General features: G+C 45.4%; 3 protein-coding genes across 6 annotated transcripts; all 3 read right to left on the bottom strand.

Moving 5' to 3' along the window:
• Positions 1 to 5,491: 5,491 nt before the first annotated feature.
• On the bottom strand, positions 5,492 to 42,331 carry LOC136586369 (retinol dehydrogenase 7-like). 2 transcript variants are annotated; one of them, XM_066584461.1, is made up of 6 exons: positions 42,218 to 42,286; positions 15,091 to 15,165; positions 9,996 to 10,329; positions 9,151 to 9,409; positions 6,019 to 6,182; positions 5,492 to 5,939 (listed from the first exon to the last, which is right to left on the bottom strand). In XM_066584461.1, exons 3-6 carry the CDS (start codon positions 10,306 to 10,308, stop codon positions 5,719 to 5,721), a joined length of 957 nt encoding a protein of 318 aa, XP_066440558.1. In that variant the 5' UTR covers positions 10,309 to 10,329; positions 15,091 to 15,165; positions 42,218 to 42,286; the 3' UTR covers positions 5,492 to 5,718. The 2 variants fall into 2 exon arrangements, with proteins under 2 accessions (XP_066440558.1, XP_066440557.1); XM_066584460.1 differs by lacking the exon at positions 15,091 to 15,165 and having other exon boundaries at positions 42,218 to 42,331.
• Positions 42,332 to 54,663: 12,332 nt separating this feature from the next.
• Positions 54,664 to 65,369, bottom strand: LOC136586452 (retinol dehydrogenase 7-like). Its single transcript, XM_066584544.1, has 4 exons — positions 65,042 to 65,369; positions 58,145 to 58,403; positions 56,066 to 56,229; positions 54,664 to 54,937 (listed from the first exon to the last, which is right to left on the bottom strand). Exons 1-4 carry the CDS (start codon positions 65,352 to 65,354, stop codon positions 54,717 to 54,719), a joined length of 957 nt encoding a protein of 318 aa, XP_066440641.1. The 5' UTR covers positions 65,355 to 65,369; the 3' UTR covers positions 54,664 to 54,716.
• A 23,087-nt stretch (positions 65,370 to 88,456) lies between these two features.
• On the bottom strand, positions 88,457 to 106,355 carry LOC136586434 (retinol dehydrogenase 7-like). 3 transcript variants are annotated; one of them, XM_066584533.1, is made up of 5 exons: positions 106,222 to 106,355; positions 99,831 to 100,096; positions 95,614 to 95,872; positions 92,465 to 92,628; positions 88,457 to 89,753 (listed from the first exon to the last, which is right to left on the bottom strand). In XM_066584533.1, exons 1-5 carry the CDS (start codon positions 106,296 to 106,298, stop codon positions 89,542 to 89,544), a joined length of 978 nt encoding a protein of 325 aa, XP_066440630.1. In that variant the 5' UTR covers positions 106,299 to 106,355; the 3' UTR covers positions 88,457 to 89,541. The 3 variants fall into 3 exon arrangements, with proteins under 3 accessions (XP_066440630.1, XP_066440616.1, XP_066440622.1); XM_066584519.1 differs by having other exon boundaries at positions 95,608 to 95,872; positions 99,831 to 100,179; positions 106,222 to 106,339; XM_066584525.1 differs by having other exon boundaries at positions 99,831 to 100,179; positions 106,222 to 106,339.
• Positions 106,356 to 121,896: the final 15,541 nt, after the last annotated feature.

Genomic DNA, 121,896 nt, shown 5'->3' with positions numbered 1-121,896 from the left:
CCCAGGATCTTCTTAATAGGCCCTCTGCCTTCCGATTCATTGGGTCTTTCAGTTGTGTGGCGTCTTCAAAGGGCAAGGTTGTCTTTTTCGCCACCTTAGTCACTGGGACGTCCACTCTGGGTATTTCTTCCCAGCTCGAGCATACCCCCTCCTCTAACGGGTAGCGTCTCTTAACTCCCTTAGAGGAGAAGGATCCCGTGTCGGGTTTTTTCCACTCTTTATATATCAGCTTGGATATATTGTTGTGGACTGGGAAGGTATGTTTTCGCCTCTCCCCCAATCCCCCAAAGACCTCGTCTTGTATGGTGCGGGGTTCCTTGGGTTCTTCCATCTTTAACGTCGCTCTAACGGATTTAATAAGCTCCGTTAGATCTTCTCTATGGAAGAGGTATTTTTTATAGTCCTCTTCTTCTGAGGACTCCTCGAGCAACAGCTCTTCTGGTTCTGATTCTGAACTCTCTTCAGAGTCTGAGTGCTCCTCTGGGCTATACGCCTTCCTCCGGCGTTTCACCCCTGATGCCGTTGGTGGCGTTTTTGGAGTCGTCAGGGCTGACCGTACTTCCTCTCGGACAAGCTTCCTGACGTCCTCGAGGAATCCCCCCGATTCCTCCTTGACTAACTTGGCTACGCATGTTTTGCATAAAGACCTCACATGCAAAGCCGGCAGTCTTGCGCCGCATTCTGTGCATTTTTTCGCCTTGGATCTGGGAGGGGCATCCTTTTTATCCCCCTGGCAGATAAACGAGAACATTTTTTGCGTATAAGGATGCAACATTCACACATAACACACCGAATATGCATACCTTGTTTTGCCCCACTGGCTACTTACGGTTGCTGCGGCTGAACATTCCGCAACCTCTGGTGCTGGAGCACTCATGTCTTAACACTCGTGCTGCAGACACTCTTGGGGCAAAAAGCCATATACTCACAGAGTGGTTTTAAGTTGTTCTGCGCTCTCTTCTCTCAGGTTCCTTTTGATTTTTTGAATTTGGCGCCTTTAATTTTTAGCCCAGCCCCCTCAGCGCTCCGGCCGAGCCGCCGCGATGACGTCCTAAGCCGGCGCCGAGGTGAGCTGGGACCCGCTTTGAACCCCCCATGGGCCGCCGCTGGAGGAACCTGGCCCGGGGGAACCACCCCATGTGGCGTCCCGGGAGTCGTTCTGCAGGAAGGGAGGGCAGGCTGGACCACTGCCCTCCGATCCGCCGGTAAGGACTTCAGGCTGGCGTCTCCACCAGCCCCTCTCAGTGATCCTGCCTCCTCGCAGGACAGGAAAACACTGAGGAAGGGGGAACGGGGGGGGGGGGGGGGGGACGGGGAGATTTTAACCTCTCGGTGTGTTCCTGTCCTATCAGGACTAAGGCTATCTCAGGTGGTGCTGTCATGGAGACGACCTGGGAAATAAGGAGTTCTCCTTTAAATTTAAGCCAAAATTAATAACGACCCTTACGTCCTTCTATGCTATTATAATCCACCACCGGCATCAATGGCCCTCCTGGCTGATGGTATCTCATTTGCCTCATTTTCGCCAGATGCAACAATTGTTTGCATGGGAGATATGAGCATGGTAATGGACCCGTTCCCAGATAGATTTGAGAGCACTGCTCAGAGGGAGGGAGACGCGAGTACGACCCGTCTGGCTTCAATAATCTCAGTGACAGGATGGCTGGATTTGTGGCATGTATTTCACCCCCGACAGCATGAGTTTTCTTGCCATGCTGCCCATAATCATGCACCTAGTCATATTGGCTATATATTTGGATCTCCCTCATTATTCATAGAATTTCTCCCTAGAGGGATATCGGATCATTCGCCGATCCGCATAGTTCTGAGAAATCCTGGTTTAGCTTCCACTAAGAGACTGAAGATACATCCTTTCTGGCTCTCACCGCTTGGCCCAAATGACTACAAAGACGATTTTACATCACACTTGCTTTCTTTATATAGATATCTGTTTTAGAGGGGCCGTCTCCCAGAATCGATGTTAGAGGCCAACATAGTCCTTATTTTAAAGCCTGATAAAGATCCGGAGGAATGTGGCTCATATAGGCCTATTTCTCTCTTAAACACTGATTATAAAATTCTCACTAGAGTATTGGCCTGTCGTCTGAATCAAGCCATAAAAGATATCGTACACCCTGATCAAGCTGGCTTTATCCCTGGAATGTCTACCTTGGATAATAGTAGAAGGACACAGGTAGTCACGCAGGTGGGCTGGAGGTGAGGGGCAGATTGGGCCTTGGCTTCATTAGATGCTGCTAAGGCGTTCAACTCTGTTGAGTGGCCATATTTAGTAGAGGTTCTCCGGAGATTCGGATTTGGAGACTCATTTTTTAAGTGGATCTCTATTCTGTATAGATCCCCGATAGCCAGGGTTGTGGTGAATGGCCTGACCTCCACCTCCTTTTCACTGCATAGGGGGACGCGACAGGGCTGCTCGCTCTCCCCTCTCCTATTTGCTACCTGAGGGTTCCGACAACATGCATCATACAAGGGTGTTCAGATTCAGCCTAGAGAAGATGGGATAGGGTTATATGCAGACGATATAATACTATACATGTCAGATCCCAAATGCACTCTGCCGCTAGCTATCTCTCTAATAGATGGCTTTGGAAGCTTTTCAGGCCTACGCATTAACTGGCAGAAGTCTGCTTTTATGCCCCTGAGACCAGAGGGATGGCTGATGGGAGAAGTATTCAGCAATTTACAGGTCACCCCTCAATTTAAATATCTTGGGATCTAGATCACTAGAGGCCACACTTTAAGCTTTGATCTGAACATTGCTCCCCTACTGACATCCCTGCAACTTAAATTTAAGACTTGGAGCTCCTTACCGTTATCGGTAGCTGGCAGAATAAACCTTATTAAAATGATAATACTCCCTAACTATTTATATTGTCTAGAACACACAGATATAATTATACCGCAGAAATTTTTCAACAAGACAAACTATTTTTTGTCTGGGGAAAATCTAGAACCAAGCTCCCTATAGACACCCTGCAGCAACCTAAGGAGATGGCGGGTATGGCACTACCAGACTTTAAGCTCTATTACTTGGCAGGACTGGTTAGATACATTCGTCGCTAGTTGTCAGGCTCCCCCCTCCCAAAATCCGAACACCATTTGATGTTTTTTCTTTCCAAGATCTCACTTTGGATCCTTTTGGAAAAGCCAGGACTGCTGTCTAGACAGATGCTGCCAAATCATAAACGTGCAGTTAGTGTATAGCAGGCATGCAAGTTATTGACTAAACAGGAGGGTACACATAGACAGTTTTGGGTGAACCTGGGAACCACTACACTGGAACATTTATACATTGACGGGATATTGGCCTCCTTTGAACAGTTGCAACAGCTGTACCAGGTTCCAAGAGAGGGTTTTTTTTTAGTTTTTTGCAAGTCAGACATGCTCTTGCACCACAAATTTCTAGAACCCAGGCAACCTTTCTCTCTATACCCACTGATAGGTATACTGCGTACCCAAGGACCGCGGGGCCTGATATCGGTGTTATATGATCATTTACTACACTCCAAGATTTCTGATATAATAATGACGGCAATGGAGAGATGGAAAGAGCTTATCCTCTTACTAATGAGAACTGGAATTCTGAAATGTCTTCATATACCATGGTATCACCAGCTGCAAAAAATAAATTAACCCAATTGTATATCCTTCACCAATGTTACCTGACACCGATCAGGCTTCATAAAATGAATAGGATAACTACTAACCAATGCCACTGCTGCCGGGCACCTGGTGCAAATTTCAATAATTTACTATGGTGCTGCCCAGACATTCACACATACTAAGGGGAGGTCACATAATTTTTAAGGCAACTATTGGGAATACCGGTTACACTTGATCCGGCCATATGTTTGTTGGGTATTCTAGATGAGGAGCACTGGCAATTCCATGACAGGGTATTTCTTACCAAGGTATTATTTTCGCTCTACGCTGGATGGACAGGCGCCCTCTGACGCTCTCAAAGAGGCAGAATATTGTTAATTCTACTCTGCTGTATGAGAGGATAGTTTATAAAAAATAGAAAGTGTCCGGAGAAGTTTAATAAGGTGTGGGGGAGGTGGTGTGGTTCGACAGAATCAAGCTTCACATAAGATCTGTTCCAAAGCTTACTAAGTGGAGCTATGTCTAGTTCTGCTTCCTAAAGCAGGTGCTAATTGCTGATTTCTACTAACACCAAAGACGAATGAACCTATATACCGTATCTATATGTATGTGGTACGCAATGTACCCGTGTATTTCTCCTTTGATTTTGAAGAGCCTACAATGTATGCAAAGTTATCCATCCATATATTGTATGACATATCTATTGTTCAATAAAACGAGTTTAAAAAAAATAAATAAAAAATCAGCAATAAGGCTACTGGGATCTGAGTTCTGTTATATGTCTGAATTAATTAACAATGATCATCCAAGAAAGAACAATAGATATCGACTGTGTGAAGTCACCACTGTGCTGTTTCTTAAAGACCAGCCCAGTTTTAGCTTAATTTATATTGCAAAGCAGGACAAAGAAAAGGTGTCGTGTCCAATCACGGTGGACCAACTCCCTAAATGCAGCAATTATTACAAAGTCTAACACTGATGACATAATGTGACGTGTTACTTACTTCAGAAGAGTAAAGGAATGGGGATACAATGACTAAATATGGTCTCTAGGAACCGTTCAAACTCCCCCACTATAAGGATAGCTCAGTCAGGTCTGAGCTGCTTTAAGAGTTTCAGACTAGGGCTACTCTCACACATGCGCATTTTACTAGGATTATTGCGTTGTTTTGAACATCATGGCAATTGCAGTATGACGCGCCCAATGATTTCAATGGAGCCTCACAAACATACGCTGCTATATTTTCCCATATTTTTGCACATCATAACCAATGACAATGATGAGGTGTATTAAACCACTGTCAGATGCAGGCTACTGCATCCAAAAATGGTGGTAAAATCTCAGCGTTTTGCCAATGCTGTGTGATAGAGTGGCCTAAGCGTCCGTTTACACCAAACGATACTTCATTTGAATGAGCGAACAATGGCAGCGTTTGCTCAGACACCTGTTTATACAGGCAGATACATCGTTGGCTCGCTGCAGCGAGAAATCATTCAGGGTTCACATTCACTGTGTAAGTGAATTAGAATAACTAAACAATCAGTATTTAATCTGCATGATTAGTGAACGGGCCAACAATGATTTTTATGCCTGCATAAAATGAACAATGAACAAAAAAGTGAATGATTTATCATTGCCTCTACTTACACGGAGCAATTCAATTTCGCTCGTTTGACTGATGCATTCCATGTAAAAGGGCCTCAAGCTATATTAACCATTTGAACAAGTGTCACAAAACATCCAATACTTTCACAGACCCATGCACATAATTACATTAGACCCTATTTTTCCATTTATGTGTTGTATATCTACATCATATAGATGTAATGTATTCCTATCTAGAAGAACTGAAGCAGCACAATCCGATATAGAGTGTGAATTTATTCAAATTTTTAAGCAAGAATTCTTCCTAAACCTTTATCACAATTATACACATTATCAGAGAGACATCAGTGGGGTGAGACAACCCGGGCACCCAATAAGGATGAGAATGAATCAATATTAGGTCAGACTTAATAGAGATGAACACAACTCTCCACTGAAATTCCCCCACCGGTGACCTTTATCTCATGTGTGATTGAGGTATCAAAAGTCTATCTGAGATGGTATGCTGGTTTAGGTAATGATCGACACAGCAGATAATCAGATAAGACAGTAGGTAGGTAAGACATTGGTAAGTAAAACAGTTTGGCATTCAGGCCCGGAGAATATCTTGTCCAGGGATGGACAGCAGTCAGGGCATGCTCCATACAGTCTATGACATAGTAGACATTGGGGTTGGATTTGGCAAGATGATTCGTCACATTGTTGACATCTGTGTGTATAAGTACAAACATAAGTCAAACATTGTAGACGTGGATAACATAAAAACCTATTCTAATAGGATAACTCACGTTTCTGGTAGTACTGTTCACCATAGTAATCTTTGATTTGGGAAGGAAGATTTGACCACAGATGCCCCACAGCCTTCAAGTGATGTTCTAGTAACAAAATTTCTGTCTTGAAACCACTCGGTTCGATTATTGACACCTTCACTCCGAAATCACGAAGCTCTCTTCTGCAAACAGGTTACAAAACATAAGAGAACTACTTCAAATTATATCCTCAGGTTCACAGACAGAAGATTCCAAGTGTAATGAAAAGCCATTGCAATACCAAAATTTTCAATAATTGTAGTTGGAGTAAAATACAACAACTAGGATCTTAAGTGGAATTAATTAAAAAGCTCCATGAGAATAGTGAGGCAGCTGCAATCAAAGCCCTTTAATATCAGCCTTTTTTCATCTTTTTTTTTTTTTTCATCTTCACCTTTCAAGCTTTTTATTTTTCCTCTGACGTAGCTCTATGAGGGACTGTTACTCTGCAGGAGAAGTTGTGTATTTTTAATGGTACCATTTTTCTGTAGCATAGAATATCTTGGAAAACTTTAAAATTTTTAAGTGGAGTGAAATGGAAAACAAGTTATTGCACCATTTTTTCAGTAGGGTCATGGTGCAGTCATTATTACTCTACAAAAGGGATTATAAACCATACACTTGTAGTCTTGTGCATTACAATGCAACAACACACCCACTTTGTCTAAGACACAAGTATATATAGAAAAAGCCTGTATTAATTAACACACAAATATAAAAAACACACATTAAAAAACACACATAAAAAGGAAAGACTGTCTCCACACAATCGGCTATACATGGGAATAGGAATCCCCGCATGAAGCACTTGGGCGAAGTCTGACTGGGAGGACAACAATAGACTCTCACCTTGGATGGGGAGGGGGGGGGCACAGACAGATGAATTGTGTTGTTGATCTTATGGCATTGTGATATGGAATAAATGCTAGCAGGCGCCAGATTTACAAGACACTCCGAGTCCCCTGAGCCATTTTATGTATGGGTGGTGCCCATTCTGGATGGAAAGGCCGATGATCTCGTAGATGTGTGACTCCAACTTGCCACAATAGTTATATCTTTATATAGGTTATTGTGATTTCAGATACCTGTACCCGTGTACAGCTGATTCTGTGGACACAGTCTCCTTTTTAATGCATGTTTGTAATGATATGCAATACAGTAGGTTATTTTATATATACTTTGTCCTGTGTCTTAGAGAAAGCGGGTGTGTTAGTAAAAATGTCATGTCAACTTTATTCTATAGGCAGCACTTATGCAATGATACTATGTTTGTAGATTGTTTTACTACTTAAAAAATGTAAAAAAAAAAAACTTATAAAAGAAGAATTTTGCTTTTTATCTTTTATATTCAAATCCCTGTAACTTTGTTTTCTTTTTCTGTGGATGGGGGCATCTGAGTGCTTGTTTTTTGGGGGCGAGCTGCAATGTTTATTGCTACCTTTTTTGGGGAAATGTGGCTTTTGGAAAACTTTTTTTTTTTAACTTGCCTTTACCAGGCCAAGAAGTTTAGGCCAACCATTTTTGTACTTTGAAACCAAGGTAATAGAGCAAACTTTTACAAACAGAGATTGCAGAACTAACAATGCCAACTGTTGGGTCAAGTCCATGTGCATACAAAGAGAATAGAATAAACAGTGTTTCACATATGTAAAGAAACAATTTAACTTCTAAAGTAGGAGAGAAGGAGCCGAGAGGAAATTCAAAGCCGTGCGTCTAGGGCTCCTAGAAAAAAAGCAGAAAACAGAAATAATATCTGAAATCGTATTTTCTAAACCAAACATGGGTATGTCAACTGAAAAAGAAAAAAAAATGAACTCCAAGGTGTTCAATAGAGAGGAGCAAACCAACCGGCAATTTTTTTTTGCGCTGTTCACCTTACAAGATAAATAATGAAACTTAGATAGTTTGGGTTTTTTGCACAGGGTGATAGCAATTCTATTTCTTTTTATTTAAATTGTTTTGTGGAAAAAGGGGAATTGAATTAATAGTTTTAAAATTTCTTTTTTATTTTGAACACTTTTATTTGACTTAATTTTAATTTTATGTGTTTTTTTTAGTTCCCCGATGGCCTGAACTTGTTTGATTCCTTTTTTATTTTTATTTTTTAATGTTGATATATTAAGCCCTGCCATAGATACGGCTTAATATGGTGAAGTACATGGCAGCCCTAGGAACCCTATTGGGCTCAGGGTTACAATGGTAACTCACAATTGCATCAGGGGCAGGCCGATGGTGTGTCAGCCCCTCCGGCTGACAGCTAGCTCTGATCACGGATGTTTGCTGTGTGTGCGTTAGCTGTTTCAAATGACCAGCACCCACCAGATATGCAGCAGGCTTGGCTCCTGGCTTAATAAACTGGAAGTAATAAATGGTAATAAAAATGTGAGGAAAACTGACCTAGTGGGAATAACTGAGATATGGCTGGATAAGAAGGGTAATTGGGTGGTTAAAATTACAAGGGGCTCAGAAGGGATTGTGAAAACTGGAAAGTGGAATGGGGTTGTTTTTATGTAAAGTTGTGTATGTGAGGGAAAGGAGTCTCTATGCTATAGGCCACCAAATACAACAGAATCCACTGAAAATCTGTTACGAAGACAAACGGAACTTTCTAAAAAGTTTGACCTGAAACAAACCTGCTATGACGCCTATACTGGTCAGTTCTTCCCGGGAACACAAACAACTCTTGTGATTGTATATGGTTATAAATTGGTCAGAAATCTTGTTAGGATCATTTACAATATTCGTCATTCTTATTAACTTATGTCCCTTTCACACTGAACGAGAATCAAACGATTCTCTTTTGCCCAAGCTAACGAACTGGTAATTTCATCACCAGCTCGTTAGCGCAGTGTGTTTAGATTGCACGATTCCTAAGGAAAATCATGCAGTTCTTATTCATTAATCGTTCTGTGTTTCGCATTCCTATGTGAAGGACTGAACGATCAGTGTTTAAACTGCATGATAATTGAACGAGCTGGCGCTGATTTTTATGCCGGCTGACACTGAACGACGAATGAGAAGCGCACAATTTCGCTCATTTGACTGGTTTTCTAAACAATGCATTCTGTATAAACGCAGCATTACAAAAGTTAGAATGTCCTAGACACTTACCTGAGACTATCAGACAAGGCTTCAACTCCAAACTTAGATGGACAATATCCTCCTCCGACAACAGCCAGTCTACCGCAGCAACTAGAAAGATTAACAATTCGTCCTCTTGCTTTTATGATGAGGGGCAGAAAGTTCACTGTCACATCAAAGGAACCCAGTAAATTTACATTCAGCACCTTAGCAAAATCTGCTTTGGTTTGCCATGCGTTAGGAGACATTGGAACTCCAATACCAGCATTGTTCACAAGACCCCATAAACCTGAAAAATAAAAAGATGTTCGTAAATGGCTACTTAAAGGGAAGCCATCACTTCCAAACAACTCCATAAACTAAGTTATGGTGTTGTATGGGAAGGGGATGAGGGTCCGGGGGATGTATTGTTTTTATACTCACCTGCTTCCCTGTTCTCACGATGTCTACAAGTGAAGGCCACAGACAAAAATATGACAGTTTTCAGACTACAGTGCTCATAGTCTACCATAGACTTCTATGAGAGAGCATGCACACAGTAGTCTGAAAAGAGTCCAATTTTTGTGTGGCACTCAGATTTCACCAGGAACAGTGTGGGAAATGGAGAGCGGGTGAGTATAAAAGACTACATCCCAGTCACCTCTCCAAACAGCACCATACCTTAATTTATGGTTCTGGTCGAAGGTGACAGGTTCCTTTTAATAAATGTGCATTCTAATATATTTATACAATTGGTCGATTTACATCAATCAGTAAGATATGCACCATTTATGAAGCATATTAAGGTTTATGCTTGTGTAACATGTTGGCCCAGTAGGACGTTCTTACCAAGACATTCTAGTAATTTGTATATCTGAAGTATTATTTTATCTTACCTGCATCTCCAACAATATCAGTGGCCCACTTGGCAGCTGAGCTGACACTTTCACTGTCTGTAATATCTAACATTACAGTTTGCAGTCGACTTGATGCCTCCTTCTTCAGGTTTTCGGCCCCTTTCTCCGTTAGGCACGCTGCCAGCACTTTCATTCCACGTTTGTCCAGTTGTTTGGCCAACAGATATCCAAATCCGCGATCACATCCGGTAATGAAGACATATTTATCAGAGAGATTCTCCAGTATGTGACTCTGTCTGTACCATCTGTAGAGGAGAAGGAGACCCACGAACACCAGCAGGGGGAGCCACATGACAGAATATCTCACGGTTACCTAAAAAAAAAAAAATCCAATAACTGCTATCTGTCATTTTTATATCTAATGACCACATTCAGTTCTTTGCACCAATACAACGCTGATGTTCATTAATAGGCACGTCTTTCTGAACTATTGGTACAAGTATGTCTGTGTCATCCAAAATGATGAGACGATTGGATCTTGGAAAGTTGGGTTCCTTAGAAAATCTACAGTAATATGCTGAGTCTTCCGATAAGTTTATCTTCTAGGGCAGTGTTTCCCAACCTTTTCAGCTTCGGGGGACCCCTGGTAAAAAACGTTTACGGCGCGGCACCCCTACCAAAAGGGGTGGTCAGGGGCGTGGCTAGCCTTTGGCTTATCATGACATATGATTTTTACCTCCATTGTTATGAAAAGGACAGGACTGTTTAAAAAAACACACAGGGAAGAGTGCTGAAGCGCTGGTGGGCTATTCATATACATTATATTTAAAATTAACATGTTGTGAAAATAAATCCCGTACCACATGTCAGCAGCAACACAGGTTTTGTGCAGATTGTTTCCACACCCTGTGGATGATTTTCAAAATCTCATTCACTTTGCTGCTACAGCTACTATGGATTCCACAACTTATTTGCCCAATGAAACAATAGTGTCCCCCCCGATGTTGGTGGCGCCAGTAGTAAAGGCGACCCCCTATATTAGTGGCCCCACTAGCAATAGCGAACCTATATTAGTGTCCTCACTAGTAAAAGTGACCCCCTATATTGGTGGCCCCACTAGTGATAGTGACCCCCTATATTGGTGGTCACGGTAGTAATGGCAACCCCCTATATTGGTGGCTCTGGTAGTGATGGTGACCCCCTACAGTGGTCCAAGTAGTAATTGTTGCGGCCCTGGCAGTAATAGGTGACCCCTATTGCAGCCCTGGCAGTAATAGGTGACCCCTACTGTGGCCCCGGCAGTAATAAGTGACCCCTATTGTGGCCCCGGCAGTAATAAGTGACCCCTATTGTGGCCCCGGCAGTAATAGGTGACCCCAGTAATAATAGCAAAACCTACTGTGGCTCTAGTAGTAATAGCAAAATTTATTGCAGCCCCAGTAGTAATAGCGACCCCTATTGTGGCCCTAGTAGTAATAGCGACCCCTATTGTGGCCCCAGTAGTAATAGTGACCCCTATTGCGGCCACCTGTAGTAGTAGTAACCCCATTAGTTATTGCGACCCCTATTGCTGCCCTGGTAGTAATAGTGACCCCTACTGCTGCCCGAGTAGTAATAGCGACCCCTATTGTGGCCCCAGTAGTAATAGCGACCCCAGTAGTTATGGTGACCCTTATTGCGGCTCCAGTAGTAGTATTAACTCCACAGTAGCCCCAGCAAAAACATTAACCCCCAGTAACATTAACCCCCCCAGTAATAACATTACCCCCCAATAACATTAACCCCCCTAGTAATCACATTAACCCACCCCAGTAATAACATTACCCCCCCCAGTACCTTTACCCCCCAGTAATAACATTACAACCCTCCACAGTAACAACATTACACCCCCAGTAAGAACATTCACTCTCCTCCCCAGTAATAACATTAACCCACCCAGGAACATTAACCCCCCCCCCCCCCCGTAACATTAACGCCCCCAGTAATAACATTAACCACCCTCCCCGTAATATTATCCCCCCAGTAACAACATTACACCCCCCAACCCATATACTTACCTCCTCCTGGTACTGGTGTATCTTGAGGCCACCAAGAAGCTAGGGCTTTGACAGGGCAGGGATGTAGAAACGCCCCTGACACACACCTAGCACCCCCATTTTCTGCTTTACTCCAGGTCCTTGAAGGTCCTTTAGCAGCATCTTGCATGTCCCCTGGGAGTGGGGCTGTGCCTCTGCTCGGTCTCTGCTCCTGGCAGCGTCTTGCATATCCCCACTACCGATGTGATTTCCAGCTAGAGAGCCGTGGCACCCCTGGCAGTCTCTCATGGCACACCAGGGTGCCGCGGCACCCCAGTTGGGAATCACTGTTCTAGGGCATGATTTATTTGAAATGGCAAGTAGATTGGTAAAGGAATTTACCATTCTTTACCACTCTAAGAGGGGTCTCACATAGACAGATTATACTGGAAAAAAAGATAGTTCTGTATCTATCTTTCGACCAATATACGGCGGCGGCTCCCATAGACTCCTATAGGAGCTGGGGGAAAAAGGCAGGGGGAGGCATTTTAGCAGCGCCCAATGCAGGGAAAAGCTTACAGGTGCCTCGATATAGGCATTGGAAGTCATTCTGAGGATTTATGCCAAGCGAGGGCTTTCCGGAGTGCAACGTTATTTTTTTTGCTAAAAAAGTCGCTTGTGTCCTGTGAATGGACGAGAAAACGCTAAATAAGTGCAGGACTTGGAAATTCGGCTGTTTATGTAATTTTAGGACATGGCCAAGAGAACGTAAAAACACATGCAGTCGTGTGAAAGCGCCCTCAGGGCCAGATCCCGAGGGACCACACAAACCTGTTGTGGAAAATTTTCAATGCCATTGAACCATAAATTGAGCCCCGTGCCGCTAGAACTTGTGAAATATTTTTGCTCGCATCTTCAAAGGATACTTCTACAGTTAATAAAACTGGAATCATGAAGGACTATAACAAGCGAATGGAGTGTTTTCCTTTGCAACAAACAGACATGTTGAAGTATACCTCAAAGTTGCGAACAAAAAGGTCTTGCAGGAAGAAGCACAATTTGGCTCTCAAGTCATCATTACGAAGACCCCTGAGTGTGTCATTGGGGTTCAGCAGACCAGAGGCGACAGGGTCATGTTCTGGGGAGCATTTTCCTGGCATGGCCTAGAACTGTTGGCCATTACACCACAATTCTTGAATGGTGAAGGCTCGCACTTGACTTCTCAGTTAGACCGGTTTCACATGGCTGAGAAAGTCATGTGAGATTTCTGACACAACGAAGTGCCGTGAGGCGGCTTTGATATAAAAATGCCTTGGATCCCCCCCAGATATGGCACTTGCCCATGTAAAGTTAGCCTCAGGATAATATAACAATTGCCCATAAGACAAAGGAGAGCCAAAACAGGTTTCCCTAACTTTTATTATATATGTTAACTGTTAGGGAAACCTTTTTTGGCTTTCCTTTGCCTTATGGACAATTGCTCAATAGTTAATTTATCACATTTAGCTTCCCTGGACTCTTTTTTAAGGCATTAGGATGATATATGTGGGGGAAATTATCTAGGACCCCAGTATTGTGTGATATGACCTTTAAATTCTACTGTCTCAGATAATTCATTTTCTCTGTCACGTATAACACTAACAGATATGACCCTTAGACATGGCAATAATTCAGAAATAACTAACAAGTAATAAAACAGCATTTGCAGGTTAGTCAGAGGGTGGGGGAAAGATAAAGCTCTCAGCTGATGAAGGCTAATGTTCAAGGGCGAACCAGATATAAGCTATATACTTGCCTGTAAATAAAGTCATAAAAACATGTATTGATAAATAACTATGCTGAATCATTATGAAATGTTAATTATAATAAAATAGCAAAACCGCTGAAGAATGCAAAAGATTAGGTATTATGAAATGGACTTTGATCAAACATGTGGCAAACTACTGAATGATGTAAACACATATGTAATGTTTGGCTCAGAAGTCACTTTAATTATATGATATGCTTATAAAAGACCTCTTGTAGCTGAAATAAACTCTAAGATGATATTGTACGCACACTGGAGAGTACAGTATTCATTCTTCCTGCCGATCTGTATTACTTAAACAATTAATGATGAGTACTCATTTCAATTTGGACGCCGGATGACATACCAAGGGGACATTTCCCCAATAAAACTTGGTGCAGAAACCCAGGGATTCAAGTGAAGACCCCTGCCGACCCCCGGACCCAGCAGTGGAGGAGCGAGGATGCCAGGAAACCACTAATTCACAAAACAGCGCTGTACAGGAGATTTATATCTTACCACTCAATCTTTGCTTTTTTGATGATCTCCTCTTTCTGTCCGGAGCGCAGTGGGTGGACCTCTTCTCTTAAAAAGTTTGAATCTCAAAAGAACCTGTAAACTGGATCTGGTATATTATTGTGGTGGGTAAGAATGTTGCGTCTCATGTTTTATAATGACTCCCCTCAGCACACACTAGTGCTGCTAAGTCTACTACTCTACTTTGTCCTCTTAATCTGGGTGTATATGCTTATGGAATCATATAACCTACAGGAAGGTTATATAGAGGTTTTATAGCCCTGTGGTATAGAAATCCCCTTCTCTGAACCTTGGGAAGTAAAGTTAGCGAAGTAGCTTATTTTACATAGACTATATATATTTTTTTATATATCTTAGTCGGGGAAACACCCTTTTTAGGTAAAGGGTAGCAATTAAGGTCAGCAGGAAGAAGCGGGAGGAAAATACAGGCAAAAGTAAAATAGGAAATACACACCAAAATAGCGGTAACTAATAGAAAACCGCTAGGGAAATAGTAGAAGACATAAAGGAACAAAGGGCAGTAGGAAAATGTTGATGTAATCAGCTACTAAAAAGAGTAGGATTAAGTAACACTGGAATCTTTAAGTCTTCCTTTTGGGAAGAATTCAGGAATTACCAGGGGGGTGGGGGGGGGGGGTAGATTGCAGATAAAAACATGTATGGGATAATAAATAGTTAGATAAAAATAAGTAAGCAAAGATATTAATTATCAATAAAAAGAGTACAAAGGTATAATGTATTACGCTCTTAAAATATAAAATCCACCAGCCTACGATTCTAATAAAAAGTTACTCACGGAAGAAAAAGGTCCTGACTGGACTTCTTGGAACTCTGACCAGCAAAACCCGTGTTAGACGAACATTTGTTCTGCCTGTAATGCAGGCAGAGGGCTCTCTTAAAAGCACAGCAATAACTCTTTTCTCAGCGTGTCTGTAAGCAGGAAGCAGCAGGTGAAGAACCTTTGGCTTCTAAGCCAAAAGGACTTTAGATTTGACTCTGCTAAATTTTTTTAGTAATCACAGGGTAGAGTAAGCTGCTACGGGAAAGACACGAAGCCATATCTAAATCTCTAACACAGTTTTTAAAAGAAGTTACATAATAAAAGCTATGGACTCTACAAGAACATTTTGTATCAAGACCACAAGGGGTGGTCTTGATACAAAATGTGGATGATTTGTTACTATGTGCTGACAATCTCCAAATTTGCCAGCAGGCATCAATCTCGCTGCTCAACTTTCTAGCAGATAGTGGATGTAAAGCTTCAAAAGACAAGCTTCATGTTAAATGTGCTGCTGGAATCTGTAGTTCTAGGCTTCCTAGCAGCACAGCTCCACAGGAGGTGGAGGGTTAATTGATTGAGCTGGCTGGGTGCGGTACTTCCTGCTAGCCAATCTCCTGGGTCTGTGCTCACATATAAACCCAGCTCTTGGTCAGTCTGTGTCAGGAGTTCAAGGTGAGCAGGAGTGAAAGTGTCATGAATACTTGTCTGGTGAAGTTTGCAGTGTGATCTGGTTTATGTCCGTTTGTACGTTTAAATTCTGTCAGTTTTGTAATAGCTTGCTGTGTGACCTGCAATCTGTGTAATGTCCTGTTGCAGCGTGCGGTGTGAACGGTGTCCGGTTCTGGTGGACTCCTGGTTAGTGTAGGGACTAGCAGTATAACCAGGAGCCGTGAAGTGGCCTGCTAGCTTCCACATATTGTGCAACATGTCAACTAATACCTGGTACTTATATTCATCTTCCTATCTGTTACTAGTGGTTGCATTTTGTATGTTGTGTATCCTGTTGTACAGTCCCTGTTATATGTCATGTGAATGCATCCTGTTCTGGTGCGTGGCTCCTAGGATCAGCTAGGGCCCAGATCCGAAGACTGCTGGGCTGCCCTTATTGGGGCAATGTCCCCGCTTAGGTAGGGCCATGCCATTCCTCCTTGTAGCACAGGGTCAGTTTGCTTGATACTCGTGTGCATCCAGTCCTCTTTGGGTACGATCGTGTGGGCCCAGTGCTTAGTTTGCCCACACGATCGTAACACTTCAGTTCTGTAAGTAGAAGGTAATCTTTCCTGGTCACTGCCTGTCACAAGGAACCAGGCATTTGACTGAAGAAAGGAAAAAGGCTATTCAAAATTTGCCTCTCCCAACTTCTGCTGCAAAACTTCGAACCTTTTTAGGTCATTTTGTAGGCCTTGGTTGTGTTCAGCTTCTCTACTCATGCAACCTTTTTGACTGTCTTACCACCACTTCTTTAACTCTTTCTGAAGAAGCAATCACTAATTTTCATTTGCTAAAACAGGCTATCATTTCTTCTCCTGCACTTGGTCTACCCAACTACCAACTTTCTTTCCGACTTTACTGTACAGAAATTTCTGGACATGCTACAGCAGTACTTTGCCAACAACATGGTGCCAGGCGACGGCCTGTGGCGTACTACTCACCCAGACTTGATGCAGTAGCACAAGGAGCTCCATCTTGTGTTAGAGCAGTTGCTGCTGTTCAAGCCATAATTGATAAAGTTTTAGAAGTTGTTCTCGACTACACAGTTGTGTTAACACCACACGGCATTCAGGGTATTCTCACACAAGTGCAGCCAAAACATCTGTCCTTAGCCAGACAGATCCGCTTGCAATGTGCACTCCTCATGCCCCCTAACATTACCTTTTAAAGATGTACTACCTGGATCCCGGCTACTCTATTGCCAGTGGATTATCCGGATTCCAAAAGGGGGGAGGAGGGGAAGAAGGGGAAAAACATGATGAAAATTCAGAAATTGATGATGACACACACGAGCACGATTGCATAGAATTGATGCAACAAGAAACGGCAGGTTTTGAAAATGTTGTTGAAAAACCATTAGATAATCCTGACTTTGAACTTTTTGTAGACGGTTCTCGTTATCAGGGCGATGATGGCTGATTTCACTCCGGTTATGCAGTCGTAGCACAACATGACACGGTAAAAGCAGAGTCTCTGCCTCCGCATGTCTCAGCACAAGAAGCGGAATTAAAAGCACTCACAGAGGTGTGTAGAGTGGCTACAGGTAAAACAGCAAATGTGTACACTGACTCCAGGTATGCTTTCGGCATTGCTCATGATTACGGTCCAATATGGAAGGCCAGACAATTTTTAACTTCTGCTGGACAACCTATTAAGAATAGTACTGCAGTGAAAGAATTAATGGAGGCCCTGTCATTGCCAGATAAAATAGCAGTACTAAAGATCAAAGCACATACAAAAAATACAACCATGGAAAAAGAAAAGAGAAATGGGGTTTTTTGCTACGCAGCATACAGACCCCAACCCAGTCACGAGAGACCTTTTGTTCTGATGCAGATACAGGGAAACCTATTTGATCTGATATGGACATTATTAAGACTTTCTCAACACAAGCCAGCAAAGAGGAAAAAGACACGTGGACGAAAGCTGGGGCCAAGGAAGATGACGGCATATGGAGAACTGTTACCAGAACTTGCCTCCCACGTGCCTTGTTTCCTATGATGGCCCAGCTGATTCATGGAAGGACGCATCTATCAAAGACAGCAATGGTCGCAACATTAAGAGAAATTCTGGTTGGCCCCTGGTTTTTCTGTAGCTGCCGTATCATTTGTCCAATTTTGCATGATTTGTGCCGCAAAGCAATCCTGGGCAAAAAGTCAAAGTACCCCAGAAACACGCACCTGGACCACTCTACCAGTTTCAGAGACTACAAATCGACTACATTCAACTGCCCCGCAAAGGCAAGTATGAATTTGTGTTGGTATGTGTGGACAGGTTCTCGGGGTGGTGCAAAAGAAACTGATGAACGAGATAATCTGTAGATATGGGGTACCTGAAGTGATCAAATCAGATAGAGGTATCCATTTCACAGGAGAAATAATGAAACACATAATGTCAGCTCTGGGCATCACTCAGGCCTTTCACACTCCATACCACCCCACAGAGTAGTGGTAAGGTGGAAAGGCTGAATGGCACCCTGAAATTAAAAATACAGAAGGCCATAAGGGAGACCGTCAAACCTTGGACTGAGTGTTTGCCTTTGGCCCTTTTCTCTGTAATACATGTTCCTAACAAGAAAACAGGCTTGTCTCCTTATGAAATCTTTTTTGGAAGTGTGCCAAGACTGGGACTGTACTTTCCACAGCAACTGCAGGCCCAGTATGGCACCCTATCAGAGTATGTTATCGCTCTAATAAGTGTTCTCTTCCATTCCAGATCCAGACTTTCTCGAAGGTACACATGAATTGCAGCCTGGTGATTGGGTAGTGATAAAAAGACACGTGAGCAAAAGCCTTGGAACCACGATTTGATGGTCCTTTCCAAGTTCTCCTGACCACCTCTACCTCAGTAAAACTAGAAGGAAAACCAAATTGGATACAAGCTTCACACTGTAAAAAGGTCCAGATACCAGGGGAAATATGCGTATCTTAGTTTCTTGGCGTGTATTGCAATTTGTCTTACAGGTATACTTTGGTATTGGAAACCAAATGAAATGGCAAAGGTGGAAAAGAGATGGTCCATATGGGCAGAAGGACGTCCCAATATGTGGGAATATTTGGCAAGAGATGTATTAAATATTTCAAGTATGTGTATGCCTAATTTGAGAAGTGGAGATGATATTTTACGGACATGTTTCTTATCAGTTCCTACACCTGTGAAAGTGCTCAGAAATATATTTACAGCAATACATAAATGATAGTTTAGTAAATGAATCTGATGTAACCAGCATGAATACTTTCTTAAATGTGTATGACTATTGCCCAGACTGTAGGGAAGCAGAAAATACTGAATGGACAAATATGACTAAGTTTCAGGTTAAGAATGTAGCTGAAGCCGAGGCGTGTTATAATTTCACTTGCGACCCTGAGGAAATTGGGAAATGTCAGCAAATTGGAGCACACCCCGAACAAGCTACTGATGATTCTCAAATCCCCTGTAATCGTACGGTAAATCAATGTAAGAAGGTAACAAATGAAATGCGTTGTAAAGTGATTGTTAGAAGCTCCAATCCTTTTCGACATGTTAAATTACCAACTGGTTGGGTTTTATCATGTGGAAATCTCACTTATACATATATTCCAGCAAATGTCACAGGAGGACCATGTGCACTGTCCCGTTTGAGTATTTTTATGTACCAGAAACTAGAAGAACGTAACAAAGTAAAAAGAGAAATAAAAGGGTTAGACGAAAACGGTGAGGGTCCACCTACCCTTCTTAGCAACACAGAAGAAAAGATGTTAGGATTTTGTATAGTAGGAGTCTGGGGGCTAGCTGTATATAATGAAAGAGTCATAAATGGTATAGTTTGTGATTTAGCAAAAGGTTTAAATACTACCTCTCAAGCTTTAGACCTCCTCCTCCTATTAGATGTACAAGGAGTAAGAAACATGTGGCAAACTACTGAATGATGTAAACACATATGTAATGTTTGGCTCAGAATCAACGTCCCTTTAATTATATGATATGCTTATAAAAGACCTCTTGTAGCTGAAATAAACTCGGAGATGATATTGTACGCACACTGGAGAGTACAGTATTCATTCTTCCTGCCGATTGGTATTACTTAAACAATTAATGATGAGTACCCATTTCAATTTGGACGCCGGATGACATACCAAGGGGACATTTCCCCAAACAATATAATAGACACTTGGAACAACAGTCGGCCAGAACCATATTTTGCCCAGCCACACTATTGCTGCCTATTGGCCTTTTTTTCCCCTCTTACTTTCTTGTTTGGTTAGTAACTGGTTGATAAATATTCACTGATACATAGTAATAAACATAATATTTACTTGAGTCAAGTAATAGTAATAACAATATAATATGTTATTTACATTGACACATTGTAATCCTCACATCACCATCTGTTATATTACATGGATCTCAATATATACAGAATAATGTAAGATATCAGCTCTATACCTGATATACTACAGCTAGTCGCTCAGGAACTCATTTACTTTAGCTATGACTTACAAAGGAAGTGAGTTGTCAGTGTTCACAGCATCTACCTACCTAGCAAGACCCTATATTATTATTATTATTATTATTCTAGACACTTATTACATAAAGCTCACCTCTATATATATATATAAGGATTCTATAGGGGATCCCGTCCGGCACACGTTCCCTTCTCACTGAGAGTAAAGAGGGCTGTTATTCCTTATAAATAGCATTGCTGAAGCAGAGCTGGGAGGGGTATAACTGGAGATTACACACTGAATAACTCACATAACGGTTGTGCTCCAGATGTGTTCCATTTACTGTGTTTTACAATGTCACACTCTTCCAATTGTATATTTTCGTACCTCTCAGATTTCTATTGAAGTTTTGCTGAGCAAAATCCAGGAATAGAGCAGAAATTAATTTTTGAACACAATTGTGAAAATAATCCCATGGAAATCAATGGGTTCTATTCTCCGTGTTTAGTGTGCGCAGATGTTGCTCGCGCAAATACCTGTGCAAACACGGTTGTGTGAAAAAGCCCTAAATCCGCTGAAAATTCTGCAGCAAAATGTGCATGTATATATGTGGGCAATGGAGCAGAAATCTGTAGCAGCAGACTAAACTGTGTCTTTAGGTGCATCTTAAAGACATATTCCACCTGTGAAAGATCCCTTATTCTGTGCATTTTCACAACATAATGATGGTGTTCACTGTGTATTGGATTTAAAACCTCTACACATCTACTTTGGTCTGGTTTCACATGGCTGAGAAAATCTTTTGAATTGAGTCATATACAGGAGCGATGACATGCTCTAACCTTTCACGTTCCTCAGAACGCATCGCCCATTGATTTCAATGGGACCTTTAATGCCCTGCATGGCTCTCGCATGCCGTGCAATGTGCATGCAAGTGCGATGTGAGTTTCCAATTGAAATCAATGTAAAACACTTCTGACACTATCGTGCAAGAGGAACGGAATTTCACAGATGCCATGTGAGGCGTTTTTTGCCTGTAAGGAAGGGCTGGCTGTGATTGGTTCACGAGCGCCGCGGCTCAGCCAATCACAGCCAGCCCTTCCTGGAGTCGGGGATTTTGATCATCCAATCCAGGAAGGGCTGGCAGGAGACTAAAATAAGTGCCGGAGGTGAGGAGGAGACGCGCTCCGGAGAGGACAGCGCCTCTTAGGTGATGTATTTTTTTTGTTTGTTTTATTCTGCAGCTAGGGCTTAATTTAGGGGCCTTAGTCATGAGGCGCAGAGTGTTAAGCTCTTGCTCATGACCAGAAAGTTGTGAGTTCAATCCCCATATGATTCAGGTAGCCGGCTCAAGGCTGACTCAGCCTTCCATCCTTTCGAGGTCGCAAATGAGTACCCAGCTTGCTGGGGGGTAATAAATAAATTACCTGAAAGTGCTGCGGAAGAAGTTGGCACTACACAAATAGCAAGTCCGGATTCCCTTTTGTAAAAGTTGCAATGCACGGAAACGAGTTACAACAGAAAGGACGGCTCCATAGGGAAACATAGGCCACCAAAAAAAAAAAAAAAAAAAAGCAAATCGTGGCTGTATAGAGCATGCCATGATTTTGCATTCTCATGTCGTCGCAGGCTGCAAAATATCGCTCATGTGGAAGAACCCATAGGAAAGCATGGGCTCTACACATACATGCGATTTGTAGCACTGTTGCATTGTGACAAAATTGCACAATAAAGTCGCCTGCGTAGATGCGGCCTTAATATGGTTGTTTTTAAGTAAGCAATTTAGTAAATCCATGAGGACCACACAACAAAGGCATTAAGACTTTTACAGGCTTCAGGGAAAAAAAACGATTAAATTCGTCCAGCAGTCACAGTGAAATGATTAAAAGTGAAATTTAATTTAAAGGGGTATATTGCCCCCAAGGACTTGTTCATGCCACGCAGAAGCCCTTCTATTGAAAGAAATACCAGAGCACTGCGGTAGAAGTGGCTGATAGGGGACAAGTGTGCAAGCTCATGCTGCCTCAGCTCTATAGCGGAGGGGGCTGGTTCCCATTGCAACAAGCTGTAAACCAGCAGCTTGGGCGAAGAGGGATATCCGGAGAACAAGACCTTGTTGACATTTTAAAAACAGTGAATAGGGAGTTCTGAAAGGGGCATTCTGGCAATTCAAAGTGAAATATATATTCTTTATGAGGCAAAAACCTGTAATTTTACAATATAATGCTATAACTTGTTATACGAAGGTGCAGAGACATTGCTTTATCTGTGATATGCCCCCTGCTTAGTTCTCATTGTTATGATCTGTATGCTGCACTTTGCCTGTAATACCAAGCCTGGCCAATGCAGTGGGAACAGAGCTGTCTGTGCCCTGAACTGATTTCTGCAAAAAGCAAACACTGTCAATAGGCCATCAATAGTTTACAACTGAACAACCCCCTTAAGCCTCTGCAGTCTGTCATTTAAAACCCTAAAAACAAAGCATAAAACTCCTGCAGCACATTTATCAGTATCACATACTCATGAAGATCCTACAACATGTCAATCAATGCCCTGCAGCACTATAACATAGACAACTTCTAATCACGTGATTTGTAAGCTTCCGTGAGCTCGAACATTAACTCTTTAAATTTGGCTGCCTGAAAACACACCAACTAGCAATATTGCGCTAACAGTAGCAATGAGAGCTCATCCTTGTCTTACATTTTTGTCCTGTTTTTTTTCCTCCAAAATAAGGACCCCCAATCAGACATTAAGTGCACGGAATCAGGTGTTGTAGTAATGATATTTGTGTGCTATATATCATTTATTATCTTGTCATGTGTTTCTTATATCAGCTTAGGGATATATCTACTCTTTTACTGCTTAGGCCCTTTCATCTTCCTCCCCCTCATGTTTCTCACAGAGTAGTTGTACATTCTGATTGGATAAGCTTCTCATTTACTGATAACCCTATATGCTTTCTCCAAATTCTTTCACTTTTGATACTTTACTAATGTGTGAATTATCATATCCTGGGACTAAGCAATCCTGTATAAGCACAATAACTCTTTTTGTATACTCCTATTTTGTGATGTAACGCGTGTCCGTAAAAGCGATGGTATTTCCTTTGACTAAATCAGAAGTGTACTGGCTAGATACAGAGCATTGTGTCAATCTGTTACCTTTTGTGCACAAAACTTCTCAATAACAATTTGGCCCACGCAGTGAAGGTAAGAGGAGCTCTATTAGCTCCGATATCACAGGTACACAACATTGAACATGTGAATGTCCCCGGGATCTTGTAGTCTTGTGTTGTTGAGATTTGAAATTGCCTTTTAATAAACCCTTCATATGTTCTGCGTTGTATCTGCGGCTACCACAATGCTGAGACACAGAAACAGAACATGAAGCACTAGTAGGCAACTTTCACATGAGATGGAATTGTCCGCAGGATGCAGAGCTGATGTGGATTTTGTTGTGTTTTTCATTGTGGGATGAATTCTGCAGAACATCTTGTGGAATTTCCTGTTTTTTTTACATAAAAACTTTAATTGCAGAATTACATCTCTTGTATGTTAGAATTCCACAACAAGTCGGCAAAACATCCTTAATTCTTGAGCAGAAGCTTTTGAAGTAAAGATGCACAGATTTTAACAGGCGCAGAATACAGGCCCCATAGGGATAACATTGTGATGCAAAAATGCCCTTACTAACCAATTCCATTCAGTCGTCCTCATGTGCGCGGGGGGGGGGGGGGGGGGGTGGAAGAGCCAGGAGCAGGAACTGAGATCCCACCCCCTCTCTGCCTCCTCTCCGCCCCTCTGCACTATTTGCAATGGGGAGAGGCGGAGCAGGGGTGGGGCTAATTCTCAGAACTAAGCCCCACCCCCGCCCCACCTCCTTTCATTGCAAATAGTGCAGAGGGGCAGGGAGGAGGCAGAGAGGGGGCGGGAGATCAGTTCCTGCTCCTGGCTCTTCCATCCTCCACCCCCTGCAGATGAGGACGACGTATATCGGCTCGACGTGAAAACCGAGCCAATATACGTTCGTGGGAATGCAGCCTTAAATCAAGGCTGCACCCAAGCACCAATCACATACACCCCCAACAGGCCACAGACATAAGTAAAGCCAGCTGTGTTAATAACCTGTCATCTCACAAACCCACTAATGTGGAGCTCAGTGTGCTCTCCAGGGATCTCACATTCTGCCTTAATAAAAGAGAACTCTGCAGTGACATGGAGGAATACGTCAGGAAATTAAGACATGGCAAGTAGGACACAGAACGTTTATGCTCCCAAGGCCGGTTAGCCCCACCCACTCACCTGGCTAGAGAGAGATTACTATCATAACTCATCTAGCCCTACCCCTATCTCCCCAAATATGGGGAGATATGTCACAGATCCCCTGTAGCTCCGCCCCCCTCCCCCTCTTCTCTCTCGGGGGTAATTCCTAGCCTGCTTCGCGATCTTCTATTGATTTCAATGGGGCCAACGCTGCTGCTGGCCCCATTGAAAACTATGGGCGATATCACAGATTCTTCTTTGCAATGCGAGGTTAGAGTGAAAACATCACTAATGATAATGAAACCATTGACAATCATTGGTTTCATTATCATGGGTTTTCACTCGCATCGCAGGGAAGTCGGATCGCTAGTGGGTAAAAGCCCTTAAGGCCTCATGTCCACGGGGAAAATAAGAATTAAAATCCATAGCGTTTTTCCCGCACGCGGATCCGCGCCCCATAGGAATGCATTGACCACCCGCGGGTAGATAAATACCCGCGGCTGGTAATTAAAAAATTTCTGGAGCATGAAAAAAAAAAAAATGGACATGCTCCATTTTAGTGCGGATCACGCATGCGGGAGCTCATAAGAGCACATAGCTCAACTGATCTCCCGCATGAAATGATCTCCCGCATGAAAAATAAAAGACAATTACAGTGCATCTGCAGCCCAAATCCGCGTTACAAATCCGCAGCGGATCTGATTTTCCCCGTGGACATGAGGCCTAAGCCTGCAGATGAAGATGGTGCTATGTATAGTCCTCATGAACGCATCAGTGGAGCACACAAAACGTTTGGATTTGAAACCAGAGAATTTTGGGGGGGAAATTATTATCTTTTCTACAAATCACTGCATCCAAATTCTCATAACTTATTTTTTCATGGACGGAGCGCTGTGGCTTGTTTTTTGCAGGACGAGCTGAAGTTTTTATTAGTACCATTTTTCGAGGTAGATATGGAATTTTCTTTTTATCACTTTTCTTGCTTTTTTGGAGGCAAAACAAACCAAGACTTTTGTCTCATTTTAAAGTTTTTTTAAGCTTCTACCTTGCAAGATAAATCATTTGTAGAATTTATTGTACAGGTTGTTACAGATACGATGATACCAAATATGTGGGATTTTTAATATTTATTTAAAAAATCAGCGAAATGGTGCAAAAGAGGTTTGCTATATCTATATATATATATTTTACATTTTTTATGTCCTGTGGCTGTAATAATTCATTGCACTGCAATACAATGCATTTTCACTTATAATAACGATAATAGATACTGGTGTCCCAGCTTGCCATTGCCTGGCATCCTGTTGCTATGGCAACCCATTGGCCCTCCACAAATACATTGCAGAGGGCTGATGAAGTCACACAGGGAGCGTGCTCCCTCTATGAAGCCTTTGCATGTCACAATGTACATGTGGCATGTAGAGGGTTAATAGCAGGGCTAGCGTTCTTATCTCTCCCTACTGTTGCAGTGCGACGCTGGCTCCCACTGCGGGATGGCACAGGCTCAGTTTCTGATCCTCCGCCATCCACAGGATGTAAGTTTATGTCCTGTTGTGTTAAGTACCCTGCAGCCAGGACATAAACTTGGCATTAAAGGGCCTCAAGTAAGTAAAAAAGTTTTTTACCATCTTGCACAAAACAGTGTCACTCTTGTCCAGAGGTTGTGTATGGTGTTACATTTCAACCCATATAAATGAATAGGGCTAAGTTGCAATAACATACACAGTCCATTGACAAGGCTGGCGCTGCCTATTGAAGAAAGCAGATTTTGTTTTTTAAACAACTCCTTTTAATTCTTCAGTGGATTTGGAAAAAAAAGACCTGTTGGAGTTCTCTTTTTAATTAAAAATAAGGCCACCAGGATCGGAGTTCTGCTATATGTCCGAATTAATTAACAATGATCATCCAAGAAAGAACAAGAGACATCGACTGTGTGAAGTCACCACTGTGCTGTTTCTTAAAGACCAGCCCAGTTTTAGCTTCATTTATATTGCAAAGCAGGACAAAGAAATGTGTAGTGTCCAATCACGGTGGACCAACTCCCTAAATGCAGCAATCATTACAAAGTCTAACACTGATGACATAATGTGATGTGTTACTTCAGAAGAGTAAAGGAATGTGGATACAAGACTAAATATGGTCTCTAGGAAATGTTCAAACTCCCCCACTATAAGAATAGCTCAGTCAGGTCTGTACTGCTTTAGGAGCTTCAGACTAGGGCCACTCTCACACATGCATTTTACTGTGATTATCGCGTTGTTTTGAATGCTACGGTAATCGTGGTATAACGCTCCCAATGATTTCAATGGGGCTCACAGACATACGCTCGATTGCGGCATTTACCTAGCACTGTCTGCTATATTTTCCTGCGTTTTCGCACATCATGACCCATGACAATGATGAGGTGCATTAAAAATACTGTCAGACACAGGCTACTGCATCCGAGAATAGCAGTAAAATCTCAGCGGTTTGCTGATGCGGTACGAGAGAGTGGCTTTTGTGGCAGTTTTCCATACAGTTTTTTTGAGACAAAGTTAGAAGTTTATCTAGCAGAAGTGACTGAGGCAGAAGGACCGAAAAAGAAATCAAAATTATTTACGGTGTTGATCCTTAATAAAATATAACCTTTATTAATGTCTTTTAAAATTGAAAGCCTCTTGGAACAACAGGTAGGACAAAGGACATTCACAACGTGAAACACTTAGACACAACAACGTGGGACCAGGACTGGTCAGAAGGACGCCACCACACAAAGTGCAGGATTCCTCTTTGTTAGAGACAATCCTTCCGGGTGTATATCAATACCCGGACGTAGGTGGTGGCTAGGTGTAAAGTACCCAACAAAATTATTACCAAAGTTGAGATGATAATATACATAAAATGGGAAATGTTATCACTTAAAGAAATAACTCAGGTATATGCATAGCTAATAAGAAGTCAAAATAGTTGGTGATTAATTTCATCACTTAGAGAAATAACTCTGTGTAAATAATTGATGAGAAGTCAGACTCATAACAAATATAACCTGAATTATATAGCAACAGAGGTGATAGAACTTGTCACCACGTGAAACGAATAAAAGATATGAGGAATAGAATAATGACACACTTGTCATTCCTCAAGAAAGCATCCACAACACTTAGGTAAGGCTGGATACCACTGGCATTGATAAACCCTAAGATAAAGGAGGTGTATCAATTATGGTATAAACCAGGGGTCCAGCCTCCCTAGTGTATGAAAAAATGTGGAACCTTTATGTTTAAATAGAAAAAAGTGCCTAAAAAATAGCCTCCTAATAGTCGCTGACAATGAAGCTGCAAGACCAGATACGGATGCCTATATGCATGAGGGTGCATTCCCGCGAACGTATATCGGCTCGGTTTTCATGCCGAGCCGATATACGTTGTCATCATCTGCAGTGGGGTGGGGGGGGGGGGGGAGGATGGAAGAGCCAGGAGCAGGAACTGAGCTCCCGCCCCCTCTCTACCCCTCTGCACTATTTGCAATGAGGAGAGGTGGGACGGGGACGGGGCCAATTCTCAGAACTTACCGAAAACCCATTTATTGGCCTTATACCTTAGATAGAACAATTTCCATCCTAAACTCATCAAAAAGTCCAAAGTCTACAACCAGGCTATCATATGTAACCAGATCTGCTCTAATCCATACATACATCTCTTCATATCTATTCCATTAAAGGCCCATTTAGACAACGATTATTGCTCAAAATTTTCCCAAAAGCCATCTTTTGAGCGATAATCGGTGTGTGTAAAAGTGCACCCCTCGTGCAGTTTTCGTTATGCGTAGTGTACTGAAAGACATGAGGAGTCTTATCAGGGATTCACAGTGGGATACAGCTGATACTATTGTTTCAGCTGTATCCCGCTCCCTGATAACAGGCACAGTATGAAGAACAGAGCGGGCCAGCTCTGTTCTCCATACCTGGCACAGCCGGGCTCTCCGTGCAGAAAACATCTGGATGCAGAAAACAAGCAGGGGACACCTCAGCACCCAGCACTCGGCTGTATAACAGCCGGGCGCTGGAGCGGGGGAACAGCAGTATGCAGAAGACAAGCAGGGACACCCCGCTTGTCTTCTGCAGCCTCTGCTCCGAGCGCTTGGCTGTATAAACAGCCGGCGCTTGGAGCGGAGAACAGCTGGATGCAGAAGACAAGTGGGGACACCCCGCTTGTCTTCTACATCCTCCACTGGCAGCGCAAGGTGATCGCTCATCTTGAGCGATCATCTGGTACTGCAAATGACAACGATGATCGCTCAAAAGTCGCTTGAGCGATTATCGTTGTGTTCAATTGGGCCTTAAGCCTGAGGTAGAGCCCTAAGTTGGTTTGAAAGCTCGCTAGATCATCATGTCTTTTTGTTAGCTATTAAGAGGCACCATATCTGCAAGATTACTTAAAGGGGTTGTCCCGCGCCGAAACGTTTTTTTTTTCTTCAATAGCCCCCCCGTTCGGCGCGAGACAAACCCGATGCAGGGGTAAAAAAAAAAAAAAACGTCCAGTACTTACCCGAATCCCCGCGACTTCTTACTTACCTTAGTAAGATGGCCGCCGGGATCTTCACCCACGATGCACCGCGGGTCTTCTCCCATGGTGCACCATGGGCTCTGTGCGCTCCATTGCCGATTCCAGCCTCCTGATTGGCTGGAATCGGCACACGTGACAAGGCGGAGCTACGAGGACCAGCTCTCCGGCACGAGCGGCCCCATTCACCAGGGAGAAGACCGGACTGCGCAAGCGCGTCTAATCGGGCGATTAGACGCTGAAATTAGACGGCACCATGGAGACGAGGACGCTAGCAACGGAACAGGTAAGTGAATAACTTCTGTATGGCTCATAATTAATGCACAATGTACATTACAAAGTGCATTAATATGGCCATACAGAAGTGTAAAACCCCACTTGCTTTCGCGGGACAACCCCTTTAATTTCTCTTCCTAAGAACAATCATTTTTTATTTTAAAGGCTTATATATGCAGATTAAAGTGATGGCAATATAGCATACACTGAACCATCACTGCATTAGAAATAACTGCATGTGACATCTTGTGATTAATAACACGTTCTCATGCAATTAGCACATTACGGTCTACTCTCAGATAATGTGCTGACCTCTCCTCAGCGCATCAGAAGGCAACATTTGGTAGTCATGGGCAAATGTGGGGACTGGAACAGCTTTGACTGCGGGCAGATTGGAGCCTGAAGTGCTGTGCCAGTTTTTCGGAAATAGTTACACTTATTGGCTGTTCCCAAACCATGTTATTAAGAGTGTACCAAGACTGGTTGAATCATGTGACGTGTGGTTGATCCCAGAGGCGTAACTTGAAGCTTCTGGGCCCCAATGCAAAACCTGTAACAGGGCCCCCAACTATAATGCTTTATTCATAGTACTGGGCTCCCTATATGGAGAGGAGAGGCCTTATGGGCCCCCTAAGGCTCCTGGGCCCGGGTGCAACCGCATCCCCTGCATCCTCTATAGTTACGCCCCTGGTTAACCCTAGAGGCAAGCATTGTATAGCACATCTGGCATCTCAGCAGCAACCTGCCACAGTAGACCAACTGATCCAGCAGTGCAACAGCAGGGAAGTTAGATACATTTTCATAATGACCTTGCATTGACTAAGGTTTTAATAGCTATAGAACATAGAAGAGGGTTCTTTACTGCCAGAGCAGTGAGACTATAGAGCCCTCTGCCTAAAGACATGGTGATGGGGAATTCGATAAAAGAGTTTGAGGGGCCTGGTTGCCTTGCTTAAAGGGGTTGTCTCACGGCAGCAAGTGGGGTTCAGCACTTCTGTATGGCCATATTAATGCACTTTGTAATATACATCGTGCATTAAATATTGGCCATACAGAAGTTATACACTCCGGTGCTGGTGTCCCCGTCTCCATGGTGCCGACCAAAGCCGCCTTCTCCCTGGATTAGACGCGCTTGCGCTGAAGGGGCCGCTCCGGCGTGCTCGCGCCGCACAGGTCTTCTGCGCATGCACAGAAGACCTCTGCGGCGCGAGCATGCCGGAGCTGGACAGAAGAGGAGACTGCGCAAGCGCGTCTAATCCAGGGAGAAGGCGGCTTTGGTCGGCGCCATGGAGACGGGGACGCCAGCACCGGAGGGGGTAAGTGTATAACTTCTGTATGGCCAATATTTAATGCACGATGTATATTACAAAGTGCATTAATATGGCCATACAGAAGTGCTTAACACCACTTGCTGCCGCGGGACAACCCCTTTAAGTGTTACAGTATTACATGTTAGAGTCACTAATTACTTCAGATGGATTGTTGATCCAGAGATTTTTCCAATTGCCAGACTCAGAGTCTCTATGAATTCTTTCATAGGGACAGACACGTGGAACAACAGTCATATTTTGCCCAGCCACACTATCGCTGCCTATTGGTCTTTTTTTACACAGTTTTTTTCTCTGTTTGCTTAGTAACTGGTTGATGAATATTAATTGATACATAGTAATAAACATAATATTTACTTGACTCAAGTATAACATTGTTGTATTGCTATTACTAATAATACTCACTGGATCATCACCATGTGATTGTTCGCAGCAAGAGAAACGAAGTCATCTTGTGGATATGAAACCTTTTAACCCCTTAGTGACGGCCCCATAGTCATTTTATGTCCTGCCATTGCAGCACGTGTGTGGAAGGAGATAGCGCCGCTCTCTCTCTCCATACAGTGCGGACGTCAGCTGTTTATTACAGCTGACACCGGCAAGCAATAGCTGTCAATTCTGAGAGCGGCATTTAAATCCCCCGACCAATGTTTGGGGGTCCCGTGCAGGATCCCCATAATGCTATAGCATTATATCATACGGCAGGAGTAATCTAAGCATCGCTGGCTGTCGTCCCCCCTGGGGACTTAAAGAAAGTGTAAAAAAAAAACAATTAACTTTTTTAAATTTAATAATTAATAAAACTTAAGTTTAAAAAAAAAATAAATAAATAACCTTTTGCCATATCTGCAATAAAACAATCTAAATAAAGCAAAAATACGTGTTTGGTATCGCTGCAACCGTAAAAGTCTGATCTATCAAAATACCCCTTTTACCCTGCAGGTTAACAACGTCCGGGAAAAAAAAACAAAAAAAAACACAAGAGCGCCAGAAATGAGCTTCTTTTGGTCACCCTATCTCCAAGAAAAAAGGTAATAAAAAGCGATAAAAAAGTTGGTTGTATTCAAAAATGAATACCGCACAAAATGAGCCCTCACTCAACTACGTTGACGGAAAAATAAAAAAAAGTTATTGTGCGCAGAAAATGGCGACAGAAAATAATTTTAAAAAATTAAATATTTTTGTTTCCCAGGAAGCATTGCCTGGCTTATAAGACTCCCTACACCAACTTTGTGGCCTGCACAAGGAGAAAGATTATCCCCGTAGACCAAAATAGTGGTAAAACATGGTGTGCTCATAGTCTAATATTGGTTGTATGTGATTGATTACTTGAATTTTGGAAATAGACGGTGATAGATATGAAAACTGATGAGCTGATGGGAAAAAGATTAAAAGCTCATTCACCGGGGGCGTGGCCTAACCTGCAGAGCGGACGGTCGCACTGATCCAGGGCTCCTTAGCCAGAAGAAAAATCCCTCCTTTTTCCACCTTCTCTGGCTCTTCAAGACTCTCAGGGGACACGTCCGATCCTACACTACCACTCCTGCAGGTGAGGATAACTTCGGGAGAGACCCGGCACCGAGCGGGACAGTGCCTGCACATCGGGGCCTAACACTAAAGATAAGCCGCGGTCTGGATTTCCAGGCTGAGAGGAGGCACGACGCGCAGAGGAGTGCTACGCGCAGCCGACGCTGACGAGATACAGAACATAGCAGCGGTCCTGCGCTCTGAAGCGAGCGGAAGAACAGGTGGGCAAAGCGAGCAGTACACACCAGCTCAGCGAGCACCCGGCCCCGGCAGAGGCACTGTAGAAGAAGACGAACGGACGGGTGAGAGTGACGGCTGAGGGAGGGGGGGGGGGGGGGTACCGGGCTGGAGAGAGAGAGTCAGCAAGAGAAGCTGAATACCCGGTGAGCTCCCAAACCGCTCCCAAACCGCCCCACATTAATGCGAACGGCTATCATCGCCTTCACAAGTAATCTCGGCCTTCCCTCCATTTTCTCCCCCCCCCCCAGGTGTTTTCCCGCCAAAGCCTCACCACTATCTTATCCTTATAGAGGGTTAACAGAGGAAGCACTATAAAGAGGAACATATTAACCCTTGAGCCTCCATAGCACACCATATCAAACCACTCAAGGGTATACAAGAGCCCAGCTCTAATTTTTTTTGAACTCACTAAGTGAGCTCTAAACCAAAACAATTTTTCTCTTTACTAAGACTCTGATATAGAAAGTCAAGCTCAATTTTTTCTCATCGCCTTCGGGCAACAAATATTACATAAACATGGCAGACTGAGAAGATACTGAGTGGAGGACAGAGCCGTGCCACCCAAGTCAGGGCGAATAATCTCAAACGCCAGTAAACATCATAAAGATATAAAGTGCAACACCTCTATCCACACTCAAAAGAGGTCAGAAATGGTGAAGGGAATAAGGGAACGCAGCAGCGACCCCCCAGACACTCCAAGGAGGCAGAAGAACCAGGCAGACATGCAAAAATTCCTAAAAAAAAAAAAGAACGCACAGTCACCAGGCGCTATCCCTAAATCTCAATCAATACAACATGTGCCAGAGCAAATTCACCAAGACTCAGAGGATGACAGTGAAATAGAGGAAGATGGCGAGTTGGGCGCTCAAATTTCCAAATCCTTCCTCCATAAAACGCCCTTCTCAAGGTCACGCAGCCTATAATGGTGGAACTGGCAGACATAAAATCTGAACTCCAGCATATAGGGCACAGGGTTGAAGATTTAGAGGGATCATGCTCGACGATTATTAAACATGCGAAAGCGACCTCCCAGGTGGTAGAAGTGCACCGCTCCTATTTAGAACGTGCCCTTACCCTGATAGAGGACCAAGAAAATAGAAGCCGCAGAAGTAACATACGCATAAAAGGCCTGCCTGAGTCTTGGACCTCAGAGTCACTCCGAAAAGTAGCAGGTGAGATTTTTGCTGACTTATTGGGAGAGGAGAGAGCTGCCCATATCCAGATTGAACGAATCCATAGAGCAATCAGACCCAAACTCAAACTAACAGATCCACCAAGAGATGTTATCTGCGGCTTGCTCTCATTTACTGACACAAATGCGATACTAAACGCTGCCAGATCACTAAACTCTTTAAAATATGACTCTCAGATTCAACTCTTCCAAGACATAGCGCCCACCACGCTAGCAAAAAGACGGACCCTGAAACCACTACTGGAGGTACTGAGATCGAAGGATATCCCATATTCATGGCTATTTCCTTTCGGCCTTGCGATCAATAAAGCTGGCCGCAGGATCGTCGTCAGAACCCCAGAAGATCTGGAGACGGTGTGGCAACAACTGGATATCACACATATAGATATTCCCTCGTGGATGCCTACGCAGTATGACCTGAATATCCCTCCTCTACCGGAGGGGGACTCCTGGAAGACGGTTCCGAGACTCAAATCTCCGAAAGGCAAGAGATCCCAAACTAAACCCTCATCATAGACTTGTAATCCTTACAGGCTGACCTTTATGGGGGGACGGTGCTTGGGAGGTGGACTCTGGACTTGGGGGTAAGAGGTTCTTTTCTGTTCTGGGATTGAGTGCCTTATGTAGTCGGAGATTTCCCAAATCGGGCCAACTGAGCAAGCAGGACGGCATTTATGCTGGGACAAGTCTTGTCATTTGTCTTGGCAGCGAATAGACTCACAAGAAAAGGCACTACCACGGCCGTGATATTTGAAGGTGACAGGGTGGAGTAAGAGGTTCGAGATTTGGAACGCACTGCCGCTGAGACCTCTTTGGTGGTTGGAGGGCGGGGTGTGGGGCATTGTAGGGCTTCCAGGGACTGATCGGGGGTCGGTCCTCGGGAGTTCTCTGCCTGACGCGCCGCCCCATAAGACTTAGATATATGGTCTCAAGTACTAAAATCCAAATATTGCTAACTGGATGTTGTTTGCATTTAACGCTTAATGTCTCATGTGATAATCGTAGGATCAGATAATGCAACCTTAAAGGAATCGATGTCCTTTTTCATGTAATGTCTCTTCTCCATGTCACCTTCTCATCTTCCTCCTCTGTTCTTGCTCCCCTATGTTTACGCACCTCCTCCCCTCCCCGCTTCACTCCCACCCCCTCCCCGTGGAGGGAAACACGCAGACTCCTTCTCGAAGGAAGATTCTCATCCCCCTCGGGGGGAACCAGACCACGCCGGAAGGAGCGCCTGATCCTCCATGGTGGAAGCGAACACAACATGTAGTAAGTACCTGACACTTACAACAAAACACACTATAGGCCAGCCTACCTTTCAGAGCAAAGTCAGAAAGAGCGTTAGCATAGCTCCCCGGACATGGGTGGCGCTATAGCGCTCGTTCTCCACAATTGTTCTCTGTTTTCTTCACAGTTACTCTTAGGTCACCTTAGGTGACATATTAGTCCCTCAGACTGGTGACCTGAACGGACTTCTCAGTTTACACTAATTCGAAGTTAATTATTGTTTATTACTAAGATGCTGACTGGGCACACAATACCTGATCATTCCTCCCCTCTTTCCCTTAAACAACATGTCCCAACACCAAACAAAAACACCGCCCCTAAAAGATAAAACAATTATCACTTCCTTTAACACGAAAGGTCTAAATTCACCAAAACAAACGCCATCACGTGATATGGCTTATGAAAAAAATCCAATACTAAAATTGCTTTTATAACACATTTCAAAAGCGATAAAATCCCAAGGCTTCCAAAAGAGTACTTTTCACAGTGGTTTCACAGTAGTAACCCCACCTCGGCAAAAAGAGGGGTGTCTATAGCTATCCACAGGGGACTCCCCTTCCGTTTTGAACAGCAATACTCAGACTTAGAGGGTCGCTTTATTTTTATCAGGGGCACAATGAATGGAATGTATTACACATTAGCTAACATATATGCCCCTAATGTACAGCAAACAAAATGGTTAATCGACATGATAAATAAACTGAAATCCTTTGCTGTCGGTCACATAATTCTAGGCGGTGACTTTAATGTCACATTAAATCCACTCTTAGATTCCTCAAGAGGGAGGTCCCAGGTCTCGCAGAAAGTTATCAAGCGGATTCACTTGGCGCTACAGGATCTGAATTTGGTCGATTCCTGGAGATACAATAATCCAACAAAAAAGGACTACACCTTTTATTCACACATGCACGACTTGCAACAGAGACTAGACTACATCTTCATCCCAACAAAATTACTAAATGTAGTACAAAAAACACAAATTGATAGCATAACAATATCAGACCATGCCCCGGTGCATACCGAATTAAATATCCTTTCAAACAACCTAGGGGAGTGGAGATGGCGATTAAATGAGACATTATTAAGAGAAGAGCCTTCTAGACAGGAAGCGAACAAAGGTCTGTCTGAATTTTTTGAAATAAATTCAAGAGACAATACAAACTTCCCTATCATATGGGAAACGCATAAAGCGTATATGAGAGGTCTCTTCATTTCCATGGGTGCTAAACTCAAAAAACTAAAACAAAAAGAAATAGACGACATACTAAGCAAGATCAAATCCCTAGAACAGACGAAAAAATTGTCAGCGCTAGAAAGTGTACAATCCGATCTAAACTCCCTTAGAAAACAACTCATAGGATTACTAGATAAGAAATTTACCAGATCATATAGGACATATAAACACAAGATATATGCACATGGGGACAAGGGAGGCAAATTAATGTCCTCTCTGATAAAGAAGGAGAGGGAAAAAACCTCTATCAAGGAAATCAAGAAAGAAAATGGGGACAAAACAACTCCACGCAAGATATAGCTGCAGCCTTTCAAGCTTATTATACTAAACACTATAACCTTGATGAGGGAAAGTCAAACTCTGCCTTAGAAAACAAACAAAGATATGAATAATTTTCTGAAAGAATTAAATCTTCCCACACTGAGCTCAGAAGAATCTGCTAAATTAATAACGTCCATCGACCAGGAGGAACTAATAGAGGTAATAAATAGCTTCCCCAACGGTAAAAGTCCTGGACCTGACGGTCTCACAATAGCTTACTACAAGACACTACAACAGACGTTACTACCCTTTCTGTTACGCACACTAAATGCGATGCTGGAAGGGGCGTCCTTTACTAAACAAGCACAAGAAGCACACATTACCCTGATACACAAAGAAGGAAAAGATCCCGCTCAATGCAATAATTATAGACCAATCTTTCTGTTAAACCTTGATATTAAGATCTGGGCAAAACTACTCGCTCGTAGAATCAGCACAATTATACCCAAACTAATAATGGAGGAACAATCGGGCTTTGTAAACGGCAGAGAGGGTAAAGACAATGCAGCAATTCTCCTCCATTCCATTTATTATGCGAAGAAAAAGAACATTCCTCTGGTTTTCTTGGGTATTGATGCTGAAAAAGCATTTGACAGAGTTGATTGGTCTTTCAAAATAAATCAGTGATCTTAAATATCTCACTACCCCCGCATAGAGTAGCAGAGATAAAGGGTAGTTCCCCATATGCATGGGCAGAGCAGTATATTGATTACTTAGGCATTAAAATAACAAATAATCTCACTAAACTATTTGAATTTAACTTACTCCCTTTACTAACGGAAATAACATCTCTCTTAGGCCTCCTTCCCACGAGCGTGACGGGCTCCGCAGCGTAATATTACGCTGTGAAGCCCGTCACGGCGCCCCCCAGAGCCCCTATACTTACCTGCGGGAGATAGCGTGAAATCGCTTCCCCGCCCACCGCCGCCGCGTCACCGCGCGTCACCGCCCGTCACCGCCCACCGCCGCCACGTCACCAGCCGTGTCACGTGCCGCGGCCGGCCGTGCCACGTGCCGCGGCCGGGCGCGTCATATGACGTCATATGACGCGCGGCGGTGGGCGGGAAAGCGTTTTTTCACGCTATCTCCCGCTGGTTACAGCGGGAGATAGCGTGAATGGACGGCTTCCATTGACTTCAATGGAAGCCGTCAGTGCGTACAGCCCGTCCTCGCCCGCAGAAAATAGAGCATGCTGCGGGTGAGGACGGGAGAAATCGCGGTGCGTAATTCCGCGGTGGAATTACGCATCGTGAGCATGGAGCTATTAGGTTCAATAGAACCTAATAGCTGCGGGCAACGCAGCGGATTTTCGCCGCGAATTACGCGGCGGAAATCCGTTCGTGGGAAGGAGGCCTTATCCTCCTATAATATCCCTATAATTTCTTGGTTTGGTAGGAAGAATCTTATCAAAACCTATATATTACCCAGGATTCTCTATAAATTGCAAATGCTTCCAATCCACATACCAAAATCCTTTTTAAAAAAAATTAAACTCGCTGCTCGCAAGTTTCTTTTGGAAATACAAACGTCCCAGACTGGCATACTCCTTAATGATTAGAAAAAGACAGTGGGGAGGGGTAGGATTACCGGACACCACAGAATACTACAATGCTATCAATTTAAACAGATGGCTTGAGCTGATGTTCCCAATAAACAACCAGAAATTGGGAAGACTAGCCCAGCTTGCGTATGGGTCAGATTTTCAAAGGGACATGTGGTTCCCAGACGCGAGACTTTACAGGTCTAAAGACTACAACACCTTGCTGCGTGGCATCTGCAAGACCTGGGACTCAACTCAAAAGTGGCTAGCACATACCCCCTCACCAAACACACCATTAAATCTACTTCCTTTCATTAACAAACAACAGGAGACCCGAACTTCCGAAAATTTATGGAACATTTTTGAAAAACACTCAATTCAGGACTTGTAGAAGATTATCCATAAGGACCCGATCTCCATAATTTACACACTGTCCCAGAAAAGAGACCTACAGGACTTACATATTGCACATCTCTCGGCGGTAATCACTAACTTTAAAACAAAATTCCTATCGACGAGACCGATGACCGACTTTGAAAAAGTAATGATTAACAAAAATAAATCTGCTAGGAAAACATCCGCCCTGACCAAGATTCTCACGGCACATTGTGCTTTCAACAGACCCACCTACATTTCCTCCTGGGAAAAGGAATTAAAGTTATCAGACACAGAAATCAAGACAATCTTTAAATCCTCATACGGGATCTCACCATGTGTACGTCTACAAGAGAACCATTACAAATTACTAACCAGATGGTATAAAACGCCTGAGTGGTTATACAAATACAAGTTGGCAGATTCAGACAAATGTTGGAGGTGCCAAGAACAAACAGGTTCGTACCTACACATCTGGTGGAACTGCAATAAAATCAGACCCTTTTGGGAGGAAGTAGAGGGAGAGATGGAAAAGACCCTCAAAAGGAGAATTCTATTAACCCCCGAAAAAATTATCCTCAATAGACCACAAGAGTCCTCCAATCCAAACAAAGACAAACTTCTATCATTTATGATAGCGGCAGCCAAAGCCCAAGTCCCCCTTTGCTGGGGAAAAACAAACCCCCCATCTGTTGAGATGTGGAGAGACAAACTGAATCAAATTTACCAGTTTGAAAAACTGCTTAGCTGGTCAAACTTCTCCCACACTTCCTTCACGAAAATATGGGCCCCTTGGGAAAAACATGTCCCACATATAACTGGAAAATGATAAATTCATTAAAAAACAAATTCAAACAAAACCAGGGTATACCTCTCAGTGTTTCTGAAATTAAAGGCATTAAACAAATAGGTGATCCAATAGACCCGCTTTAAGGATGTTGAATTAGGTCAATATAATACGTGAAACAACTTGTGTGAAGGAAGGATATGTAGGTGTTTCTTGAACCCCCCCCCCTCCCCTCTACCTCATTTCCCCCCCCCCCCCGCCCCCATCCCGTGTACCCCCCCACCCTCCTTTTAATCACCCCATACACTTTATTGCGTATTAATGTAGTTGTTGTTGAAGGTGATATCCAGCTCGGAGTCAGTCAAGCATCCTCCCCTTCAATCAGCTTAATATACAAGGTGCGGAGGAGGGTTTGTGGCGGAAGGCCGAGCCAGAGGTTACAAACTGTTTATAAAATATTGTCTGAACTAACAATGAGACAACATAGGCTCTGGATGTCTAAAGATACCATAACTCAATGTCTCACACCGTTTAAACAAAAAAGAGGTTAAAAATTAAAGATGAGCGAACACCAAAATGTTCGGGTTCGCGTTATTCGAAACGAACTTCCCACGATGTTCGGGTGTTCGTTTCGAATAACGAACCCCATTGAAGTCAATGGGCGACCGGAACATTTTTGTATTTCGCCGATGCTCGCTAAGGTTTTCATGTGTGAAAATCTTGGCAATTCAAGAAAATGATGGGAACGACACAGCAACGGATAGGGCAGGCGAGGGGCTACATGTTGGGCTGCATCTCAAGTTCACAGGTCCCACTATTAAGCCACAATAGCGGCAAGAGTGAGACCCCCCCCCCCCCCGCACTGTCAGCATAACGATCGTTCTCCTCTGCCACAGCTGTAACAGCTGTGGCAGAGAAGAACGATGTTAGCCCATTGAATTCAGTGGAGCCGTCAATACAGCCGACTCCACTGAATGCAATGGGCTGCCGGCGATCGCGGGATGAATTGTCGGAAAGGGGTTAAATATATAAGCCCTTCCCTGCAATTCATCCAGAAATGTGTAAAAATAAAAAATATATATATACTCACCTGGTGCCCGCAGACGGAGTTCAGCGCGGCAGGCTGCAGTTCTCCTGAACTGCTCTGAACAGCTGTGAGTAGTATTCAGCAGCCGGGGATTTAAAATCCCCGCCTGCTGAATAAGATGCCTCTGATTGGTCACAGCCTGGCCAATCAGAGGCAGCCCTCACTCACCCATTCATGAATTCATGAATGGGTGTGAGTGAGGGCTGGCCTCTGATTGGTCAGGCTGTGACCATTCAGAGGCATCATTCAGCAGGCGGGGATTTTAAATCCCCGGCTGCTGAATACTACTCACAGCTGTTCAGAGCAGTTCAGGAGAACTGCAGCCTGCCGCGCTGAACTCCGTCTGCCGGCACCAGGTGAGTATATATATATTTTTTATTTTTACACATTTCTGGATGAATTGCAGGGAAGGGCTTATATATTTAACCCCTTTCCGACAATTCATCCCACGATCGCCGGCAGCCCATTGCATTCAGTGGAGTCGGCTGTATTGCCGGTTCCATTGAATTCAATGGGCAAACATCGTTCTTCTCTGTCACAGCTGTTACAGCTGTGGCAGAGAAGAAGGATTTGTCTTCTATATGTTCTCAATGGGGTTGGCGCTGCTGCCGCCGGCCCCATTGAGCGCATATAGAAAAGATTTCTCAGGGAAGAAAGTTAAAGTAACCCGAACATCCGAACATCGTGTGGTGTTCGTTACGAATAACGAACATCCCGAACACCCTAATATTCGCCCGAGCATCAAGCTCGGACGAGTACGTTCGCTCATCTCTATTAAAAATGTGCTTTTGTTAATTTTGTATAAAAGCTCAACATCTGTACATCTGTAACTAAATGTCTGTAATAGCAAAAACCTTTCAATAAAAAGTGATTTAATAAAAAAAATTTAAAAAAATAAATAAATATTTTTGAAAAAAAAAACAGTGCAGCAAAAAAAAAACAAACAAACAAAAAAACTATAAATTTGGTATCGTAGTAATCATACTAATCATTTTTCTGTTGCAGTTTGTGTGCCGTTGAAACAGGACGCACCGAAAGATGGCGGAATGTTGTTTTGTTTCCCATTTCGCTCCATTTAAAATTTTTTAAAAGTTTTTCAGAACATTATAAGCTACAATAAATAGAACCATTAAAAAACACAACTCGTCCCGCAAAAAACCAGCCCTCATACAGCGACGTCGATGGATAAATGAAGGAGTTACAATTTTTTTAAAAGGGAGGAAAAAACGAAAATAGAAAAAAAGCACAAAAAATGTCCGTCACTAAGGGGTTAATGGCTAACAAAAATATATAAGGTTATAGAAGGTAATAGCGAGCTTTCAAACCTACGCAGGATTTAGGCCTCTGTTGAAAGTGGTTATAAGCTTGTACTCCCAAATAATTCTATAGCTTTGTTATATTATTACATGGATCTCTATATGTACAGAATAAGGCCGGCTGCACACGGCCGTGACGGGCTCCGCCGCGAAATTCTGCGGCGGAGCCCGTGACAGCGCCCCCCAGAGACCCCATGCGGATCCGGCGTCTTCAGTCCCGCATGACGCTTTGGCGGGCATGTGCTGCAGCGTTATGTGACACGCTGGCCGCGTCATATGACACGCTCACAGCATCACATGACGCGCCCGGCGGTGGGCGGGGAAGGGGTTTTACGCTATCTTCCGCTGTGCTACAGCGGAATGGACTGCAAAGGAAGCCGTCCGCGCGTACACCCGCGGCAAATAGAGCATGCCGCGGGTGAGGACGGGTGATTTCACAGTGCGGAATTCCGCGATGGAATTTCGCACCGTGAGCCTTGAGCTATTAGGTTCAATAGAACCTAATAGCTGCGGGCAATCAGTCCGTGGGAAGGAGCCCTAATGTAAGCCATCTGCTCTATAGCTGATATACTGCAGCTAGTCGCTCAGGAACTCATTTACTTTAGCTATTAATTAAAAAGGAAAAACAAGTTGTCAGTGATCTGGCAAGACCATATATTATTATTATAGGCAGAAACTACATAAAGCTCACCTCTATATATGACGATTCTATAGGAGATCCCGTCCGGCACACGGTCCCTTCTCACTGGGAGCACAGAGGGCTTTGCATTCCTGAAGCAGAAAAGGGAGTGGCACACACTTTCTAGAGAAGTGTAAAAACATGTACAGACAAGCTACATGAATCTGAGGATTGCTGATGCATTAGATAGAAGAAACCCTCTTGGCCTGGACAGCAAGTACACCTGCACAAACTTTTCTGACTACCTGATGCACATCGTATATTAGTATGCATCAGTATTCTAAAACACAACACCTGCTTTGATTAACCTGTGCTGCTCACATGGATAGCACTGACCAGTGAAAGCAGGTGTAGTGTCTTAGACTACCAATGCATATTAATATACAGTGTGCATCGGGTAGTCAGAGAAGCGGTGTGGCCATAGTGGTTGGTCTAGGATCGGAGGGTCCAGAGCTCACCATACATCTGCTTTTGGGTTAATGAAGCTCAGTGCCAACAGTGATCTCATCTTCAGGCTGGATTCACAAGAACGTATATCGGCTCGGTTTTCACGCCTAGCCGATATACGTCGTCCTCATCTGCAGGGGAAGGGGGGAGGATGGAAGAGCCAGGAGCAGGAACTGAGCTCCCGCCCCCTCTCTCCTTCCTCTACACCCCTCTGCACTATTTGCAATGGAAGGAGGCGGGATGGGGGCAGGGCTAAGTTCCGTGAATTAGCCCCACCCCCACTGGCAGTTTTTCACTGAGAGTGCAGACGACCGACGAACAGTGGTGTGCAACCTTTGTCGCGCCAAGATCAGCCGGGGAGCCACCACCACCAGCATGCGCAGACATATGATGGCCAAGCACCCCACAAGGTGGGACGAAGGCCGTTCACCGCCTCTGGTTTGCACCGCTACCTCTCCCCCTGTGCCCCAACCTGCCACTGAGATCCAACCCCCCTCTCAGGACACAGGCACTACCGTCTCCTGGCCTGCACCCACACCCTCACCTCCGCTGTGCTCGGCCACATCCACCAATGTCTCTCAGTGCACCGTCCAGCCGTCGGTAGCGCAAGTGTTGGAGCGCAAGCGCAAGTACGCCGCCACGCACCCGCACGCTCAAGCGTTAAACGTGCACATAGCCAAATTTATCAGCCTGGAGATGCTGCCGTATAGGGTTGTGGAAACGGAGGCTTTCAAAAGGTATGATGGCGGCGGCGGCCCCGCGCTACTCAGTTCCCAGTCGCCACTACTTTTCCCGATGTGCCGTCCCAGCCCTGCACGACCACATGTCCCGCAACATTGTACGCGCCCTCACCAACGCGGTTACTGCCAAGGTCCACTTAACAACGGACACGTGGACAAGCACAGGCAGGCAGGGCCACTATATCTCCCTGACGGCACATTGGGTGAATTTAGTGGAGGCTGGGACAGAGTCAGAGCCTGGGACCGCTCACGTCCTACCCACCCCCAGAATTGCGGGCCCCAGCTCGGTGGTGGTATCTGCGGCGGTGTATGCTTCCTCCACTAAACCACCCTCCTCCTCCTCCTCCTCCTACGCAACCTCGGTCTCGCAATCAAGATGTGTCAGCAGCAGCACGTCGCCAGCAGTCGGTGTCGCGCGGCACGGCAGCACAGCGGTGGGCAAGCGTCAGCAGGCCGTGCTGAAACTACTCAGCTTAGGAGAGAAGAGGCACATGGCCCACGAACTGCTGCAGGGTCTGACAGAGCAGACCGACCGCTGGCTTGCGCCGCTGAGCCTCCAACCGGGCATGGTCGTGTGTGACAACGGCCGTAACCTGGTGGTGGCTCTGCAGCTCGGCAGCCTCACGCACGTGCCATGCCTGGCCCAAGTCTTTAATTTGGTGGTTCAGCACTTTCTGAAAAGCTACCCACGCTTGTCAGACCTGACCGGAAATGTGCGCCGGCTCTGCGCACATTTCCGCAAGTCCCACATGGAGGCTGCCAGCCTGCGCACCCTGCAACATCGGTTTCATCTGACAGTGCACCGACTGCTATGCGACGTGCCCACACGGTGGAACTCTACGCTCCACATGTTGGCCAGGCTCTATGAGCAGCGTAGAGCTGTAGTGGAATACCAACTCCAACATGGGCGGTGCAGTGGGAGTCAGCCTCCTCAATTCTTTACAGAAGAGTAGGCCTGGTTGGCAGACATCTGCCAGGTCCTTGGAAACTTTGGAGGAGTCTACCCAGATGGTGAGCGGCGATGCTGCAATCATTAGCGTCACCATTCCTCTGCTATGCCTCTTGAGAAGTTCCCTGCAAAGCATAAAGGCAGACGCTTTGCGCTCGAAAACAGAGGTGGGGGAAGACAGTATGTCGCTGGATAGTCAGAGCACCCTCCTGTCTATATCTCAGCACATTGAGGAGGAGGAGGAGGAGCATGAGGAGGAGGGGGAAGAGACAGCTTGGCCCACTGCTGAGGGTACCCATGCTGCTTGCCTGTCATCCTTTCAGCGTGTATGGCCTGAGGAGGAGGAGGAGGAGGAGGAGGATCCTGAAAGTGATCTTCCTAGTGAGGACAGCCATGATTTGCGTACAGGTACCCTGGCACACATGGCTGACTTCATGTTAGGATGCCTTTCTCGTGACCCTCGCGTTACACGCATTCTGGCCACTACGGATTACTGGGTGTACACACTGCTCGACCCACGGTATAAGGAGAACCTTTCCACTCTCATACCCGAAGAGGAAAGGGGTTCGAGAGTGATGCTATACCACAGGACCCTGGCGGACAAACTGATGGTAAAATTCCCATCCGACAGCGCTAGTGGCCGAAGGCGCAGTTCCGAGGGCCAGGTAGCAGGGGAGGCGCGAAGATCAGGCAGCATGTACAGCACAGGCAGGGGAACACTCTCTAAGGCCCTTGACAGCTTTATGGCTCCCCAGCAAGACTGTGTCACCGCTCCCCAGTCAAGGCTGAGTTGGCGGGAGCACTGTAAAAGGATGGTGAGGGAGTACTAAGCCGATCGCACGACCGTCCTTCGTGACACCTTTGCCCCCTACAACTACTGGGTGTCGAAGCTGGACACGTGGCCTGAACTCGCGCTTAATGCCCTGGAGGTGCTTGATTGTCCTGCGGCTAGCGTCTTGTCAGAGAGGGTGTTTAGTGCGGCTGGGGGAATCATCACAGATAAGCGTACCCGCCTGTCAACCGACAGTGCCAACAGGCTTACACTCATCAAGATGAACAAAGCCTGGATTTCCCCAGACTTCTCTTCTCCACCAGCGGACAGCAGCGATACCTAAACAATACGTAGGCTGCACCCGCGGATGGAAGCATCGTTCTCTATCACCATCAAAAACGGGGACCTTTTAGCTTCATCAATCTGTGTATAATATTCATCCTCCTCCTCCTGCTCCTCCTCCTGAAACCTGACGTAATCACGCCGAACGGGCAATTTTTCTGAGGCCCACAAGGCTCAGTCATATAATTTTTGTAAACAATTTTTATACGTTTCAATGCTCATTAAAGCGTTGAAACTTGCACCTGAACCAATTTTTATTTTAACTGGGCTGCCTTCAGGCCTAGTTACAAATTAAGCCACATTAACCAAAGCGATTAATGGGTTTCACCTGCCCTCTTGGTTGGGCATAGGCAATTTTTCTGACGTACATTAGTACTGTTGGTACACCAATTTTTTGGGGCCCTCGCCTACAGTGTAATCCAATTAATTTTTTGCCCACCTGCATTAAAGCTGACGTTACATCAGCTGTGCTGGGCACTGCAATGGGATATATTTATGTACCGCCGGTGGGTTCCAGGGAGCCACCCATGCTGTCGGTCCACACGGACTTCACAATAGGGAGTTGTACCTGCCTGTGTCTATGAATTAAAAACCCCGGTCAGGTTGGGGCATACAGTGTGGGCCGAAGCCCACCTGCATTTAACATGACATTACCTCAGCTGTGATGGGCACTGCAATGGGATACATGTACAGCCGGTGGGTTCCAGGGAGCCACCCATGCTGTGGGTGCACACGGAATTTCCATTGCGGAGTTGTACCTTAGCGAGCATCGGCGATATACAAAAATGCTCGAGTCACCCATTGACTTCAATGGGGTTCGTTACTCGAAACGAACCCTCGAGCATCGCGAAAATTTCATCCCGAGTAACGAGCACCCGAGCATTTTGGTGCTCGCTCATCTCTAATCCTGACAGCATACACCTGGAGGTTGTCCGCTGGACACCTGTTGGGACAGGAAGCGGAAAATACTAAAGCTAACTCCCACCACCGGCTCACCAGTGTGTACCAAATAACTACAGTGACCCGGCTTTGCTTAACCAATCATTTTTAATACAGAAATCATTAGTACAATACATTACTTCACGTAAAAATAACTCAAGGAGAGGGAAAAGCCCCTATGCTGTCAGGATGACTTCAAGAAAAGGAATTAACAGGTAGGACCTAATTCCTGCCTTCCCCTCGTCATCTTGACAGCATACACCTGGAGAAGCCCAACAACCAAGGGCTTTAGGGAGGGACCACTGCCTGTAGCACCTTCCGCCCAAAGGCCATATCACGGCTGGCCCCCAGGTCCAGGCGATAGTGTTTAGTAAAGGTATGAGTGCTCGACCATGTGGCGGCTCTGCAGATCTGGTCGGTTGTCGCCTGGGCTCTCTCCGCCCAGGAACAGGCGACCGCCCTAGTGGAATGGGCTCTAACATCGCCCGGGAGTGGGATCCCCTGGGATCTGTACGCCTCTTCTATGGCCCTCCTGACCAAACGCGCTAAGGAGTCCTTAGTAGCGGCCCCTCCTCTGCGTGGACCCAGAAATTGAATAAAGAGGTTGTTAGACTTCCTGAAGGAATGTGTGACCTCCAAATACTTCAGGACTGCTCGTCTAACATCTAGATTATGGAACCTCGTTCCGTGGTGTTACGGGGTTCCTGGCAGAAGGAGGGAAGTACTATTTGCTGTTCTCTGTGAAAGTCTGAGAACTTTCGGTTGGAAAAAGGGGTCAGGCCTGAACTTTATTTTATCTGGGAAGGTGGTCATATACGGGGTCCTAATAGAAAGGAATTGGATCTCTCCGATCCATCTGGCGGAAGTGATGGCAACTAGAAAGGCAACCTTATAGGAGAGGATCTTTACTGATAGATCTTCCAGGGGCTCAAAGGGGTGTGCGCAGAGGGCCTGCAAAACAAGGTTCAGGTCCCATGGGGGCATGGTTTCCCTTATAAAGGGGTGGAGTCTGACTGCCCCTTTAAGATATTTTTTAATTAGCCTATGGTCGCCTAAGGGGAAGTCAAAGAAAGCCCCAAGGGCGGCTACCTGGACCTTAAGGGTACCAGGTCTTAGCCCCATGTCCAATCCATCCTGTAGGAACTCCAATATCTTGTTAATGTCGGGCTGTTGGAGGTCATGAATACTATGCCCCAACCACCTAGAGAAGGTATCCCACACCCTAGAGTATATATTTCTGGTGGATTTTTTGAGGCTCTCACATAAAGTAGTGGTCACCCTCCCTGATAGGCCCTGGCTCAGGTATTTTACCCGCTCAGCTTCCAGGCCGCCAGTCTGAACTGTCGGACCTTTGGGCATATCAGGGGACCCTGCTGAAGGAGGTTGTCTCTCTGCAGCAGATGTAGAGGATCCTGTGTCGAGAGAGCGGCCAGGAGCGGGAACCAGGGTCTCTTGGGCCAGAATGAAGCCACCAGGATAACGGAGCCTGGGGACCCCTGAATTTTCCTTAGGACCAGAGGGATCAGGGGGATAGGTGGGAAGGCATATGCAAGGTCCCAATCCCAAGCCTGAGACACTGCGTCTATTCCCAGGGAGCCCTCGTCTGCTCCCCTGGAGAAAAACCGGGGACACTTTGTGTTCTCCCGAGAGGCGAACAAGTCCACCTTTGGTGTCCCCCATCTTTCTATAATTAGCTGGAATGCGTGTGGATGTAGAGTCCACTCCCCGGGGTCTATCTTCCTGCAGCTGAGATAGTTTGCCATGGAGTTCTCTGGGCCCCTTACGTGGAATGCTGTGACGGAAGGTGTCCGCTGCTCTATCCACCCGAGAACTTTCGCCGCCAGGTCTTGGAGTTGGGGGTTCCGCGTGGATCCCTGGTGGCGAATGAGGGACACAGTTGTTATGTTATCCGAAAAGATCTTAATGGGTCTACCCCTGATCTCTGTCTTGAGACCCCGAATGGCCTTCCAGACAGCGCAAAGTTCTTTGTAGTTGGAGGATTGAGTAGCTTCCTCCCGATTCCAGCCCCCTTGGACGTAATGACGGCCTAAGTGGGCCCCCCAGCCAGTTGCACTCGCGTCAGTAAAGATGGATACTGGGGATGCGGGGTACCAAACCATGGCTCTGGCAAGGTTGGAAATAGTCATCCACCACTCCAAGGAGGACTTTATTTTGTGGGTAAGGACGACTCTCCGATCCAGGGAAGCGGGAGATTTATCCCAGTTGCTCAGGATAAAGTCTTGGAGAGTTCTACAATGTGACTGGGCCCAAGGGACTACACCGATGCAAGATGTCATGAGGCCGAGGACCCTCATGCCTCTCCTAAGGGAGACTTTGGTGGTTAGAAAAAGTGCCCGACACTCCTGGATCGCTTTTTGCCTTTCTAGGGGAAGGGAAGAACACTGGCGGTGTGAGTCCAGAATAACGCCCAGGAATTTTTTCTTTTGTTCGGGCAGAAGACTGGATTTAATGGAGTTGATGATCCAGCCTAATGACTCGAACAGACGGAGTGGGAGGTTGACCTGGAACCGGAGTTCTGAAGCCGATCCTGCTACGATTAGGAAATAGTCGAGGTATGGGACAATCAACACCTTGTCAGTCGTTAGTGCCGCCACCATCTCTAACACCAGTTTGGAGAACACCCGGGGTGCAGAGGAAATCCCGAACGGCAGGCACGTAAATTGGAAGTGAGAGACTGACCCATCTATCACCAGGGCAAATCGCAGAAACTGCTGGGAATCTGCGTGTATAGGGACATGGTAGTAGGCGTCCTTTAAGTCCACGGTGGCCATGACACTTAATTGCAATTAAGGGGATTGCTGACCGCACCGATTCCATTTTAAATCTTTGATATGAGATAGATTTAGTCAGGAATTTCAGAATAATTATGGTTCTATAGGACCCGTTAGGTTTTTTGACGAGAAACAAGGGGGAGTAGCACCCCTTGAACAGTTCTTCTGTGGGAACCCGAGTGATGGCCCCTAGGGACAACAGCTCCTGCACCCCCAACTGGAGGGCCTGAGCAGACGAGGGTGACTGGCAGGGGATGACCACGAACCTCCGGGGAGGAAAATTCAATTTTATAGCCTTCCGAGACTAGGCGTAGGGCCCAGTTATTGGAGGTCACCTCACTCCATTTATGGGCGAACCCCCTCAGCCTACTCCCTACTTGTAGGATCCTGGAGGGCGGATTCTCACCCTTTCCGCCTTTGGGATAGGACCAGCATCCGGTTTTCCCTTTCCCCTTGTATGTTCTAGAGGGAACAAAGGGAGGAGGGTAGGAGGAGTAAGGCCGCTTGAAGGATTTCTCCGATGGTAGTCCCTGGCTCTTATCCGATGCCTTCTCTAGGAGTGTATCCAAGGAAGGCCCAAAGATTCTGTGTCCTTGGAAGGGCAGGGAACAGAGCCTGTTCTTCGAAGCGTTATCCCCTGTCCAGGCCTTAACCCAGACGGCCCTCCTGGCTGTGTTCGAGAGGGCTGCTGAACAGGCCCCGAACCTCACCGACTCCACAGAGGCGTCTGCCAGGAAGCCGGTTGCCTGCTGGAGGAGGGGAAGGCAGTTGGAGATGTCTTCCCTAGAGCCCCTCTGAGAAATCAACGTCTGGGAGTTGGTCCAACCAGACCGTCATAGATCTTGCCACAGATGTGGCAGTGATGTTGGCTTTAACGGTCAGGGCCGCAGTCTCCCAGGCCTTTTTCATTGCAGAATCCACGCTGGTGTCTAGTGGATCCCGCAGTTGGGAAATGTCCTCAAAGGGGAGGGCTGCTTTCTTTGAGACCCTGGCAACCGCCAGATGTACCCTATGGACGGTTTCCAGGAACTCGATCTCTTCTGGTGTGAAGACCATCCGATCCTTAAATTCTTTGGACAGGAAGAATTTCTGTTCTGCCTGCTTCCACTCTGTCAGGATCAGCTGTTTTAAGATGTCATTAACTGGAAATGACGGTTTTGGCTGCGGTATGAGCCCCCGGAACAGGCTATCCTGAAAGGATGGCTGCTGCGGCACCTCTTCCTCCACCTGCATGGTGCGTCGGACCGCGGTTAACAGCTGACCCAGGTGCAAGGAAAAGAAATACTTCCTTGCATCCTCCATAGGCGGCATGGATTCTAAGGGAGAATCTTCTAGGAGTCCTTCCTCAGAGTCCGCCTCCTCCATTCGAGTCCGCCTTACCCTTTTCGTGGGGGGGCGGCAGAGAAAGCGATGAGAGAGAGGCTTCAATCTCCTCGTGGATCATGGATCGGATGTCCGACATGCCAGAGGAGTCCTCTTCACGGACCACTTTCTCCATACAGCCCGCACATAGTGGCTTGGTGTGGCCCTCTTCTAGCCGCCGCAAGCAAACTGGACATTTGCGCACTCGCTTTTTGGCCTCTTTAACCTTTTGTGCATCTCTGTCCTAAGAGACGGAGACAGCAAAAAGGACTTCCAGCACTTGATACTTGTTTTTCTCCTTCCTCCCCCCGGTACAAGACCCAAAAGAGGTCTACTCACCAGCAGGCTGCTTTCAGCGTCCTCTCTGACTGACATCTTCAGTAAGGTGCAGACAGGAGACATGCAGGGGAATCCACTGTAGAGATGAGCGAACGTACTCGGTAAGGCCGATTTCGCAATCGAGCACCGCGATTTTCGAGTACTTCACTACTCGGGTGGAAAGTACTCGGGGGCGCTGTGGGGCGGGGGAGGCGTGGTGATGCGGGGGGGGGGGGGGGGGGGTAGCAGCGCGGAACAGGTGGGAGATTTCTCTCTCTCCCTCTCCCCCCCACTCCCCTCTGCAACCCCAGGCTCACCCACAGCACCCCTGAGTACTTTTCACCCGATTAGTGAAGTACTCGAAAATCACGGTGCTCGATTGCGAAATCAGCCTTACCGAGTACGTTCGCTCATCTCTAGAATCCAGCTTTTAAATTTTCAAATTTGGCGCCGACACGCCTCCTTTAAGCGAGGCCCCCCCGTGTCGTGGCCACGCTGACGTCACGCCGCCGCGCCGGACCCGGGGGATACGCCGCATACACAGGGACGCCGACCGGACCTGCACCCGAGCACCTCCATCAACGCTGGCATACCTGTCTTGCTGTGCTGGATCCCCGCTGGAGACGCCGGCGTTCCAAGCCCTCCAGGTACCGGGCTGCTTCTACCAGTATGACTAACCTCTGGGCAGCGTACTGGGGGAGGATTTTCCCACAGGGGGAACCGTGCAAGCCCTGCCAGCCCGAACAGAGAGTCGTCCCCCCACGGGCAGACAGGCTGCATGGGAGTCTTCTTTCTTCATTCACCTCCAGCATACACCTGGAGGCTCCGCTTGGACTGTCCTGTAGGGACAGGAAGACACTGGTGAGTCGGTGGTGGGAGTTATCTTTTGTATTTTCCGCTTCCTGTCCCAACAGGTGTCCAGCGGACAACCTCCAGGTGTATGCTGTCAGGATGACGAGGGGGAAGTAGAATAATGGTCTATGGGTTTTTTTTGTCTGGCCGAAATATGCATGCAAATTATGGAAGTATGTACAAAGCCATTGAAATAAATTGGTTCTATTTTCTACTTATGATGTTGGCCTTATATAGAGCACAGTCTTCCCTCACAGACATACATAGAAATCATAGCACGCCATAGCAAAAATCCTTGAAGACCGACAGATTATATTGCTAAAATAAAAGTATATTATGTCAAAATAGCGCCATAATATATAAGACACAGTGTTATGATTAACTATTTTATGGATTATCTAATCTGCAGTCTGTCCCAAAATCCAAGTTTTTCTTCTGGGTATAGGATTTTATAATAGAACAGTCATACCTCTTTCGTCTCCTTCTCCTTTCACTGGTTTCCAGTTTCGCTGATTTTTCTTGAAAGAATTCTGCCTCTTTCGACAGCTGCTTCTTAGTTCGCCGGTGGCCGCCAGTCCATGTGACGTCCCTGCTGACGTCACAGCCATTCATGGATTGCTCCAATCACAGCCATTCATAGATTAATTTCTGTGAGTGGATTATTCCAACGCTAGCTGTGATTTCAATCCCCCGTAACTAGCAAGTGGCTTTACCAGCCTGGCAAACCTGTACGGAGCTCCAGAGAGCAGCCCCTGGAACACCTGCAAGGTTAAGTATATTGATTTATTTTCTCTCTCAGGCAGTGTAGCTAGGGCAGAATGAGAGTGTTGTACAGCGTTTAGTGCTGCAATGAAAAAGCAGTGCTAAACACTGTACAAAAATGTGGTTTGGTGTGTTTTTTGAAATGTCTAGAACAAATCAATTGGCTTTACATTGATTCCTATGGAACTTATTGCCTCTAGTTTCAAATTTAGCCGAGTGCTTGCGGATGGATTACCATTAGAGATAAGCGAGCATGCTCGGATGAAGCAGTTACTCAAGTGAGCATCGCTCTTCTCGAGTAACTGCTTACTGGTCCGAGCAGGCTCGGGGGATGGGGGGGTGCGGGGAAAGTGAGAGTGATCTCTCTCCCCACCTCCTGCCGCCCCCTCGAGCCTGCTCGGACCAGTAAGCAGTTACGCGAGAAGAGCGATGCTCGCTCGAGTTTCTGCTTTATCCGAGCATGCTCGCTCATCTCTAATTACCAACGAAACTAGAGGTTTGACTGTACTACGAGGCTGTATTTTCATGGACTTTAGCGAGTTGTGCCTGATATTCTCAGGTTCAACTCTTATTGCAGAGCACATCAACATCCTGCAAGTCATTTTCCATGCAAGTTCTGTGAGTTTTTCTTTAAATTTAAAATAAAGCTACCAGGATCTGAGTTCTCTCATGTGTCCAAATTCATCAACAATGATCATCAGAGGAAAAAAACAAGAAAAACATTTTCTGTATGAAGTCACCACTGTGCTCTTTCTTCGAACACAGCCCTGTTTTAGCTTCATTTATATTCCAAAGCAGGACAAAGAAAGGTGTAGTGTCCAATCATGGTAGACAAACTCCCTAAATGCAGCAACCATTACAAATACTAACACTGATGACATAATGTGATGCGTTACTTACTTCAGAAGAGTAAAGGAATGGGGATACAATGACTAAATATGGTCTCTAGGAAATGTTCAAACATCTCCACTATAAGAATAGCTCAGTCAGGGCTGTGCTGCTTTAACAGCTTCAGACTAAGGTTTTATTTCCACGAGCGCATATACGCCGCATTTTCACGCCCGGGCACATATACAGTACCTATGTGAAGCATTAGTTTCCAATAAAGCCATTCATATGGGCGAATATACGGCACGTAAATAACACCAGCAGCGTGAAAAATATAACATACGCAGCCGGCGCATATATGCTCAGCCAAAAGATAGTTCTGGAACTATTTTTTGGCCAATATATACCGGCGGGTCCTAAAAACTCCTATGGGAGCAGGGAAGGAGAAGGGAGGAGGCATTTTTGTAGCATCCAACGCTAGGAAAAGCTTACAGGTGCCTCTATATAGGCATCCCGAGGTTTTTGGCAGAGCGAGGATTTTCCAGGGTGTGGCGTATTTTTTCGTGTGAATGGACGAGAAAATGCTGGCCGAGATCGCGGAAAAACGCCCATTCAGGCACTTATACGGAGCAGGCGTGCAAACGTAAAAAAAGCCCGTCGCCATACATCTGCTTGTGGGAAAAAGCGCTAAGGGTCTGTTTACACCAAACGATATATTGTTTGAAAGAGCGAATGATGTCAGAGTTTGTTGCGGCAGCCTGTTTATACAGGCAGATACATCGTTGACTCATTCAAACTAGAAGCCATTCAGTCGTTTCTCATTCACTGTGTAAGCGAGTGACAATGACCGGTCAGTATTTAAAGCGAACGATTAGTGAACGGGCTGATTTTTATGCTGCAAAAAATGATCAATGAACGAGAAGCGAAAGATTTATCGTTCGTCATTCGACCGTTGGCTGCGTTTACACTGAACGAATATTGTTCAATTTCACTCGTTTGAATGATACATTCCGTGTAAAAGAGCCTTAAGCTATATTAACCCTTTGAACAACAAGGGTAACAGAAAACTCTTAAGACTTTTACAGGCCCATGCATACAATCACATTACAGACCTCATTTTTCCATTTACGTGTTGTATCTCTACGTCATATAGATGTGATGTATTCCTACCTAGAAGAACTCAAGCAGCACAATCAGATATAGAATATGAATCAATTCAAAGCAGGCATTCTTCCTAAACATTTATCACAATTATACACATTATCAGGGTGACATCAGTGGAGCGAGACAACCCGGCACCCAATAAGGTTGAGAATGAAGGTTAGACGTAATAGAGATGAAAGTTACTCCCCACTAAAATTCCCCCACTGGTGACCTTTATCTCATGCGTGACTGAGATATCAAAAGTCTATCTAAGATAGTATGCTGGTTTAGGTGATGATCGACAGAGCAGATAATCAGATACGACAGTAGGTAGGTAAGACACTGGTATGTAATACAGCTTGCAGTCCCGGCCCGGAGAATATCTTGCCCATGGATGTACAGCAGTCAGGGCATGCTCCATGCAGTCCGTGACATAGTGGATTTTTGGGCTACCTGTCCCAATCAGATGAATAAGGTTCTGGATATCTGTGTGTACAAGTAAAACTAATGTAAACATTATAGACATCACAGAACGCGGCAAATAAGTCTAGAAAAATATATATGCCCTTTCACAGAAGACTCTCTAAAATTAATTATTTTATTGAAAAAAACTCTAAAAACGTGAACACTACAGGCACAAAGCAATACTGTGGGATCGAATATGGATGTAATATCAATCCATGTTCAATAAACAACGAACAATTTAAATAAAAGGGAACCGTAATTCGTTCCTTCCCTGGGTCAGATAGCACCCCAATTCATAGTTTCGCCACAATAATTCCCTTATAATGAATATTTATGAGATGGGAAGAAAATGTGGAATATAGATACCAAAAGTAGAGGGTCAGGGATCTGGGTTAAGAAACGTACCAGAACCCAAACCCTAAAATATAAGCTCTGAATTAGACTGTTTTCTATCTCTACGCGTTTCACCACAAATTTTGTGGATCTTCAGGAGATGAAGAGGAGCTATATATGAAAAATAGTGATATCCTGATATAGATGATCAAAACTATTATTTTAAGGTGGTGACCTTGTATAACAAATGGTAACGGGTAAAGTCCTGATATAAATGAGGACTAGATCAATACAGTGAGTAATCTAACCCTTTGAGTTTCAAAATTAAAAAAGGTAAATCAGCCTCTTTAATGCGATAAACCCCCTAAGGTGTAGGAATGTGTATTTGATAAGGATTCCTAAAACATATAGGCTGACTGTTCCCGACTCAGTCAGGTAATGCAGTCTCATGAGACAGGGCCACCCAACTCCGAAGGCCATTCGCCGTTGTTAATGGCGAATAGTCGACGCTTGTGTGGGTCCCCTGAATACAATCCTGTTCCCTTAAGAAATGGTCTCAAGAGTACCTACAACACCCTTCCCTCATCTCCTAAATAGATATTAGGGGACGATTAGGAGCCAACCCGTGTAAGAGTCGGTCCTAGGTCTATCGGATAATGAATATCAGAGGCAAAGAGGTTTCTCCTATGTACGAGTGTCCCTAGTTTAAGGGGAACAAAAACAAAAAAAGAGGCATAGCCCGTGGCCCTGAAGGTAGGCCAGGGAAAGTTTATAGACATAGATAACATAAAAGCCTTTTCTAATAGAATGCCTCACATTTCTGGTAGTACTGTTCACCGAAGTAATCTTTGATTTGTGACGGAAGATTTGACCACAGATGCTCCACAGGCTTCATATGAGTTTCTGTCATGCACATTGGTGTCTTGAAAGCTCCAGGTTCAATTATTGAGACCTTCACTCCAAAATCACGAAGCTCCCTTCTGCAGAGAGGATACAAAACATAAGAGAACTACCTCAAATTATATCCTCACAGACAGAAGTTTCCAAGTGTAAGCAAAAGCCATCGCAAGACCAGATTTTTCAGTATTTGTAGTCGGTATAAAAAAAAAAAAAAAAAAATAATAAACTAGGATGTTAATTGGAATGATTTAGAATAGTCCTTAAGAATAGTGGTGCAGCTCCAAACAAAGTTTGGACTTATTGAGACCACAGGATTGTGAGATTTTATTTAAAAAGGGAAGACAGCATTTTGGTTTGCATAATGCAAAGCAAACAAGATACAAAGTCACAATTTCATGGTATTTTTCCTGTGTGAGGCCAAAGTCACACGGGCGTTTTTTCCCACGATTTGCGGATCGCATAACAGATGCGGATCCGCAAATCGCGTGACCGGGGCCGACGATTCGCTGAAAAATCTGCACCTAGCAGGGTTTTCAGCAAAAGGGCCCGATCAAAGAGCGCTGCCCGCTATCCTCTGTCACAGCTGTGGCAGAGGAGAACGATGTTCGCCCATTGAATTCCATGGAGTCGACAATACAGCTGGCTCCATTGAAAGCAATGGGCTACCGGCAAACGCTGTATGAATTTTCGGGGAAGGGCTTAAAATATAAGCCTTTCCCTGAAAAGCATCCCGCAAAAGTGTAAAAATAAAAAATGTATACTCACCTTTTTTCTGCAGCCGGAGTTCAGCCGCGTCCAGCCCGCAGTTCTCCTGAACTGCTCTCTGTAGTATTCAGCAGGTGGGGATTTGCTGCCTCTGGTTGGTCATAGCCCTCACCAATCAGAGGCAGCTCTCACTCACCCATTCATGAAACATAAGGATGAGATCTCATCACCACTAGAGATGAGTGAGCATACTCCCTAAGGCAAACTGCTCGAGCGAGTAGTGCCTTATTAGAGTACCTGCCCGCTCCTCTCTAAAGATTCGGCTGCCGGTGGGGGGCGGGGAGGGAAGAGATCTCTCTCTCTCCCTCTCTCCCCCCCGCTCACCGCCGCATCTCACCTCTCACCCGCGTCGGCAGCCGAATCTTTGGAGACGATCGGGCAGGTACTCGAATAAGGCACTACTCGCTCGAGTAATTTGCCTTAGCGAGTATGCTCGCTCTTCTCTAATCACCACACAATTAAAGAAAGGCGGAATTACCTGTGGTGGAGAATTTTTCTAGTCATGGACACAACGTAGAACATATGAAAGTCACTATATTAAAAGGCCATTTCAAATCACAAAGCCATAGAAAAACTTTGGAGTACAAATTTATAACCACCTTTGACACTTTCAACAGAGGCCTACATTTTTCAAGAGGGTTCAGGCATAACTGGGAAGTAAGAGAAATCTTTAACATAGATAACACCAATTCAGAGACCATAAAACTTTCACATCCTTATTGGTGGACTAATTAAGTATTTACTCCTGTACTCATCCTGTTCTGGTATTTTTTTTAAGAGCAAATAATCACACGTCTGTGCCTTTTCATATGTAGGTATATATAGATGCATGTTCAGATCTATTCCATAAGGGCTTATTCAGACGACCGTATATCGGCAGCATATTCACAACGGCCGATATATGGTGTCCCTCTCTGCAGGGGGGGGGGGGGGGGGGGGAGCTCAGTGCACTGCTCCCGACTCTTCCAGCCTCCTCCCCCTGCACCCTGCAGAGCGGGATGCCGTATATCAGCCGGCGTGAATTCACGGCCGATATACGGTCGTCTGAATAAGCCCTAAGCCTGAGGAAGAACCCGAAGTAGGTTTGAAAGCTTGCATAAACATCATGTATTTTTGTTAGCCAATAAAAAGGTATTATATCTACCAAGATTACTTGGTTTTTCTAACTGAGAACAATCAGATCCGTTTCACTTTTTCACTTTGAAAAGCTAGAATGTACTAGACCCTTACCTGAGACTATCAGACAAGGCTTCAACTCCAAACTTAGATGGACAATATCCTCCTCCAACAACAGCCAGTCTTCCAAAACAACTTGAAACATTTACAATTCGTCCTCTTGCTTTTATTATGAGAGGCAGAAAGTTCACTGTCACATCAAAGGGACCCAGTAAATTTACATTCAGCACCTTAGCAAAATGTGCTTTGGTTTGCCATGCGTTAGGAGACACTGGAGCTGCAATACCAGCATTGTTCACAAGACCCCATAAACCTGAAAAATAAAAAGATGATGGTTAAAGGAAGTCTGTCACCTAATTTTTTTTTTTTTTTTTTTAAACTTTGTCTTTATTGAACAGGTCAGGACAAACACTTGACATTACAGTAATTTGCTGGATATCTTCTCTTTACATGGATGTTTATATTATTTATATTAAACATAACAAACGAAACATTAAAATAAGTTACGTACATTAAATCAAAGTCTTGACCCATTATGACCACAGATATTTTTTGGTCTACTGACCTGTACCTTTGAAGATCTTCATCGTGGAGTCCCCACATGGCTACGGCACGACCTAAATGTATCACCCTAAATGGGTATGTCCCCTGTTATCATTTGTTCCTGGAACCAACAAGTGTAATAGAAGCAGTCTCTTAGTTTGTCTTTTACCCTTTGTGGTAGTAGTTTAATAAAGCTCCCCCAAGTTTCAAAGAAGGCTTGTACCATCTTTTCCTTGAAAAGTGATGTCTCCGCCCAGTCCATCTGGAACAGGAACGCTAGTTTGTCCAGGAACAGCCTGAATGGGGGCCCTGTTGGTTGAATCCATGTTTGTAGGATGGCTTTCAGACCCGCCAGTGTAGTAATTTCCTAACGCCTCTTGAGCACCGATATGTTTCAGGGTCCAAGTACCCAAATATTGCCCATGTTGGTTCTTGTGGGCAGAAGTTCGTCAGGTGTGTTTTTATGTATTCCCTTATTCGTGTCCAGAAAGCCTGTATTACGGGGCATGTCCACAAGCTGTGATATAGGTTTGCATGAGGTGCCTGACAATTGAAGCATTTTGAAGTGGCATAGATTCCTATATGGAATCCCCTGCTTGGGGTTATGTATGACCTATGGGCGATTTGTAGCCTCACCTCCAGAAACCTTGCTGATGGTAGGTATCTGTGTGCTGAGGTCAGTGATTGCATTATCAGTGCTGAGGTGAAGTCTGGGTTATCCAGGGCCCATTTTCCAATCCCCAGGTCTAAGTCATCTTGCTCTCTCATGTTTCTTATTGCCCTATACAGCTTGGAGATCATGCCCTGTGGCCCTGTTTTTTTAGTTATCCATGTGTCTCCTGTCTGTACCCAATCAGGTTCTCGGAGTTTTGGTATAAGTTCTGTCACCTAATTTTATAGTGATACAAGCAGATGACACAGTTACATGTGAGCAGCTATGATGAAGTCATAGATACATTTATTAGTTTCCAGTGCATTACCATTTCTGAGATATTAACTGGGTTGATCAGGGAAACGCAGTGGATCTAGTATTTCTTGACTTTAGTCAAGCATTTGACAAAGTATCTAATACCATACTTATTGAAAAAAATGACCAAGGCAACTGTTAGGTAGATTCACAACTGGGTGAGTGATCCTACTCGATGAGTGGTCATAAATGGCTATCCCTCCTAGCTTTGTGTCGTTGGCAAATTTGACCAGTTTCCTATCAATTCCCTCCTCCAGATCATTTATAAAAATGACAAAACTGAGCCTTGGACAGAGACAGAGAGAGACAGAGTTCAAAAAGATCTAGGAAAGCTTGAACAGCGGGCAGTGACTAACTGAATGATATTTAACAAGGAGAAATGCAAAGTCCTACTTCTGGGCAAGAAAAAAAACAAACAAAAAACACATACAGATGGGAGGGATTAGGCTAACCAGCAGCACATGTGAAAAAGACTTGGGTATACTAATAGATCATAGACTGAACATGAGTCAACAATGTGATGCAGCAGCCAAGAAGGCAAACACAATTCTGTGATGTATTAAGAGAAGCATAGAGTCTAGATCACGTGAGGTCATTATCCCCCTCTACTCTTCCTTAATCAGACCTCATCTAGAATACTGTGACCAGTTCTGGGCACCCCACTTTAAAAAAAGACAGACAAATTGGAGCATGTTCAGAGAAGAGTTACTAAGATGGTGAGCAGTCTGCAAATCATGTCCTATGAGGAACGGTTAAAGGATCTGGGAAGGTTTAGCTTGCAAAATAGAAGACTGAGAGTAGACTTAATAGCTCTCTACAAATATCTGAAGGGCTGTCACAGTGCAGAGGGGTCAGCCCTATTCTCATTTGCACAAGCAATGTGATGAAACTGAAAGGGAGGAGATACAAATTAGATATTAGAAGAAAAACTGACAGTGAGGGTGATCAATGAGTGGGACAGGTTACCATGGGAGGTGGTGAGTTCTCCTTCAATCGAAGTGTTCAAACAAAGGCTGGACAGATATCTGTCTGGGATGATTTAATGAATCCTGCACTGAGCAGAGGGTTTGACCCGATGACCCTGGAGGTCCCTTCCAACTCTACCATTCTAGGATTCTAACTTCGTCCTACGAAGTAGGCAAGGTAAAAAAAAGTAATGCAGTGTGATATGGGGGTGCGATTTCCCATTGTTTTTGGACTTTCGGGTAAAAGTATTGCCTAAATCTAAACAGCATAATATGATAACTACTGATAATTTGCCTTATGCTGAAAGCAGCAAAATTGCAGACATTGAGAAGAAATGTGTTAACTTTCCATTGCATGTCTTGGCTGTAGACGTTGAGGATCTTTCTCCAGCTCAGGGTATGTCTGAACGAGATGTTTCACAGGAAAACTTTGGGACTGCACATTTGAGGGATTCCACTCTCGCAAATACCAGAGAGAATATTATGGTCATGAACGGTGTGCCACAAGAACGAGGTGCCAACCAGTGGTTTCCCCACTTTTCCATGACAGTATATATATTTTATATTGAAAGCCTTCCCTCACTGAGTGACTCGCCACTAATTCTCTAACTTCCCGATGTCGTCCAAACATCAAATTTGGCAGGAGCATTCTTTAGGTCCTAAATAGGAAAAGGAAAGGGATCACAACTCGAAAATTCCCTGCCAAGGGCAAAAGTATTAGCACCCCTGTGTAAATGTACCTAATCTAATTCTCTAACTTCCTGGTGTCGTGCAAACATGAAATTTGGCACAACTGTTCTTTAGGTCCTAAATAGGAAAAGTAAAGGGGTCACAATTCGATTATTCAATGCTAATTGCAAAAGTATGTGCACCCCTATGTAATGTTACTTCTCAGTGTCGGACAAGCGTGAAATTTGATGCAAGTATTCTTTAGGTCCTAAATGAGGAGAGTGGGAGGGGTGGCATATTCTGCAGAGGTACATCTGTACACATGCTGCCTGAGGAGAATCTAACTCTCCTCTATGTGTATACAAATATTATTCCTCAGTTACTCTAAAGTAACCCTGACGTCATAAAATTTTCTGTGCAAACACGTAAACACCTGTATCAAATTAACTCGGGCGACGCCAGGTATATCAGCTAGTCATATATATAAGAAACTAAAATTGATGAGCAAGTAGTTGAACAACTGGTCGTACCCAGGTCATATAGACAGAAGGTCCTGGATACCAGTGCATAGTCATGTATTTGGGGGGGAGACACTTGGAGATTGATACAACCCAGAACAGAGTCCTACAAAAGGTCCTACTGGCCAGCTATATACAAAGAAATAAAGGAATATTTTAAATTTTGCCCAATGTGTCAGAGGACCGCCCCAGTCTTACATTTTCACAGCCCATTAATTACCCTCCCTATTATCGAGGTGCTATTTGAAAGAAGAAGTGGGATGGATCTTGTGGGTCCCATTATCAAATCAGCAAGAGGACATCAATATTTCCTGGTGGTGCTAAATTATGCTACATGATATCCTGAAACTGTCCCTTCAAAAAAAAATAAAAAATATTACCACCAAAAGTATTGCACAGGAGTTGTCCCTTATGTTTTCTAGGACAGGGATTCCTAAAGAGCTCCTTTCAAATCAAGCATATATGCATCTCTGTGTACCACTCTCAGACAGATTGATTAGTGGAGAGATTTAACAAGACTCTAAAGCAAATGGTAAAGAGAATAGTAGTCAAAGATGGTCATAACTGGGACCATCTGTTATCATACCTAATGTTTTCTATTAGAGAAGCACCACAGGCGCTTACCGGGTTCTCTCCCTTTGAGTTGGTCGTCACCCAAAGGGGCTGCTAGACATAGCCATAGAGACATGGGAAACAGTCAACTCCCTACAAGAGTATTATGCATGTGGCACAGATGCAGGACTGCATTGCTACTATAATGCCTATTGTCAGGGAACACCTGCAGAAGACACAAAAGGCCAAGAACAGAGTGTATAATTGGTCTGCCAAGGTTAGACATTTTGACCTTGGGGACCGAGTCCTGGTCTTGGTACCTGCAGAGGAAAGCAAATTTCTCGCCAAGTGGCAAGGTCCCTATGAAATAGTAGAGGGTTGGAGACATAAATTATAAAGTACACCAACCAGGGAGAAGAAAGCCTTACCACATCTACCATGTTAATTTAATTAAGCTCTGGAAGTATAGGGGAACCATTCGGTGCCTCAGGTGTTAGGGAGGAAAATGTGTATCAACCTTTTTCCACAGCTAGAATAGGAGATTTACTCTCAGTGGACCAACAACAACAAAAGGCCAAAGAGTTTCTACAGAGTAATTAGGCATAACATAACTGAGCCTGGTATGAAAGTAAACCTAAAACCATACAGGATACCGGAAGTGCGTAGAGAAGCAATCTCTGCCGAGGTCAATTGCATGCTTGAGCTAGGAGTAATTGAGGAGCCAAAGAGTACGTGGTCAAACCCCATTGTTTTGATTCCCAAACCAAATAGCACTTGTAGGTCCTGTAATGATTTCAGAAAGCTAAAAAAAAAAAAAAAAATCTCCAAGCTCGATGCTTACCACAAGCCATGGGTGAATGAGCTGAGTGAGAGATTAGGCAATACCAGATACATTACCACCCTTGATCTTACTAAAGGGTACTGGCAAATAAATTTGACGGATAGAGCCAAAGAGAAAACCACGTTTGCCACCCCAGATTGTTTGTTCCAATACGCAAATATGCCATTCAGACCTTGGCTACATCATTGGCAGATGTGTAATCAAACCACGGGTCAATAATGTGGATACCATACAGAGTTGGGCTAGACCTTTGACTAACAAACAGGTCAGAGCTTTTCTGGGCATCATCGCAGAATTATGACAAATTTTGCTTTCGTAGCTGCACCATTGACTGACTTGACTAAAAGGTCAGAAGTCAGTGATGCTAACGTGGACTCCAGAGGCAGAGGAAACTTTTAAGAGCCTGAAGTCTGCTTTGTGCCAACAGCCAGTACTAAATCACCCCTGACTTCACTGAAGAGTTTATTATGCAGACAGATGCTTCTGACACAGGTTTGGGTGCAGTGTTATCACAATCGATAAATGGTGAAGAACATCCAATGATGTACTTAAAGGGGTTGTCCCGCGCCGAAACTGTTTTTTTTTTTTTAACCCCCCCCCCCCCCCCCCCCCCCCCCGTTCGGCGCGAGACAACCCCGATGCAGGGGTTAAAAAAAACAAACCGCACAGCGCTTACCTGAATCCCGGCGGTCCGGCGTCTTCATACTCACCTGCTGAAGATGGCCGCCGGGGTCTGTTCCCTCCGTGGACCGCAGCTCTTCTGTGCGGTCCATTGCCGATTCCAGCCTCCTGATTGGCTGGAATCGGCACGTGACGGGGCGGAGCTACACGGAGCCGGCATTCTGCACGAGCGGCCCCATTGAAGACAGCAGAAGACCCGGACTGCGCAAGCGCGGCTAATTTGGCCATCAGAGGCCGAAAATTAGTCGGCACCATGGAGACGAGGACGCCAGCAACAGAGCAGGTAAGTATAAAACTTTTGATAACTTCTGTATGGCTCATAATTAATGCACAATGTATATTACAAAGTGCATTAATATGGCCATACAGAAGTGTATAGACCCACTTGCTGCCGCGGGACAACCCCTTTAAGTTGGAAGTTGTTCCCTGCCGAGAAAAATTATGCCATCATGGACGTGGAATGGGAGTATTCAGCAGTTAAGTGGGCACTGGAGGCATTAAAAGATTATCTCCTGGGTAGAAAATTTAGGTTGATTTCTGACCATGCTCCCTGAACCTGGATGAAGCAAAACAGAGAAAAACACAAGGGTGATAAGATGGTTCTTGTCATTACAGAACTTTAATTTTGCCCTTGAGTACAGACGCTGCAAATCTCAGGGTAATGCCGATGTGCTATCTAGGGTGCACTGCATGGTGGCTAAAACTGCCCAGCTCTCTGGTCTGGAGAAGGAAGGGGGGGGGGAGGGATAAAGATATGTAGACATGTGCTAAAAAAAAAAAAAAAATAAAAAAAAGTACCGAAATGTGTGTACATTTCACACAAATGCTTAGCCTGGGTAAGATAAAACTCCTTAGGTCTAGGTCTTCCTTCTGGATCCCAGTGAGCTCGGCTGGGTCCACTGAGGTAAATCACTGGGACATAAAAGGCTACAGGTTCAGGCAGTCAGAGTCTGGAAGGAGCACATCTACCCTGGTGGACTTCTGCTGCTTGTTGACCATTGCTGCATGTTACTAGTAAGGACTAATGCCCATGGCCGGATTTCTGCCGTGTTTTAAATCTACGGCGTTATGCTGCAGCTATTAGGAATATTCTGCTAGCGGAGTCAACCACGGCCATGGGCATGAGGCCTAAGTGAGAGAACTACTGTTTAGTTAGCGCCTTGACAGGCAAGTGTTTGTTTTGCTATTTATATGTGAAGTATTGTTTTATCTTACCTGCATCTCCAACAATATCAGTGGCCCACTTGGCAGCTGAGCTCACACTTTCACTGTCTGTAACATCTAACATTACAGTTTGCAGTCGACTTGATGCCTCCTTCTTCAGGTTTTCGGCCCCTTTCTCCGTTAGGCACGCTGCCAGCACTTTCATTCCACGTTTGTCCAGTTGTTTGGCCAACAGATTCCCAAATCCGCTATCACATCCGGTAATGAAGACATATTTATCAGAGAGATTCTCCAGGATGTGACTCTGTCTGTACCATCTGTACAGGAGAAGGAGACCCACGAACACCAGCAGGAGGAGCCACATGACCGAATATCACAGTTACCTAAAAAAGCAATGCAATAGATGCTAGCCATCATATTTTTTATATCTAACTAGCTTACCCGTCGCGCGTTGCTGCGAAGACAGACATTCATTCATTCGTTTTTATATATCTAGATAACAACCAATCACAGCGCAGCTTTCATGTTACCTCAGTGGTATAATATATAACAACCAATCACAGCGCAGCTTTCATGTTACCTTAGCAGTATAAAATATAACAACCAATCACAGCGCAGCTTTCATGTTACCTGAGCAGTAAGAGAAATAACAACCAATCACAGCGCAACTTGTATTCTGCCTCAGCAATATAAAAAATAGCAACCAATCACAGCGCAGCTTTCATGTTACCTCTGCGGTATTATATATAGCAACCAATCACAGCGCAGCTTTAATGTTACCTCAGTGGTATAATATATAACAACAAATCGCAGCACAGCTTTCATGCAACCTCAGTAGTATAAGTAGCCACCAATCACAGCACAGCTTTCATGCAACCTCAGTAGTATAAGTAGCCACCAATCACAGCACAGCTTTCATGTTACCTCAGCAGTATAAGAAGTATCCACCAATCACAGCACAGCTTTCATGTTACCTCAGCAGTATAAGTATCCACCAATCACAGCACAGCTTTCATTTTACCTCAGCATTCTCAATATGCAGCAATTGTCTTGCAAAACGTTCGGCGGATGCATCATTTTGTAGTTGAACACGCATCCCGTTGCTCGTAATGCCTTTTGCTTTCGTGCTTGAGATGGAAATCAAACGATCTTTGTCTGGGGGGCATAACTGTCGACGATGCTCGCACGCAGCCCACCTATCGTAGGATAGTTGTACTATGCCTATAATCTTCCCAGGAGTGTACTCAGCAACTTCCCAAAGTCTCATGGCAATTGGATGAATGGTGCAGTAATGCATAAAGGACAGACAGACATACATTCATTTATATATATCAGGAAGTGAGAGAATTAGATTCCGTACGTAAAATTTGGACGCTAATTGTTTTACGCTTAGAATTGAATAATCGAGTTGGGACCCATTAGCGTTTCCTATTTATGACATATTCAATGCCCGTGCCAAATTTCAAGTTTCTATGTGAGAAAATTACATTCCGTACGTAAAATTTGGACGCTAATTCTTTGGCGCTTAGAATTGAATAATCGAGTTTGGACCCATTAGCTTTTCCTATTTATGACATAATCAATGCTCGTGCCAAATTTCATGTTTCTACAACATCGGGAAGTGAGAGAATTAGTGGCAATGATGGAAATCAAACGATCTACGTGGGGGGTCGTAACTGTCGATGACGCTCGCACGCGCGCCATTTATCGTTGCATAAATGTACTATGCCTATAATCTTCCCAGGAGTGTAATCAACAACTTCCCAAAGTTTCATGGCGATCGGATGAATGGTGTAGTAGCGCATAAAAGGACAAACAGACAGACATTCAATTTTATATATATAGACTAGCTTACCCGTCGCTGCGAAGACAGACAGACAGACATTCAATTTTATATATATATAGATGACCACATTCCATTCTTTGCACCAGAACAATGCTGCTGTTCATTAATAGTCAATCATGTCTTTCTGTATTATTCGGAGAGACACGTCTGCATCATAAGGGCTGGGCGGCCATATAGAACCGCATCGCAGGCTACTGGTTATGTACCCCTGCCTTAGGGCCATTTTACATGGTCCGATAAGTCATTCAGTGTAAACGCATGCCCTGCCTGACCGACAAACAAATTAAAATGTGTAAATGCATGCAGGGAAAAAAAAAAAAGGAACACTACAGATCGGCATCTGCGTCCGACAAGCCGTCCCATGTTAAGGTCCCTTAGTCCCAGATACTATTTACATATAGAAGATGACAATTTATTTAACTTGCACTTTTTCTTATTTGTCTTCGTCAATAAACTAAATCAAGGTCTCTCATCTAGGGTTGTCTTTCTTTCTCACCCACACTGAGGAAATGAGTGGATCTAGGAAAGTTGGGTTCCTCAGAAAATCTGCAATAATAGGCTTTATTCACACGAGCGCATATATGCGCCTACGTCACTACGTTTTCACGCCCTGCCGATATACGCGACCATCTGAGGCATCGGTTTCCAATGCATTCGTTCACACGGGCTAGTTTACGGTATCGTTGCACCATAAGAAAATGGAACATGTGCGACCGAAATCTGCGCCGGCGATTATATGCTGGGTAAAAAGATAGTTCTGGTTCTATCATTCAACCGATATACATCGGCGGCTCATTCTGAGGATTTAAGATGAGCGAGGGCTTTCCGGGCGGTGACAAATTTTTTCACTTAAACGTCGCACCCAGTCGTGTGAATGGACAAGAAAACGCTAATTATCTTTGGCCGTCATTGCGGGGGAAAAAAAATAAATGAATAGACCATTCATGCAAATTTACGGCACGGACGAGAGAACGTAAAGACGCATACGCTCGTGTGAAGGAGCCCATATGCCGAGTCTTCTGATGAGTTTATCTTCTAGGCTATAATTGATATGTAATAGTAAGTACATTGGTAAAGGTACTTCTTGTATTCCACTCTAAGGGCTCTTTTACGTTCACTTGTATGCACTGTGAATTCGCATGAATGGGCTCCTTTCCACGATGAAGTCCTGAGCTTCATTAGCATTTTTTCATCCATTCACACGACTAGGCACGGCGTATTAGCGAAAAAAAAAAAAAAAAAATACGCTGCAGCCTGGAAATCCCTTGCTCAGCATAAATCCTCGGAATGGCTAGACAAAGGCTCCTAGCTTAGGGGCCAAAACGTCGAACCTTCAAAGCGAGTTTTGGGAAGAATAAAGACATTGTTTTACCCTGGATGCGGTCAGACATCTCTCTATATAAGTATTCGGAATGACTTCTAACGCCTAAATAGAGGCACATTACAGATGGAATCGTTCGCAATTTCAAACAGCTAAATCGAGCCGCCATGTGCCGGCTGCAAGACATTTTTGCTTGCGACTTCGAAAGATACTTTTACAGTTAATAAAACTGGGACTATCAAGGACTGTAACGACTAAATTAGGAGCTTTCCTTTGCAGTAAACAGACATGTCGAAGTATACTTCGAAGTTGTGAGCAAAAATGTCTTGCAGGCAGCAGCGCAATGGGGCTCCTAATTCTCTATTTCGAAGACCCTTGATGGCACCATTGGGGTTTAGCAGGCCAGGGCAACAGTGTCATGGTCTGGGGAGCATTTTTTCTGGCATGGCCTAGGACTGTTGGTCATTATATCACTATCCTTGAATGGTGAATGCTACTTGGCCCTGTTAGCGGACCATCTGCACCCATATCTTCAGGAAGTCTTCCCTGACCACAGTGCCGATGACAATGCTCATCAAGCTCGGATCACTAGGGAGGAACACGTCAATTAATTTTCCCCACTGCCTTTGTCACCAAACCTCCCTATCCTCAGGATAGGTTATCAGTTGTTGATCAGCTAGGACCGCTGCTCAGAACCCCAGTCGATCATATTATTGGGCAAAGCTGCCAGTGCTGCCATTCACAGGGTCTGAGCAGAAGCTGCTGCTCTGACTCCTTTGTAGTGGCAAGAATTTGTAATTAAAGGCTGGGGTCTTAATAAAATCAGTCGGAGCTGAAACTGCAGTTAGAAGCCTGACCACTACCCCTGGGTAAAAGCAGCAGCTTTCACTCCGACCCCTCGATCAGCTGATTAGCCAAGGTCCCAAGGATAGGTCAGCAATAGTATTTTCCTAGAAAACCCTTTTAATACCAGGCAAGCACAACCACAATGGCACTTCGCTTCTGAGTCAGGATAATTAACAATTGCCCATAAGGCAAACGGAGAGCCAAAACAGGTTTCCCTAACAATTAAGTAATTTTATTTAATAAAAAGTTATGTCTTAACCCTTTCCAATCCAATTTTGGATTCAGGGTTTCCTAAAAGGCTTTCTCTCTCTGCTGTTATACAACGTTGCCATCTGCTGGCTAAAGCCAGTGTGCGTGCGCCAGAGAGGCTCCGACAGCAGAGTGGCTGGCAATAGATGGTAAGAATACCCTGTTGGACATCTTTTGACATTGGAGCTGTACAAGCTTCAATCAGAATGTAGGAAGACATCAGACAGTGGATTGGAAAGGGTTAACTGACTTACTGACACAGGAGAGCAAACATGTGCACCAACCTCAGCATGCAGGGAGCCAATGCACACCTGTGGAGGATACAGATGAGACAGCCACTCACACAACCTCTTAATATAGGGAGGGGGGTGGCTGCTTGGTGTATACTCCTGCACAGAGTAGATACAAAGTGTCAGACCATCCTGATACATGTAGTGTTGTGTGAGTGGCAGTCGCATCGGTGTCCTCCACAGGTGTAATTGGCCCCCTCATTTAGCAGTATGGCTGCCTGCATGCTGAGGTGGTGCACATGTTTGCCCTCCTGTAACAGTAAGTATATGGCTATTTCCATTGATTGTTTAACTGTTAGTTAAACCTATTTTGGTTCCCCTTTGCCTTCTGGACAAAATTGTTCAATAGTCAATTTATCACAGATTAGTTTCTCTGGAGTCTCTTTTCTAGTTATTAGGATGATATAACAGACACTTGGAACAGTCGGCTAGAACCATATTTTGCCCAACTACACTATCACGGCATATACAGGGTTTTCTCTTAGGCCGGCTGCACGTGACCAGGTCGGATTCCACATATAGAATCCCGCAGCGAAATCCAACCCTGTGCCAAGCCGACATCTGTGCTTACCTGTCTTTTCTTCTTGTCTGTACTGCGGATGGTCCGCTCGGCGAGCTGTCGGATATGCGCAGTACAGATTTTACAACACCGTCGCTAGGCAATTATGCGGGTACTTGTGACCTTTCTGCAGTGTCATTGCACAAGGTCTGAGGGTCAACCGGCTTCCATTGACTCCAATGGAAGCCGTCCGTTTGGAATCTGCTCTAAAAAAAAAAAAAAGCATGCTGCGATCCTTTCTCCCCTCGCGGTAACCACAATTGGTTTCCACAAGTGCGCAGGAAGAATCCCTTTTCCATAGCATGCTATGGAAGATATTTGCAGTGAAATCCGGTATTGGACGCCGCCCCAGATTCTGCAATGCTAATCCAGCCATGTGCAGCCAGCCTTACTGTGTTTGGCTAGTAACTGGTTGATAAATATTGATACATAGTAATAAACATAATATTTACTTGACCCGGGTGACTACCCACTAGCATTTGCAAATTGGCTGCATTTTTTCCCCCAGGTATCTATGGTGCTTTCTAATGCTGAAAACACATTGCGGCAATTTACAGCGAAATCACAATTTTGTGCAATGCAATTTTAACATTAACAAGTCCCATAGACCCCTGGCGAAAAAAAACGCTGCGAATTTCGCAGTGAAAACGAACTGTAGTGGGTAGTGCTCTGAGCTCCCACCCCCCTCTCTGCACCTTTACACTATTTGCAATGAGAGGAGCCGGGACGGGGGTGGGGCTAAGTTCTGGGAATTAGCCCCGCCCCGTCCCACCTCACCTCATTGAAAATAGTGCAAAGGGGTGGAGAGGAGGCAGAGAGGGGGCGGGAGCTCAGAGCACTGCTCCCGGCTCTTCCAGCCTCCACCCCCTGCAGAGAGGGACGCTGTATATCGGCCGGCGTGAATACCCTTAGGCTGCTTTCACACTCGCATTAGAGCTCAGATCAGGATTTATGTCTTGGATCCATTTTTGAAGGAGAGAAATTGTAATAAAACAGATGACGGATCCGTTTATTTCCTCATTGACTGCAATAGGGTTTTAACCCTTTCCAATCCACTGTCTGACGTCTAAAGACATTCTGATTGAAGGCTGGCTGTACAGTTTCCGATGTTGGAAGAGATCCGGCAGGATATTCTTACTGTATATTACTGGCTGTTCTGTTGTCAGGGGCCTCTCCAGCATGTCCAATACCACAGTACTGGCTCTAGCCAGCAGGTGGTACCATTGTATGATGGCAGAAAGAGAAACCTCACTAGGAAACCCTGAATCCAAAATTGGATTGCAAAGGGTTAAAACAAGCAAAGCAAATGGAAAGGCTTTCGCTTGCTTCCCTTCGGCCAGGTTTCCGCTTATTTGGACTGAAAAGTGCAGCAGACTGGGCTATTCTCCAGTCGAAAAAATTTTTCGCTTTTAAAAACCCAATTGAAATCAATAGGGAAGTAGACGGATCAGTTTTTTCAGTTTTATTTCATTTTCTCTTCTCCAAAAAACAGAGCTAAGTGCTAAAAACCCTGAACTGAGCCCTGAGGCTGCTTTCACATGGCCGAGAAAATAGTGCGAGATCTGTGCTTTACAAAACACATAAATCTTGCACGAATATGAACCCCACTCTTTTGAATGGGGTCATATACATGAGTTTTTCCCGCATTAAATTGTGGATTAGGGGGGGGGGGGGGGGGGGGAAACCCTTCCCCCGGCCACACACACTCACATTCACTTCCCCTCCCCTGTCCTATCTTTGGGCGTTCTCTCGGGACACCTCGCCCATCGTTATCAATGGGACCGGGAAAAAAAGTGGGATGCGATGTGATGTTTCCCATCGAAGACAATGGGAAACACTTGTCAATCCTACTTCCCTGAAGTGACGGGAAGCGGTTTTGACAGAGAAACACCTTGCATCCGGGGGGGCATCACACGTTCCGAGGGTGGGTTTCACGACCTGATATCGCTCTCGCCAGTGTGAAATTAGCCTAATAGCAGTAACAATATAACATGCTATTTACATTGACACATTGTAATACTCACTGGATACAGAATAGTGTAAGATATCTGCTCTATGGCGTATATGCTGCAGCTAGTCGCTCAGGAACTCATTTAAATTTAGCTATGAATTAAAAAGGAAAGTGAGTTGTCAGTGTTCACAGTATCTACCTACCTGGCAACACCCTATATTATTATAGGCAGAAACTACATAAAACTCTCTATATACAAAAAAAAAAAAAACACAGAAAAGGAGAAAATTACAAAATCACAGGAGAGTATGGAGTGTATACACTTACCAAAACAGTAGTAGGACACAGATAGAGAGGCAGAATACACAACCTCCCGATAGATGCAGAAAGCCCAAATGCTACATGGAGGAGCTAAACCCAGGTGCAAAGTACTAATGAACAACTGCTCACATGACCAAGCTAAGAAAGGGTAGTGGCTACCCAATGCTACACCTGCATATAGACAAAGCAAATAAAGGGTGTATATGAGGATTCTATAGGAGATCCCATCCGGCACACGATCACTTCTCACTGAGAGCACAGAGGGCTGTTTTCTCTTAGACTGGATTCACACGAACGTATATTGGCTCGGTTTTCACGCCGAGCCGATATACGGTGTCCTCATCTGCAGGGAAGGGGGGAGGATGGAAGAGCCAGGAGCAGGAACAGAGCTCCCGCCCCCTCTCCGCCCCTCTGCACTATTTGCAATGAAAGGAAGCAGGGTGGGGCGGGGCTAAGTGCCGATAATTCACCCCGCCTCTCCCCATTGCAAATAGTGCAGAGGGGCGGAGAGGAGGCAGAGAGGGGGCGGGAGCTCAAAGCACTGCTCCTGGCTCTTCCAGCCTCCCCCCTGCAGAGAGAGACGAGGTATATCGGCTAGGTGTGAAAACCCAGCCGATATACGTTTGTCTGAATCCATCCTTAGGCTGGGTTCACACGGGGCGGAATTGCCACGGAATTTCCATGCAGAAAGTCTGCAGGCTATTCCACCCGCGGCTCCTAATCCAGGGATTAGCCAGCAAAGTGGACAAGATTTTGCAAAAATCTCATCCGCACGAAAACTGACATGGAGCGTGGAATTTAATTCGCTTTTCAGCAGCGGCCTCTCTCCTCTCTATGGGGAGAGAAAGCCGCAGCTTAATGCCAACGGCGAAACTGCTCCAAAACCCGCAGCTACGGGCTGCAGGTTTTGAAGCTGCTCTTTTCCAGTGGAATTCTCACGTTTTTTCAGTGCGGCCATTCCTTGAGAATTCCGCAAAATTTCTGTACCGTGTGACCCCAGCCTTAGACCTCATTCACACACAGCGTTTCAGCGCAGCTATTTCTCCACGATAAAACATTGGCTGAAAATCTCTACCATGTGAAGCATTGGATTCCAGTTTTATGTCCTAAGAAAGAAAAGTAAAAAGGTCACAATTTCAATATTCAATTCTAAGAGTGAAAAACTGCAAAAAAAACTGCGATACATGAGAGAGTTCTTTTCTCCGAAACCATAAAGCCTAGCCAAATGATATGTATATTGAGGAGAATGTACCTTACCTCTAGGTGTATATACTGAAGGGAATCTACCTCACCTCTGTGTGTATATACTGAGGAGAATCTAACAATCCTCTGTGTGTATATACTGAGAAGAATCTAACACTCCTCTGTGTGTATATACTGAGAAGAATCTAACACTCCTCTGTGTGTATCTACTGAGGAGAATCTAACACTCCTCTGTGTGTATATACTGAGGAGAATCTAACATTCCTCTGTGTGTATATACTGAGAAGAATCTAACACTCCTCTGTGTGTATATACTGAGAAGAATCTAACACTCCTCTGTGTGTATATACTGAGAAGAATCTAACACTCCTCTGTGTGTATATACTGAGAAGAATCTAACACTCCTCTGTGTGTGTGTATATACTGAGAAGAATCTAACACTCCTCTGTGTGTATCTACTGAGGAGAATCTAACACTCCTCTGTGTGTATATACTGAGGAGAATCTAACATTCCTCTGTGTGTATATACTGAGAAGAATCTAACACTCCTCTGTGTGTATATACTGAGAAGAATCTAACACTCCTCTGTGTGTATATACTGAGAAGAATCTAACACTCCTCTGTGTGTATATACTGAGAAGAATCTAACACTCCTCTGTGTGTGTGTATATACTGAGAAGAATCTAACACTCCTCTGTGTGTGTGTATATACTGAGAAGAATCTAACACTCCTCTGTGTCTGTATATACTGAGAAGAATCTAACACTCCTCTGTGTCTGTATATACTGAGAAGAATCTAACACTCCTCTGTGTGTGTATATACTGAGAAGAATCTAACACTCCTCTGTGTGTGTATATACTGAGAAGAATCTAACACTCCTCTGTGTGTGTATATACTGAGAAGAATCTAACACTCCTCTGTGTGCATATACTGAGAAGAATCTAACACTCCTCTGTGTGTGTATCTACTGAGAAGAATCTAACACTCCTCTGTGTGTATCTACTGAGGAGAATCTAACACTCCTCTGTGTGTATCTACTGAGGAGAATCTAACACTCCTCTGTGTGTATCTACTGAGGAGAATCTAACACTCCTCTGTGTGTGTATCTACTGAGGAGAATCTAACACTCCTCCGTGTGTGTATCTACTGAGAAGAATCTAACACTCCTCCGTGTGTGTATCTACTGAGAAGAATCTAACACTCCTCCGTGTGTCTATATACTGAGAAGAATCTAACACTCCTCCGTGTGTCTATATACTGAGAAGAATCTAACACTCCTCCGTGTGTCTATATACTGAGAAGAATCTAACACTCCTCCGTGTGTCTATATACTGAGAAGAATCTAACACTCCTCCGTGTGTCTATATACTGAGAAGAATCTAACACTCCTCCGTGTGTCTATATACTGAGAAGAATCTAACACTCCTCCGTGTGTCTATATACTGAGAAGAATCTAACACTCCTCCGTGTGTCTATATACTGAGAAGAATCTAACACTCCTCCGTGTGTCTATATACTGAGAAGAATCTAACACTCCTCCGTGTGTCTATATACTGAGAAGAATCTAACACTCCTCCGTGTGTCTATATACTGAGAAGAATCTAACACTCCTCCGTGTGTCTATATACTGAGAAGAATCTAACACTCCTCCGTGTGTCTATATACTGAGAAGAATCTAACACTCCTCCGTGTGTCTATATACTGAGAAGAATCTAACACTCCTCCGTGTGTCTATATACTGAGAAGAATCTAACACTCCTCCGTGTGTCTATATACTGAGAAGAATCTAACACTCCTCCGTGTGTGTATATACTGAGAAGAAGCTAACACTCCTCCGTGTGCGTGTATATACTGAGAAGAAGCTAACACTCCTCCGCGTGCGTGTAGCTACGGAGGAGAAGCTAACACTCCTCCGCGTGCGTGTAGCTACGGAGGAGAAGCTAACACTCCTCCGCGTGCGTGTAGCTACGGAGGAGAAGCTAACACTCCTCCGCGTGCGTGTAGCTACGGAGGAGAAGCTAACACTCCTCCGCGTGCGTGTAGCTACGGAGGAGAAGCTAACACTCCTCCGCGTGCGTGTAGCTACGGAGGAGAAGCTAACACTCCTCCGCGTGCGTGTAGCTACGGAGGAGAAGCTAACACTCCTCCGCGTGCGTGTAGCTACGGAGGAGAAGCTAACACTCCTCCGCGTGCGTGTAGCTACGGAGGAGAAGCTAACACTCCTCCGCGTGCGTGTAGCTACGGAGGAGAAGCTAACACTCCTCCGCGTGCGTGTAGCTACGGAGGAGAAGCTAACACTCCTCCGCGTGCGTGTAGCTACGGAGGAGAAGCTAACACTCCTCCGCGTGCGTGTAGCTACGGAGGAGAAGCTAACACTCCTCCGCGTGCGTGTAGCTACGGAGGAGAAGCTAACACTCCTCCGCGTGCGTGTAGCTACGGAGGAGAAGCTAACACTCCTCCGCGTGCGTGTAGCTACGGAGGAGAAGCTAACACTCCTCCGCGTGCGTGTAGCTACGGAGGAGAAGCTAACACTCCTCCTCGTGCGTGTAGCTACGGAGGAGAAGCTAACACTCCTCCGCGTGCGTGTAGCTACGGAGGAGAAGCTAACACTCCTCCGCGTGCGTGTAGCTACGGAGGAGAAGCTAACACTCCTCTGTGTATATATTGAAAGGCTCTAAAGTGCATAAGGAAGAGGACGTAGACTGTAGGGATGGAGCATGCCTTTAAGGCTAAGAAGGGGCTACAACCTCCAGTCTGGAGGTAAATTTGAATAAAAGGGGGCGTTACCTTTAAGGGTAAAAAGTGAGGAGAGTGGGGGGGTGGCACGTTCAGTAGAGGGACATCAGTACATGCAGTCTGAGGAGAATCTAAAGCTCTTCTATGTGTATACATATTTTATTCCTCGGTTCCTCTGAAGTAACCATGACTTCATAACATTTTCCATGCAAATAGGTAAACACTAGAGATGAGCGAGCGTACTCGTCCGAGCTTGATACTCGTTCGAGTATTAGCGTGTTCGAGATGCTCGTTACTAGAGGCGAGCACCACGCGATGTTCAAGTTACTTTCATCTCTGAGACGTTAGCGCGCTTTTCTGGCCAATAGAAAGACAGGGAAGGCATTACAACTTCCCCCTGCGACGTTTAAGCCCTATACCACCCCCCCTGCAGTGAGTGGCTGGCGAGATCAGGTGTCACCCGAGTATATAAATCGGCCCCTCCCACGGCTCGCCACAGATGCATTCTGACAGAGATCAGGGAAAGTGCTGCTGGTGCCGGAGCTGCTATAGGGAGAGCGTTAGGAGTGATTTTAGGCTTCAAAAACTCCAACGGTCCTTCTTAGGGCCACATCTGACCGTGTGCAGTACTGTTGAGGCTGCTTTTAGCAGTGTTGCACAATTTTTTTTTTTGTATATCGGGCGTGCAAAGCATTGCGTCCTCAGTCTGCAGTCATTGTACAGAGTATAGGGCCAGTACTGGTGAGGCAGGGAAAGAGATATACAGGCTATATAGGCAGTGGGCTTTTTCAAAAAAATTGGGGAAAAATACTATATTTGGGCTGCCTGTGACCGTCTTCAGTTTACTGCGTGTCTGCTGGGGGTAGTAGTCCTAATTAATACGCAGCTAAGCGTACAGCAGGCTTGCACAAAATAGTTTTCTGGCTCTGCTGTCTCCGTTACATCACCGCCGTCATCCCGCCAGAGGGAAACAGTATACATAATATTATACGCTGCCTACAGTATCTGTCTGCTGGGGGTAGTAGTCCAAATTAATGCGCAGCTAAGCGTTTCAGCAGCCTTGCGCAAAATTGTTTCCTAGCTCTGCTGTCTCCGTTACATCACCGCCGTCATCCCACCAGAGGGAAACAGTATACATAATATTATACGCTGCCTACAGTATCTGTCTGCTGGGGGTAGTAGTCCTAATTAATACGCAGCTAAGCGTTACAGCAGGCTTGCACAAAATTGTTTCCTAGCTCTGCTGTCTCCGGTACATCACCGCCGTCATCCCGCCAGAGGGAAACAGTATACATAATATTATATGCTTCCTACAGTATCTGTCTGCTGTATCAGCTCAGCATTTTAAAAAAATAGAAACAAAATACTTAAGGCCTACTACTGGCCTTTGGCCACTTGACTGCTTCTGCGCTGTGAATTCCACTAGCTCAGTCATACGCACCTACCTCTCACTACAGGCGTGCGCAAAATTGTTTCCTGGCTCTGCTGTGCATTCTGTAAGGGAAGTCAGCCTCCAACCACAGGCCAAGGAGTTTGTCGTGACCGATGCCCAACCTTTGGAAAGTTCCCGGGGTCCGGGGGATGAGGCTGGGGACTTCCGGCAACTGTCTCAAGAGCTTTCAGTGGGTGAGGAGGACGATGACGATGAGACACAGTTGTCTATCACTCAGGTAGTAGTAATTGGAGTAAGTCCGAGGGAGGAGCGCACAGAGGATTCAGAGGAAGTGCAGCAGGACGATGAGGTGACTGCCCTACCCGCCGAGGTGCTCAAAGGTCTGGTAGTTTTTCACTGAGAGTGCAGACGACCGACGAACAGTGGTGTGCAACCTTTGTCGCGCCAAGATCAGCTGGGGAGCCACCACCACCAGTCTCACCACCACCAGCATGCGCAGACATATGATGGCCAAGCACCCCACAAGGTGGGACGAAGGCCGTTCACCGCCTCCGGTTTGCACCGCTGCCTCTCCCCCTGTGCCCCAACCTGCCACTGAGATCCAACCCCCCCTCTCAGGACACACGCACTACCGTCTCCTGGCCTGCACCCACACCCTCAACTCCGCTGACCTCGGCCCCATCCACCAATGTCTCTCAGCGCAGCGTCCAGCTGTCGCTAGCGCAAGTGTTGGAGCGCAAGCGCAAGTACACCGCCACACACCCGCACGCTCAAGCGTTAAACATGCACATAGCCAAATTTATCAGCCTGGAGATGCTGCCGTATAGGGTTGTGGAAACGGAGGCTTTCAAAGGTATGATGGCGGCGGCGGCCCCGCGCTACTCAGTTCCCAGTCGCCACTACTTTTCCTGATGTGCCGTCCCAGCCCTGCACGACCACGTCTCCCGCAACACTGTACGCGCCCTCACCAACGCGGTTACTGCCAAGGTCCACTTATCAACGGACACGTGGACAAGCACAGGCGGGCAGGGCCACTATATCTCCCTGACGGCACATTGGGTGAATTTAGTGGAGGCTGGGACAGAGTCAGAGCCTGGGACCGCTCACGTCCTACCCACCCGCAGAATTGCGGGCCCCAGCTCGGTGGTGGTATCTGCGGCGGTGTATGCTTCCTCCACTAAACCACCCTCCTCCTCCTCCTCCTATGCAACCTCTGTCTCGCAATCAAGATGTGTCAGCAGCAGCACGTCGCCAGCAGTCGGTGTCGCGCGGCATGGCAGCACAGTGGTGGGCAAGCGTCAGCAGGCCGTGCTGAAACTACTCAGCTTAGGAGAGAAGAGGCACACGGCCCACGAACTGCTGCAGGGTCTGACAGAGCAGACCGACCACTGGCTTGCGCCACTGAGCCTCCAACCGGCCATGGTCGTGTGTGACAACGGCCGTAACCTGGTGGCGGCTCTGCAGCTCAGCAGCCTCACGCACGTGCCATGCCTGGCCCACGTCTTTAATTTGGTGGTTCAGCGCTTTCTGAAAAGCTACCCACGCTTGTCAGACCTGCTCGGAAAGGTGCGCCGTCTCTGCGCACATTTCCGCAAGTCCCACACGGACGCTGCCACCCTGTGCACCCTGCAACATCGGTTTCATCTGCCAGTGCACAGACTGCTGTGCGACGTGCCCACACGGTGGAACTCTACGCTCCACATGTTGGCCAGGCTCTATGAGCAGTGTAGAGCTATAGTGGAATACCAACTCCAACATGGGAGGCGCAGTGGCAGTCAGCCTCCTCAATTCTTTACAGAAGAGTGGGCCTGGTTGGCAGACATCTGCCAGGTCCTTGGAAACTTTGAAGAGTCTACCCAGATGGTGAGCGGCGATGCTGCAATCATTAGCGTCACCATTCCTCTGCTATGCCTCTTGAGAAGTTCCCTGCAAAGCATAAAGGCAGACGCTTTGCGCTCGGAAACAGAGGCGGGGGAAGACAGTATGTCGCTGGATAGTCAGAGCACCCTCCTGTCTATATCTCAGCGCGTTGAAGAGGAGGAGGAGGAGCATGAGGAGGAGGGGGAAGAGACAGCTTGGCCCACTGCTGAGGGTACCCATGCTGCTTGCCTGTCATCCTTTCAGCGTGTATGGCCTGAGGAGGAGGAGGAGGAGGATCCTGAAAGTGATCTTCCTAGTGAGGACAGCCATGTGTTGCGTACAGGTACCCTGGCACACATGGCTGACTTCATGTTAGGATGCCTTTCTCGTGACCCTCGCGTTACACGCATTCTGGCCACTACGGATTACTGGGTGTACACACTGCTCGACCCACGGTATAAGGAGAACCATTCCACTCTCATACCCGAAGAGGAAAGGGGTTCGAGAGAGATGCTATACCACAGGACCCTGGCGGACAAACTGATGGTAAAATTCCCATCTGACAGCGCTAGTGGCCGAAGGCGCAGTTCCGAGGGCCAGGTAGCAGGGGAGGCGCGGAGATCAGGCAGCATGTACAGCACAGGCAGGGGAACACTCTCTAAGGCCTTTGACAGCTTTATGGCTCCCCAGCAAGACTGTGTCACCGCTCCCCAGTCAAGGCTGAGTCGGCGGGAGCACTGTAAAAGGATGGTGAGGGAGTACGTAGCCGATCGCACGACCGTCCTCCGTGACGCCTCTGCCCCCTACAACTACTGGGTGTCGAAGCTGGACACGTGGCCTGAACTCGCCCTGTATGCCCTGGAGGTGCTTGTTTGTCCTGCGGCTAGCGTCTTGTCAGAGAGGGTGTTTAGTGCGGCTGGGGGAATCATCACAGATAAGCGTACCCGCCTGTCAACCGACAGTGCCGACAAGCTTACACTCATCAAGATGAACAAAGCCTGGATTTCCCCAGACTTCTTTTCTCCACCAGCGGACAGCAGCGATACCTAAGCAATACGTAGGCTGCACCCGCGGATGGAAGCATTGTTCTCTATCACCATCAAAAACGTGGACCTTTTAGCTTCATCAATCTGTGTATTCTATTCATCCTCCTCCTCCTGAAACCTCATGTAATCACGCCGAACGGGCAATTTTTCTTAGGCCCACAAGGCTCAGTCATATAATTTTTGTAAACAATTTTTATACGTTTCAATGCTCATTAAAGCGTTGAAACTTGCACCTGAACCAATTTTTATTTTAACTGGGCTGCCTCCAGGCCTAGTTACAAATTAAGCCACATTAACCAAAGCGATTAATGGGTTTCACCTGCCCTCTTGGTTGGGCATGGGCAATTTTTCTGACGTACATTAGTACTGTTGGTACACCAATTTTTGGGGGCCCTCGCCTACAGTGTAATCCAATAAATTTTTTGCCCACCTGCAAAACGGAGTTGTACCTGAATGTGTCCACTTCTAAAGAACCCCAGTCTGACTGGGGCATGCAGTGTGGGCCGAAGCCCACCTGCATTAAACATAACATTACCTCAGCTGTGATGGGCAATGCAATGGGATATATTTATGTACCGCCGGTGGGTTCCAGGGAGCCACCCATGCTGTCGGTCCACACGGAGTTGTAACTGCATGTGTCTACTTATAAAGAACCCCAGTCTGACTGGGGCATGCAGTGTGGGCCGAAGCCCACCTGCATTAAACATGACATTACCTCAGCTGTGATGGGCAATGCAATGGGATATATTTATGTACCGCCGGTGGCTTCCTGGCACCCACCCATGCTGTCGGTCCACAGGGACTTCACAATAGGGAGTTGTACCTGCCTGTGTCTATGAATTAAAAACCCCGGTCAGGTTGGGGCTGAAGCCCACCTGCATTTAATCTGACGTTAGCTCTGCTGTCCAGGGCACTGCAATGGGATACATTTATGTACAGCCGGTGGGTTCCAGGGAGCCATCCATGCTGTGGGTGCACACGGAATTCCCATTGCGGAGTTGTACCTGCCTGTGACTATTTATAAAAAACCGCGGTCTGACTGGGGCATGCAGACACCTTGACAGAATGAATAGTGTGTGGCACATAGGTTCCCCATTGCTATGCCCACGTGTGCAGCTCCTGATGGCGGTGGCACAGGATATTTTTCATTGCTTCTTTACAGCATTGTGGGCTATCGCCCTGCCCCTTTTAAAGAGGGTCGCTGCCAAGCCGTGCCAACCCTCTGCAGTGTGTGCCTGCGGTTCCTCCTCATGGCAGACGCACTTATAAATAGACATGAGGGTGGTGTGGCATGAGGGCAGCTGAAAGCTGCGCAGGGACACTTTGGTGTGCGCTGTGGACACTGGGTCGTGCGGGGGGGGGGGGGGGGGGGGGGTTGGGCAGCATGTAACCCAGGAGAAGTGGCAGCGGAGTGTCATGCAGGCAGTGATTGTGCTTTGTTGGAGGTAGTGTGGTGCTTAGCTAAGGTATCCATTGCTAATGAGGGCTTTTCAGAAGTAAAAGTTGTTGGGGGGGGGGGGCCCACTCTTGCCGCTATTGTGGCTTAATAGTGGGACCTGGGAACTTGAGATGCAGCCCAACATGTAGCCCCTCGCCTGCCCTATCCGTTGCTGTGTCGTTCCTATCACTTTCTTGAATTGCCCAGATTTTCACAAATGGAAACCTTAGCGAGCATCGGCGATATACAAAAATGCTCGGGTCGCCCATTGACTTCAATGGGGTTCGTTACTCGAAATGAACCCTCGAGCATCGCAAAAATTTCGTCCCGAGTAACGAGCACCCGAGCATTTTGGTGCTCGCTCATCTCTAGTAAAGACCTGTACCAAATTAACACGGGCGAAGTGAGGTATATCAGCTAGTATAAAATAAAATTATGTCACAGAGGCTATCCCCACAGCTCTTCAGGTACTAATGCCTGCAGCGGAGCCCAACATATTTTATGGCGTTGTAGATAGATATGTTGTGCTACAATAGTTAGATGAAAAGAGTCAGTAATACACAGTGGTCAGTGGTTATGAAAATATTAAAATAAACCTTCTTTACGGTAATTTCATCAAAGCTAGTAAAATGGCATTTGTCTCAGTATAAGGTAAAACTAGGCAGCATTTCTCCACAGCCATTAGATTGGCAGATCAGTTAATTTGCATGGAGGATGCCAAGGATATTTGGAAGAGAGATGAGGCAATATCACAATTTTTATACTATGGCCATCTGACTTTTGTCGATCTACAACACAGCCTTTCTGTTACCAACATTAGGCAAATCCTGGCCCTGACTGCTGCGCCATCTCCGGCACTCAGGAGTGCTTCACTTGGCCTCTGTCTCTTCTGGGCCATCTCCTGGTTATCAAGTGCCTATACGCTTTACCTTGCATATACAGAATCACAGTCAGGGACTACCGGCTGAAGAGGGGCTTCAATCCTTCCCTCTTTCCCGCTCTCACCTGCTCCATGATCTGTCTCAGATCGTCTCCTGAGTCCACCACAGCTCTCCGCTACCTCAGTCCGCTATATCTCTCCACCGGCTCCTCACTTCAGCACTGTATTACGCCAACCCACTTCTCTCCGCTGACTCTCTGACTATCTCCTTCGAATAGCTGACTGAAACTCGACTGCTCTCTCCAACCGCCCTCTCTAAACTAACTTCCTTTCAAGTCGTCCTATGCGGGCTCTGGCACGGCTTGGCAACAGACTAACCAATCGCAGCCTGCCTCTCAACTGTGACCCCACTGTCAAAAAACCAATCATATTGTTCAACTCTCCAGACAGACTGGCCAATTAGAGCTCAGATGGCCGGCATCCAATGAGAAATAGCTGATTGACGAGCAGATTAAATTTAGCTTTGTTGTAGGAGTTAACCCTTGCATGCCCTGGGTGAATTGCAAAAGTACATAGAATTAGCAATAGCACTTTTATAGGACCCTTCTAGGCCACTACCTGTATAGCTTTTTAATGCCTGATGAAGAACCCCAAGTTGTTCAAAAGCCTGAGGTAACATCATGTCTTTTTGTTAGCCATTAAAAGGTATCCTATCTACAAGATTACTTGGTTTCTCTTACTGAGAACAATCACAGTTTAATTGAATAAATGAGTTTGCAGGTTAGATTTATAAATTATAAAGAAATCACAACAAGGGTGGACAAATCTATTAAAAAAAACAGAAGGCAAGGGGAGATACAAACACCACTTCCCAACAGCATGCAGACAGGGAAATTACTATATGGGAGAGCGTGCACCGGTACAAATTACTGATTAGCAACTACTCACACACCTACCATACATAGATAAGGGTGCATTCAGACGACCGTATATCGGCTGGGTTTTTATGCCCAGCCGATATACATCATCTCTCTCTGCAGGGGGGGGAGCCTGGAAGAGTCAGGAGCAGTGCTCTGAGCTCCCGCCCCCTCTCTGCCTCCTCTCCGCCCCTCTGCACTATTTTCAATGAGAGGTGGGACAGGGGCGGAGCTGTTTCCCAGAACTTAGCCCCGCTCCTGTTCCTCCTCCTCTCATTGCAAATAGTGCAGAGGGGTGGAGAGGGGGTGGAGAGGAGGCAGAGAGGAAGCGGGAGCTCAGTGCATTGCTCCTGGCTCTTCCAGCCTCCTGCCCCTGGAGAGAGAGACGCCGTATATCGGCTGGGTGTGAAAACCCAGCCGATATACGGTCGTCTGAATGCACCCTAAGGCATATAAAGTGTGCAAGTCACATAGATACATGTGAACCATGTAGGCTTACAACCTATTAGTGATGCCCATACTACTAAATCCAATGGGCTGTCTTGCACCTTGTAGGCTAACCACACAAATATTTTACAGCCAGAGTGCTTTTGCAAGAACCGGGGTTTGGGAGGAAGCTTATGTTCATGGTGGTTCCATACTCCCAGACCTAACCGGCTATGTTGCAAGTTAAATGATAGGAAATGGTGGTATTTGTTGTGATTCGTGACGCCAGTCTACAGCAGTCTGGAGTGAGGGACATTCCCACCCGGTCATGCTATAAACAAAGATGATGGATAATGGTGCTTGTGGTTCATGAGACCAGTCTGGAGCAGGTCGGAGTGAGAGGCAGTTTGGTGGTAGAGCAGTGTAGTGTAGCTTAGTGCTGATCTTCCTTGTAGAAAGGAACTCTAGGAGTCAGGGGAAGGGTGAAAGTACATTTATGTTTTTTGCAGTTTAAGGCAAACAAGGCACTGTCCAATACAGTCCATTTCCTGTATTTCCAAATCTAGAGCTTGGTAACTGGAGATAATGCTTTTTCCTACAAGAATTCCTGTACTGCTTATCCGGGTTTTTACTAGAGCCATGGGAGATAATAAGCATTGTATCTGGCAACTTTCCCTCGACTTAGGGATGGAACTGTCTCGCTATTCTTTAGCAACTACTATGCTCTTCTAACATCCTTATTCTTCTAGCTACATCTTTCCTTCACCACTGTACTATCGCTGACTGACTTACAACTCATAACAACTACTACAGACTGATAACGAATTGAACTGCTCACAACTCATCTCTCTGGAACTGAGTGGGTCTACATGTATGGACTCTGGGTCCTTCCAAAAGCATAGGACGCAGAGGCTAAACAGGTCAATAACAGGCTGTAAGCTTCATTGGTGCATTACACATATCTGTGTGACTGATGCTCTTTATAGGCTTTATCTATATGCAGATATAATCAAGGTGACCAGATTTTCCCAGGGTCAAAGCGGGACAAAAGGGTGTGGTCAGGGGGCAGGGCTTATCACAACGTATGATTTTTACCTCCGTGGTTATAAAATGTACAGGGCCATTTCAAAAAACACAGAGCAAATTCTACAGCATTTCTGCATCCAAAAACCAGTCAAAATCTGTACCACAGCAGCTGATTTTGACTGGAAATCAGCTGCTTACACACAGCTGATTTCATACTATGCAGCACTCCCCTCACCTCCTATGAAGGCTTCCCCCTGTCAGCACTCCCTGCTGACAGCATAAAGCCTACTGAGGAGGTGACGGGGAGCGCCACATAGTATGAAATCAGCTGTGAGTAAGCAGCAAATTTTCTGTCAAAATCCACACTAGTGGTACAAGATGCCGTTTATTGGATGCAGACATTCTGGGGAATTTGCTACTGTGGACATTCCACAGCATTTAGTAAGACAGCTTGAGGTACACTGCCATGTACAGAGTGCTCTCAGTAGTAACAGTGTCCCCTATACTGGCCCTAGTAGTAATATTGACTCCCCAGAGGGGGCTCAGTAGTGATAGTGTCCCCCTGCAGTGGACTTAGTAGTAAGTGTCCCCCACTGTGGCCCCTGTAGTAATAGTGACCACCACAGTGGCCTCAGCAGTAATGGTGTCCCCCACAGTGGCCCCAGTAGCAATAGTGTCCCCTATATCATCCTTAGTAATAATAGTGTCCCCCACAGTGGCCCCAGTAATAATAGTGACCACAGTAGTAATATTGACCCCCACAGTGGCACAAGTGGTAATGGTGACCCCACAGTGGCACAAGTAGTATTAGTGACTTCCACAGTAGCCCCAGTAGTAATAGTAACCTCCACAGTGGCCTCAGTAGTAATAGTGAGCTCCAAAGTGGCCTCAGTGCTAATAGTATTACTACTACGACTGATATAGGGTACACTTTTACAAATAGTGTCCCCTATATCAACCCCAGTAGTAACAGTGACCCCTACAGTAGCTCCAGTACTAACAGAATCCCCGTGAAATCCATATACTTACCCACCTTCTGGACTTCCGAGTGCCGCCACTCCTCTTCACAGCTCTGCTGCAGGCGGAAGTGTGTGCACCCGCAGCAGCTCCTCCTTCCCTGACCTCTTCTTCTGTGGAACTAAGGAGAAGAGGTCAAGGGAGGAGCGGAGGAAAACCCCAGATACATACACTGCCGTCAGTGTGCGCATCCAGCCACAAAGTGATTTCAAGCTGGGCAGCTCCCCCGGCTGGTAATCACCACCTTGCTGACCAGATGTCCCTGAAAGTGGGACAAAAGCAGGACAAATGTCCTTAAAGTGTGAGAAATAGCTGTCCCGATGTGGTCCCAGTGGAAAGCGGAACTGTCCCGCCTAAATCGGGAGGTCTGGTAACCTTAATATAATACTAAGCAGCCTTCCCAATGTACGGTAGGTGTGTGAGTGATTGTTCACCAGTATTTTGCACCTGTGCAAGCTCCTCCGTATAGTATTTTGCCTGTTCTGCATGCTGTTGAGAAGGGGTGTCTGCCCTTGTATCTCCCTATCAGTATATCAGTAACTATATACACCAGCCTAAGGGTATGTGAGCACAGGCTTTTTTCCATCATATTTTTAAAATCAAAATAACAGTCCAAAAATTAGATGGAAATAGGACCCCTGCCTTTAAAATGAGTGTAAACACATGCGCTTTTTTTTTTAATTTGGACAAATAGTCAGAGTGAAAGGAAAAAAAAAAATCACAGAATGTCCTATCTTTGTCCAGTTTTTCAGACGAGTAAAGCAGAACAATGTGCAGTGTTCAGCACATCGGATGAGATTTTCGCGTGCTGCCCGTTTCTAGTTGCGTTCCAAGAAGCCCAGGTGCAACTTTTTTAATGCCCGTGTGCATGTACTGTAACTGTGCCGGATAACGTAGAATGCACTATAGAACAATATTATTACGTAATCTGCACCACATACTAGGTTAGACAAAAATGGTCACCAAGATCTGGAAAGATCGAAACGCGTCCTCGGGACCTATATAGTTTCTTTGTTATTATGAGCACAAATTAAATAAAAGCAGAAGAAATTTTACCTTTAATCATCCAAGCTCCTATCATTCATTTTTGCCCACATTGAGAAACCGCTGGGATCGAGCGGTATAGGATGAAAGGCTGTTTTTCTGCTAAAAAAAGAGGATACGGACGGAACATAAGACGGGAGCTGTTGTAACCTGCTGCATAGGTGAAAAACTTTTTTCTTTGGATATTCATACTAGGTTACAAGGTTCTCAACTAGAGATGAGCGAGCATACTCGCTAAGGGCAATTACTCGATCGAGCATTACCCTTAGTGAGTACCTGCCCGCTCGGGAGCAAAGATTCGGCTGCCGGCGGCGGGGAAGAGCGGGGAGGAACGGAGGGAAGATCTCTCTCTCCCTCTCTCCTCCCCCGCTCTCCCCTGCTCATGGTCGCAACTTACCTGTCACCCGCGCCGGCAGCCGAACCTTTTCTTCCGAGTGGGGAGATACTCGCTAAGGACAATGCTCGATCGAACAATTGTCCCTAGCGAGTATGCTCGCTCATCTCTATTCTCAACACATGGAAAATTTCGCACAAAAATCTGGCTTATTTCTGCCGAGAATTTTGCATCAAAATCCACATATAGCTTTGTGGATTTTGGTACAGATTTCCACAGCTACAGCTACATGTTGGGGTGTGTCCTATGGTCAAATTCTGGGTGGATGAAAGTGCACCTATGATTACAAGAAAAATCATGTTTGAGGTCATGCTACAAATTTCTGCTAAGAGAGTGGCAGAGAGTCGCTGTATGGAGACAGAACTGTTGAAGACACCGTGAAATAATGGTTAATAAAAATATGCAATTTTACATGGAGTTGAGGGCAGATAATATACAATTGTCAAGTAGGCACTTTTCCAGCATGTGACGTGACTAGAAGGGGTTAATGTATTTCCACTTACTGGAATTTGTGCTCATCATCCACTGGAGTTCAAAACTGAGTATAAATTGCACCCTAACACAGTCCATACACCCCCAGATACTAGCAGCCTCCACTTTTAGTAAATGGCAAGAAGTCCCAAATACATTCACTCACTGCTGTACAGCACAGTGTTAACAGTATGAAGGCTAAGGGTTCGGAACAACAAGAAATAAGCTTACTAAAGTTTTAGGCTTTATTACAAAATGATAGAGTGCTTACAAAAAGTTATAAAGACACAATAAAAAGACATCAAACACATGCAAACAATTAAAAAGAATAAAGGGAGAAAACACAGAAAACCTACAGTAAATTTTTCGTCTTCTGTTCCTTAGAGGGTAACTTAACGAGGGAAGACATTTCAGAATTGCCTTGCTTCTCCAAAATTGAACATCTTTTTATTGTCCAACGCATTTTATATTTTCAGTTCCTAACTCAGGTTGCAGAACTGCGCATTAATTCATTAATAAAATCCCTGTTTTAGGACTGGACAGTGAGTCGATAAGAGGGCAAATACTACCAATATTCAATAGTGCATATGTGTACCTGCAGCATTCTCACTACAAAGTTATGGGGATGTTTGATTTGGATAGATAGATCCTTTTGAAACTTTTCCTAACCAGACTTAGGTCGAAAATGCAACACTCCTCTCCAAGGGATGATGGACCCCCAGAGATCTTTCCTGTAATAAAAGGTCTTTGATATTTTAAAAAACTTACAGAATAAAACAAAGTTAATCCAGTAGACACCAAATATTAGTGTGGAGCAAACTTTTTAAAACTTCGGTTTGCCTACTTCACGTTTGATTTGGCTCAAATTATTTTGAACTGAACCAGAGTTCACCAATACCCCTAAAAATACCCATAAAAGTCATTGCCAACCTCCATTAATGTAGACCAGTGGTTAGCACAGTTGACTTACAGAGCTGGGGTCTTAGTCTCCTAGGTTCAAATCTGACCAAGAACAATATCTAGAATTTTTGTGGGTTCAGTCAAGATGAAGGTTTGGGTTCCTGCTGGACCAAACTTTTAGCAAAGTTTGACGTGAAAGGTTTGACTGTTTTGGTTTCCTCGATACTATCAAATATATACAATTACATTATCTTTTCATCACAACATTTTTAAAAGCTTTCCCCCTTTTTTGTAGAGAGCTCATTATCCCTAAAAGACAGTGAAAAAGATAACAGTAAAAAAAGTGGAATAAATACAGATCATTCAATCAAAATTTTAATATTCTATCCAGAAGATGAAAAATACATGTTTTCAAGTCATTCAGTAACATTTGACAAAGGATGAGCCAGTAGATAATCTGACATAAAGGTTGGGAGATAAGATACTGGAAGATAGAAGAGTTTGGTAATCCATCCTGCAGAATATCGCGCCCATGGGTGTACAGCTGTCAAGGCATGCTCCATGCAGTCAGTCACCTGGGTTATGTGAGGGTTGCACTTGGATAGTTTATACTGGATAAATCTGCAATCTGGAATGGAAAAACATATATTGTATGTCAAGACGTATCTAAACTAGGAAAGGTCAAAAATGAAAACTTTAGACACAATGACTCCAGGCCTTGAGCTTTATGGTTATAGCCCCTTATGGCCCTTTTACACAGGCCAACAGTCTTTCAAAGGACTGCATGAGTGCTGACGTCACCGCCAAGGTCGTCAGCGCTCATCCAGAGCATATAGACAGTAAAAATTGCCAGTGGATTGCTAGCTTCTCTTCTGCTTCTCGCTCAAGTCGTCACCTCGCATGGGAAGCGCTGAGTGGAGAGCATTTGCACAGGACGAGAAGCCAGCAAGACCAAACCAAGTTTTTTTTAATCACACTTGTTGAGCCATCAAGGTGCCAAAATGACAGAACGCCAGCCACAAGTGCCCCCATTTTGAAATCTAGACCCCCTAGCCTATTCGTTTACGGGTGTACTGAGCATTCTGACCCCACAGTTTTTTGCAAAAATTACAGTAAAGCAGGTGAAAAATAATAATTTTCTTTTCACAAATATGTCAATTTCATGACAGTTTTCTTTGTTTTAAGCAGAAAAAACTGGGGAGACGCACCCATATTTTATAGCACTAGTTCTTCTGTGTTCAGCAATACCCCCATTGCACCCCAATGGGCTTACAGGAGAAATGACTCGGCCTATAAGTAAAGGGAACACCCATTGGCTTTCAGGGCACAACTGAATAAATTCCAGGCCCCATTGCAGAGAAATAATTTGACTCCCTAAAGAACCCCCCCCCCCCCCCTCCGCATTAAAGTGAGCGTTCCCTGGGATGTCTTGTAAATTACGTAGGCAGTACAGGTAGCGATCTGAATAATGCCAGGCTCACACCGCCATATGTGGAATCTGCTTGCGGAGGCCCTTAGCGGAGGCCCTTAGTGATGATGCATGTACCTGCAGCCCGTATACAATGTAATTGCGTATAGGCTACAAGTATATTCTCAACCATAGAGCACAATGGGCTCTATGTCGCGGATATCTATGGTAAAATGGAACATGCGTTCTATTTTCTGTGAGTAGATAACATAATTCCGACCCGCTAATGTGAGCAGAATTGTGTATTCCAATACAATTGATTGTTCAGTATATTACCGCGGATCAAATGCTTGTGGAATCTGTAATTTCTATCCGGTTGTGTGAGACCGGCCTAATGGTAGATCACTACGTTAAGAAAACACACTGTGTGTGCATAGACTATTTTATTTCATCTGAAAGATTCACCACAAAGGATGGAATGTTGGCGTCACGAGTGACAAACAGGCCGTCAGGTAACCACCGCTATCCCCATTTGTGAACTCTCCCTGTTGGTAACGATGTTGGGTTTCGAGCTACCCTTAGGCATGAGATGGTAGAGCCCTGTGACAAGGTTATCTCATTACCCGCTGTCTCCTCAGCTGAGGACCTGCTCCTCGGATGCCGTAGGTAGACAACTACAAATATCATATCCTTTTGTATCATTTAAAACCTTGATTTCCAATGTGATGTTATGCTATGAGTAAGGCTGCATGAAATGTGAAACACGTCAGTTTGTCTTTTAATCCCTGTGCACATGGGAATTTTTAATGTGTTTCCAATAAAAGAGTGATTTTTTTTTTTTTTTTAAGTATACTGCTGCTGGATCAAATTTATCATCATTATGCTAAGACCGCCCCGGGGCCTTTTAGAAGGCCCCGGCTGCCATGACACTGACACGGCTCCCTGCGATCTCATCAAGAGGGGCCATACGGGTCCCCAGAATATGGTCCCTTTTTAATGCTGGCATTTAAAAAGTTAACAGCTCTGTGAGTCGCACGGCTTATCAGAGCTCTTGCGGACAGCCGGCGCCCACGTTGTATGGAGGGAGATACCCGCGCCATCTCCCTCCATTCCATACATACCCCAAACATGAGGGCCTAACCTTAGGTCCTGTGTTGTTAAGGGGTTAAAGCCATATCCGAACCTTGGTCCATACAATGCAATACAGTTTCCCACATTAAACCAATGGTTTTGTGACAAGGTTTCCATCTCATTATAGCTTTCGGTATGTGAGACGGAAACCAAAGGTGGAGAGCAAGAACAGACAAATTGTAGGGTGAAATGAGCCTAAGACCGGCCACGGATGAGCCTATTAATTCACATTTCAGTATCTGTAATACGGACATGCGTACCGGCTTGACCGCAAGGTTCACTAACCTGAACTACCAGGTCCCAATGATGCTGGTAGTTTGCGTTAGTAAACTCCATGGTCAGGCCAGTATACACATCTGTGTTATAGACGCTGAAATGCGGATGTAATAGGCTCATCTGTGGCCGGCCTTACTCATGTATCTCTTAAAGGTATTGTCCAAAAGTTTTCTTTTTTTTTTTTAAGTCTGCTTTCTCCAATATTATGACTTATAGAGAAAAAAAAGCTTCTTCTTTGCCTGAGAAAATAACGGTAGGAGAAGCCTTGGACATGAAGGTGCTCCTTCAAGAATATGAATGCACATAGTTGACGTGTATAAGGATGCAGTGGTACAAACAAATTTTGAATTTTTGCTGTAGGTATATTTTATGGTGTCTTCTGTATATTCCAATTATCTTATTGCCTCCATTTTTTATTTGCGTTCCTTTCATGGATGAAAATAAAATGGCGTATTAAACTAAAGTAACTTGATTTCACAATTGTGAGACTTCTATAGAAAAATGGAATAACTAATAGTACTCACAGACTTCAAAATACTGCTGTCCATAGGTTTCCTTGGCCCATAGTGGAGCCTGGGACCAGAGAGAATGGAGGCTTTGTAGTGTGGTCTCCATGTCTGTAGCCGGCGTTTTATATGAACTTGGTTCAATGACAGAAACTGAAACCCCAAAGCATCGGAGTTCACGCCTGTTGAAAGAAGACCTCAGACTATATGACTTTGTTTATGCAGTAAGTACACAATATTCATTCTTCTTCTATACGTGGTCATACAGTACAGTTTCAAAAGGTATAGTGGCGCATGTAAAACGTATTCCTAGAATTATATAGGATATTCGTGGAAATGTACTTCTGAATTTCCGCTACAATTATAGATTTAAAAAGTTGCATATTATGGCGCATTTGCCCCAAAATTTGTGAGCCCTTCTTTTGCTACTTTTTAAAAGGGGTTTAGTGCCAATAACCCACAGATTTACTATAATTTATTCCAGAAACTGGCAAATCTATGCCTGCTCACACCTGGTATAGATTACAAGTTTTTGTATTTGATGCGCCAAATGTATCGAGGTACGTGCACCTCTCCAAAATGCTCCGGCGTAAGAAGCGTCAATTTTCTGCATTTAGACTGGCATATGAAATGATATTTTAAGGCTAACTTCATGTGGGCGAGCGCGATAAGGAGCCATGAATCCCGCCCCCATATCGCCCATAGGATGCGAAGTGTTTTTATGTCGAAATAGTCTTGCATCTCTTCAGGGAAGAATGGAATACTCTGCCGTGTCTGTCATGGAGGTTCGCAGAGTTTCTCCAAATATTTTCAAAAAGAGACCTGGCATTGCGATGCTGCTGTCGGCCCCATTGAAAACACTAGGGGGTGCGATGCAAGATCATGCAGCAAGATAGAACCTGCTGCGATTTGCTTCCGGCATTGCATCGGGGTGCCATGCAGGAAAACATCGCTCATGTGTATGACCCCATTCAAAAGAATGGGGTTCATTCTTGTGCATCTTGCAACGGACAAATCTCGCACCACTTTTGTTGCCTGTGTGATGGCGGCCTGAGGCCGCTCTCGAATGGCCAGGAAAATTATACGAGATTTGTGTGTTGCGTGACGCTCAAATACAAACCCCCTTCTCTTGAATGAAGTCATATACATGAGGAATGTTTTTTACAGCATGGCAGTGCTGGAAAAAAATCGCAGCATGCCCTATCTTTGGACGTTCCCTCAGAATGCTTCAACCATTGTTTTCAAGTGAGTGAGATGTGAGGTTTCCCATTGAAAATAATGGATATTTGCTGATCCTCCGCCTTGGCTATTTCCCTGAAGTGACGCATGGTGTGTTTTATCACAAGAACACCTCGCATCTGCGGGTATATCGCATGTTCCCGAGCGCAATATTAGGCAGAATTTAACGAACAGATATCGCGCTCGGCCATGTGAAACTAGCCTACGTTATTTTTCCCCATTGTCTGTGGGATAATATGTTGCTATCACCTATTGACAAGGCATTACTATTAGAGATGAGCGAGTATACTCGCTGAAGGCAATTGCTCGAGCGAGCATTGCCTTTAGCGAGTACCTGCCCGCTCGAGACCAAAGGTTCGGGTGCCGGCGGCGGGCAGGGAGCTGTGGGGGAGAGCAGGGTGGAACGGAGGGGAGATCTCTCTCTCCCTCTCTCCCCCCCTGCTCCCTCCTGCTGACTGTCGCTACTCACCGTTCCCCCGCGCCGGCAGCCGAACCTTTGGTCTCGAGCGGGCAGGTACTCGCTAAAGGCAATAATCGCTCGAGCAATTGCCTTTAGCGAGTATACTCGCTCATCTTTAATTACTATAAATTCTGATGCAGTTGTAGTTTTTCTTTTAACCACCAGATGTCAACACAACAGGCATACCCCTAGCGACTCATTTTACAGTTTGTCATAAAACAGTGTTATAACCTCATTATCTCTAGTACATGATGGCCTAATGAAAAAATAATCACTGAAAAAGTAGCCTAAAATACACTTTTCAATACGGTGTTGAGCGCCTTTGGCCTCCATGACTGCAGTGTTGAGGCTGGTTTGAGAAACTTCATTGGCCAGCTCAGAGTCCGGATATTTGCCATGAACTAAAACACTGTATTCATGCACACCCTATTCCCTGCGTTATCCATTGCATCACTATCTGAAGCTCACTTTGAAGAATGGAGGCAAATCCCTTCACACATCTATTGGAATTTGGTGGAAAGTGACCTAGGAGGGTGACTGCAGTCATTGAGGCCAAAGGCGGCCCAACACCATACTGAGAAATGTGAATAAAATCAAATTTCACCGCCTTCCGTGTGTGCCCCAATACTTTTGTCAACCTAGTGTATCTTCCATCACAATAGGATAGTGGCAAACAGTCACAATTAGAGATGAGCGAGTATACTCGCTAAGGCACATTACTCGAGCGAGTAGTGCCTTAGCCGAGTATCTCCCCGCTCGTCTCTAAAGATTCGGGGGCCGGCAGGGGGCGGGGGAGAGCGTGGAGGAACGTAGGGGAGATCTCTCTCTCCCTCTCTCCCCCCACTCCACCCCGCTCCCGCCGCAACTCACCTGTCACCCGCGCCGGCCCCCGAATCTTTAGAGACGAGCGGGGAGATACTCGGCTAAGGCACTACTTGCTCGAGTAATGTGCCTTAGCGAGTATACTTGTTCATCTCTAGTCACAATGTATGTAATTTACTTCACTTTCGCATTTGATCCTATACATGAGTCTACTTCTCCAGAGAGACCGTATACTCTATACCTGTTATATGTTCTCAGAGTAATCGTCAAAAAAACAAAAATTCAGTTGGATTTTTTTTAGGAATTTGAAAAAGAATTGTGGAACGCTCTATTAGATTGTGTTTTGGCGGTATCTGTTAATCTCCATAATGCCGTGCCACAAAGAGGCAAATGGGTCCATACGGCTAGCTTCGAAGGTGATGTCAATCTCTGTTAGGCTTCATGCACACAGCACTGCATGAGGACTTCAATGGGAACTACACCTGCAGCACCATTATAGGCCACTACAGTGCGTAGATGTGTTTCATACTATGGTCTATGTTTGTGACACATGCATTAAGAGAATCAAGCCTCTTAATACATTTGTTGCATCCAAGTATAAAATCTTTTAAAAAATTGTAATTTAAAATGTTGTTCAAACCTGTACCTTATTGAGTCTGAGAACGCTTCTACTCCAAATCTAGAAACGCTGTATCCTCCTCCCACAAATGCTAATCTGCCCATCACACTGGACACGTTAATAATTCGTCCTCTGGCTCTTATAATTAGAGGCAGTAAGCTGAGTGTGACATCAATCATTCCAAGTAAATTGACGTTGAGCACTTTGACAAAGTCCTCTTTATTAAGCCATCCGTTGGGCGCTATAGGTATAGAAATCCCAGCGTTATTCACGAGTCCCCATAACCCTATTAAGAGAGAATAAATGGGGAAAAAAATTCAATATTATGTAGTTACCGACTATGATTTAACATTACTGCAGCTCCGGTTCTGTTCACACCATGTGTGGTGCACATTCTGCGTGAAAATAACCTTAGGCATATTCAATACAATGGTATATGGCATCCATTAACTTCCCTTATAAAATAAAATGTGTACTGCACGCGATCCCTTTAAGGTGGGGTTATGGTGGCGCAGCACAGACTCAAGTCCCGTGAGAATCAGAGGATATATAAGAGGTGTTTTATGCATTTTTCAGAGAGGTGGAAGTGGTGAGACGTGAGGCAATACTCTAACTCAGTTGTAGACCGCAAGCTACAACCTGACATCAGAGTTGGACAATTGGGAAGAGGTTCCTGTAACCCATACTCTCCCAATGGGTTCCACTAGCAAAGCTTCACTGTAGGTACTCCACTTTATGACTAAATTTGAATTTGATATGTTCACATGACATTTTTTAACATTTTTAGAAAAATCCAATGCAGATCTCCCACATGACCTACGGCAGAAAACCGAAGCTGAACCTTCGCTTTCTAGTATAGATTTGCATTTACATCGGTTATGGATCTATATGCGGTTTAGCTCTATTCAATGGGGCTAATTTGCATGCAGATAACCCAACGATGCTGTCTGCATTTGTATCACACAATTATATTTATTTCATGACTAAACAACTTTGTTTATACAACCCCCAATTCCAAAAATGTTTGAATGCATTGTAAAATGCAAATGCATGTAAAGAAAAAAAAGAATGCAATGATCTGGTAATCTCATCTAACCCTATCTTATCCATAATAGAACACATATCAGAAGGTGAAAGATATTTTTCCATGAAATCTAAAAAAAATAACCCATTTAGTAATTGATGGCAGCAACACATCTCAAAAAAGTCGGGCCAGGTCTACCATTGTGCAGCATCTGATTTTCTTTCTATAACAGTCTGTAAACGTCTGGGAAGTGAGAAGGCCAATTGGTGGAGTTTTTGGAAAGGAATGTTCTCCTGTTCTTGTCTGATGTAGGATTCTAGCTGCTCAACAGTTCTGGGTCTTTGCTGGATATTTAATTTCATAATGTGCTAAATGTTTCCTCTTGGTGAAAGTTCTGGACTGCAGGCAGCCAGTTCAACAGCCGGACTCTTCTTGTGGGAAGCCATGCTGTTGTGATGGATACAGTATGGGGTTTAGCATTGTATTGCTGAAATATTCAAGGCCTTCCCTTAACGTAAGGGTACGTCATGGGAGTCGGGTACTTCCCGCAAAATGACATACCCTTACGTCATAGGGATAGCGCGAGATCATAGCAGAGTAGAACGCGGCAGGGAAAGGGTTCACAGAGGGAGCGAACTCCCTCTGTGACTCCAGCCGGCTCTCGCGATAACATTGCGAGAGCCCGGCTGGTTGCTATGGCAACAGGACGCCAGATACCGGCGTCCTGTATTGCCATAGCCTGTGATCGCTATAGTAAGCGATAAGGCATGGCAGGAGAGAAGTCCTGCCATGCCTTATCATAGCGATCTGCAGTGCTGCAGTCCCTCAGAGGGACACAGATTGTGTGTAAAACAAAAAAAAAAAAAAAAGAGCAAAAAACGCAATGAAAGTGATCAAAAAAAACATGTGTACCCCAAAATGGTACCAATAAAAACTACAGCTTGGCTCGCAAAAAATAAGCCCTCAGAGAGCTCCGTCCATGGAAAAATTAAAAAGTTTTAGGACTTTGAATGCAGTGAGTTTAGAAAAAAATAATTTCCAAAAAAAGGGTTTTTAGTGTGGAAAAGTGGAAAAACCTAAAAAAATATAAGAATTTTGGTATCGTTGTAACCGTAGCAACCCACAGAAAAAATGTAGTGTATCATTTATGCTGCATAATTAACGCTTTGAAAAAAACCCAAAAAAATCTATGACAGAATTGATGCGTTTTCTCTCCCTACGATCATAAAAAAAATAATAAAAGTTTTACAATATAATCTATGTACCCAAAAATGGTACCAACAAACACTACAGTTCGCCACGCAAAAAACAAGCCCTTATACGGCCGCGTTGACGCAAAAATAAAAAAGTTATGGCTTTTGAAAAATGGAGATGAAAAAATACCAAAAATCGTTTGGTCCTCAACGCCAAAATAGGCCATGTCATTAAGGGGTTAAAGAGATGTTGTCTGGATGGGAGCGTATGTTGTTCTACAACCTCTATATACTGCTCAGCAATGATAGTGCCTATGAAGATGTGTAAGATGTGCTTCTGAGAGACTCTGCCTCTATAACATCCTCTTTGTATACAAAGTCATGTGTCAAATCGACCCTCCAGGTGTTTTTCTTTAGTACCGCTTACTTTGCAAGTCTTTATTAAACCTGCCCCAACGTCTTTGAGATGTGTTGCTGCCATCAATTTCTAAATGAGTTAATTTTTTAAAAATGAAATGAAAAAATGCCTCACTTTCAACTTCTGATACGTTTTATGTTCTATTGTGAATAAAATATAGTTATATGAGAGTTTTTAAATCATTGCATTCTTTTTTTTCTCTACATTTATTTACATTTCACATAGCATCCCAACATTTTTGGTATCGGGGTTGTAATAATTGTACACATATAACAATCATTAATAGAGATGAGTGAGTATACTCGCTAAGGCACATTACTCGAGCGAGTAGCGCCTTAGCCGAGTATCTCCCCACTCGTCTCTAAAGATTCGGGGGCCGGCGCGGGTGACAGGTGAGTTGCGGTGGGGAGCGGGGGGGGGGGGGGGGAGAGAGGGAGAGAGAGATCTCCCCTCTGTTCCTCCACTCTCTCCCCCGCCACCCCCCGACGGCCCCCGAATCTTTAGAGACGAGCGGGGAGATACTCGGCTAAGGCGCTACTCGCTCGAGTAATGTGCCTTAGTGAGTATACTCGCTCATCTCTAATCATTAACTTTACAGACGGCGTTGCAGACTATTAACATACCGTGCCAACTGTAAAGTTAACATTTTCTACATCTTAACTGGTATATTTACAATGTTGTATACGCATGCATGCCTTTTTATGAAAATCTGCATAATGTTCCATCTTTTTGTGATTCCCTTGGAGAGATAGACCCACAAAAAAAAAAAACAAGATTATTGCAAGGTCTGTTTTTGCAAACTTTATAAGCTAAATCCCCAGGAGATACTTAAAATAAATGCTTACTTTAACATTCCTTGCAACTGTCATGATTTTCTTGGAACTGTCTTTTTACACAAATCTGCATAAATCTGCCCATTTATAAGACAGTCCCTGCAAATGGGCTGATTTGTGCAAATTCGTGGAAAAAGAAGTGTTTCTATGTAGTTTTAGAGATATTCCTGGGAAAAAAGGATTTAAAATGATGGTGTTGGTTGCTCTCAAGGATTCTCTTGGATTGTATTAACACTTGTGGCTACAAGATACGTCCTATGGTTTCAGAAGATCTTGGGTTTGGGGGTACAATTATGTCTCAGTCTAAAACGAAGATATTTATAAATAAAGAACGGGAACCTGGAATTTGGTATAATATTTAATTAAAGCTGCTTCCTTTTCAGAGAAAAGCCCTTTCTAAATGCAACCACAAGAAAAAACTAAACTTGCAGGGGGAATCTGTGTCCGGCCATGCATTTCCCCTGCAGTGGCTGAATATAGCATTACATGGCAGTCTTTCTCAGGAAAGGCTATGCTCAGGTCTGTGAGAACAGGAGATTCTTTCATAGGGCCCTTTATTGTAGATACATATGTGCCTAGCTATCACCAGTGTGCATGTGCAAGCCTTTGTTCAATGGGGTCCAAAGTTGTGCCCTATTAAGATGGAAATGCTCCTACACAACTCCCATGGATCTATTGCCATCGTCTAAATGGCCCTGATTGGTTTACTGTCAAGTAAAAGCGCCATACTGTACATGAGTCAATAAGATTATACTAGCAGTGTCTGGCATCTTTACCTTCTCCTCTAACATGCTGTTCAATCCAGGCAGTAGTCGCTCTCACACCCTGACTATCAGTGACATCTAACATTACAGTTTGCAGTCGACTTGATGCCTCCTTCTTCAGGTTTTCGGCCCCTTTCTCCGTTAGGCACGCTGCCAGCACTTTCATTCCACGTTTGTCCAGTTGCTTCGCCAGCAGATTTCCAAATCCCGTATCACATCCGGTAATGAAGACATATTTATCAGAGAGATTCTCCAGGATGTGACTCTGTCTGTACCATCTGTACAGGAGAAGGAGACCCCCGATCACCAGCAGGGGGAGCCACATGATTTGTAGAATATGGAGGTTTATAGCTGCAGAATACTATAAGACATTAAAATTAAAACAACATATATTATAATAGAACAATGACATTTACAAACATTATAATATATATATATATATATATATATTACATATATCATGCCTGGACTATAGGTGTGGAGTAAAGATGAGCGAGCATACTCACTAAGGCAAACTACTCGAGCAAGTAGTGCCTTATGCGAGTACCTGCCAGCTCGTCTCTAAAGATTCGGGTGACGGCGGAGGGGGGTGGGGGCGGGGGAGAGCGGGGAGGAACGGGGGGAGATCTCTCTCTCACTCTTGCAACTCACCGCTCTCCCCCACCAGCACCCGAATCTTTAGAGACGAGCGGGCAGGTACTTGCATAAGGCACTACTCACTCGAGTAGTTTACCTTAGCGAGTATGCTCGCTCATCTCTAGTGTGGAGTCCTGTCATCCAACAGGCTCCACACCAGGTGAGTCCGTACGTCTCTTTTCCTTTATGCATTTCTCCTCCTAGGAGCGTTTACAAACATAACAGTTCTACTTTATGCATTTGATGTGTTAAATTTGTGAATCCTTCCCTTTTTCAACTACAGATGCAGCTTAATGAATGCATGCCGCTGGCAGTAACCAGTCTTGGAGGTTATGAGGACTGTTGTCCAAATGGATTGATGCATAACATCTGTGATTTATTTAGTTTTATGCAGTTGTTGCAAACAATGTGCTGCTTTACATTTTTATCGCCATCTTGTGTTGGCTGTTATTATTACACCTGCACTTCTATAGCATAAAGGGTGTTTCCAGGCACAAAGTGGACGAGTATTTCTTATGTATATTTCTTCCACATCCCTGTGCAAAAACGAAAAAATCCCGCACCGTAGAAGAAACAATCTTAGCATCCCTGTTATTCCGAGTTTCTGATTAATCCTTGGACCCTACCCAGTTACACTCGCCTGATTTGTGGATGACTGGTTGACAGAGTGTTCCATCTGTATTGGGCTTTCAGGGACTACAGGTGTAACAGCGCACCCTTCTGGTTCGGCTGTGTACAACAGGGTGAGTCCCTTTCATTTTATTTTCTCCACTCTCCCCGCTCAGAAGCGCTGTCATTTCTGATAGCTCATCAATAGTTGATCATATATCTTGATTGGACATCTGGATAGTAATAGTAAAATCCTGGAAACCCCTTTAATCCTTTGAAAGGGATTTTCCAAGAGTGAGATACTGGTGACCTATCCTTTGGATAGGTCATTAATATCAGATTGCTGGGAGTTTGATGCTCATGACTCCTACCAATCAGTTGTTTGAAAGTAACAGTGGCGCTTGGGTGAGCACCGTAGCCACTTCAGTGCTTACCAGGCTTAGTGTCATACATCGTATAGTGCTTGTGCCCTGGTATAGCGATTCAGTCCCATTCTCTTTTATGCAGCTATTCAGTTTTTCAGATCTTGGGATCGGGGGTGCAACTAGACTCCTTTATGTCTAAAGCCAAGATGTTTGATGAATGTGACATCACATGACTAAGAAGATGCTGTGACGCTCACGTGAGCACCACGGCCTCTCCAAACATTTAATTTGCATTGCCACATTCAGGGAGTGATAACTTTTTCATTTTTTCCATCAACGCAAGCTTGTTTTCTGCGGAACAAGTTTTTTTGCTTTTTTTATGGCACTATTTTGGGGTTCATACAATATACTGAAAAGACTTGTATTCATTGTTTGGGGGCAGGAAAAGGAAACAGCAGCTATTCCCTAATGTTCCAGTTAGTTTGCTCCTGGCTTTTGTTGTTACATTGTTCCCCATGGAGTATAAATTATTATTAATGTTACATTTCTGTCAGAATCTAATAAGTGCACAAAGATAGCATGACAACTATTGATGCCCTGTAATCACATTAAGAGGCGCCGATGAGTGTAAAATTATACAAAAATTACACAAAATTTATACAATATAATTAATGTAACGTAGGACAATGTGCGGCTACAAACGGACCTGGATAAGCTGGGGGCTTGGGCAGAAAAATGGCAAATGAAGTTCAATGTTGAAAAATGTAAGGTTATGCACATGGGCGGGAGAAACTTAATGGAGTACCGCTAGGGAAAAGTGATATGGAAAAAGACCTGGGGGTATTAGTGGATTGTAGACTAAACTGGACTAACCAATGCCAGTCAGCTGCTGCAAAGGCAAATAAAGTCTTGTGGTGCATTAAAGGAGGTATAGGGGCGAGGGACGAGGCCATTATCCTTCCATTATATAAGGCACTAGTCAGTCCCCACTTGGAATACTGCGCACAGTTCTGGACACCGCTGCTCAGGAAAGATGTTACAGTACTGGAGGGGGTTCAAAGAAGGGCAACTAAACTAATAAACGAAATGAAGGGATTGGAATACCCAGAGAGGCTACCCAAATTGGGATTATTTACTCTAGAAAAAAGACGGCTAAGGGGTGATCAAATAACTATGTATAAATACATGAGGGGACGATACAAGGATCTCTCCCAGGATCTGTTTATACCCAGGACTACAACGGTAACAGGAGGGCATCCGTTACGTTTAGAGGAAAGCAGGTTTCATCACCAACATAGAAAGGGGTTCTTTACTGTAAGAGCAGTTAGACTGTGGAACTCTCTACCGGAGGAAGTGGTGATGGCAAAATCCATAGAGGAGTTTAAAAGGGGACTTGATGTCTTTCTGGAGAAGAAGGATATTACAGGATATAAATATTAGGTTAATTGTTAATCCGGATATACAGGCAGGTAGGAACTATTAGGGGTTGATCCAGGGAACAGTCTGATTGCCATTAGGGATTCGGAAAGGAATTTTTTCCCCCAAAAGGGCTAATTGGCTTCTGCTCTTGGGGGGGGGGGGGGGGTTGCCTTCCTCTGGATCAACAACACAGGAAGATAAACAGGCTGGACTAGATGGACATTGTCTTCATTCGGCCTTATGAACTATGTTACTATGTTACTATGAGTGTGACAGTGCCTCTGTCAAACCCCTTAGATGCCGGGGAGGTCAATAATGATTTGAGTTATTTCTGATTCTGACCATTACAACAGGTGCCCAGGTGTCACTCACTGCTGGGCTGCAGCTGCTGGTTGAACATACACAGCTCTGTGAGCATGTGAACACCATGATTCATATAACTATTCGTCATGGTGGATTTATGTAAACCAGTCCGTGACATACATTTACACCATGGAGACCTAACAGGTTAAAGCATGCATATTGTTTCATGTGAATTTCCAGAATAACCTGCTGTGTGAAACATGAAGAATAACACTATGAATGGTCTCATTTTAACTTTTATTTTGAATTTTTTTTCACCATTTAGCCTCTCTGTAGGCTTGCTCTCTAATTTTCAGTTTTCCCTGAGCTTAGCTCTCTTATATACAGTGATCTCACTATCTCTCATACACTGTACACAGAACAGAGATCGCACACCCTTATTTCTTTGTGGGATACCCTCTGAAGCAGTTGCAGCGTGGATAACATTATAATAATAAACAGTGTATCTGTGATTCCATAACAGTCTTGGGCCCCACTCAGTAATGATGCCCTCTCTGTAGCCCCACAAAGTAATAGTGCCACCTCTGTAGCGCTACTTAGAGAAAATCCACCCTCTGTGACCCCAATTGGTGATAGTGCCCCCTTTGAGTCCCCAATTACTTATAATCCCTCTCCTGTGGCCCCACTTAGTAATTATGCTCCTTCTGAGAATCCACTTAGTAATAGTGCCCTTTTAGTAATAGGGCTTTCCTATAGCCCTCACTTAGGGATAGTGTCCGCTCTGTGAGCCCCTACTAATTGTACTAGTAATAGTGCTCACCTCGGTGGCTCCCACTAGTAATAGTGCCCCGGCTCTGGTCCATGCAATCTGCAACAGCATCAGAACTATCTTCCTTTTGCATTCTGTGCACAGTATACCTCCTCCCCCTTCACCTGCATACAGCATACTGGCAGGTGGGGATAAGTAGTGCTATGCACAGAATGATCAATGTTAACCAGAACTGTGTGGAAAGAAGGTTATTTTGATATTGCTACCAGAGGTTCGGAAGCAGGTGAAGTTATTTGGCCCAGAGTCCCCATCTCCTGGGCCGGCTGCACGGTCTTCATTAGCAACACAGGCAGTATTGGTGCGTGTACATTTTAAGGAGTGCAATGATACTATTCTCCAAAAAGATAAAGGCATTCAGCAGCAGATAAGAAGAACCATTGTTTCCACATGAAATGAGGATGAAAACCTTATGAATTAAGTTCATTGTTATGAGTGCCAAACTAGCAAGACTGAAGAAGGAACGTGGCCTGAACATTCATACACAGTACTAAAATGATACAGAGAAGCAGAATAAGGTCCGGTGAGCCGCCTCACAAGATTATAGAGAATCAACTAAATCAACAAGCACATTGAACTGTTAAACGAGGGCGTACCCAAAAGAATCATGGATCTTCTTCTGGGGGTTACTAGTACAAGCTTCCATTATAAACTTCATTGGGTGGCTGCGCACGGATGTGTTTGCGTGTGCAAATCATTGAGCACGCAACATGCATAGCATAGAACCCATTGATATCAATTGGTTCATACACCTTTTTTGTTTTTGCGTGCACAAAAATAGAAAGCCTGTTTTATTTTTGTGCACCAAGGGTCTCCACAGAAGTCTATGGGCAGTGCGCAACTTTGCGCACAGATGAGCAATATGGTGCGCAATTCTGTAAAAGAACATATCTGGAACTTATTAGGCTAAATAGCCATTTAAATCAGGACGTGTTCATCTGCCGTAATGTAAGTGAACATGCATTGGGTGCGCAAAAATGATAGTAAAATGCAAAAAAAAGACTCATTCATAGCACAAATATGTTACGCTAAGTCGTGTGCAAAAACGCATACACCTTTGTGAAGCAGCACTAAACCAGGCACACAGTATTCTATAAGAGTTTGGATCAGCCCATTCAAGTAAACAGCTACAGCCACAAAGGTATGACATTGAGTCCGGGTCAACAATAAATGGACCGTGGCTTTATGAGCATCACAGCTTCATTATACAATTAGAGATGAGCGAGTATACTCACTAAGGCACATTACTCGAGCGAGTAGTGCCTTAGCCAAGCATCTCCCCGCTCGTCTCTAAAGATTCGGGGGGGGGGGGGGCGGGGAGCGGCGGGGGAGAGTGGGGAGGAACGGAGGGGAGATCTCTCTCTCCCTCTCTCCCCACCGCTCCCTGCCGCAACTCACCTGTCACCCCCACCGGCCCCCGAATCTTTACAGACGAGCGGGGAGATACTCGGCTAAGGCACTACTCGCTCGAGTAATGTGCCTTAGCGAGTGTACTCACTCATCTCTACATACAATACATCACATCTACAAATTTAGTGTAAAATGGTCATATTTCTCATAATTTGTTTCAAGTATGACAATACTCAACCACCAACTGACTAAAATAATTAAATCATGACATGCCCTACAACCTCGGATCCTGATGTTCATATCTCTGCAGATAGAGTCCATCAAAAGAGAACTTTAGTACCTGCACACACATGCCATTTTTGTTGCGTTTCTTTTAGAATATTTTGTAGCAGTTTTTTTGTTTTTTTGTAAACCTGGCAGAATAATATCCTACTGCACTTAATATGCGGAAATACAGAAAAATACAGTATGAAATCTACATCAGAAATTCCCATTAAGATGCCACATATGAACATACCCATAGTTATTAGCACTGATCTAACTCTATGGCGCTTTGATGTTTGCATTATGATTGTAGATCTATTATACCCAGTCGAAAACTCTGTTTGCTCAGCAAGAGATAACGTTGGCTATGAATTCATTCCAACTCACAGAGGATTTCCTGTTCAGAAATATCATTGATACATTCAAACTGCCAAGATGCCCCCAATTTGACAAATAGCTTGCACATGGCGTTACAAGCAGCCAACTAATTGTCAACTTCCTGCAAAGCCTTAGGGTTCAACCAATGTGTTTAAAAGCCCCGTATCACTCCACAAGCTTGAATATGAAAGACTTTTCCAGTTCCTATTGTCTAGTCCCGGAATAACTCTACTAAAGTGATAGAATTTTTTACCTGTAAGTAGGAAGCAGCCGTACTGAGAGCTCCGACATCTGTCTGAGCACATGGAATAAATGCAAGAGGCCTCCCATTCCTGAACTGGGATGTGCTGTACTGCTATTGAGTCAGCCTGAGCTTCCAGATGTGTCTTGGATGTCAAGGATGAATAGGATATTAATTCCAATTGCAGAGTGGTTGGCAAAGGTGCATAACTGCTTAGAAGAAGACAAAGATCTTTTGTGTAAGGAGGAAATGCCTTTCAATAGGAAAAGAGGAAACATTGGACAAGAATGCCAACTTAATTTCCAATAAATGCAGAATTACAAAGAATAGCTAGATTCACGAGAAGATGGTGGATTACATTACATCTCCATGCCAGAATAATTAAGTAGTTCATCCTCTTGTTATGTATCCTACCTCCGTCATGTTTGATATCATATTGATCTTATTTATGCACTTTATGACTTTATGGAAAGTGTTTTACTTTTTCAGCATTGGAATACAAAAATGAGTCCACCCTTATTCTAAACCAGGAGTTTCTTCTAAAACCACTAAAAGTTGGGTATAGCAATATATCCTCCCATCACTGTTTACCAGTATCAGATAAGGAGATTTTGTATTTGGTACATTATGTAGGAGGCACATGGAAGGCTTGCCATAGGATATTAGGTAACATCGAATTTGGAATACAGTCCAGTCTGCCCGTCTGCACCTTTCTTGTGATAGATAAGCCGGCTCCTCCTTGCTGTTCACTGAAAGAGCCAAAAATGCAATACCCGATAGGCACAATCGCCGTAAGGCAGGCACAATCGCCATAGGGCAGGGCAGGCGCAATCACCGTATACCCTCATAGAATGCAGTCTGCCAGACTATGATAAGGAGGAGCTACTTGTTCAGTGCAGACTATTATACAGTCACCAACTTAACCCAGCCCAGATTGAGGAGGAGCGACTGCAAACAAACATAGCCCGCACTTTGGAGATACAGGGTAACCCACTGTTATGTCAGTGAGAGTTGCTATCCTGTATGGTGGGGCACACCCATCTTTGGCTGGCTTCTTTGGTATCGTTCACATGTGCGGGCTATGTTTGTTTGCAGTCGCTCCTCCCCAATCTGGGCTGGGTTGAGTGGGTGACTGCATAATAGTCTGTACTGAACAAGTAGTTCCTCCTCAGCATAGTCTGGCTGACTGCACTCTATGAGGGTATACGGCGATTGTGCCTATCAGGTATTGTATTTTTTGGCTCTATCAGTGAATGTCTTTGTTTTGTTTGTTTTTCTCTCACCTCTGTGGATCCTTCTTGCTGAGAGTGCTGGTATACTTCTTCTATTCTGGCCCTGTCCGGATTCTCTGCATACCTGTTTGTTGTCAGTTTTGTATTCTCAGCATATCATATGGCTGTTATCAGTTGTCAACATTCAGCACTCTGTGTTCTGTCCTTCTGTATTTCCAAGTTCAGTTTCTTGGCTTCAGACGTTGCCAAGTGCAAGGTGTTTACCCTTTTCAGAGCTAGTGCTCGGCTTTGTGGTAGGTGCTGTCAGGGAAGTTCAGGGTATTCCGCTCAGATTGGCAACCCCCAAAAGAGGCACAGGGTCTTATTTTTGGGGGTTGTCTTATACCTACCTAGCAGGCACTGTCGGGGTCCCTCCTGCTGCTCTTTTCAGTACTTCGGCGCTCTTGCTTCAGTCCCCAATCGCCGACAGAACATCACTTCCTGGGAACTGGGTTTGTTAACCCCAACTCCAGGAAGTGATGGCTCTGATTGGTCCTTAAGCACTGCAGCTCAGCCAATCAATACAACGCTTTAAGAACCAATCACAGCGATGGCTGTGATTGGTTCTTTGAGCACTGTATTGATTGGTCTTTGAGCGCTGCAGTGACTGGCTCAGCCGTGGTGCTCAAAAACCAATCAGAGCCATCACTTGCTGAAGGTGGGGTTTATGAACCCCATTTCTAAAAAACGATCTTCTGTTGGCAGCTGAGGACTGAAGCAAGCAGGGAGAGACCCGGACACCGCTTGCTAGGTAATGTATTGCTTTAGTTTTTTATGTAACGTAGCTAGGGCTGATTTTTGGGGGAAGGGCTTATATTTGAAGCCCTCTTCCCCCTAGAATCAAGGTATGGCTTATTTTAGGGGTAGGTCTTACTTTTGAGGAAACACAGTAGCTACTATTATTCTTTATACTCCCCTGTCTAGACTGCTCTGGTTTCCTGCACTCCTTATGATCTGGGAAAACTTGCTGTTTGGTGGGAGCCTCACCACTGAGACCCCTAGTGATCCCAAAAGTGGGGATCCCGTGTCCCCCTCTTCTTATAATTGTGAGTATATTTCTCCCACCTGCAGTAAAGTCACAGTAAATAGAGTGCCGGAAAAGCATGCACATCCAGCACTCCATTCATTTAATTGAGGCTGATGGAAATAGTGTTTGTTGCCTGGCTATCTCCACAGTCCCACTTAAAATGTATGGAGCGGCAGCAAGCTCATGTTATTCGTGCTCTATTCATTCTCCTTCTTGCTGCTGGAGGTCAGCGATCCTTCAGTAAGGAGGTTGGAGGGAAATGGGAACCCCGTTCTCGGGATTGGTAGGGGGTCCCAGCGGTGAGACTCCCTTCGATCAGCAAGTTGTCCCCTATCCTGTGGAATTCAGGTACAACCCCTTTAGGTTCTGTATGTTGCACAGAGATGGTCTAACCCATAGTCTAGCCTTTGCTACATAGCTGTGTAATACAGGTTTAAGAAGTAATGGAAAATTGCATACATTGAATCATGATGAACCAACAAAAGGAAACATATTTTAGAGGGGAAACACTAAAATAGGAGGTCATGCTTTGAAAGTGTTAGTTAACTTTACACAAGGGAAACACAAGGAGGTAGTTCTTCCCGAAAAGGATGTTGTATTCATGAAATGCCTTACTAACAGGGATGGTAAATGAGAATACTAAGAGAGTTCAGAAGTTATTGTTATGCTCAGAACAATGACTGGATCAAACCAAAAGACCGAATAGTTTATACAGAACATGTAGATTTATCATGGGCGTACCCCTGCATTACTTTTATTGTTCCTGTCTGTTATTAGTTTTTACTATTTTTATTTAAAGGGGTTGTCCAATCAGTTCTATTATTGACTGCAGCACTGCCGTAAACCAGGCAGGGCTGCAGCTGTAAACAGACTGGAGCAGAGGGTCATGCACCGGCACAGGACACCGTGGGAGGCGGAAGAGGTGAGTATGTCACTAATTGCTATGTTAGTGCGCAGCCTATTCCTGAAAATGGCTGGGTATATGCTGGCTAAAACCTGCTTCCGTTTGAAAGGTCCTATATGTTTTTGCTTTTCTTTTAATTTCTTCCTTAATTGGTTACTGATTTTTCAAACAACTTTTGCTTATGTGATAGCCGATGTGATAACTAGTAAAAGTGCAATTCACTTTATTTACCTAAAATAATCTTTTTGTGCTGGAGATTTGCTCTAACCACTAGGGGTCGCCTTTCCTTCTAACTTGCTATCTACTGCTTGTTGTTAAGTGAAGTCCATCTCTAGTAACATAGATAATAGAGATGAGAGAACGTACTCGTCCGAGCTTGATATTCGTGCGAATATTAGGGTGTTCGGGATGCTCGTTACTCTTAACGAGCACCACGCGGTGTTCTGGTTACTTTCAGTTTCCTCTCTGAGACGTTAGCGCGCTTTTCTGGCCAATTGAAAGACAGGGAAGGCATTACAACTTCCCCCTGTGACGTTCAAGCCCTATACCACCCCCCTGCTGTGAGTGGCTGGGGAGATCTGATGTCACCCGAGTATAAAAGTCGGCCCCTCCCGCGGCTCGCCACACATGCCTTGTGACTTAGCTGAGGGAAAGTACTATCGTGCTGGTGCTGCTGTAGGGAGAGCGTTAGGAGTCAGTGTAGGCTTCAAGAACCCCAACGGTCCTTCTCAGGGCCACATCTACTAGTGTGCAGTACTGTGTTAGCACAGTATTTTATTTATTTTTTGTCCAAAATTGGATCTGCAGAGCATTGCGCCCAGCAATAGGGACAGAAGTGGGGGTTAGGCAGGGAGAGTGTTAGGAGTTAGTGTAGGCTTCAAGAACCCCAACGGTCCTTTCTAGGGCCACTTCTATCCGTGTGCAGTACTGCTGTTAGCAGTGTTGCATATTTTTTTTTCTTCTCAAAACCGGCTGTGCAGAGCATTGCACCCGGCATTAATACTACAGGGATAGAATTGTGTAGGCAGGGCCAGAAGACATTTATTATTCATTGAATATACGCAGTGGGATCTTCCCTTTGCTAAAAAGGAAAAAAATTATATTTGGCCTGCCTGTGTCAGTCCTGAGGTCTCCGTGTACGTGTGTGCTGCGTGGACAACGTACAAAAATCTGACGCAACCAGCTACGCTTTACTGCAGCCTAGCGCCATTGTGTATCCTGACTGGCAAATACCTGCTCTGCTAGAGTTAATAACTCTGCTACACTATACTTGTGTGACACTTTTTGAGGGCCACACCACAGATATTAAACTTCTTGTTCATTGAATATACGCAGTGGGGTCTTCCCTAAGCTAAAAAGGAAAAAAATTATATTTGGCCTGCCTGTGTCAGTCCTAAGGTCTCCGTGTACGTGTGTGCTGCGTGTACAACGTACAAAAATCTGACGCAACCAGCTACGCTTTACTGCAGCCTAGCGCCATTGTGTATCCTGACTGGCAAATACCTGCTCTGCTAGAGTTAATAACTCTGCTACACTATACTTGTGTGACACTTTTTGAGGGCCACACCACAGATATTAAACTTCTTGTTCATTGAATACACGCAGTGGGGTCTTCCGTTTGCAAAAAAGCGAAAACATTATATTTGGCCTGCAGGCTTGCGCCAATTTATTTCCTGCCTGGGAAATCAAATCACTGGTAATACAGCATGCTGAGGGGTAGGGGTAAGCCTAGAGGACGTGGACGTGGCCGAGGACGCGGAGGGCCAAGTGAGGGTGTGGGCACAGGCCGAGCTCCTGATCCAGGTGTGTCGCAGCCGACTGCTGCGCGATTAGGAGAGAGGCACGTTTCTGGCGTCCCCACATTCATCGCCCAATTAATGGGTCCACGCGGGAGACCTTTATTAGAAAATGAGCAGTGTGAGCAGGTCCTGTCCTGGATGGCAGAAAGTGCTTCGAGCAAGCTATCATCCACCCACAGTTCTGCGCCGTCCAGTGCTGCAAATCTGAATCCTCTGTCTGCTGCTCCTCCTTCCTCCCAGCCTCCTCACTCCACTACAATGACACCTGCTCAGGAGCGGGAACACTCCCAGGAACTGTTCTCGGGCCCCTGCTTAGATTGGGCAGCAGCGGTTCCTCTCCCACCAGAGGAGTTTATCGTCACTGATGCCCAACCATTCGAAAGTTCCCGGGGTCCGGGGATAGAGGCTGGGGACTTACGCCAACTGTCTCAAGAAGTTTCTGTGGGTGAGGAGGACGATGACAATGAGACACAGTTGTCTTGCAGTGAGGTTGTAGTAAGGGCAGTAAGTCCAAGGGAGCAGCGCACAGAGGATTCGGAGGAAGAGCAGCAGGACGATGAGGTGACTGACCCCACCTGGTGTGCAACGCCTACTCAGGACAGGTTTTCAGAGGGGGAGGCAAGGGCATCAGCAGGGCAGGTTGCAAGAGGCAGTGCGGTGGCCAGGGGTAGAGGCAGGGCCAGACCGAATAATCCACCAAGTGTTTCCCAAAGCACACCCTCGCGCCATGCCACCCTGCAGAGGCCGAGGTGCTCTAAGGTCTGGCAGTTTTTCACAGAGACGCCTGACGACCGTCGAACAGTGGTGTGCAACCTTTGTCGCGCCAAGATCAGCCGGGGAGCCACCACCAACAGCCTCACCACCACCAGCATGCGCAGACATATGATGGCCAAGCACCCCACAAGGTGGGACGAAGGCTGTTCACCGCCTCCGGTTTGCACCGCTGCCTCTCCCCCTGTGCCCCAACCTGCCACTGAGATACAACCTCCCTCTCAGGACACAGGCACAACCGTCTCATGGCCTTCACCCACACCCTCACCTCCGCTGTCCTCGGCCCCATCCACCAATGTCTCGCACCGCACAGTCCAGCCGTCGCTAGCGCAACTGTTGGAGCGCAAGCGCAAGTACGCCACCACGCACCCGCACGCTCAATCGTTAACCATCCACATAGCCAAATTTATCAGCCTTGAGATGCTGCCGTATAGGGTTGTGGAAACGGAGTCCTTCAAAGCTATGATGGCGGCGGCGGCCCCGCGCTACTCAGTTCCCAGTCGCCACTACTTTTCCCGATGTGCCGTCCCAGCCCTGCACGACCACGTCTCCCGCAACATTGTACGCGCCCTCACCAATGCGGTTAGTGGCAAGGTCCACTTAACTACGGACACGTGGACAAGCACAGGCGGGCAGGGCCACTACATCTCCCTGACGGCACATTGGGTGAATTTAGTGGAGGCTGGGACAGAGTCAGAGCCCGGGACCGCTCACGTCCTACCCACCCCCAGAATTGCGGGCCCCAGCTCGGTGGTGGTATCTGCGGCGGTGTATGCCTCGTCCACTAAACCACCCTCCTCCTCCTCCTCAACCTCTGTCTCGCAATCTAGATGTGTCAGCAGCAGCAGGACGTCGCCAGCAGTCGGTGTCGCGCGGCGTGGCAGCACAGCGGTGGGCAAGCGTCAGCAGGCCGTGCTGAAACTACTCAGCTTAGGAGATAGGAGGCACACGGCCCACAAACTGCTGCAGGGTCTGACAGAGCAGACCGACCGTTGGCTTGCGCCGCTGAGCCTCCAACCGGGCATGGTCGTGTGTGACAACGGCCGTAACCTGGTGGCGGCTCTGCAGCTCGGCAGCCTCACGCACGTGCCATGCCTGGCCCACGTCTTTAATTTGGTGGTTCAGCGCTTTCTGAAAAGCTACCCACGCTTGTCAGACCTGCTCGTAAAGGTGCGCCGGCTCTGCGCACATTTCCGCAAGTCCCACACGGACGCTGCCACCCTGCAACATCGCTTTAATCTGCCAGTGCACCGACTGCTGTGCGACGTGCCTACACGGTGGAACTCTACGCTCCACATGTTGGCCAGGCTCTATGAGCAGCGTAGAGCTATAGTGGAATACCAACTCCAACATAGGCGGCGCAGTGGGAGTCAGCCTCCTCAATTCTTTTCAGAAGAGTGGGCCTGGTTGGCAGACATCTGCCAGGTCCTTCGAAACTTTGATCAGTCTACCCAGGTGGTGAGCGGCGATGCTGCAATCATTAGCGTCACCATTCCTCTGCTGTGCATCTTGAGAAGTTCCCTGCAAACCATAAAGGCAGCTGCTTTGCGCTCGGAAACAGAGCCGGGGGAAGACAGTATGTCGCTGGATAGTCAGAGCACCCTCCTGTCTATATCTCAGCGCGTTCAGGAGGAGGAGGAGGAGGATGAGGAGGAGGGGGAAGAGACAGCTTGGCCCACTGCTGACGGTACCCATGCTGGTTGCCTGTCATCATTTCAGCGTGTATGGCCTGAGGAGGAGGAGGAGGATCCTGAAAGTGATCTTCCTAGTGCGGACAGCCATGTGTTGCGTACAGGTACCCTGGCACACATGGCTGACTTCATGTTAGGATGCCTTTCTCGTGACCCTCGCATTCAACGCATTCTGGCCACTACGGATTACTGGGTGTACACACTGCTCGACCCACGCTATAAGGAGAACCTTCCCAGTCTCATTCCCGAAGAGGAAAGGGGTTCGAGAGTGTTGCTATACCACAGGACCCTGGCGGACAAGCTGATGGTAAAATTCCCATCTGACAGCGCTAGTGGCAGAAGGCGCAGTTCCGAGGGCCATGTAGCGGGGGAGGTGCGTAGATCGAGCAGCATGTACAGCCCAGACAGTGCAACAGTCTTTAAGGGCCTGGCCAGCTTTATGGCTCCCCAGCAAGACTGTGTCACCACTCCCCAGTCAAGGCTGAGTCGGCGGGAGCACTGTAAAAGGATGGTGAGGGAGTACGTAGCCAATCGCACGACCATCCTCGGTGACGCCTCTGCCCCCTACAACTACTGGGTGTCGAAGCTGGACACGTGGCCTGAACTAGCGCTGTATGCCCTGGAGGTGCTTGCTTGTCCTGCGGCTAGTGTCTTGTCGGAGAGGGTGTTTAGTGCGGCTGGGGGAATCATCACAGATAAGCGTACCCGCCTGTCAACCGACAGTGCCGACAGGCTTACACTCATCAAGATGAACAAAGCCTGGATTTCCCCAGACTTCTCTTCTCCACCAGCGGACAGCAGCGATACGTAAGCAATACGTAGGCTGCACCCGCGGATGGAAGCTACGTTCTCTCTCACCATCCAAAACGGGGACATTTCTGCTTCATCAATCAGTGTCTAATATTCCTCCTCCTCCTCCTCCTGCTCCTCCTCCTGAAACCTCACGTAATCACGCTGAACGGGCAATTTTTCTTAGGGCCACAAGGCTCACTCATAATTTTTCTAAACAATTTTTAGATGTTTCAATGCTCTGAAAAGCGTTGGAACTTTAACTTGAACCAATTTTTCGTTAAACTGGGCTGCCTCCAGGCCTAGTTACCACTTAAGCCACATTACATTAACCAAAGCGATTAATGGGTTTCACCTGCCCTCTTGGTTGGCCATGGCCAATTTTTTTCAGGTACATTAGTACTGTTGATACAGCAATTTTTGTGGGCCCTCGCCTACAGTGTAATCAAATAAATTTTTAGCCCACCTGCATTAAGCACGACATTACTACCTCAGCTGTGTTGGGCAATGCAATGGGATATTTCTATGTACCGCCGGTGGCTTCCTGGCACCCACCCATGCTGTGGGTCCACAGGGAATTATAAATGCATCTGTTTCCACTTGTAAAGAACCCCAGCCTGACTGGGGCATGCAGCGTGGGCCGAAGCCCACCTGCATTAAGCACGACATTACTACCTCAGCTGTGTTGGGCAATGCAATGGGATATTTTTATGTACCGCCGGTGGGTTCCAAGGAGCCACCCATGCTGTGGGTTGACAGGGACTTCACAATAGGGAGTTGTACCTGCCTGTGTCTATGAATTAAAAACCGCGGTCTGACTGGGGCATGCAGACACCTTGACAGAATGAATAGTGTGTGGCACATAGGTTCCCCATTGCTATGCCCACGTGTGCAGCTCCTGATGGCGGTGGCACAGGATTCTATTTCTCATTGCTTCTGTACAGCATTGTGGGCTATCGCCCCGCCCCTTTTAAAGAGGGTCGCTGCCTAGCCGTGCCAACCCTCTGCAGTGTGTGCCTGCGGTTCCTCCTCATGGCAGACGCACTTCTAAATAGACATGAGGGTGGTGTGGCATGAGGGCAGCTGAAGGCTGCGCAGGGACACTTTGGTGTGCGCTGTGGGGGGGAGGGGGGGGGTTGGGCAGCATGTAACCCAGGAGAAGTGGCAGTGGAGTGTCATGCAGGCAGTGATTGTGCTTTGTTGGAGGTAGTGTGGTGCTTAGCTAAGGTATGCCATGCTAATGAGGGCTTTTCAGAAGTAAAAGTTGTTGGGAGGGGGGGGGCCCACTCTTGCCGCTATTGTGGCTTAATAGTGGGACCTGTGAACTTGAGATGCAGCCCAACATGTAGCCCCTCGCCTGCCCTATCCGTTGCTGTGTCGTTCCCATCACTTTCTTGAATTGCCCAGATTTTCACACAAGGAAACCTTAGCGAGCATCGGCGAAATACAAAAATGCTCGGGTCGCCCATTGACTTCAATGGGGTTCGTTACTCGAAACGAACCCTCGAGCATCGCGAAAAGTTCGTCCCGAATAACGAGCACCCGAGCATTTTGGTGCTCGCTCATCTCTAATAGATAACAAGATGGAGAAGTGGAGGCAGGTGAAGAGTCATGTTGACTATAGAAGTCTATGGAGAGGAAGACAGAAGTTGAGACTCATACGAACCTGATTGCTGAAACTAATGGTGAATGATTAACTGTTCCACAACTCAGCACTGTTGTACACTATTCACCATGATGCGGTTATTTTTTAGTGTGTGCTAAAGAGAAGGAAATCGGCTGTTTCTTCATGATTGTGTTAGGGACAGCGAGTGTGGACCCACTGTATCAACGAACAGGTTTGAGTTTAGGCTAAACCTGACAGCGTTATGCTGCTGACTCTCCGGTCTTCACCCTTTAACCCCTGTACAGGGATCTGGCCTCCGCTGCGGAGATTCGAGCAGGCCACTACCTCTTGGAGTAGTCCCTGTGTGGTTGGCAACTGACCCTCGGAGGTCTGAAGCACTGGTGCAGGCACTGTGCAAACAGGCAGGATGTTTAGCCAGAAACTGGAGCAGAGACAGGACCGACAGAGAGCAAATGGGTACATAACAGAACAGGGATAAGGACAAATAACATGGCAGGGAAAGGTGCAGACACAATAGCAAGACAGAGGACCTGTGCTGGCAGCAGAAGCAAAACACACCAACACTTTGGCAATCAGGGAGGGTTCCCAACTCGGCTACATAGGGAGGTAATTGCCCATTACCCTACAGCTGAGCTGGGAGCACTGAAGAAGGTATCCCCTGCAATGCTGGCAAGAAGTGTGCAGTAGTTTATACTAAAGAGGAAGCAGGATGGCACCCTCATCTGCCAGAAATAGCGGGAAGAAGGCAAGTATGAGTAGCTGGCTTAATAGACTGCACATGGAGACACATCAAAACAGCAGTCTCCACCCACCAGGATTTAGTCCCAATGAGCCTTCCGATGGGACAGCTGTTTCTCCCTGCTCATTTGAGGCTGCTAGTGCTCTCCGAAGTACATAGTTCAGTGTTGGCTGGACATCCGGGGATTAAGAATACCCATAAATTACCCTTAAGAATTTTTTTGTGGCAGTCTTTGCGACGAAATGTATTCAGCTTTGTCTCATCCTGTGAGGTTTATGCCAGGACTAAATTGCCTTGTAATTCTCCTGCCGGAATGTTGATACCTTTGCTAATACCTGTGAAACCTAGGACTCATTTGTCTATGGACTTCATTATGGATTTGCCACTTTTAGAGGATAATACTATTATCTCAGTTGTGGTTGATCGCTTTAGCAAAATGTGTCATTTTGTGCTTCTTCTCCATCTTTGCAATGCTTAAAACCTTGTCCAGATTGTTCATTACTCATATTGTGAGATTGCACCATTCACCAGCAAATATCGTTTCCAATCGTGGGGTCCAGTTTGTTTCCAGATTCTGTCTCTCAGTTGGGTACTAAGCTCTCATTTTCCTCAGCATATCATCCAGAAATTAATGGACAAACTGAGAGATATAACCAGAGTCTGGAACAGTACTTGCGATGCAATGTCTCAGAGAATCAGGAGGATTGGTCGTGGTTTTTGCCTTTAGCTGAATTTGCACTTAACTATAGATTGTTGGAATCTACGGGGACATCGCCTTTCTTTTGTAATTATGGGTTCCATTCATGTTTTGGCCCCTTTTCTAAAGAGGTGTCGGAGGTACCAGAGGAGAATGAGTTCTCCTCTAACATCGAGGCTATGTGGAAAGACATTCAGAAGAATCTTCAAGGGACGGTTAAAAATTTCAAGCGGGTGGTGGATAATACATGTTCTGAGGGGATTATTTCTTGGCGTGGGACTTGGTGTGGTTGTCAACCAAGAACATAAAAATCAGACTACAGTCTTTTAAGTTAGGTCCACGTTTTATCGTCTCTTTTTAAAATCATTGAAAAAATGAACCCTGTGTCTTTTTGTTTGGAGATTCCTAGTTCGATGAGAATAACTAATGTGTTTCATAAGTCTCTGTTACAGAAGTTTGTTGTTTCAGGGAGTGGTTCATCTCCGCCAGCCCCGATTGTGGTTGATGGGGATATTCATTTTGAGATAAGTCACATAGTGGACTCTCGTCTGGTTAGAAGAGCACTACACTATTTAGTGCATTGGTATGGCTATGGTCCTGAGGAAAGGACATGGGTACTGGCGGCAGATGTTCATGCGGACCAGCTTGTGAAATATTTTCACACATTACATCCGTATCAACCTGGTCCTAAGGGTCCTGGGGCCCCTTCTAAAAGGGGAGGTACTGTTGTGGTGGTTCTGGGATTGCTGCACTGCTGATAGTCTGGTGCTGGTTTTGGATGCGTTTCTACATCTTCTGGCTCAGTGGGTGTGGTATTAGGTGTGACATGCTTGGTCGCACCTGTGGGTAATTCTAGGGCTATTTAACCTGGCCTGATACTGAGCTGAACCGTGGTTAATTGTCAGTCTCTATCTGACTTGGCAGGTGGTCAGAAGCAAGCTCCTGGGTTGCTCAGTTACATCTCAAGCTAAGTATTGCGCTTGTTTTTTTTTTAGAGTTTTGACTTGCTTGTGTTTCCCTTTTCCATGTCAACCAGGGGCCGAGGCATGCAGTAAGGGCCGTCCTTATTAGGGCAATTCCCCTGCTTTCAGGCAGGGCCCTTCCCAGGGTTTGGTTGTTTAACCCCTTAATGCCAGAGCATGTAACTGTACGTCCTGGCAGGGTGGTACTTAACACGACAGGACATACACTTATGCCCTGAAGATAGCACGGGATCTCTTCTTATCTTGTGCTATCTGGCAGCACGAGACGGCTGTTACTGATAGTCAGACTCACTACAACAGCGGGGGTGCATCAGGACAGCGACCCCTGCTATTAAACCCTTCCCTGTCACAATCTATGCAGATCGCGGCATGTAAAGGGTTCACAAATGAAATCGCAGAGAGTCCGAGGGGTTGCTATTGCAACAGGATGCCACATAGAGGTGGCCTGCTTTGCCATTGCCTATGATCAATAATACAAGTGATGAGGTAATAGTGACCCCCCCCCCAGGGTGGCCCCAGCGGTAATAGTGAGTTCCCTCCCCAGAGCGGCCCCAGCGGTAATAGTGACCCCCCCAATGGTAATAGTGACCCCCACGGCAGCCCCAGCAGTAATAATGACATTCCACAGCGGCCCCAGCAGTAATCGTGACATTCCAGAGGGGCTTCAGTAGTAATGCTATTACTACCCCTTCCTCCTCGTTGAAGCACCGCTGCTCCACTGCTTGGCGCTGCTAGCAGTGCTAATCCTAGGTGCACACTGTGACGTCAGTGTGTGCTGCCAGATGCTTCCTCCCCCTGCTCTTCCAGAACCAAGTAGGAGGCGTCAGGGGAGGAGGATCCAGGTGCACGCTGAAGTCACAGTGTGCACCTGGATCAGTGCGGCTAGCAATGCTGCTGAGTGAATACCAGCAGGAGAGCCTCACCCCAGCCGGTATTCCCTAACATGCTGAGCGGCTGACGGCGGCGGATGACAGCAAGGAGGGCTCTGCATGCTGCCTCTGGCACGCGTGCCATAGGTTCGCCACCACTGCTTTATGCACTCAAAAATGGCACCAATAAAAACTACAGTTCGCCATGCAAACAACAAGCCCTCAAACAGCCATATCGATGGAAAAATAAAAAAGTTGTGGCTTTTGAAAAGTGGAGATGAAAATCCCCAAAATCATTGCGTTCTCACCGCCAAAATAGGGCGTGTCCTAAAAGGGATAGGGACAGTGTTTTCCATATTTTGGTTCCTTTTTTTGTTTTGTCTTTTGTTTATTTTGCATTTGTGATTGATCTGCAGGTGACAGATCCAGCGCGTCCCGGTTGGACATGACCATATCCATTGTATCCAATGTCTCCGATCAACATCTGTAGTAGTATTGACAAGCTAGTAGATAGGCAGGTGCTGCTGAGTTAATCAATCTAATTTTACTGATTACTTGATAGTTTTATTAGGGTCTTTGCCCCCTAAGAAGCTGTAAACACATGTAGAGCGGAGGTGTGCCATTGAATTTATGGGACATAATGCATAATACACACTTGTCCTCAAGAATTCCCCTGATAACATGAATCATAACTAAATAAGATATCTGTATAATAAGTACCCATGCATCTCTAGCTGTAAAAGTTGGAAGTATACTTGTACTACAGACAAACATCAGTCAAAACCCTGCCCCCCTTCTCTGCTACTCGCTTAAGGTGGTTTTACATGGGCAAGAAAATCGTGATATTTTCGCTTGATGTGTAAGTCAGTGAAAAGCAGATTAAGAAACCAATGATTTTCAATGGTTTCCTCCCCACCAGGGATGTTTTCACTGATGCGATGTTGAAAGCTAAAAAAAAAAAAAAAAAAATCGCAGCATGCTCTATCTTTCTGCGAATTCTATTATTATCTCCCATGTATCCCTATGGAGCCTGCATTTTATCGCATCGCAACGCAACAAACGTGCCGTGCAATGCAATGTGAATTTAACCTATTTAGGACCAGTCGTCATAAATATACAGCACCTGATCCCGGGCTTAAAGCCCAGCTGTATGTAAAATTACGGCGGGGATTTAAGCCTCCTGGACAGGTTGTCAGCTGTTAATTATAGCTGAGAACCCGGAGGAGAAGGCAAGAGGGGTATTTAACCCTTCCAGCCTTTTCCTTCCCTGAGTACACAGTGCTCAATGAGCACTGTGTACTGAAAAGTGACAATGAAAGTGTAACTTTCATTATGGGGGGGGGGGGGGGGTCATGTGACCCCCAGGATTCCCTGCTATAGCAGAGCTGCAGGGTTATTCTAGACCCTGACCAGCTCTGCCAGTGACTATTGTCACTACAGGGGGATATTTTCCCCTGTAACTCGGTCTCCTAATGACGTCCCAGCTAAAGTGGGAAAGTGTCAAATATATAAAAAACATGTGAATGTCCCCCAGAGGTCTTATATGACGTCATGGGGGACACAGATAGTAAAAAACATAATTACATAAATAAGTAAAACAAAATTACAGAATAAAACAACTATATATACATAAGGGCTTATTCCGACGTGCGTTTACCAGCTTGGTTTTCACGCCCGGCCAATATACGCTGTCTCTCTCTGCAGGGGGAGGAGGTCGGCCGTGTGCAGTGCACTGAGCTCCCACCCCCTCTCCGCCCTTCACAACTATTTGCAATTGGAGGGGGTGAGATAGGACAGGACTTTGCTATACCCCCATCCCACCCCACCCATTGCAAATAGTGCCGAGGGGTGGAGAGGGGGCGGGAGCTCAGTGCACTGCACCCGTCCCACCTCCTCCCCCTGCAGAGAGAGACAGCCTATATATCGGCCGGGCGTGAAAACCCAGGGAGTAAGCCCTTAGAAAGAAAATAACCCAAAACTGTCGCTATAAGTGCCCTGTAATCCAAAACCATACATATTCTATATCAAAATGTCTGAAACTAAATTAGGAACCTGCTCCCATTCTTTATTTTGACAGAAATATACTAATTAAAAAATTAACTAGAAATGTTAAAAAAAATCTTTTTTTTTTTTTTAGCTTTTTACCCCCAACAAAACTAAAAAACGGGAAAAGGTCAGTGAAAAAGATATTTTAAAAAATAGCCCTATATGTAACGGAAAAAAAACGCAACAAAAATAATTTTGATACCTAAAGGCAAAAAAATAGGGCAGTAAAACAACCACATGGGTAAAATCCCTAAGGCTGGGTTCACACAGGGCGGATTTGCAGCGGCAATTCCGCGCGGAATTTTGCCGCAGCAAATTCGCCCGCAGCCGCTAATTTCGGGATTAGCCAGCCATGTGGACGAGATTTTTCCGAAATCTCATCCACACGGGACAGCCAATCCGCTGCGGTAAGTCCGGCTGAAACTGCGGCGGCCGCAGCCGCGTTTTTTTAGAATATGCAGCATTTCCATTCTT

Source organism: Eleutherodactylus coqui, chromosome 1 (genome assembly GCF_035609145.1).
Source record: "Eleutherodactylus coqui strain aEleCoq1 chromosome 1, aEleCoq1.hap1, whole genome shotgun sequence".
In the NCBI taxonomy this organism is placed as follows: Eukaryota; Metazoa; Chordata; class Amphibia; order Anura; family Eleutherodactylidae; genus Eleutherodactylus; species Eleutherodactylus coqui.
The sequence above is the reverse complement of the archived record's forward strand: the minus strand, read 5'-3'. Positions and strand labels throughout refer to the sequence as shown.

What these genes read in the sequence shown, in the direction of transcription:
- LOC136586434 (XM_066584533.1), bottom strand. Translation starts at nt 106,298, where the DNA reads ATGGGAGGCCTCTTGCATTTATTCCATGTGCTCAGACAGATGTCGGAG. An exon ending in CGGCTGCTTCCTACTTACAG is followed by an intron (nt 100,097 to 106,221) that starts GTAAAAAATTCT and finishes TCTCCTGTACAG; the next exon opens with ATGGTACAGACAGAGTCACA. An exon ending in GCGTTCTCAGACTCAATAAG is followed by an intron (nt 92,629 to 95,613) that starts GTACAGGTTTGA and finishes TTCTTTCAACAG; the next exon opens with GCGTGAACTCCGATGCTTTG.
- LOC136586452 (XM_066584544.1), bottom strand. Translation starts at nt 65,354, where the DNA reads ATGTGGCTCCTCCTGCTGGTGTTCGTGGGTCTCCTTCTCCTGTACAGA. An exon ending in TGATATTGTTGGAGATGCAG is followed by an intron (nt 58,404 to 65,041) that starts GTAAGATAAAAC and finishes TTTATTTTTCAG; the next exon opens with GTTTATGGGGTCTTGTGAAC. An exon ending in GCCTTGTCTGATAGTCTCAG is followed by an intron (nt 56,230 to 58,144) that starts GTAAGGGTCTAG and finishes TCCTCTCTGCAG; the next exon opens with AAGGGAGCTTCGTGATTTTG.
- LOC136586369 (XM_066584460.1), bottom strand. Translation starts at nt 10,308, where the DNA reads ATGTGGCTCCCCCTGCTGGTGTTCGTGGGTCTCCTTCTCCTCTACAGA. An exon ending in TGATATTGTTGGAGATGCAG is followed by an intron (nt 9,410 to 9,995) that starts GTAAGATAAAAT and finishes TTTATTTTTCAG; the next exon opens with GTTTATGGGGTCTTGTGAAC. An exon ending in GCCTTGTCTGATAGTCTCAG is followed by an intron (nt 6,183 to 9,150) that starts GTAAGTGTCTAG and finishes ACCTGTTTGCAG; the next exon opens with AAGAGAGCTTCGTGATTTCG.